At 36.1% G+C, this 144,179-nt stretch overlaps 1 protein-coding gene across 2 annotated transcripts; it reads right to left on the reverse strand.

Moving 5' to 3' along the window:
- Positions 1 to 20,053: 20,053 nt before the first annotated feature.
- Positions 20,054 to 120,445, reverse strand: GABRG2 (gamma-aminobutyric acid type A receptor subunit gamma2). Of its 2 annotated transcripts, NM_001433549.1 has the most exons (10): positions 119,675 to 119,781; positions 90,663 to 90,814; positions 89,073 to 89,140; positions 86,559 to 86,779; positions 82,347 to 82,429; positions 79,553 to 79,690; positions 31,840 to 31,992; positions 26,091 to 26,296; positions 23,901 to 23,924; positions 22,216 to 22,491 (listed from the first exon to the last, which is right to left on the reverse strand). In NM_001433549.1, the coding sequence occupies exons 1-10, from the start codon at positions 119,779 to 119,781 to the stop codon at positions 22,216 to 22,218; spliced, it is 1,428 nt and encodes a 475-aa protein (NP_001420478.1). The 2 variants fall into 2 exon arrangements, with proteins under 2 accessions (XP_070088731.1, NP_001420478.1); XM_070232630.1 differs by lacking the exon at positions 23,901 to 23,924 and having other exon boundaries at positions 20,054 to 22,491; positions 119,675 to 120,445.
- Positions 120,446 to 144,179: the final 23,734 nt, after the last annotated feature.

Genomic DNA, 144,179 nt, shown 5'->3' on the forward strand with positions numbered 1-144,179 from the left:
TCTGAATGGGACTAAGACCTCTGCTTAAAGCCACGTCACATGATGGGTTATTTTTCCTGCCTGCTTGGGACCTGTGTGGAAAATGTGTGAGTCCCTCAGTGATCTTACACATGCTGATTTTTTCCCTCTGAGACTCAGTTTCCCTATTTACAAAACAGGTATTGTAGCTACCAACTGTTGGGCAGTTTTTATCAAAAGAGAAATCCATTACGTTGAAGGAAGGAAACCTGCTAGCTTTATAAGTAGTCATAGAACAATAAATTGGTAAACTCAGGAAAGCTTAGGTGGAGAAACAACTAAGATAGGAGAAGGCCTGCGTTATTCAAGTCCTTATAACCACAAGAATGAAGTAAATGAGCTCGCAAACAAGCCTGGTTCTTTCAAATGTCTGACCTCTATAGGTATCAAATCAAAACGGGTGGCTCCCATAGCACCTGCCCCTGTAAATTATTCATTCTCACAGATTTTAGTCTCCTGTTTTATGCCTCTTGAATTTCCTATCAGTTTCTAAAATTACCTTACTTATTTATATTTTATTGTATGTTTTTCACCATCCCATCACACCTGCTCAAATCTATTAATGAAAGATTAAAGTCCAAAGATCTTCCGGCCTCATGGCCCTTCCTCATCTAACCAATGGCTCCTCCCCTTGGGGCTCACTCCCTGCAGCCACACTGCTCCTGAAGGAGCCTCGGGCAGGATCTGTGCTCTTTACATTCCCTATACTTAAAATGCTCTTCCCAAGGAGATATATACATATATATATATATATATATATATCACTCCCACTCATTTCAGATTTCTGCTCAAATGTCTCCTCATCAAACAGGACATTCTGACCAAATCAGTTCAAAAATATCTGCCTTACCTTTCAGTACAATTCTCCAACATTAATACAATCAATGCATTAGCATGTATTCTATTAACCTATGGGAGAAGAACTCATTTTTTTTGTTTTATTTTTACTTCATAATATCCAATTAATACAGCTATCACCATGAGTATGATTACGGAAACTGATATATACACATCTCATTATAAAAACGGTTCCTGTTTTTCTGATGATAAATGTAAATCATGCTTTTTGTAGAATATTTAAACCATACATGCAGGTAGAAAGACGAAAGTGAGCATTCCCCTTCTAACTATTCTTTCTCCCTCCCACCCGCCCATCTACCCTCCCTCTTTCTCTCTTCCTCTCTCCCACCTGCTCATCCTCCATTTCTTCCATATCCCCCAAACATGACATGCTGTGCTGAGATCACTATTCTCAACAATTTAGTGTAACCTTTCCATATTTTTTAAATATATATTTATTATATAAGGTATCTGTATATGAATGCATATATGTATGCCTTTTTTATATATGGAATATAAGAGCAAAATGCAACTTGGTAATGATATACATATATAATTTTATAACATATTTTTTTACTTAGCAATATATTATGGATATTTTATATCAAAGAGCTGAGACCCACATCATTACTTAACTGCTGCATAGTAGCACATTCCATGGATATACCATGCTTATAACAATCAGTTTCTTTTTTTTAAAATTTTATTTTATTTATTTCAAGTTTATATGAACAAAACTTCAGCAATGCATATTTTATATATATATTTTACAAATCCTTATAAACTTGTATGGATATTATATTAAGCTGCAGTAGACCAATAAATAAATGGATCAGCATAGAGATTTCTGGAAAGAAAGATAGATAAATGTATTATATGACAGAAGTAGCATACACTTTAATGCAGTAAATAATTGATTAGTGAATAATTTTTGTTGGATTAAATAGTTAAGAATATGAAATAAATGAAATTGGATACCACTTTAAATCATATAAAAATAAATTCCAATTGGAATAATTGCCTTAATGTAAAAACAAAACTACAAAACTATTACAATAAAATATACAAGTATATTTTTTAACCACTGTTTGGGCAAGACTTTCTGAAGGAAAAGTACATAAACTTCATTACAGTGAATTCAAAACTTCCGTATGACTCAGAAATCATAAAGTTTAAAAAACAGCAAGTAGACTGAGAGCTCTTTAAAGATCTACACATCTACAGCAAAGGTTAAATATGCAAACCACAAAATAAACACCTACATATTAATAAGACCAAGAAAAAAAGGAAGGGAAAAAGAAGAAGAAAGCAGACATAGGAAGAAAAGTGTACAGAGGATATGAATAGTCAATTCACAAAAGAAATTTGAATGATCATAAACATAAGAAAAGATTTTGAACCTCATGAATATAAAGGAAAATGCAATTTAAAACAAAGCAGGACAATTTCACACCCAACAGATTAGAAAAAGTATTAAAAGTCTTAAAGTAATACGTATCAGCAGGAGTATGAAAAACATTATTCTCTCATTTTCTTTTTGATGGGAGTCTAAATTGATGCAGCTACTTTGGAAAGAAATGTCAGTAGATAGGAAAACTAAGAATAGAATGAAGGCGACTACCCAGCATTTCTTCCAAACTGTATACACTGCAGGTTCTCCTCTGATTTGTTTGAATTGAAAAAAAATGCGCATAAGTTCAGATGATCTACAGAATGCCTGAAATTTATCCTTTAATATTCTAGGGTGTCCATTGTCTTCTGCACCAATGACCTCTCGTGTATAATTTCTTTCTTGCAACCTAACAAAACCGTGTAATAAATATCCAGTGACTAGCATAGTCTTTATGGGAGACTGAGAACAATTTAGACCTCTAAAAGCTAATTATTGAGCAAGGAATGGAACTTTCTCTGTTATAATTTTTCCCTTGGTGGAATTCTAGCTAAGAGGCAGATGACTGACTGCTATAGACTGATGTTTGTGTCCCCCCAGAATTCATATGTTGAAACCTAATCGCCAATGTTATGGTGTTTGAAAGTGAGACATTTGGGAGGTAACTAGGTCATGAGGATAGAGCCCTCATGAATGGGATTAATGCCTTTATAAAGGGGCTCCCAAAGAGCTCCCTTGCCCCTTCTACCATGTGAAGAGAAAGTGAAAAGATGACCATCTATGAGTCGGGAAGCAGGCTCTCACCAGACACCAAATCTGCTGGCACCTTGACCTTGCAGTTTCCAGCCTCCAGCACTGTGAAAAATAAATTTCTCCGTTTATAAGCCATCCAGTAACATGATGATTTTGTTAGAGCAGACCAAATAGACTGAGACACTGACAGCAATATTAACAGTCTGGATATTGATTTGGGTTAGTAAATTTGTGGATTGAAAGCTCTCTAAAATGTTAATTAAAAAATAAAATCACATTCCAGGTAATAAGTTTATTTATATATAGATAGATAGATCTACAGTGATAGATATCTATCTTTCTCTATATATGTATGCATGTGTACGTATATATACATATATAAACATATACATATATGTATATATATATATTTCTTGCAAAAATAGACATGTGCATGAAATTACTTATTAAGCTAACCAGGATGACACGTGAAAGGCATGTGCAACGTCAAGCAAATGCAATATCAACCCCCCATCTCCAATCCCCTTTTCCTTTCTTAGAGCATATAATGCCAGTCTCTCAAGTCACTTTATCATGGACATGAATCTTTATCCAACAACATTTCAAGGAATCTTTTTTGTGTATGTGAGGAAGATTGGCCCTGAGCTAACAGCTGTTGCCTTCCTCCCTTTGCTTGAGGAAGATTGTGACTGAGCTAACATCTGTGCCAGTCTTCTTCTACTTTATGTGGGATGCCTCCACAGCGTGACTTGACAAGTGGTGCTAGGTCTGTGCCCAGGATGCGAACCTGAGAACCCCGGACAACCGAAGTGGAGCACATGAACTTAAATGCTACATCACCAGGTCGGCCCCTCAAGGAACCATTTCTAACTTGCTGGAATTGGTACATGAGGTGTGTAGTGGATTGAATGGACCCCCATTCAATGAACTCCCAATATAAGTCTCTGTTCTGGGGACTGTGAACATGATCAGTGTTGGAAAAATGGTCTTTGCAGATGTAAATAAGGGATCTTGAAATGAGATTACTTTGAGTTATCCAGGAGGGACCAAAATCTGATGTGAAGTGTCCTTGTAAGAGACACCTAGAGGAGAGACATGCGGGAGAAGAAAAAGCCATGGGAAGACAGAAGCAGAGATTAGAGTTAAGCAGCCACAAAATCAAGGAATCCCTGGAGCCACCAGAAGCTGTAAGAGCCAAGGAAGAAGGAAGGATTCTACCCTAGAAACTTCGGAGGCAGCATGAACTTGCTGACTCCTTGATTTTGGACTTCTGGCCTCCTGAACTGTGAGACAATTTCTGTTCTTTTAAGCCATCAAATTTGTGGTAATTTGTTATGGTAGCCCTAGGAGACACTAATACCAGGTGGAAACAGTTTAATTTCCTAGGGCTAGGATCTCCCAGGGGCTTAGGTTAAGGGACTAGACAGGAAGTCTGTCCTTTAGATGCTGGTTAACCTTGCTTTATTCCCTAGTAACCAATCCCATGTAACTCCAGTCAACTAGCCGTGACAAATTTGACTAAAATGCAAGCTGTCATTTGCAGCCAGAGAAGATTCTAGAAATTCTGTAAAAATCAAAGAGGTATTTTGGCAAGACATTTGATAGTTGAGTTTTAGACCATAATTTAACAATGATTAACTTGTAAATTTTGTCATTACTTAAATCTGTGGGTCTCTAGTTCTTCACGTATAAAATATAAAGGTCATATAAGGGAGAACAAATTATAGCAGAAATTAAGGGAATTAGAAATGTTATGTAGAAAAATCACTTTGTTTCTCTGGTTCTGTTTATTGTTCTGTACCAACAAATTTGCTTCATGAGGTCAGAATTATCCTTAATTCTGAAAAACCATTCTAAAGAAAACCAATCTTTAAAAGCAATTGTTCCTTGCTAAACTATTTAAAAACAAAATAAAATAAAGAAATTTATTTGAGAAGAATGACTTTCAGTTATGTCACTATTTACCTCTAATCATTGGTGACATTTATAGATCTTCCTATTGCTCCCCAGCATTTACGGGAGAATTAAGCATCTGACTTGTGCCTTGCTCCTCACTCTAAGTCCTAAAAAATTCTTGGTTTCTTTGACATTTATATGGATCACTCATCTAGCAACACAGCCTGAGTCCTTTGAACATATCAATTCTAATGGCCTTTGACCTTCAGCCAATGCCAATAACCTGGACCTTGCTGTTATCTGGATCTACTTCCTCTGGTCTTCCAAATTTATCATTTCATTTCTTTCTTAATGTATTCTTTAATGCCAACTAGGTCACTGCTTCCCAAAGGCTTCTTCGTGAATTGGATCTACTTCCATTTCATAAAAATTACTTGGGCGATTGTTAAAAGTACAATCTTAGGTGCAATATTCAGAGATTATGATTTTTTTTTTCCTTTTTCTCCCCAAAGCCCCCTGGTACCTAGTTGTATATTCTTCATCGTGGGTCCTTCTAGTTGTGGCATGTGGGACGCTGCCTCTGCGCGGTTTGATAAGCAGTGCCATGTTCGCGCCCAGGATTCGAACCAAAGAAACACTGGGCTGCCTGCAGTGGAGTGCGCGAACTTAACCACTCGGCCACGGTGCCAGCCCCCGGAGATTATGATTTTATAGATTTGGATTGGCGCCTGAAAATCTGTATAATTTAGATTTATTCTATGACTTTTCACTGTACCCTCTCCATCAGTATTTAGTACCTTCGCTCTCCTTCATAGACTTTATGATCCGTCAGTTATATATTATAGTCTTCTTTCTCTTTTTTTGAGGACGATTAGCCCTGAGCTAACATCTGCTGCCAATCCTCTTCTTTTTGCTGAGGAAGACTGGCCCTGAGCTCACATCCATGCCCATCTTCCTCTACTTTACATGTGGGACGCCTGCCACAGCATGGCTTGCCAAGGGCTCTCATGTCTGCAGCCGGGATCCGAACCGGTGAACCTTGGGCTGCTGAAGCAGAATGTGCGAACTTAACTGCTGAGCCACTGGGCAGGCCCCCTATATTATAGTCTTCTTGACAAACCACCTTCATATCTCATCACATCTGCACCAATGTTTTTCCTCCTTCTTTAGTCGTCATATTAAATAGATGTTTTTCCTTCACCTATGCGCAGGATCCCACTGCATTCAGTCTCCTTAAGAGTTTAGATCATTAGAGAGGCAACTTATTTTCTTTATCTTCAACCTTTTCTTCTCTGTGACTCTCTCCCAACAGGATTTAAGCCTGCAAAATTCTTTCCCATCTTTAAAAGATAAAAATTTTTCTTCACCTCTTTTAGACCCCCGGGAACTTTATTCTTATCTCCCTCCTATCCTTCACAAGCCAGTGACTTAAAGGAGCTGTCTACGAATAGCTCTCTCCATTTTTTCACCTTCTATTTGTGCTTCAGACAACTACAGTCTGACTTCTGCCACCTCCACTCTGCTGAAATTGTTGTAGATAAAACCACCAGTGACTTCTTTGCTACTAAATTCAATGGAAACTTCTCAATCCTGGTTTTAGTTAACCTTTGCGCAGAATTTGATCTGTTCATTAATCTCTTCTTGCGTAGCACTCTATTTTAAAGGAGAAGGGGATGCTGTGACTCCACACCTTTCTTGCTATGTCCTTCTGAGCCTGCATTCTGGAATTTCCTTTTGTTTTCTTCAAAGTTACATCCTCTTTTTTTCTTTTTTTCAGTCTAAACACTTTCCCTAAGTAATCCTATCCATTCCCTGATTTTCATGTACCGGTTTATATTCTAGTAATTTAGACTATGTTTTCAGTCTATGCCTCTCTCTTTGGCCCCAATCTAAGTATCCAAACATCTACTGTACATCACAACCTGGATAGTAACACTACTATTAAATGTAAGGATCATGATAAGTCTGAAAGAACTGTGGACAAAGCTTTCTGCTAAAACCATTTCACGGATTTTCTCAACCTTATAAAGTACATTCAAATATTGTTCTCTTTTCAAGACAAGTAAACTGAGCCTTAGAGATAGTTAATAAACTACTCAACACATACAGCTGGAATCCAGATGTGTTTGATTTCTAATCCCATGCTGCTAACCACTTTTCATACCGCTTCTAATGATAGATATGCAAGGGCTTCTCCACAAAAACAGATCCAACAGATCCTAAACTGAAATCTCCCATTTGATTTACCATCACAATAATTTTCCAATTCTTTGTTAGCAAGAAACTAGACTTTTTGCCTTGTAGACCATATCTAATAAGTCACAAATTTTGTAGCTTCTACTTCCCTGATGTCTTAAAAATACAGCACTTCCTACCTATCCCCACTGTTCAAAGCACCTTAGCCCTCCCCTAAATCAGTGCAGCAGTGTCCCACTGATGTTCCTGCTTCGGGTCATGGCCCCTCCGATCCATTTTTCACAACGCCTTCTGAGTGATTTTCTGAAGTCACATCTGATCATGTCACTTCCTTGCTTACTTAAAGCCTGTCAATGACATTTCATTGCCCTCAGGATAAAGTCGAAACTTCTTACCAGGGCATGCACGGTCATTCGTGACCTAGCATCTCCTTAAATCTATGGCTTCTTCTGTCCATACTACTCACTTCATTCTAAGCTCCAACCATGGAACACTATTTGTAGATCCCAGAAGAGGCTGTACTTTATTTCAGTCCTAAGAGTTCAAAAAGATTTTTTTCTCCTGCAGAAAAGCTGTATTTTTTCCCCCTTTCAGTGGGTTAATTGCACCTCATCCCTCACACTTCAGCTCTGATGAAGCTTCCTCTTCTAAGCCTTCTCTCTCCCACCACGGTCCCCTTATGTTCTCCCAGAGCACATAGTCACGTCCTGTTCATGGAATCATCACACTGCAACATCATTACCCATTTTCTTGCCTGACTCTGTCACTACACTCTATATTCCTTCAAACGTAGGCATCATGACTTTATTTTAGTTCACTTTTCCCCAGAAGCAGAACCTGAGGAAAGGAATCAAGCACAAATAGTTTTGGAGGTGATCTCAGGAAACACTGGAGGCAGAGTAAAGAAGTGAGACAGGGAAGGGAAGATAGCCAACGAAAAGCTCAGGCTCATTATCACTCTGGGTTAGTGGAGCTTCATACGCTGAGGCCCTCCGGGAGCCAGGGTAAAATCTGTGCCTCATAGTTATCCTACCCTAGGAGAGAGTCAACATATTCACACACTATCCTGGTTGCACTGAAATTTACAGGTTTAGTACTTGGAAACCCCTAAGTTCCAGACAAACCAGAGAAGTTAATCACCCTATCACCAGCTCCCACCCCTTACTGGTTGCAGGCCGCTAAGGGGAGGGCAGGTGACTGAAAGACAGGGTATTAATTTCCTGACGCTTTTAGCCTGCTGTGTAGGCAGAAAAATGAACTGCAATGACGTGAAGGTACCCAGGCAAAAAAATTTAGGAGCTGACAGTTGAAGGTTGGGCAAGTGTACACTGGATATGGGTAGTGGGTAGGAGTCTTCACAGCATTTGCTACAGGTTTGTTTACCGTTCTAGCCTTAATGCCTCACACGGTCTGATACATGGTAGGTACTCAAAAATACTTATTAAATAAGTGAATTTTTTTTTTAAAAAAGAAGGAAGCAAATTTCTGTGACTTGTTTATTGTTCTCTCCTGAGCATGAAGCATACTTGCTAGCATTTAGTAAATGCTTGATAAATATTTTGAAAGAATGAATAATTGAATAAAGTTCTCACTGAATGAAGTAAATGATCTTTAAGGTCCTTGTAAACTGTAAGATTCTATATTATCAAAAAAAATCAATATGCATCTTCCACAGTGTCCTCTTCAAACATGTCACTTTATTATCTCTGTGTGGGCACCATGGAGAGCAAAGCACACTGTTTAATCATCCTTCACCCATCCACATTAGGGAAGAGGAATGTAGCAACGTTCTTTGATCAGCGTCGCAGCAGAATGGCTGTGACTAATTGAAGGAGGGCTACCATGACCAAGTTTGGGGGCCCTGTCACTTCAGAAACGTTTAAAACCACACTGTGGGATGGTGGAACACAGATTGACTGTTGCCACCTGTGTGCCACTAATGACGCAAACGTAAAGAGAACTCCAGTCTCCAGAGCTATTATTCTGGTGCTTTCCATGAGCATCTTCTGTATTTTTTTAAAAAAAGGAACTGAAAGTAGAGGTGTGGGTGTGGGAGGGGCTGAGTCTTCAAATAGCTTCCTGAAATACCATCTGAACAGGAAGGGCCTGGAGGAAGGACAAAGGGAATGTATTGAAACGACACAGGAGGTGAACACATTCTACTTCTGGTTTTTAGAATATTTGACATTAATTTCTTTCTTTTTTTTTGCTTTGAGAATCATGTATGTACCACTGTGGTCTGCTTTGCCAGTAGTGATTTTTTTAGGTAGAATTCTTGTCCTCAAAGAAGGCTCTTTTCTATAGTGACAATATATGATGTATTTTAAAAATCTAGACTTTTATCACAGCATTTTCTAATTTAATACCTTTGTGATTATAAGATAATTTGTGTGCACAACCAAAAAGTTTAGAAAACTCAGAGGGGGATTTGTTTTAAAAAAGCACTAATAATGTCCAATGCTCCAAATAGCGTATGTATTATTAGCATTTTCCCTTGCATCTGTCTATCCATCTACCTACCTATTATCTTTTATCATCTAATATTTGTTCTCTATCTATCCATCTATTTACGTATCTATCTAATCTATCTACCAAATTTGGAAGTTATCTTTATGATTTTCTGACTTAAAATCTGTTAGGTAGCAAACAAAATTTACTTTGGAGAGCCCAGGGTTAAGATCCTGGAGAAGTTAGGTCATGATTGCTTTGAACATGGGTGGCTTTTGTAGCTTTTTCTCAGATGGGTGGCAAAAGACTTGGTTCTCATTGGAAAGCTTTCTTTGGGAGCTCAGCTTCAAAGCAGTTGAGATGTAGGCGCAGCTAGAGGGCGATGTGACTGGTCCGAGGAGACAGGCCTGCAGGTACTGAAACTGTGACTAGAGAAAACAGCAGTTTCAGGTCACGTGTCACAAAGGCAATCAATTTTTACATGCCTGATTCTCATTTGGCAAATGTATATAGCACACATCAGGATAAACTGCATTTAGGATTTCTTTATTTGGTGAGGGTTCGCGATCCTTTCAAAGAAATGAAGACTCCTGTATGAGTATGGATATACATATAGGTATAGTTTCCACAACATTTGGATTATTCCATTCATATATCTTGCAGAATATTTTCCAACTGCTAAAATAATATTTTAATTTATTCTACTTGCAATTGCATAGTTAAAATTTGTGACCAACTTAAGAAATGCATTTTATAAAGTGAACTAGTATAAAGCTAGATAAGCATAGCAGTGGGTCTGCTGATACTCCAGAAACTATATCCATTCTCTTCAATCTCTTTCAAAGGTACTATCAGTACTTGGGATGTTTATGTGAAATTGCAAACATCGCTTATGCAATATAAGACATAAAAGATAAAACTGGAGTTAATGTGGTCCATGACCCCCATGAGAAAATTCAGGGCCTGCTATTTTTTTTCCCCTGAGGTCACAGTGCTGGTTAGTTGCAAAAACACAGTTAGACTAAAACTGGTTTGATTTGTGACACCTTTTTCACAGCCAAAAGGGATTATTTTATTTTTATGGTAGATTAATAGTGTTTGTGGATAGATATAAATGAATATAGAAAATGTGCATTTGTAAATATATTACTTTAAGTATTTTTGAAGCTTTTATTGAAATAAATATATATCCTGAAAGGCATATTGATCAAACAATTTTCACAAAATGACCTATCCATGTGCCCAGAATCCAGATCAAGAAACAGCATTGTCAGGGCTGGCCCTGTGGCCAAGTGGTTAAGTTCGCGCGCTCCGCCGCAGGCGGCCCAGTGTTTCGTTGGTTCGAGTCCTGGAGCGGACATGGCACTGCTTACCAAACCACGCTGAGGCAGCGTCCCACATGCCACAACTAGAAGGACCCACAACGAAGAATATACAACCATGTGCCAGGGGGCTTTGGGGAGAAAAAGGAAAAAAAAAAATCTTTAAAAAAAAAAAAAGGAAAGAAACAGTATTGTCAGTGTCCCAGGAGCCCCTCTTGGACTCAGGAATCCTTTCCTTTCCACTCCCCCCACCCCAAACACACAATAATTCTTTTTTACTTCTGCACCTAAATTAATTTTGATTCTTTTTGAATTTTTTACAAATGGAATCTTACAGATTCTCTTTTGAGTTGGCATTTTGCTCTATATTATAGATGTGGTTTACCCGTAGTTTATCTGATTACTGTAGATTCTATAGTGTAGACTATGCGACCATGAGAATAAACCACAGCTTTTTTATCCCTTCTGCACTTGATAGACATCTGAGCAGTTTCAAGATATGAGCTATTAAATCTATTTTAACGCTATTAAAAAATAGTGCCCTGATGCACATTCTGGTAATCATTTTTGTTCTGGTGGACATGTTTATGCTCCTAGGAGGGGAATGGCTGGGTTACTGGGGATGTATAGTTTGTCTTTAGTAGGTTCATCCAAAAGTTCTCCTAACTATTGTTCAATTTACACGTTCGCAAGCCAAGTGTGAGCACTTGTGTTGCTCCCTACTGGTCAACACTTGAAATTTTCTGTCTTTTTTTTAAAACCCGGTTTTAGCAGTTCTACAGTGATACAGCAGTGTAGTTTTAATTTGTACTCCCTTGATGACTATATAAACTATTTGGGTGTCCTCATTTGTGAAGAGCTTGTTCACTTTTTGCCCATCTTTCTATTGAATTGTCTTTTATTGATATATAGGAGTTCTTTATAAAATTTGCATGAATCCTTTATCATATGTATTGCAAATAACTTACAGCTTCTCTGTAAGTTACATTCTTAAATGTGTCTTTTGAGGAAAAGAAATTCTTAATCTCAATATAATCACATTCACATTACGGTTAGCAATTTTTGTATCATGACTAAGACATATTTTCTTCCTTCAAGGACCTCTGAAGTTTTTTATGAATTATGCAACATCATAGCTCAACAAGAGAAAATTTGTTAGGGGAAAATAGAATGATTTGGGAATGTGGAAAAGTTCTAAAATATCTGTCCATGAAGCAAAATTTGTAAGAAAAATGTGTATCAAAACATACAGACACATCTTTCTCAGTATGTAACTTTTTGTCATTATCATTGTCACTAAAGCAGACAATAAATTATTGAGTGTCAATTATGAGCAGTGTGCTGCGATTCAACTTCATGTCGTAAACAGCAGAACATTTTGGAAAACTGTGAAGAGTATTTTCTATTAAATAGACAAATAGAAATATAAGTACTTTAAATTACTACAAGTGGTAACATGAAGGCTCATGTGAATTTTAATTTAAAAAAAAACAAATCACAATATGATAGAATTATTACATTTAGTATTCTAATTAGATTACTCCTAACAATAACAGACTGATAGTCAGGAAAGTGTAAATATCTGCATTGTTCTCCCACTGTGTTATTTATTCTCTCTCTCTTCCTAACTTGCTATTGGTCTTGCTCTTACTGTCACTCCTGGAAAGGCATAAAGATAACCTATTTCTTATATTTTATGTAAAGTGTATGAAATAACCAAAATAAGCCTTTGAAGGGTATAGAAGTCACACCGAATAACCAGGAAATAATCATCTCTTTATTTTCCTACCTCTGCTTAGGTATGAGAACATTATGCGTGAAAAACAGGAGGCACACAAACTTGGTTTGATGAGGACTTTAAGAAGTAAATTGAGAAGGTTATAAATAATAGCTAACCGATCAGAAAGGAAAGTGTTTCTAGTCTTCCTCCCTGTTGGACAGATTCTGCCAGTCAGACTCTAATTTAAGGAAATGTTTTTCTCATTTCCCCCCAAAACTAATTGAGCCTGTTGGTCTGTCATTGATGGATAACTAGTGAATAATAAGCCTCATTATGTTTTCTGAAATTTCATTGTTTTTGTTAGTCAATATTGGCTTTGATGTTGGTTTTACATTAACATCTGAAGATTATTTTTGATTTTGTTCATTAAGCTGGTTTACTCCTCTGAAGGAGGGTTTATGGGAGGGCTGCCTTGGAAGATTGTGATGAATATATATATATATATTCAATATAAAGATTCAGAGGTGAAAACCATAGTCCCCACTTTTAAGGAGCGTATAGCTTTACAAGAAAGGCCACATGCTGTGTGATTTTGCAAATTTGGGGAAGTGTAAGGATTTTGTGATCAGATCTTCACTTCTGACTTAATACTGCTCACCACCTCACTACCACTAGTATTTCAAATTTAGTAATTTCTTTTTTTGCTGTTACGTTGTGTGTGGTGCATGTGCATTAGTTTGTAATGTAAAATGATGGTTCAAAGCCCCAGCTTTCATCGTAGCAGCAGGAACTTTTTACGTTAATAATTGTTACAATTCTCCTGTGCCAAACTGGAGAGGTCAACAATTTTTGGAATAAAACACCTTTTGGAGCACCTCAAGATTCTCTATTGCTTAGTCCCTAACTAAAAATCACAGTGCCTGACAATCAAGGTATTCAAAAGAAATTCACGTTGGCTGTGTAACTTATATGTATGCCAGAAAAGATGTTTTTGAAAGAAAAACTGATTTGAAACTCTGTTAGATACTGACAAAGATTGTCTCCTGGACTAAGCTGTGGTCAGACTCTTCTGAGTCCTTTGCTTAACTAGGCCCAAGCTTTGAACTTCTGTCCTCATCTTTGCATTGCCCAGTTTTAGCAAGAGACCTGTTGAGTCAGTCTAGCAAAAATCTCCCTAGCCTTGATGTTTTCTCTTAGTAACTTTCTATCTGCCATCCCCTACCAGGCTCCTTGACTATAATTCCCACTTGTACTTGTATTTATAGTTGAACTCCATCTCTCTCCCCTACTGCAAAGCCCCCATTGCAGTAGGCCCTCTTAAATAAAGTCTGTCTTAATGTCTTTCACAAGTACATGAATAATTATATTCTAGTGGGTTTGTTTTAATATAAAAAATGTATTATCCTATGGAAACCCAATAATCTACCACTTTCTAAGTCTCTGTTCTATTTGTACGATATAAATATATTAAAATTAATGAAAGAATATCAGCTTAAGGAAACCTCCCCATATGTATAGAATTGGGGGGCCGGTAATGGATTTGATGATCAGATCTTTACTTATTCATTAATAATTCTCACCACTCACTGAATTTCAAATTTAATACGTTTTTGGGATTATATTGTAAACTCTGTAAGGACAAGTCCTATGCCAATAGTTTTTACCATGATATCTCCAAAACATAGGGCAATGTTTGGCATATGGTAGGTACTCAACATACTCATTAAATTGAATCACATCTTCATTACCTTACAAAGGCATCAAGTTTTTTCAGAAAAACGATAAAGAAAATGAAAGAATGAAAAGGAAAAGATAGAGTCAGTAGAGGCTTAGAAGAGGAAAGAAACTAAGTTTAATTACCAAGTAGGATTGTGCTATTCTTCTACTCAACAGGGTTCAAATCTGGTCCTAATGAGGGCTTAGTTCCTCCTGTAACTTTCAAGGGGCTAGGGGTGCTGTTCAATGAAGAAGTCGTAGTCTTGTACCCTGTCGGACACTGGATTCAGAGTGTCTGCTGTGCTGCTCTGTTCTCCTAATGGTCCAGCTGTAGTCACTTTAGGTTAAGTTGTGCCAATTAAGTATTAATAGTCCCTATAGTCATTTTGTTTACAGAAATAGGACTCTGGCTTTGCTATTTTTAGCCTTGAACTCAGTATAGAATTGTACTCTTGGGCTTCCACTGACTCAGAAGTTCTCTCTCTTTTTAAACTGAGCAATAACAGATAAGAAATACTGGCTCAGAAAGCCCACCCTTTGTTAGACAGCTCCAGGCTGCCTTGGCCTGCAAATCACTGATGGACTTGGCATCCTTGTTGTGGGGCTCACCCAAGGGCTGTGGCTAATAACCCACATAAACCCAGAAAGCAGTTTTCTGAAGACATTTGCTTGACCGTTATAAAGCCAACTGAAAAATTGTTTGTGTTGAGCAGAATACATGGTATAAAATATATGGGCCTCTAGTATTCCAGTGTGATTCCTTTTAAAGACTTACTTTTACTCATGGAATAAGAATCAATTGAAAAGGTCTAAATTTCACCTTTATCATCAGAAAGTTATAATGACTAGGGTGCAAATAAAGAGGCTCTGTAATGTACTACATGAGCTAATTTTTGGAGATATTTGCTGGATAATTTCCATCTGTTCTTAAGACCCATTCTCCATCCTTCCTCACCATGCAGTATGCCCCATGAGGCTGACCTCTCTGGTCCACACTATCTGGGTTTCCTTGCCTTCTAGTTTCCATTTGGTTTGACCAATGGGAAGCTTTAGGTAGGAGAAAGAGACTTCTAGGTACTTATTCTCACCCTCCCTCCTTGCCTGGCCCCTCTTTGGCAGTGATTATATCATCCATCTAAAGCCACAGCCCTTGTTGGGTGGCTTCTGTTGTACACCATTTTCTAGGTTCCATTACTGCTCTTTCCTCTTGTACTTTCAGTGTGGTGGGCAGAACAATGGCACCCCGAAGATGTTCATGTTCTAATGCCTGGAACCTGTGAATATGATGTTTTACTCAGTAAAGGGGACTCTGCAGATGTGATTAAGTTAAGGATCTGGAGTTGAGTAGATTGTCCTGGATTGTGTGGGTGGGCCCAGTGTAATCACAAGTCCTTATAAGTCGGAAGCAGGAGGTCAGAGCTGGAGTTGGAGGTATGGTATAGGAAACAGAGGTTGGACTGATGTGATTCCTGGCTTTGAAGATAGAAGAAAGTCACTAGACAAGAATGTAAGAAGCTTCTAGAATCTGGAAAAAGCAAAGAACAAATTCTCCTTTAGATCCTCCAGAAGGAATACAGTCCAGAGGACACCTTTATTTTAGCCGGTGAGACTTCCAACTTTCAGATATGATAATGAATTGATGCGGAGTCACTAAGTTTGTGGTAATTTGATACAGTGGCAATGGAAACTAATTCAGATAATAGCTTCCCACTGTTGTTAGATCCATGGTTCTACACCATCCTTTTGTTGGTGGACCTTAACCTTGCCCACATCTTTGTAAATATCCTCTTCATTAATTTTTCTTCATTTACTCCTTTGAGCGTACCCTCTGATTTCTGCCAGGACTCTGGTAAGGCTTATACCTCTTATTCAGCAAAGCCACTTTTAGAGATTTATTCTATGGAAATAGCTGGAGATACATATAACCCTTGAGATATATACGGATATTCACTGTAGCCTTATTTATAACAACAAAAATTTTTAAAAGCGCAAATTTTCAAAATAGGGACCAACTAAATAAATTATGGTATAGCTGTGTGATATAATAATAAAATGCCATGAAATGTTTGTTACATATGTACATAGGCATACCTTAATTGTGTGAAAAAAAGCAGGCTATAAAGCAGATCTATATGTACACCTATATCTATAGCTATACTTATATCTATCTATCACCTATCGTCTGCTTAAATATTTAGAGAAATATAAATGAGAAAAAGATAAAAGATGCTTTTAATGGTTAACTCTTACTAAAGGATGAAGGATAATATTTTTTCTTTGTGCATTTTCATACTTTTCAAATTTTCTACAAGGTTTTCATTAGTAGATAGAAAGGTTTAAAGCAGTCCTCCTCACATACGGTGGAATACTTTGTATTACAGTGAAAACTTTTCCTGGTTTCCTCCACACTTAGAATAATAATTTCTTCTACCTACAGCTACTTTGTGCAGCTCCATTATAATTGAATTCTTATCTGACTCCTCTATCATATTATGGGCATTTTGAAGCAGAGAATGTCCTAAAATTTATTTCTTCCTGCCCTCACAGTGCCCTAAGTGAGGCTCACAATATGTGTTTACTGAAAGTCTTATATTGAATTGAACTTATAGATGCTTAACCAAAACTTATTTTATGAGGAACTTATTTCTAGACCCATAAAAAAGCACAAGTAATAGAAAAAATTATGAAGAAAATTTATATAGCAGGGAGACAGAAGATAAACAACCTGATTAAAGATGCAAATGGATAGTGAATTATTTATATCATATTCTTGTCACAGAATTGTTCATTTAAAATTTGTTGACTAAGAGGATTGGATGAATGTAAGTACTTAGCTGAGGTAAACATTAGGAATGGGCTAATCAAAAATCATACCAAGTACTGGAAGAGATAAAAGAAAATAGCCTCTTGTACTTGAGTCAAACTGGGAAGGGTTCATGGACCAGGTAGAATCTTCAGTTCGGGACTGTTACAGTGCACTGGCTGAGAAAGGCGTTCTAGGCCTATGACAGTATTTCAGAGAAGACTCACGGAGGAAAGAGGACAAATGAGGCAAGACAGCTGCATGGCGATATGACAGAGTTTAGGAGAGTCTGAATGTTAGACGGGAAACAATAACATGAGACCATAATAAACAGCAGAGGAGTGATAGAATCAAGATACCTCAGAAGCAGAGGGGGCCAAATCCCCTCATTTACATAGGAGAGACTGAATCTCCCAAGATAGGAACAGTTAGGAAAATCCCAAGATGTGACTTTAAGTCTTATCCCTGGTTCAGTGACATTTTTTTCTTTTTTTATGGGACGAGTCCTCAAAAATGAGTCCTCATGTTCCTTTCATTAAGGATTTTGTAAACTTAGCTACAAAATAATTTATTGGCTTAGTTATATTGCAAAAAAAATGCAACTACACATTTATTGATAATGTTATTTATGTTTATTTAGCAACACAGTTAGGTATTTCTATATTTTTAAGGGAAATCATCTTTTTTACCTTTTAAAAGATACCTACCTTTGTATCTTCATATGTGTCACATATAGTGATTTAAACGATACACTGTCTCACTTAGAAATAGTTACTTACAAATACTTAGCTCTGGAATTTTCGTTCTGTACATGCATTTCCAAAGTGTGGCAAAATGTCAGTAAAGATGTATATTGTACTGCATTCCCACAAAGTGGAAAAATGTAGTAATTAACTTCAAAAATGATAATCGTTATTCTTAAACAAGGTAGACTATGAGCCTTGTGCCCTTTCTTTTCTGACATTTCACATCGGTGCTGAGGAAAATTAATAACATCCAAACACTCCTTGGTATTAACTCAGTTATTCCTTACAATAAAACTATGAGTTATGAACCATTGTTATCCCCATTTTTTAGATGAGGAAACTGAGACAGAGAAAAGTTGGATAATAAGTCTTGACGGGGCCAGGATTTGAACCTAGGTAATCTGGAGCAAGAGTCTCTGCTTTCCCACTTTGTTTTACAAACAATAATAGGGAAAAACTTTTCTTTATTATCCCAAATATAGCAAAAGAATGTTACGGCTGTATTTTGTAATTGGTTTATAATTTCTAACTTAAGAATGAGTAATAATAGAACACTGCCACCAATTTCCCGATGTAGTAGAAAGACCGAGCTTGTAGAGACTAGCTATAGGAAACACTTTGGTTGTCTACTGTCCCAAGCCCTGAGGGACAAACTCCAGGTCTGGAATTTTTCAGATGATTAGAGATCCCTTCTTTCAAATAGAATTCTGAAGGCAGTGGGCAATTGAATGTTGATCGATCATTATATTAAATAGAGAATAAAAGAAATGCAAAATCCTTCAACTTATCTCTGTTGCTAGATATTCTAAAATTTCTGTCTCATTGCAATTAAAATATTCAAAGTGAGGTTAAAGTCAAAGAAAGAACGCATCCTCAAGTTTGACTAACTTTAAAGCATTGACAGAAAGATAAAGTGTTCCAGAATTTCGCTTCCAAATCCTGAAACACTACGAGGCCCCACAGAAAGAGCCATCCCTGGGGCTCTCCCAGGTTTCCCATTAACTGGCTATGTGACCTTTGGAAATTCAACAAGGACTGAAAAATGTAGCAGAGTTATTGGTCTAGGTCATTCTCCCTTTCTCCTACCCATTTGACAAAAATCCATAGTGACAAAGCATAGAGATAGCAATTTTTGACATAATCCCCAAAGACTGCATCATTTGGTTAATTTAATTTGACCTTCATCACAGAGAAAAATTGTTGCTAGTAGTCAGAATAATATTGAGACTTAAAATAAGGGATTAAGGTCGTAGAATAAATATGCACTCAGCTAAAGATAAGGGCATTGACTTAGACAGAAGACAAGACCTAAGTGAAAACTATTTTTTAACATGTCTGGAAGGTGAAAGATAGATGTTTAAATCGGATGTAAGAAGCCACGAAGGGCCAAGAGAATGACAGGCAGAAGAAGATTAGGATGACTGTGAAGGATTACGCTGCATTATTCTTTTGAGAATTTCAAAAGGTTTCAAGAAAATATCACACTGTCTCTGGAGCATGGCTCCCTATGTTTTTAAGTTTTGGGGGTACAGAGAAGGGTTCTTTGCCTTAGAAATAACTAAGCTAATGTGTGAAATTTTTTCAACAATGAACTCAGATTTTCAACTTTTGATTTACAAAAGGTTTGCAAAGCAAATACTCTTCAAAAATAAAATTTCATGATATAGAGTCACATTAGAGCGTATGTGACTACTGCTGGATCTTTTAAGGAAAACTGATGGATGGAGGTGGGAGAAGCACGGCAGCAGAGCTTGGAAGGCACTGGAAGGGAGGGAGGGACCTCTTGACCATTAATTGAGTGTCACTACATAGGGTGGCATTATTATACCTAGTTTATAGTGGATAAAATAGAGCCTTATAAAGGATGAATTGACAATTGTCAAACAACTGGCAAATGGTAGAGTGGGATCCCTATTACGACTGACAGCTGTGTCCATATTCTTAAGCACACCACAAGTTTTGAGGTCCAGAAGGCTTGAACTTCACTTACTTCCTGACATTTCTGCCTTCTGTCTCCACTCCACATCCCAAATGCATCTCTTAGTTCTTTTGAAGCGAGTAGCACCACCATGCAAAACATGATCACGCTCTTTACAAATAAAACTCACATAAAGGGAAGGCAGTGTTGAGGAATGAGACAGGAAAGAGAGGGTCATGATATTAAGACAAACAAGTCCAACCAGACCACTGACACGACACCATGGATTAGAATGCAGCATTTTTATTGTAAAAGTCCACATATTAGGCAATTCCCTTTGTGAAAAGGTTTTCAGATACATAGACAGGGAGCAGCTGATAGTTAAGAATCAGATTATATGTAGTATATATTCATATTGCCAATACTATGCACACATTGGAAAGCTAGCTTTTTTTAGTGTCCCTGTCATGGAATACATTGCAAGTTGACAATAAGAACATGTTTCTCACTGTTGAAAATTTGCCAACAACTCTCCCAAAGAGTTAACATTTAATGTTAACAATTCAAAACAAGAAAATAAATAATTCTATTTACATGTGTTTGAAGTTATATACTAGAGCACTGATGTATTAAAGGTTTGTAAAATTGGCAGCTAAATGTGTTTCAAGATTCATCCAGATGAGTTGATGATGACTTTACATGGTTTAACGAAGCTGCTCTCCTTTTCTACCCTTGTTAGATTATCTATAAAATTTTATTAGCTATGATTGAATTCTGACTTAGAGTAATGATTATCACAAGAAGAACTGACAAAGGGTACTATTTTAGAAAAATAAGGATTCGGGATAAGTACATGTAAATGGAGCTCAATTCACCTCGTTTGAAGTCTGAGACAACCACTTCCATGTGATTACAGTATAGTTGAATGAGGCCACAATCCTAGGCTCAAACTGAATGTAAGTCATTCATTTGTTCTTTCATTTTTTAAAATTTAATCATCAGTACATTTTTTTCCCCATAGGGCATAGAATACTACATTCTGAATGCTATTCAGGTATGAATCCGGCTTATGCCTGTCATATGTCCTCAAGAGGAATTGTGGATGAGTCAAGGCTGACTCATCCTGAAACCTGGAAAAATAATACACAAACTCTAATTATGCCCTAGGAGACTCAGTTTTGTACACAAATATAGGACATAATTGTTGTTTTAAAAAGAGTGTGGACATTGGCTATAATAAATTTTTGATAATGAATACAAATAGCCAATATTCTTTGGATCCTTCTGTTTATTTCTACAAGATCAAATATCATTTGACAATGCCTACGTGAAAAGATCAATCACTGGTTCCAGGCCAGCACGGAGAGATTCACCAGAAGCATATGAAGCCAATTCACTTCACACTATATTTTGAGCACCATGTGCCAGTCACTATGCAAGGTGCTGAGGACCCAAAGAGGAAATGACAAGGATTCTGCCCACAAGGCACTCACAATCACTAGAAGCAGATTTTGAGATGGAGAATAAGTTCTGCTATGACCTATCATCCTAAAAGGAAGAAAAAATAGCGACAAGCAAGTATGATTACTTTATACTCTATGAAACTGGGCATCTTTAGAGGTGGCAAATGTTGATTATCTAGTCTATGTTTTACTTAAAGTGTTTTAATATGCCATACAAGGAAAATAATAAGCTTTTTGAATCTTCATGCATGAAGGAGAAGGTAGTGAAATTTTGTCCCTCCAATTCCAAACCCAAACCCTTATAATGACATTCATGATTCTTTTACAGCCCAAAGACACAGAATAAAAGACAATACTTTATGATGTTAACTTCAATCCATTTATTTTGGCTCTAAGGAGATGCATGCATTAAACTTGAAGCATTCTACGTTACTGAAATATTTACATCATTGTACATGTGATATAGAGGAAATTTTCTTCCTATCTTGTGATAGAGGCGTAATAGATTTCTAGTCTAGGCTCTTATATTTGAAGTGAGTTGTGATTTTTCTCAAATGAGGGACACATTCTATTGGGATGAAATATACCACAACTTGACCCCAGGTGAACATAGGGTACAGTTTTGGACCTTTTGCATCTAATTGCATTTTGAATTGAGTAAGCACACCACCACTGTAAATAGCCATGACTTTCACTATTTCAATTGCTGCAGCTGGAAAATATCTTGTTTAGTTTCAATGTTCTTGCTCTAATTCACTTTGCCTTGCAGGTTTGAAACACAGCAAACATTATAATTCAAATTACACTTATCAAAGGAGAGTTGGGCGCAAACAATATGACAATAATACAATTTACCAGGTTAGAACATAGAAACAAATTCAGATCATTATAAACACACAGGAGATTTTTTAAGTGGACTTAGAAAGAACATCTTCTCTCCATGAGGTTTAGTGAATAAGACCCATATCAATAAAAGCCATATCTTTTCACAGATAAAGGTAGGAGACCCAATAAACCAGATTGAACAAGCAGAAGGCAGTGGGGAAGAAGATCCGCGCATAGGAGTCCATTTTGGCAATACGAATATGTATCCTCCCGTGTCTCCAAGCTCCCGTTCGGCAATCTTCAAAACAGCAGAAAAAACTGGCACAGTCCTTGCCGTCGAGACATTCATATCCATATTCTTCATCTCTCTCTTGAAGGTGTGTGGCATTGTTCATTTGAATGGTTGCTGATCTTGGTCGGATATCAATGGTAGGGGCCTGAGACAAGGGTAGGGAAGGAGACGGATCAGAGTTAACATTCCTGATAAATCTTAGACTATTTCTCCACAATGCCACCAATGTGAATGATGGATCTGAAAATGAGTACTCAGGAAATTGCTATGACATTGTGATCTACAATGGTAAAATTGAACTCAGAAGGAGAGCACATTTGCAGATTTCAAATTTTGAGCTTAAGCAGTGCAGCTGAAAATAATACCATCAAGCTAAGAGCTATAGCAAGAAGATTGAACACCAAAAGAACTCAAAGTTTAAAGATATAAATCAAACAACTACATGGAATCTTATTGTAGTAAATATTAGATGTGAGATTGGTTACATGAAGGCATTTAATGGTGTGGCATGTGAGTAGAACAGAGAAATAAAAATGCATCAATTTTGAAATCAAAATTTTGTGTCATGCTTACCTATAGTCAAATAGTAACCTCCATTACACTGAGAAAATGTACTAAAAGCTTTCAATAGAAAATGTTAAAATATGTATAAATATAGACATTTCCTGAGTTTATACGACAATGGTATGGCTTATGTTTTAAAGGAATATAGTCCTTTGTCTAACATTCACCATCTAAAAGCTTCAGAATGTTAGCAGTGTTTACCTACATGTGAGTGAAAATTCAGAAAAAAAATGTTACTACCTGTCAAACTCTTTTTAGCATTTTGGAAGAAACCAGTACCAATTAACTGAATGCTAATCTAATCTTTACTACTAGACCAATTATCAAATTGTTATAAAACTCAATGACGTTTAATATTAATTTGGAGAAGCTAGTTTTAGGGTAACGTAAACACCAATCCTATGTCTCTGAATCAGCTATTAGAATTCAACTGCGAATAGAAATCTCCTTGTAATATTGCATGATGGAGCCAAAAGGCCCCTGGATCCCCTGGGAAGAAGGGATGGGTATTTTAACTTAAAACATTTCAAAGAGAATATTATTTTTATAGAACTGACAGGTAGAGTTCAGACCAGTGGAGATTATTAAATTTATTTATCAAAAAACAATACTATTTTGAATTAGGATTTACAAAATTAAATTTAAGGGAATATAGGGTATATATAGTATATGGTAGGTGCACCCAGTGAAAATGGGTCACATTTCCTTCTGAGAAGAGAGGGTAAGCTTTGGCTTTGATGTTTAAAGAGGCCCTCTTTACTAATGACATCTCATAGAGTTTATAGCTTCATGTAAGGTCAAAACCTCTGTGAATTAGTGTAGGGTTGCTGAATCAACTCTGGAAATCTATAGAACTTTCTCCATCTTAACTGTTTTTTCTCTAGTAGAATGCTTAAATGTTTACTCATAAAAAAATAAAACACCATGTAAGCGTTAATAGTTAAATTTAGCAGTTGCATGCAGTGAATTTCCATTCCAAAAACATTATACCTTGAAGGAAAACATCCGAAGAAGCTTTGGGTTTGTAGACAGAAAAGAGAATCGCATTTTTTTAATTAAAAGAGGGAGAAAAAGAAAAGAAAAAAGAGACAAAATAAGATAAATTAAAAATACATTTTGAAAACATAGTAAGTGAAATGAACTGAAATTATAAACACAGAAGGACAGTTCTGAGCTTGGAATAAAGTACATGGCCTAAAGTTGGACAATGGAATTTGGTGATTGCTAGTGAAATCTTCAGTAAATTAATCCACAATTGTCTAACTGCAAAAGCCAGTGTTGTTCACTGGTAAGGAAACTTTTACTGCCCAGGTTCCCTGTGTAGAAATACTGTGATTTTATTTTCTAATTATCATCAAATAGGCCTTAATAGATGAATCTTGACACCATGAACCAAAAGGCATATTAAATAGGAAAATGAAATTTCAGCTTCTCATTCGGAGCTTGGGCTCTTGCTAGTTCTGGTAAATCATCTAATTGGCTTAAAAGGGGGAAATGCATGAAATTCTCAGGTAATTTCATTTTGTCACTTTGTTTAATCCCCTTTTTCCTCTGCCTTCTTTTCTTCTTCTGTAATGTTCATGACCCTGGATTAAAGAATCCAAGTGTTTCCATTTCTGCAACAGAATCCACTCTGCAATGATGATCCACTCAGCTGTTAGAGAGAGCCAACAGGCTTTTTCCAAAGGATACTTCAGGCTTGTGTGAAAGCCATTCCTCACATCCTTGTGACAGCTGGCAGGTAATAATGCTGAGTGTCAATAGAACCATCTTTTTGGGGGGGGGGGGAATGGAATGGAAAGTAAAGGAGGGGGGAAAAACAAAACACAATACAACAGGGAAAAGAAAATAAGGATAGAGAAAATGCAAAAGCAGAAACAGGCAAACAGACAGGGAAGGACGGGACTGCATAAAGCGTAGTGAGTATTTGGGAAATTAAAGATAAGCATTTCTTTTTTATTAACCATCAAGAATAACCCTGCTTCTTTCTTTACCTGTTACAAATTCTTACGTTCAAATAAACATATGCCATTTGTAGAATTTCACTGGGCTTTCTGGAGATGCAACAGGGTACAACCTAGACTCAGCTAAAGTCCCTCATTATAATTCAGTCCCCAAAGGCCTTAGGTCAGATTGCTATGCACTATTATAGCCCTCATGAGCCTTAGAGCAGAAGACCAGGAAAGGCTATAAATTCAGGAGTGTAGGGTGAATTCCTTTGCCCCTGTTTTGAAAAGTAATGGACCTTAACTGTCATGGTGTGTCTTATGAGCCAGACACTGTGTTTAGGTGGGTAAATGGGTATCTACGTGCTCTCTTCAACATCCGTGATAAAAGACAATTGCTTTAGGCATTTGTAGTTGTGCCTCATTATCTCCACTTAAAATTTGGTGGCAAAGTGAAGTCATCCTTTCTGTTTCCAAACCGCCAAAATCAACCCAGGTTGGTAACAATAAAAATCATCAACATTAACCATCATCATCAACTATTAATGGTAAGGACTTTTATTGTTTAAGGTACCATGAAATACTTTTTACTTCCATTACCACATTTATTTCTCACAGCAGCCCCATAAGATATGTATTTTTTGTAATATATTCTCATTCTATATATGAAAAAATGAAGACACAGGGAGGCTAAGTGACTTGCTCAAACAATAGATGAGCCATTTCTTTTAAAAACAAAAAGAGACACTTAGTTTAAAACCAATAGAAGTCCTCTGGGGGCAACACACAAAAACACACACACACATTAAATTATTTGCAAAAGTTGGTCCTTGAAACTTCAAGAATCTTGTGGCTTCCTAATAGAAAGCCTTGGATGAAAATTTTAATTTAAAATATCAATAATTTAAAAAACTATAGCAAAGTGGCAGAAAGATGAAAATCAGTGAGACCTGGAATAATAGCAACTAGAAAAATGCATGCATTTCTCAGAAATGATTATATTCCCCATGAAATGAAGAGAGTAAGAGTGTTCCTTAGAATCAGGTCTCTCTCGAGTAACTAATGATCATAATGAATCCCTATGGCCCAGCCAAACAAACACATTGATTTTTCAACTTGGAGCCCAAAGTGTTGAGGCTTAACCTGGAGATAGTCTAAGCAAGACCAAACCAAAACAAACCGGTGGTCTTTCTGCATAAAAATTTCAGTGGTCCCAATAGGAAATGATACATACAGGGTTTTTCTTCTTTTTGTCTTTGTCCTTGCTTGGTTTCCGGTTGCTGACAAAATAATGCAGAGTGCCATACTCCACCAAAGCAGAGAAGACAAAGATGAAGCAGACAGATACAAAAAGATCCATTGCTGTGACATAGGAGACCTTGGGGAGGGACTTCCGGGCAATAGTGCTGAGGGTAGTCATTGTCAGGACAGTGGTGATACCTGAAGAGAAGCACAATAAAAATTTTGTGACCACGTCAGCAAGCTGGGTAAGTGAGTCACTACTGAGACTAAACTTGTTTTGTGACTTCTGATAAGCAACCTCAGCAATGGGAAAGGGAGTTTAATTGGAATTCATTCACTCCGTACACAAATATTTATTGCCTGCCTATGATCTATCAGCTACTGTGACAAGCACTGCGTATATGTTGAGAAATAAAATAGACATGGTCTCTGCCCTTATGTACCCCACAATTTAGTGAGAGAGAACATTATGAATCAAGTAAATAAAGAAAAGTATAACTACAAATTATGGTCTGTGCCATGGAGAAGAGCAGGGATGATGAGAACCTAGTTAGATGGATGTTGAGGGAAGGCTTTTTTGAGGAGGTGAGGTTTAAGGTAAGCTTAAAAAAATTAGAAGAAATCAACTTTTTAACTATTCGCAGAGTAAATAAATTAAGGGCAGATGCTGAGGAAGGAAAACCTTCTTTTTTAAATTTTTAGTATACCTGGCATCTGGGGAGGGGCAGGGGTATCAAGGTGATGCTGAGGAAATAGATAGAAGTTCTATCATGCAGTGCAGGCAAAAAGTTTGCATTTTATTCAAAGCGCAAAGAGAAGTCATTTAAAGGTGTTAAATAGAGGAGGTGAGCTGTGTGTGAGTGACATGTTCTGATTGATGCATTCTTTAAAGACTATTATAGGATGAAAATAAGTATTTCAGAAGTAACATCATAACTAATATTTACTGAAAACGTCGTTGTGCAAGGTACTGTGATAAAGATTTTATGGATGGTCTCTCTTTGAATCTTTATGGCAGATATTTTTATTTTGATTTTATAGTTGAGGAAAATGAGGCTAAAAGACCAGCTCCATATTGAACAGTTAGTAAAGTATCAGGAGGATTTGAACATAGGAATTAAATGTCTGATTTCAAAACCCTTCTTTGTCTCATTGTACAACAGGGCCCACCAAACTAGCCTTCCCAATGGTTGTTTAATGACAGGGAACAAAGTTAAGAGAACCTATATGCATCTACCAGAGAAGGATCAGGGACCTTCCTTCTGTAAAAGCTGTGTTATTTATAACAAAGGCAACACGTACTCAGTATTTGAATAGGTTCTAGCTCCAGCAGTAGGAAGTGAAGTCAACGTAACAGTCTAGGTCTCAGTTTCCCATCTGTTGGACTAACTCTTTGAAGCCCCACTCATTTCTTACCATTCTGATTCTAAATTCAACATTTCCTATCATGACTGGATGCATCTTTCTGTACTCCAAAAGCAGGAGTCCTGAGCCTTTACCATCTCCAGCTTTGTGACTTACATTTGTGATGAGGAAGAGGGAAAAGGGGAAATTTCCATCATCTAAGACTGTGCAATTCTACTACTGCTGACCAAGAGATTTCCAGGAGACAGTCAACTGTCAAGATCAGTGGTGGTTGAAATAACTTCGCAGAAAAGAGTAAGTTTTAATAGAAGAGAGGGATGATAAAGGGAACTGTAGTTACAAACTACAGCTATCGCACCTTTCCAACACTATTGTTACTGATTACAGAATTATCCATCTCCCTTTCTAGTCGATAATCTCTGTAACAACAGACAAGACATCCATCTTGATGTCCATAGTAACCTCTCAGTCGAGTGTAGTGCTGGGACTCAATAATTATCTGCTGAATGAGTAAATGAAACAATCAAGGGATAGTGAATATATGAAAGGTCAAAGAGACTCAACCCACATTTGAAAGTAGGAATCCATATTGATGACTTGTGGGAGAGAGTTTTAATTTCACATAACAGTCGCTAACTTTTAGAGATCTCTTCCTTTAGCCATGGACTGGGTCAAGCACTTTATATATTATCTCACAAAATCCTCACAATGAGATAAGCACTGTTATTCTTTTTTTTTTGCAGGTGAAAAAAAATAATGAAGCACAGAAAGAATAAGAAATTTATCCAAGCTAGTAAGTGATAGAGATGAAATACAAGCCTAGGAAGTCTGACTTCAAATGCTTTACCGTGAACCACATTGTTCTATTTCCTCTCTGTGAAGAGGTACATAATATGTGGCATGAAACACCAGACACTTGGGAGCTACAGTAGATTCCTAATTCAGGATATGATGTGGGTCTGTGGGTCTTCCATGTTGTCGTGACAGAAACTTAGGAATGCTTAAGTATCTCGTCTAGAGACTGGGGATGGTGTGGGGAGGACCTCATAGGGTTCTTCTCAAGATTAAATTAAATAATGTTCACAAAGTGCCAATTCCTAGTAAAGTGTCGATAAATGTAAGATTTCCCAGTCAGGGAACCACATGAGCCATCTGTCGGTTGTCATACGGTGGTAGCTGCATATTGCTGTGCTGCTAAAAGCCATGCTATCAGTATTTCAAACACCAGCAGGGTCACCCATGGTAGACAGATTTCAGCAGAGCTTTCATACTAGGAAGAACCTGGCCACCCACTTCTGAAAAGAATTGGCCATGAATACCCTATGAACAGCAGCGGAGCGTTGTCTGGTACAGCGCAGAAAGGTGAGAGGATGGTATAGAAAGACCAGGCAGGGTCTGCTCTGCTCTACACAGGGTTGCTGGGAGTCAGAATTGTCTTGACAGCATAAACTAAAAATTTACAAAGTTCTGCCTGGAGCTACAGGGAGGAATACAATGATGAGTGGACAAGTGGGAGTTTTAACTGATTCTCCAACCAACAAGATGGCTTGATGTGGTTTTTAAGTCCAGTCTTGCTAAGCAAAGAAATTAGACTTCTCTTACCTGCAGTAGATGCAAAACATCCATAGCCTTTACCAATTCCTCCAGTCTTGGCATGAAGCAAGCTCTGCAGGCATGCTACCTCACCTCAGATTGGGTCAGAGTACTAATTGAGTACTTGGGTCAGAAGTACTAATCGGTAATTTCATTGTTTCATCCATTGTCATTACACTATGATTAAACCTCACCAGCTACCACCTCTGTACCAAACTATATTCAAGTGTTATAAGCTCCAGGATGAGGATTCCCCCAGGCTCTAGTGGTCTGAGCTCAGAAAGCAGCCAGAGTCTGCCAGCCATGTGAGTCTACTTATCTCATTCATAAAACAACTTGGTTCTAACTGTTCTGTGGCAATAAGCCTGAAATCTACAAGTGGTTAAGGTCACCTGGCTTAACTCTTGGTTGTAAATATTGGAAAAGGTAACTGGACCCAGTGAAATCTAGGTCAGTGTTCTAAAATGTGATTGCACATTAGGATCACAGGGGAAATTTCTTTTCTGTCTCCTAACCCCCAGGCCATGCTGGCAACAAATTAAATAAGCGTTTCTTGGGGGCGGACTAAGGCAGTTGTACGTTACAAAGCCCCCTAGTGATTTAAATGTGCTGTATAATTTAAGAAATACTGATCTAGAGAAGTGAGACACCAAAGTTAAAATAGAGAAACTTGCTCAACCCAGCTGCCCACCTTTCGCCACAACTGGCCTTCGACAAGGCCTCACACCCAAAGCAAACCTGGGTCTCATTAGCTAAGGTGCAGATCCACCACCTACTGGTTGTGTGACCTTGTGTAAGTCATTTAACCTTGCAGCACCTCTTTTTCCTTAGCTCTGAAAAATGTGGTTATTTTTATTATTATTACAGCAATGTCTACATGCAGTTGTGAAGAGCAGAAAAGACATGGGAACCAAATAGAACATGTCTGACTTGTAGTCAATGATCATATAGGAACACTAAGCTACTATTTGCTCAGGGGCCTCTCCCTCATTCCTCATTCCTCAGCTCACTCACCTTGATCCCTCCCACCATGGTCTTTTGCCAGTGAGCATTCATTTAATGAATAATTGAAGTGAGCTACCCGTGTGGCCATAACAGAGATTTTAAACAGTAGGAGTCTGAACTTCTAGAGAAGAGATTGATTTGAAATCTTTTCTTTAAAATATTTTTGGGATGAGTAGATTGGAATGCATCAGTGCATTTGTTCCATCCATTCACAAGTGCATACATTACTTGAATAATCATTGAGGTACCAGCTATATGCCAGGACTATACCGGGAGTGAAAAAGACATTTACATTCTGATATGAGAGACAGACATAACATGTAATGCAACACATTCACTCAGAGTGACAAGTAATAGGCTCAACATATTTTGGGTTTGATTCAGCATGTAGCCTTAGACAAGATATTATAATTGTTGAATAGGACTTATAAAGTACCACATATAACAGAAAAAATCAAAATAACTATTTCGAAACAGATGGGAGACTAAATTAGGTTTGGAATAGGACAAATATGCAAATGATGTCTTTTTTTCCCCAGTAATCGCTTCTGCCCTTTAATAAGCTGGTACAGATCATTTTGTCAGAAAATGACTACGGCTGCTCACATTTCTGAGGCCTCATTATGTTTTGTGCACTTTGCATGGAATACCTTATTTAACCTAATAAAACCCCACAAGTTAGGTACAGGAAATGATAAATATTTTACATGTGAGGAAATTGTGATCTATAGAGATTAAAGGGCATTTCCAAGACCATATTATACATATGGGTCGAAATCCAGATTTGTTAGATTTCAAAATCCAAGCTCTTTATTATTGCATGATCCTGCCTCTCTAGCTGAAGAGTGAGCAAGGGATGTGGTTCTAGTTTTCACATGGCTGATGAAACAGGATTGTGGTTTTATAAGTCATCTTTCAGTAGCTCTATTCTTACTTAGCTAAGTCTTTAAGGAATTTTATGTCAGTATGAAAATTTTGTTCATGGGTCTAGACTCCAAAGATCTTATGAGTTTGTGGTTTTGTTATAATCTCTATGAGCCTTCTTCCTCATGTGAGGAAAAAACATGTGAAAATCCAAGACAAACATCACCACACGCAATAGATGGAGCAAATGGCAAATAATCTTAAAAGTGGAGGGGAGGGGTTCCCAAAATTTCACATGTAATTGTGTTTTCCCAAAAATAATCCTTTCAATGGCTCTTTTATAAAGAGCCAATTACTATGTATGTGTGTCTTCAAATATCATCATGATAATTATGCACATTAGAATTAATCAACAGCCAATGGTATGTTGGTAAATGTGTGACAATTGACTCTAGAAGAAGAAGCTCCTCATCTTTAGTGTGTGTCTATTTCCATGTTGTTAATACTCTCCCTTTGGCTGATTTCAAGCTACAAATGTGATATCACTGAACACATCGCTGGAAAAGGGCAATCAGCTCTCACGAACTGGTGTGAGCAGCTCCAGCATATAGCTGCCCAGAGACCAAGACCAAAAACTCTGTTGAAATTACAAATTTGCTTATATCCTGGTTAACTGAAATTTATCAGGAAAAGTTACTGAAGAAAACCTATTGAGGTAATTAAGGAAAACAGAATTAGGAAGCTTTAAACATTGTCTTTCTTTTTTATATGCTAGTTTTCTCTAAAATGAAACAAATGGCATTTCTATGTAATTGCTGACTAAATTCAGTGCAAATCAATTTAGAAAAGGGAGCAAAGATCACTGATATTGGGTACTTATCTTGGGATCTACAACACCAAGAAATGAGTCTCACCTAAAGAAGTCCTGGCTGGAACAGCATCCTTATTGATCCAGAAAGACACCCAGGAGAGGACGACGATGAGTGTGCAGGGGATGTAGGTCTGGATGGTGAAGTAGCCCATTCTTCTGCTCAGGTCAAAGTAGACAGTCATGACCACGTAATCTCCTGCCATAGAACAAAGATAGCGCCACACAGCGCCTTAGCAAAAACGGTAAGGCATTTGCACACAAACGTATATTCAACTCTCATGTTCACACGTTTAAATTGAGAGCTCTGTACAAGGGATATGTTGAAAACTATCTTCTACCCACCTGAGTTAGAAACCAAAATAAAAAGGCAAAATCCAAACTAAACGGAATTCTGATCCTTTTAGAAGCAATGTGACTACTAGATAGAAGGAAACATTTGTGAGCATATTGATCAGATTTTCTTATCTTGGGTTATTTTTGATGGTTCCTTCTCTGCCTACTTAACACACCATATAAATTTCTCTTGTTTGGTGGGAAGGGAGAGGAATAGTGTTTCTACACTGTGCCTCTGTTGCCTGCAATGAATCCTAAGGTTTGTAGCAATTTCCTCTTGTTTTCAGGACCTTTCTTCATACAAACTAGAGAGGAATATCCTGGTGTTGACACTAATAAATGACTATTTTACTCAGTTTATAACAAAAATCCTGTGCTGAGATATTTTTCTCATGTTTTCATTGAATCATATGGTTTTCCTTCATAGCAGTTACTTCAATTAGTAATTTCTTATCTGCATGGGTCCACAAACTGTGTCTATTCTAAGCCATCATTGCACTACAGTACTTAGCATCCTACTTGATTCCAAATAGGCATTCATTAACATTTGTTCAATAAATGATCAAATGAATGAAAACATTTATAAATTTAAACATAAAGAAAAAAACGAAAAATCAAGAAGCTGGGGCCAGCCTGGTCGCACAGTGGGTGAGTGCGCACCTTCTGCTTTGGCAGCTCAGGGTTTGCCGATTTGGATCCCGGGTGCGGACATGGCACCGCTTGGCAAGCTATGCTGTGGCAGGCATCCCACATATAAAGTAGAGGAAGTTGGGCACGGATGTTAGCTCAGAGCCAGTCTTCATCAGCAAAAAGAGGAGGATTGGATGCAGATGTTAGCTCAGGGCTAATCTTCCTCCAAAAAAAAACCCAAGAAGCTGTATTCTGGAATATTTGGTTAAAAAAGGGAGCTTGTGGGGCCGATCCCATGGCCTAGTGGTTAAGTTCAGGACACTTTACTTCAGTGGCCTCGGTTCAGTTCCTGGATGTGGAACTATGCCACTCGTCCACCGCTATGCTGTGGCAGCAACTCATATACAAAATAGAGGAAGACTGGCCCAGATGCTACCCCAGGGTGAATCTTTCTCAGCAACAAACAGACAAACAAAAAAGGAGTTTGTGTGAATAATCCAGAGAGTAGAGTAATAAAAGAATCAAAGAATAACCACATAGCTATACATGAGAACAATTTAATGTGACACAATGTGAAGTCTCCGATTTTTTACAATCATGATGCATGCTTTGCTTTTAAAATTTCGTGTCCTTCATTTTGTATAATTCCAAGTAAAATTTTAGAGAATTTTAATTTTTGATTTTAGAAAAGATACCTTGGAGACATATCCTAGTTACTATATTTTTATGTTTTCTGTATGTTCTTAGAGAACATCTGTTTCAAAGACTTTATCTGCTCTTGCAATGAGAGGTGAACACATGAGACCACTTTCCAAATGTTGCTTCTTCTTTCTTTACTAAATTATAATTCATCCTAAAATGCATGGAGAATGAAATCTGAATCATGAGTTTTAGTTTAATAATTTGGTTTTGTGCCTGCGTTTCTCTACTTACTTGGCTGATTTAGATCTGATTTGAAAATAAGGTACTTTAGAAGCCTCGTGCAGAGAAAGTTGACTTATTAGGGTGGGTTATTCCTATTCAGTCCAGTTCTTCCTTCCCACTCTGAAGCTTTAACTCCGCACCCTCCCAAGCTACTGGGACACAAAACCCTTCGTGGGCTCCTGTTTGAGGAAATAAAAACTCTCCCCTAACCCTGCAGTGTTTCCTCACTGGGGTTAAGACTACCTGCCAATACTGTCCTTTGGTGGATTGATGTACTGTTTCTTGTCTGAGTCAGGTCTGGTTAAGGCAGTGATAGTGACGCAGACACTAACTGGGAAATAAGCTTCCACTGGAACATCAGTTCCCTCTCGGAGATCAACACATAGCAAATTATTTAGCAATTATCCCTCAAAACTTGAAGCTATGAATTTCTTATTGATGATAACTAGATTTTGATTTGTTCCCTGGGATTATGATTCTTCTGTGTTGATTTATCTGGACTTAAGCTATTTAAAGCCAAAGCATTTTCTAAATTAGTTTGGTCTCTGCTTTTGTTCTAATTTAGAATATAATACATACAGGCAATGAATGAGAAGTAAAGACATTTAATTTGAGATGATCCCTATTAATGTCTATCTTTTTTTTTTTTTTCCTGTTTCCTTGATTTGAATACCAGAGGCAAATGCAAGCTAGGAGAAACAGAGAGGTTTTCCTCTAAAATAATATTCAGGGACACTTTTTCCTCCCTATTTTCCAAGTCCTTGAGAGTTTTCTGCATATTTTAAACACATGTTTAAGTGAAACTTTACAAATTATAATATTTTAAATAAATCTAGACAATTTTAGTAACTTCTTTTTACTCCTTATCATGTAAGTGAATTAGAATCTATACTTCGGCATTAACGATCTGACTCTTTTAAAGGTGAACTTTAATTTTGCCTGAGGTTAAGAAGATAATTATCTCAATTCAATTCTCCACTTCCCTTTAGGTCAGAATCTAAACTTCCACAGCCGATTTATCTATCAATTTGTATTTTAAGGTAATAGCTTCTGAGCATCTTTCATCTTTGCCAGCAAATTCAAAGCTTTTCTACCGGTAGATTACTGATTCAAACTTGGGAACAGGCCATTTAATAGCAAAGCAGCTTCACAGTGACAGTCTGATGCTTGTCTTATCTCTAAGGCCACATCGCTTTTTGTATTTTTAAAAACTCTTGGGCTGAGGAGCCTATAGATTCAAATCCCCTTAAAGGGCCGCATCAGTGAATCCCAGGCCCAAAGGTTTAAATGCCAACCAAGGCAAAGGGGGTTATTTCAGCCACTTCAGATTTATTCTGTCTACTGACTTTTTCCTAACATGATATTTAAAGTCATAGCATTTTATAAATTAGTTTGGTCCCTGCTTTTGTCCTAATTTAGAATGCAATAGACACAAGCTATGACAGAGGAGACATATAATTTGAATAACCCCTGTTAATGTCCATTCTTTATTTTTTGTAATCTTATGTCTAGTTTTAGGAAAAGAACATCAACATTAAAGAACAGTGAATTCCAACTATTATTTTTTAGCTGTGTTGTTAACCATATGAAAGCTTTAAAATTCAACATTTATTAGGGCATTTAGACTCTTATTTCATGCATGAAATTCTCTCCTCTTAAAAACTTAATGATTCCATGGTAGAGAATTGTTTCTCTCTGTTGAACACCTGAAATGATAAAAATAATTATGTTCTAGTTACCAGTAATGAGGCCCTACTATGTGCCAGCACTGAATGGTTTGTATATATTATCTCTAAACATCCTAAACACTTTGCTGGGATGGTGAAAATACTAAGACTTCACTTTGTTCCTCTCTCATGATTCTTACTCCGTCCACTTCAATCTAGTTGAATAGAGTATATATTATTCTACTAGGTTAACTTTGAAGGCTTGGTTAGTATTATACTTTTCTTTACATTCCTTTCTCTAATCTCTTCTTTATTTGTCAACAATTTGTTTTTGGTGGGGGGTGGGGGTGAGGAAGATTTGCCCTGAGCTAACATCCATTGCCAGTCTTCCTCTTTTTTAGCCAGGGGAAGATTAGTCCTGAGCTAACATCTGCCAATCTTCCTCTATTTTGTATGTGGGCCACTGCTACAGAATGACCGATGAATAGTGTAGGTCTGTGCCTGGGATCCAAACCTGCAAACCCAGGCTGCTGAAGCAGAGTGCACTGAACTTAACCACGAGGCCATGGGGCCAGCCCCAACAAATATTTTTAATCATTGCTATGCATAGAACACTATATTAGGAAATGTGGAGACTATGACCTATGGAATCTCAAAGTGATTGTAAATTAAATGGGTTAAATGGGAGCAAGATTATTTTCTCTCTGACTACAACTCAGGCAGACAGAGAGAAATAATGAGACAATGTATTAAATCCACATTTATCACCCCTCATTAAACCCTTGAATCTCGGGCATAATTCCATGAGGTTGACTTTGACTATCAGCAGGCAGGAGTTGATTGGCTGCATTTTCTTCTGGGGAAATTATTTTCTAAAATTAGATCTGTACCTCACCTAACACACAAAAATAAATTTAAGATGGACTGAAGATCCAAGCTTAAGCATGACTATAAGTACTCAAGGAAAAAACATAGGAGAATATCTTTATAATCTTACTATGGAAAAGTCTTTGTCAGCATCACATAAAACATAAAAGGCACAAAGGAAAAAAAAATCACATTTACCATGTAAAACTTAGAACTTTCCTATTATAAAGAATGCTTTACATAATTTTAAAAGGCAAAAATACCACACTTGAATAAAATATTTCCAAAAAAATAAAAAATCAAAGGCTAGTATCACTGATGCATAAAGAATTCCCATTGATCATTGGGAAAAGAAATCCAAATTTTTAGCTGGGTTAACCAAAATGAATGAACAATTCATGCATACTAAATATACGAAAAGATTCTCAACTTCAGTAGCAATCGGTAAAATGCACAGTAAAGTAATAGTATTTCACTTTTAACCTCTCTGCTTGGGGAAAAAAATAAACTGGTAATTTCCAGTACTGACAAGGTGTGGACAAAGAGCAGAGCTGCACACTCTGGGCGGGGGTATACACTGATGTAAACTTTGGGGAAGGCATTCGGGAAGTATGTAAAAAAAGGTATTTCATTCTTAGAGATCTCGAATAAACACTTCAGAAAAAAGTGGTTTTAAATATTGCCTTTCAGTTGGCACCAAGCTTTTGCCATGTGCTTAAAAGGATGAGTAGAATACTCAGTCCTTGGGCAGAATCCCAGTGCCTGAGCTTAAGAAGTCTAGAGCATTGTGGGGGAGAAAAGATTTTCAAATGTAATCAGCTGCTAACTTCCATGTATGGCACCCCCAAATGCTTCTGCATCCATCGCCTGCACACTATTCCCCGTGGTGTCTCAGGCAGGCTCTCATGAACTATTCTGGAATTATGTTCAACATTCTTCTGGCAACTAGGTCCTTTGAGGTCAAGAGAGGGAAAACCATATAGTGTGATCCGTGCCATCCAGGAATCCTCAGGCGAAGAAAGACATGAATGTGGCATCACGCCATGGCACAAGGGATCCAATAAAACATATCTGTGAGAATTTATCTTACACGTCTGATTACATGAAGTTTCTGGCAAGCACATTTCTGAAAGTTCTGATTAAATAATGCCACTCTTCACAAACTTTAAAGAGATCCATGCTCCTCTGCAAAGAAGGCCCAAACTCCTTAGCCTGGCATGAAAGGCTGTCTATAATCTGAATTTAACCTAGATCTTTCTCTCTCATATTCACTTCATGTTCTCTAAGCCCTAGACAAAGTAAATTAAATATTTTCATTTCATGCTTCTATGATTTTTCTCTTTATTCTTCCTGGCATCCTATGTCTCCGGGATTCCTAACTCCTCTCCCACTCCTTTTCCTCATTCCAACCTTCCACTCCTCCCTCCCCTGCACACACACTCCATACTGTGACTAGGCCTGTGCTAAGATAGTAGCCATCTTAAGTAAAGTTGAAAATTAAGTAAAACTTAAAAATTCATTTCCTCAGTTGCTTAAGCCGCCTTCAAGCGCTCAATAGTTAGATGTGGTTAGTGACCACTCTGTTGTGATAAGTACCAATTATGGAAAAGTTGCTTCCTCATAGAGAGCTCAGTTGGACAGTGCTGATCTAAACTAATCTTTCTAGAATGCATTTCTGCTCATGCCATTCTCTTCAAGTTTCTCAGTATAAAATCCTTACTACTTACCCCATGATTCTAGTCTATTTTGCCCTGATCCACACTGAATCATCCCAGCCACATCTCACACCATTTATAATCTCCCTCTTTAATGCCCACCCAATCCGATTTGCTTTCTGCTTTCCCAAGGGGTTCTGCTCATTCTTTTGTCCTCATTTGCCAAATGTTGCCTCCAACTTCTGGAATACTCTGCTCCTCTGATCATGTCACACACATATACACACCTCCAAACTCTTCTGTAATTGCCCATTTTTGTCAGGAGACATTAAAATTCTTTAACTTTTCCTGTAAGACTTTGTATGACCTTTTCCCTGACTATGTCTCCAGTCTCATCTTAAATAGTATTTTTTCATGCTCCAATTGGGGTTCTTGCAGTTTCTTCAATGCCCCCTGCTACCTACCTCCTGCCTTAGGATCTTTTCACATGTTAATTCCCTTGGCTCAAACTTTAGTATCCCCATCTTTACTTAATTAACTCTATTCTTTCTTCAGATGTCAATTAATTTATCCCATCATTAGAGAAGCCCTTATTAGATCAAATGTCCTCAGTGAGGTCTCATAGCATCATATGTCTACCATAGAGCTGATCATAATTATAGTGCATGACTGGCGTGAATGTTAGATTACACTCTAGATTATAATTAGTCCATGAACTCAATAAAGGAAGTGGCTGTACCTATTTTGTTCAATATTTTATTCTCAGCACCTGGTACAGTGCCTGGTTTAAAGAAAGAGTTCAGCAATCATTTGTTAAATGAATAAATGCTCTAGTTCAGCAGACCATGAAGAAAATCCTGGGTGAACTATACACCAAAAGCATTTAAGACCAAGGCAGAGATCAACATGGACTTTTAAAATATTAAACTTTTACTTTAGAAATTGTTGCCTCTGGAAATATTTTTACTGGATCCCTTGCTGAATGTAATCCCCTGAGATGCAGATATAAGGTCACAGTGAGCTGTTAGCAATCTTAACAGCTTGCCAAGAATTAAAAAGGCAAGGGAAATCAGCCACATCAGAGTGGCCACATTATGCTTATTAAAAAATCGATTGGTGATTTGCGCTTCTCAGCCAGATCCAATTAGTGAAGGAAGAGAACAAAGGGGCTTCGCTGCAGAAGCAGAACCATCGTAGTCTTCCACATGAAGTCTAATAGGTGTGTTTTCATTTCAAAATGTCACCATTTTTATCTCATCTGTTGTTTAAGTTCACATGTTGAGGAAAAAGAACAAAATAACAGTTGGGGAAAAAACAATGAAAAAGGAAAAGTGTAATTTGTAATTTTTTTCCAAGATAAATTTGTCTTTTAAAGACTCCCTCTGACTTCTCTGAGGAAAGGCAGCACAAAATTGTGTTTAGAACAGGAGCTGCTCCAACTTAGCTTCCCTTGAAGCAGAGCTGGCATCCAGAATTCTCGCAAGAGTGACTTGGGGGTTAGCTGTCAGAAAAGAGGAGCGAAGGAAGCAGAAAAAGGCAGCGGAAAAAAGCATGGATTTGCTTCAACCTAAGGAAAAGAGCTTCCGGGAGGTTCTGGAACAAACTGTACCACATAGTTAGTCCCACCTTGAGGCAAGAGCAGCAGCAATTTGCATTCTGTAGGCTGAAGTGGGGTGATGTTCATCTCCTAGTGGAAATGGCTCTATTTTGGCCAAAGGCAATTCCAGAGAAGGGGACTGTTAGCACCCAACCCTTGCAGCACCTGAAGGATGAGTGCATCAGCTCAGAGAAGGTGATGGAAGAAGGGGACATTAATAATGTCCACTGCAAGGACTGTGGTGTCAGACTGGCTGGGTTCAAAAATCCTAGTGCTCTCACAAACAGGTTGTGTGATTTGGGGCAAGTTCCTCAACTCTCTCAGTCTCAACTTCCTTACTAGAACACCTAATAGTGTTATTGTGAACATTTGTATGGAATACCAGCTGGTCTGACTCAACCACCAAACTAGAGCATTCCTCTCAGAGAATAGCTTTGGACAGAAGGAAGCTCAATATTCACAAAACCTCCAGAGATTAGTGGTTTTCTCTAGACAGGGAATCTAGGTATTTGCTCCTATCTCAGTTCTCTGTACTGTTTTACTGGAAAATCCTCTTCATTAGTGTAACAGTGTCTCTTCCTCACCCTCTGAAAGAGCTATGACAGATTCTTAGCTCCATGTGGCCTTTCGTAATGCAATTCATTATTTTGAGCCCATCATCAAATTCCAACAATACAGCAAGTAAATTCACCTTGGGATTTGCATAAATAAAACAACTGGCTTGGAAATCTAAAGTTGAAGACACAAATGAATGCATTTGCCACTTTGATCCATCCAAAGGGAATGCAATTTCCCAGCATAATTAAATGTAACTCCTACCAACATCTGACTAGATGCTAAAATGTGTTTTACATAAGTGCAGAGTAGTTTGTGGTAGCAGAAAATACACAGGATCCAGTCCCAGGATTCAAGTTCTACTGATGACATTAAAAAGGTGCAGAGACATGGGTAAGTTTTTAAATTCTCCCAGTAAAACAGGGATAATCATACCTGTTGCTAAGGCTGTGCCGTACGTGCTAATGGTAACAAAGTGTTTTGTAATCTTTCAGATACAATCGATGGAGGAGGTGGTACTTGCAACTTCCTAAAGATAGTTGTTTTACAAAATAGCTTCTCTGACATTGGTAAGTAAGCTTCCTGTTGAGTGATATTGTTTTTAGCCTTTGTTAAAAGACTGCCTGCAACCTTCAGGAATAAGAGTAAAGCAGCCAGTTTTCTTTTTCTTTATATGAACAGCAATGTATCCACGAAAACCATTAATACCATCATTTTAATATAGTTCACAAATTTGTGTCACAAAAATTAAATATCCTCTTCTGTTCAACTTGGACTCTGAAGTACAGACTGCTTACATATCACATGGCTTATTAAGTCAAAGGTGACACAATAGTCTTTTATGTGTGGTTACTTCTTGCATAGCACGTTATTGTGACACCACTAGGTCTCCTAATCTATCCCTTTGAGAAGTCTCATGTGGGAGAAATTTAAAAACATAACTTCATATTTCATTCTTAGCTCTCATGGCTGTAAGTCACTGACTGGAAATATTTTCGACAGGTGAGAAGAAACCACTAAGGAACGCATACCATAGTGTAGTTATATCTGTTTCTGTCAACTTTGATAAGAAAATTTGACTGGCTTAGTAGAGATGTCAGTGGAAATCTGAGAAATCCTAAGAAAAAGAGCAGTCTTTTACCTCCAGTCAACCATAGATAAGTACTAGCTAAGGAAGGACTTTATGCTCCTTGGAATTAGAGATTATAATTAATTTGTCAATCCCAGGGCCACAGAGAAGGGGTCGGTATGTTATATTTTGCCATGCTGATATAGAAAGGACAAGATTCCACTTCACAGAGGAATTGAGTAGAAATCCTATTTGTCACCTGTGAAGGAGCAAGATTTCCCCACAGGAAAGTCCTGGTCCACAGGTCTGTCTCTGGAAAACGGAGTCTTCAACCATGAGCAGCCACTCGTTCCATCTACTATGAAGCCATCAGCCTGTTCTCCTGAAAAGTTGTTTGGCATTCACAAATTTGTAAAAACAGGAGTGTATCCATTGCACTGAGTTCTTGTCCCAAGATGGCTAAGAACTAATTGTTGATATTAATAAGTGATTTTAACTTGCCACTCTGGGCCTCAGTTTCTTTTCTTGTGAAACAGAGATGATAACATCCACCACAGAAACCTTATAGGATTATTGCAATGCTCAATTCTTGTTATAATTTCCATCATTTTTCAGTCCCTCTTATACGACAAAGACTCTACTAGGCACTCTAAATGCCATTCAAAACTATGCTTTACTATTATTAGACATATTTCACTGATTAGTATACAAAGGTTCCGGAATTTGTGGTAATTTCTTTACAGCCACCGATATTGGAGTAGGCATCTAACCAAGGTTTGACTCTAAAGCCAAAGCTCTCACATTAATTTCCATTAATTCTAGTAATCTAACAGGTACAAAAAGCTTAGAAACGCAGTAGTTTAGAACCATTAGGGGGCATTTGAATCGTGAAATATGGGTTCAAATTATAATTAGAAGGATGCTGCCTTGTTCTCTCCAAAATAAGCATTTTTTAATTCTTTTTAAGTATTCTTCATAAATTTAATTTCTACAAATAATTTTTATCCTTTAACATTATAATTTTTGTTCTTTTTCTCAGCTTGTATTTTATTTCATCCATTGTTTAATATTTCTTCCAAATTTTGAAAGCCAGCAGAAATCAAAATATTAAAAAAGAAGGAAAAAGAAGAAAGAAGAGGAGATAAGAGAGGAAAATAAAAGATGGGAGATAAAAGAAGGAAAAAGAAAGAAGAAGAAGAAATTAGTTGGGGGGGACACTTAAAGTAAGGTGTCTAAAAATGTGTTTCATTGAGTGTTGATTCGATAATATACTAAAAATAATGGCTTCTTTGGGAGCATTTGATTTTGCTTCATAGCACGCTCCTCCACTCGAGGTTTGCAACGCACGTTACCACAGATGCAGCTCTGCGCTATGGAAGATGTCTACTTTAACCTGAAATTCTCCAAAGGTGCATGATTGTAGAACCTGTTTTTTAGAGAATTCTTGCTAGAGTCTATAGTATAAACATTCAGCAGGACTTGCTGTGGGACATACGCCTCTATGAGGCAGCGTTGCTCCATCTTCCCTCATTGTTTTCCTGATCTGTTAAATAGCATTTTCTATCATTTTAGAAGGACTGAAAAGAAAAAATTCCACTCTGACCTCTTCCCGCTGTATTCATTTTGTATTATCTGATTGGTGAAATTGGGACACTTGACCACATAGGTGTTTTCTTACTGGATGGAGATAATGATTTCTTACATATCTGTTATCCATTTGGTAAGCTCCCCTGAGTCAAGGCATGGGCTAATTTTTAGGGGTTAATCTAGTGCTTTCTCTCACATAGTGCCTACTTTAGGTATCCAGTAGGTGCCAGGCAGCTATTCTAAGCAAGTATGATGATCTTGCACAGCCACCTCTCCTTTGAGTTGGTTAATACCAAAGATTAGACTTGGATGAGAAATAGTGAGAATCCCCAATGTGACTACAAGCTTATCCTCAAACCAATGCCACCAGCAATAAAGATGGTAGGTATCTGAACCCTATCTGTTGAATTTGAGAATGTATCTCACAAATGGTTCCAAAATCAGGAGGCAAAGGAAGAAATGTCATTAATGATTATAACTCGAAACCTAGAAATATCTCCTAGAGAAATAAGCATGTTAGTAGGAACACTTTATTTTCTTCTTGTTTTCACTCTTTCAATGGGCCTGGCATAACATTGCATTTGAAGCCAGACCTGATTAATCTAATCCAGGCACTGACATTTTCTTAAAGAAAAGACCCCGCAGAGGTTGAGAAACCTAATGTTATCAGAATACCAAGCTTTCTACAATGGCTTTGAAAGCAGCTGGGAAAAGAACGTTCAAATTCAGGCAACTGCAGGCAGTGGTTGCAAAAGGTCAAATCACAAAATGTTCCCCAAGATGTCAGATCACTCCTGGGGATACTCTGCAAAATTAGAGGCTTCGAAACTTGACCTCACTTGCTCTTTGCTCTATGCCAAAGCCTTCGATTTTAAAGTTCTTTTCCCCCCCTGCTGGAATTCTCTTACTCAGAAAGCTTTGCATTTTATGATATTCAAGGTAACTTTTGAGACATTTGTCAAAAATCATTACTAATATAAAAAAAAACTCCATAAATTATATCATACTACATAGAGTTAGTTCTAAAAAAAGGTCAGTTTCTCTGAATAAGGAACTTTTATCTTTTGGTGGGAAAAGCACGGGACTCAAAGTCAGCAGATCTGGGTTCTAACTCCTGCCTAGCTAAGATCTTGTGTGATCTTGGGTAAACCCCTTCTCCTTTCTGGTTCTCTTTTTGTCTTCTTTATAAGGCATAACTAATTGAATTAGATAATAAATCTGTGGAAACCTTATGACAAATGTTAACTATGATTTTAATATTTAAAAATTACTGGTAGTAATGTGATTTAAATATGCATATTTGAAGTATATGCCCAGATTTAACCAATGGGAGTTCCAAAATTTATAAAAAATAAAGGAATGAAACATTGAACAAAAAATAAAAAGTAGCTATTTCTTAGTTTGATATTCATTCGCTGTATAACCTTCAGTAGTTTATTTAACCACTCTGGTCTTGGTTTTCCCACATGGAAAAACAGGGATATAGTCATCTTACATCATAGAGTTGTGAGGAGGATTAAGTAGAATGATTCCTGTAGAGTATTTACAATAGGGATTGAGACATAGCAAGTGCTTGATAAGTGTTCTTGAATACTATTACCATTATTTTTTTCCTTTTCCTAATGTTTTCCCATAGCTCAGAATGTCTTATGACCTTGAAAATCTAGTTATATATCAGAGAAGTTCATCTTACAATAAATATCTTCTTTTTTTTCCACCTATCAGGAAATCAAAAGCTGAGTCCCATTCCTTCCTCCTTTGGTTCTAAACCTAAAGATTCTATAGCTGTATACCTGACAGGACCCTTCTTTTGCACTGTAATGCCCACTTTGGGTCAAAGACACAAGAGCAGAACAGTCTATCGTCTTCCTTCCCCGACAAGGCTCCGTTACAGACATACAGCATGAGCAGGCCACAGTGCAGCCGCGATAAGAAACCTCTCAACTGGAGGGCAGCACGCCTTGTACTCTAAGTGTGATCCTCTGCAGACTCAAGAGTCCCCTCAGGGCTGGTGAGATGACAGCTGGCCCTCCTCTACTCCACGGTAGGCACAATCACCTCCTTCTGTTCACCAAAAAGCCCTTGTTGTGACTTGATTGTGTAACAAAGGAAAAAATATGAAGACTTGGGAAAAGCATGCAACCACATCCATTTTCGGATTGTATTTTGATTCAGATCTCAAGAATGTCTTGGTTTTCAATTTATATGTTAAAGAATGAATTCTAGCATCAATCTGTTTGCCATGTGGAGTGTTCTGTCTGTTTCATTTTATAAAGGACAGTCTAGATCGGGGTGTTGATGCCCAGCATTCTTTGTCCACAGAGAAGATGAGAATTGTGTTTTCGAGCAAAATGGGCTTCTGGGAGCAACTGCTCTGCGAGAAGGATCACGTGAGCCAAGGTATGTAAGTATCTGCCTCATATCTGGCTTCTGCTACTGCAGGATTGACATCGGAGATGATCAGAGACCCTCCAAATCCTTTTTTTTGAGTTGGCACTTGCTTTATTTTCACAGATGGTATTCCGTGTCTAATCAGCATCAAGAACAATGGTGTAATGATCTGCTCACCAAAACCCAAGCTATCTCTGGCTTCATTACACAGGGAGTTTTCAGTGCTTTCATTGCTGAATTAGAATTTGGATTTGATCCTACAGTGTCAGAGCTGAAGGGAAATTTAGAGATCAGGCCAGTTTCTTCATTTTACAGGCAAGAAAGAGGAGCTCTGAGGAGCATAGAAGCTTGCCAAAGGTCACTGCTCACCCCATAGAACATGCACCAGGAGCTAGCTCTCTCAATTTACCTGAGGGTTTTTTTATTTTCACTAATACTGTCATTTAAATAACCAATCTATGGATTGTAATTCAACTATGGTTTTCTGTATTAAGGATTTAATTAGATTTTCTCTCTCTACTCTTCTGCTTGAGTTCCTGCATACATTTCAGAGTTAACCAATCCTTGCTGTGGAAGAACTGATTTTATGATTTGCAAAGAATGAGAAGGAGAACAAATCTTTAATTTTAGAGAGTTATGTTGTTTGCCAAGCGTTGTTGTTCTTCTAACATTGAGGCAACAACTTCTTGAGCAGCTGATCAGGGGAGATTTCTCAAGGAGGATTTCATGTTGGCGTTAATGGAATTGTAGCCTAATTGGAATGTGGTGTTAAAATCATGTGGAAATTGAGAGCTGGCCTGGTGGCATAGTGGCTAAGTTCATGCACTCCGCTTCGGCGGCCAAGGTACATGAGTTCAGATCCTGGGTGCAGACCTACATACAGCTCATCAAGCCATGCTGTGGCATCATCACACATACAAAATCGGGGAAGATTGTCACACATGTTGGCTCAGAGACAATCTTCCTCAAGCAAAAAGAGGAAAATTGGCAATAGATATTAGCTTAGGGCCCATCTTCCTCAGAAAATAAAATAGTAATTTGGCGGACAATCTGTAACCTACCCCAACATCAAATTCACCACACTTATGTGTAGCTCATCTTTTGTAGAGAAGCAAAGAAAATTCTAGCGACATAAACATTTCCCTCAAACCCTCATCACTCTTCTATATAGTTTGGCCATTGCTCTTATGAAGAAAAGACACTGATAAATAAAGATTAGAATATAAATAGACTCTCTTTGTTCCTAGTTCTAAAATAATTCCTTTAAGCCACTATCACTTTAAAACAAATAAAAGATATATTAATAGGAAAAGAGAAAGTCTATATCTTAGACTATTTAGAGCTAGAAGGAATCTCAAAGATCACCTAATCCAACTGTAACTGAAACTCAGAGAATTAAAATTATATCCCCATGGCCACACAATTAGTTAACATCAGATCTAAAATATAAAATTCCAGTAGCCTGGTTCTTACTTTGAAATTTTCTCATAGGGACTTGCCATTAAAAGCATTGCACCTTCTTCCTAGAGAACCGGAAGCAATCAGCGTCCTCTGTCGTAGGTTACCATGTGTGATGTGGCAGAAGAGGAAGGGTAGAAGAAAGAGAGAAGCTTGGAATTTGGGAAAATTGATTACCTTCTGAGAGCTGAACTTGGGGCAACAGCATTTTGCAAGTGCTGATGTTTACTTCCTACGTGTCATGAGAAGGGAAGCCGGGGCAGATTCTAGCATCGTTCCTTGAAGAGCTCTGGCATGTGGTTATGTAAAACAAAACCAAACAGGGAAGGGATGCCAACGAACAGTCTCACCACACTTAGTCAACTGTCCTCCAGGGAGAGACTGACTGTGTCTCTCTGCCTCCAGGAGTAAAAGAATGCCACTTGCTGAATGTAGGTTGAATGACCTAGATGAAAATCTGAGCTGAAATCGATATGCCTCGTCACTGTATTTCAGCCAGGGAAGAGAACTTGGGAGACCTAAGCAGAAGAGAGACTTGGTTTGGCATGTAGCCACATTTTCTAATCCCCAGAAAAGGAAGAGCATTTAGAAAATCTGACCAGCAGTTACTAGAAAACAGGATTTCCCCCTTTTCTGCTTAATTCTAAGGACCTAAGCAAAAGCATGGTTAAGTCTGAATTTATATCTTATGTTTTCCATTTCTCTGGTCTTTTCATCTTGATCCTATGTGATCAAAGATCTCCTTTCCACCCCATGGCTAACTTCACACAGGGCCTCGGCCTGACCTGCTTACCCTGAGCTACACTCTGTGCCCTAATCATATTTATGGAATGAAAACAATGTAGGCTGTGAAATCAAATCTGTATTTGCACCCTGACTCTAGTTCTTAGTGGGTGTATAACTTTAGGCAAATTACTTAACTCCTCGGAAACTTTTTCTTCATATCCACACTCAACTGTCTCCTATATCACATCCCCTCCCTTCTAGTTAATCTGGTACAAAGAAGACATGATAGACTAGGTGTCTAATGATTTCCTTTCCTAGCAGCATTGCATTTTATAGGGGATTCCTACAGACACAATGCTTTTACTCAGTGGACAAGAGTTTTAATACTGAGATTTCTGGTATTATGCATATATGGGTCTAGAATCATATTCAGAGCTGCTAAAACTACACAATGAGAAGACTGACTGCTTTATCCACCACTAAGGCTAAACCTCAATGTTGCTCATGTCTGGAAATGTGAGCTTCCAGTGATGGTTGAGTTACATGATAAATAAGGAAATTCACAATCCTATAATCTTACAAAACTCAGCTTTAGTCATAAACCCTAAAGCAGATAAGGCAGGTGAGTAGATAGAGCCTAATTATCCTCATACAAACTTAGAATAATCTTAACTTTTCTTTCCAAGCATAGTTTTAATTTTGTAGGAAAATCAATTTACCCGAGTATCTAAAGTACCGGCAATGGTGAAGAGATGATTTTTGTGCCCAAAGAAATGACATTCATTTTCAAAACACATAGATTTCTCAGTGTGTGGAGATTTGATAACTTTGCTAAAACCAATGCTTAACATGAATCAAGGACCTTCAGGCAGTCCTGGTTTCATAATTTCCATTACTTGTGTGTCTGTACCTAAGATTATTTTCTCTCTTGTCATTCCTTAAGAGTGTCACTATTGAATTCTAATGATGGCAGGTTTGTAGAGGTAATGATGTCTGAGAAATAGCTTTGGAATTGTGCATTTTAAAAAGTTAAGGAAGATTAATTACTACTGTGAATTAAATAGATTTATAGCAACCAATGTTTATCGATCACCTACTATAAGCCACTCCCAGTGGTAGGAACTGAAAATAGAAGAATAACAAGAAAGTTGCAGCTCACAAAGTGCCATTTGTGTACAATGAGAGACTTCAGATAAACAGGAAATTCATTACACTGTTATAAGGGCCATGAGAGAAGAGAATAAAGGGAGGGGGGGCAAACATTCTCAGAAGTTGCTTCATCTCAGCTGAGTAATGAGGAAAAAATAGGGGTTGCCAAGTGAAGAATGCAGGAAGAACACTCTATGCAGAGAAAACAGCAAGTGTAAATTCCCTGAGGCATGTGAGAGCCTGATATATTTGCGAAACTACAAACAGTTCTTGTGGCCATAATGTAGAGTTGTAGGACTGAATGAGGGAGAAGGTAGGGAAGAAAAGCTTGGGGAAGCAGATGTTGAGGTTCATGGATGTCATGCAAAGGAATCTGGAATTTGTCCTGAGCACAATGTGAAGCATTCCCTGGGCCTCCTATTACCATTATCAGAGACGAATAGGAAAACCTCATGCTGAGATAACAACTGCCTTCCTCTAAAGTTTCAAGTCTATTTAAAAGTGTCAGATGGAGTCTCACACTCGGTATAATCCCATCCACCCATAACAGAGGTCAAGAGTGAATCTACACATTAGTCTAAGACAATGGCTTTCCTAGGCCTTTCCAATCACTGGGGATCAACTGGCGTGGGGGACTGGATCACACCCCGGGAAAAACATCTGCTTCCCCAGAAAGCCTTTCTTCCTCTGTAGGGGTGAAGATGGAGCCACAGATACCTCATCTCCAGCCATACCCTCATCAGCCACACCAACATGAGCTGCCTTGAATCTACCGTCTCTAATCTTAATGTGCCCAGATCCTTTCCCCCTGATTGCTTGAAGATTTTAACTTCTGGCTCACTATCACAATCTCTGACACCCCTCATACAGATTCTCTGAGTTTCAAAGATCACTGTATGATCTTTACAAGACTGTCCTGTAAGTTCTTTGAATTCCTCTAGTTTGATGATGCAGTGATGTTGACCTCAACACTATTTCACTTGCATGACATACCCAACATTTTTTTAAAATTAATAACTGCCACTTTCCTATTATCTCCATTTTATGACTCTACGTGACCAAACATCTCTTGTTGCTAGTTAACTCGCTCTGGTACTCTGGTCTCCAAAATCTTCTGACCTAACAGGGATCTTCAATCCATTGTTTCTATAACCTTTTTACTCTCCCTTACTCCCTCATTGACTTCTCCTTACTCTGTGTAAATTTGCTGGTTGATTATTACAACCACTCTTTCGCACTCTCTCGACTCTATTGCCATTCATCATGTTCATCTGACAAAATCACGACTTTGGTTAAACCCAAATAACCTTGTGCTTGATGCCTACTCCCAGCCAAACTGACCTTCTTGCTGTTTCTTAGACAGTCCAGGCATCCTCTTGTCTTAGTACCTTTGCTGTAATTAACAAGAAGTGTCCAGAAATCTGGAAATCATAACTCCAAAAAAGTGTACAAGACCCCAACAGACCTTATATATCAGGCCTTAAAGTATAGCTGCTGCCTGCATTTGCACTGAGGTCTCTTCAGTGCCCATGTCACCCACAATCTTGGTGGGAAATGGCTTAGTCTCTGGAATCTAGATACCCATTGATTATCTTATGCCTTCATAACAAAATTTAAAATGATTTGTAAAAATAGACACTAATGGCAGAAAAGATACATAAGGAGACAGCAAGATAACATTGAATATCCAGAAGATTAAAAAGGACTCCAGCATCAAATATAGTTGGCACAAAGATTCAGCTGAAAGAAAATAAGTATAAATTCTAGGAATTAAGAGAGAGGGGAAAAAAACTCACAGGCAATAGATTCCTCTAGTTGTTTCGCTATAAGAAAATGAAACATTTTCTTCTTCTTGAGAGTGAGATCCCTAAAGAGCACACCTGTTCTACTTTGCTGTTCCAGGCATGGGTAATCCTAGTTTTTCTAGATGAGTGATTCTATTTCTGTGGTTTAATATTATAAATCTCACTCTCTCACAGGTGTATTGTGAGATTTTTTCAATATCAGCTTTTCCAGTAACGAAAAGGATGCTTTGGTCACTTTCTACGCACTCATTTGTTTCATTTTCCAATTGTTTTTAAAGACAAGAGACAAAAATATGGTGTTACTAATTGGTCTCCTTAAACACTCAACATTCAGTCACTTGAATAAGCTTGATTCTTCCTACATCTGAACCCTTATTTGTGCTATTATCATTGCCTAAATGCCTCCCCTCTCTTTTAGAAGCACGCTATCTTCCAGGGAGCCTTCTCTGGTTTATCAGGCCTCTCTATGCTGTCCTGGGCATTGCTTCAACTCCAATTAGTCCTAAGCCTGACTTTCTGCTTACTGCTATGTTTTGCTCGTGTGCACACAAAAGATTCACTTTTCTCCCAGATTTTATGATGACCATAGTTAGAAGATATTGCTCATACAGTGGGAATTATTTTAAATGTTTCACACACAAATAAAAGAATTAACACGATGATTATGAGTGCATTGTTAGGAGCCAGGCCTCCTTTCAAGTACTGATGTTGCCACATACTAAGTGACCCCAGGCAAGTTTCTTAACCTCTCTAAGTCTCAGTTTCTCATCTTTAGAATAATAATTCAATTCCTAATAATTATTGTAATGATCAAATGAGTAATTTATAAAACACTTAGCTCAATTCCTAAAGCATAGAAAATACCCAAAGAATGATAGCTACTATTCATTTTTATAAAACTGCACTTGTATATACATAAACACAGAAACATTCATGCATATATTTGTTCCTTTTCATTTGTTATATAACTCTCAGGACAGATTGAGTTAAACTGGATTTTTTGTATTTGTGTTGAAAATGCATAATTTTTTTTTTGTTGGTTAATGCCCATCAAATTCCATAGGAAAATCTGGTTAAATGTAGACAAGTATTCTATGAAAATCCCACAATCATACAAAATAATTGAAGAATGGGTAAAGGAAAGTTTCATCAACACATAGAAAATCTCCAAAGAGCTCAGCAAAGATGACTATATCCCATCCTTTAATAATTCCAAAGAAATATGCCCTTGACTTTCAATACGTGTTTAAAGCAAGAAGTAGCAGAATTTAGAAAGAAAGCAATATCAGAATGATGATTTTCAGACTTTGTATCTATGCTCTATCATTTCTCAAAGACGATTGCTAAGTCTGTGTAGAATATCCAAACATTTAACTAGGCATCTTTGAACTAAAAAGACTAAGCACTGTGTTTTCACTATATAGTGATTATCATGTTCAATATGCTCGAAAGTGTTTTAATATTGCTACTTTCTTGATTGTGCCAGAATCTCCTTGCCTGACAGGTAGTTCAAGATACTAATGATTTTAAAATATGTATTGATTTTAGAGATATTAAAATGTAAAATATGCACTTTAAATCATTGAAATAAAATAACTTTTTCAGAAATATTTATTGAGAATGTATGTCAGATGCCATGCCAGGGCATAAAACGGAGACTGAGACAAACAGTTTTCCTGCCTTAATAAATGTCAAGGAAAATTATACGGGAAATTTATGAAACATAAAGTTAGGGCTTAAAGGAGTCAGAGCTTTAGGACAAATTTTTATTCAAAGCTAATTTTGAGTTAACTGCAATTGAAGAAAAAATCAACAATAAAAGATGTTAATAATGGTAAGAGTAAGAAAAAATAACCTTACAGACTTCCACTTCAAGTTATAAAGGAGAAACTTATATCACACCAAACCTCCTGATGAGATAAAACTATAAAAGCTGGATAAAAAATTTTAAAAAAGAAAAGCAAATTGTTTGAAGACATTAGGAAACAAATGAGGCTTCAGGACCTCTTTCTAAATGCCAGAGAGAAGAAAATTACCATCACCTTGACGCATTTGTTGATTCAGCAGTTTCGTGGTGAAATAGCAAAAAATGGAGTTCCAGGACAGACCAGGAAGAGGTCATCTGGAAAACGGCCTATGCTTTCATGTGAGTTTCTAATTATCGTTTCTAGCCTATAGAAATAGAAATGATTTTTCTATTGATATTTGATTTAGTGACCTTGTTAAATTTTTACTCCAGTGGAGAATCCTTCAATATTTGACCACTATGTGCAATGTTGGCTGTAGGTTTTTATTTAGACACTCTTTATCATGTTAAGGAAATTCCTTTCTATTCCTAGTTTACTAAAGTTTTTATCATTAGTGGGAAGTAAAGTTTCCAAATGAATTTTCTGCATCCACAAAGATGATTGTAGGCTTTTCCCTCTTTATTCTATGATTGTGATGAATTTGACATATAATGATTGACTGTATTATGTTAAGGCAGCCCTGCATCCCAGGAGTTAAATTCCACTTGGTTGTGAATTAATATTCTTAATATCCTTTATAACACTGGAGTAGATTTATTAACACCTTGATTACAATGTCACCCCCAAGTTCATGAGCAAGACTGGCTTGCATTTTCTTTTTATCTTTTCCTTTTTCTTGTTCTTCCATTCTGTATGCTCTTGTTTTTGTTCTTCTTGTCCTTCATCCTCTCCTCCTCCTCCTCGTCCCTCTCCCCCATTCTCTTTCTTCTCTTTGTCATATTACTTCTTTACCTATTATGATGTCTAATGAAAAATATGCAGGACCTGTACACATATGCGCGCATATGCACACAAAGACACAGACAAACTGGAAACTGTGATTAAGAAAAAATTGAAGAAGATCTAAACAAAGGAAGGTATATACCTTGTTCATGGCAGGCTCAACATTTTAAAGATGTCAGTTGTCCATAAATTGATTTATGGTTCAGTCTAGTGTCGATTATAATTTCAGGTATTTTTTAAATTTAAAAGATTATTTTGAAGTTTATATAAAAATATGAAGGACTAATAATAACCAAGAGAAAGAATAAAGCTGAGAAATTATATGATTAGATATCAAGATATTTATAAACTAGAGTAATTCAAACAACGTGACACTGGCATAAAGTCAGATAGATTTAATCTTAGAAACATATATCTGGTCTCTCAATTTATTGCAAAGTTACCTCTGAAAGGCATTGTGGAAAGCATAGTCTTTTCAAAAAGTACTAATAGATCAATTGAATATTCATTTGGTAAAATTTGTTTCTTGATCACTGCATTATACCTTACACAAAAGCAATTCCAGATGGACCATGGATGTGAATATCAAAGGCCTAAAAATAAAGCCTCTAGAATACAACATAGGAAAAATTTTCCACGACATTAGGGTAGGCAGAGATTTCTTAAAGGAGACATGAAAAGTACTAATGATAAAATAAAGGACTGTATTGCTTTAAAGTTAAAAACTTCTCTTCATTACAGGGTGTCGCTAAGAAATCAATTAGTAAGTCAGAAAATGGGAGAACATATACCTGTGTATCTATAAAAAGACTTGTATCCAGGAGATATAAAGAATTTCTACAAGCCAATAAGAAAAACAAAGGTGAAAAAGATGCACAAAGTCTTCAGCAGGCGCTTCACAAGGAGGAAGAAGGAACTCACCAATAAGGACGTGAAAAATTGCTCAATTTTAGTAGTCATCAGGGAAAGGGAAATTAAACCTACGGTGAGATACCACCATCCGTCCATCAGAAAGGCTAAAAATTAAAAAATAAAATTTAAAAGGACACTGGAAATCCCAAGTGTTGACTAGGATGTAAAGTATCTGAAACTCGTAGTGAGAGTGTAAATTGATAGAATCACTTTGCGAAAGCAGAGGTATCTACAAAAGCTGAATATCTACATACTTTATGATCCAGAAATTTCACTCATGGATCTATATCCATGAAAAATGCATAAATGCACCAAAAGACGTGCATGAATGTTTACAGCAATTTTATTTATAGTAGTCAAAGACTAAAACAACCAAAACGTTCATCATGCACAGAATAAGTAAGTGTGGTGTGTTCATGAAATTATGTATGATATATCAATGAAAAGAAATGAACTATTGCTACTCACAACAACATGGATGAATGACCGTTTCTAAGATATCAGATTGAAAAGGATACATTCTGTATAATCCCATTCTTGTAAATTTCAAAAAAACTGATAAAACTTAGCTAAGAAAATAAACACGAAATAGTGAAGAAGATAGTGGTAGGTGGGTATTCACTAAGAAGGGAGGGTTCATGTTGTTAGTAATCTTCTGGGTAGGAGCATCATGGGTGTGTGTGCTCTGTAAAAAGTTCATTGAGGTGAAAACATATTGTTTTGACACTCTATATATGTTATTATTCAATAAAAATGTTAATTAAAAATGCAAAATATTGCTGCAGCTGGAAAAGCCTTATTAAGGAATTTTAGTCTGTAGATGGCATCCAGAAATATCTATTTAATTGTTATTTGGCTTCTCGGCTTTCTGTTCCAAGAGGTGATAAAATGGCATGTCATTAACTGAAGTCATTTCCATTTCGTGGAATTTCATCGACTCCACAATAAGTTGTCAGTATTTTTTCTCAGTTTCATTGGTGGTGCCTCTAATGCCACTAACGGAAATGAGGCTTTAAGTATATGATCACAAATTGTGGATGGAGAAGCAAAGAATAAACTCATAAAATACTTTAAAATTCTCTACATTCATGGTAAAAGTTTCATCATGTGGTATGACCCCTATCGTGAATAGAACACTGGATATAACAATATTCAAGACAAGTTGTTTTTAATCCTACTCTGCTGCTGTTTGGCCCAGTGTATTGGAAGTGCTGCCTCTCTTCATTTAAGCCTCAACTTTCCCATCTCTGTGGAATAGATTGGGCTTCAAGTCTAAGAAGACCAAATGAACAACTTTTGGAATTTGAATCTGGAATTTTTTAAAGGATTCCTGTTTTATATACTTCTTAGCTTTTAGTCATCTATATTTTGCCCTTCAGGTTGTTGATCCCAAGAGAGTTTATAAATAGCCAGTTGGACAAGCAGTTCTGTACCCTTGGCCCACAGTCATCCCCATTTTACCGTTTATGTTGTCACTGACACCTACAGAGGTTATTCACAAATAGTTCAACAAACAGTTTCATTTTCTTGGGGCAGGTACCTTTCACTTGAGCTGTGTATGAGGATGCTCACAAGTGCATCTTGATTTCCTATCTGCAGATATTTTCCTAAGAAAATAATCCAATTCTAGAATGGGCTGAAGATAGTCATCTGTTAAATAAAATACAAAATGCCCAGCACTATATTTTCCTGTCTATATTATTTATTTAATCCAAATAAACTATGAGCTGTATATTATTTTCTCCACTTTATTGATGAAAAAAATGTCTGTTTAAAATAGATAACATGAATGACTCACAAACTGGTCATTTGTGGGTTTGGCATTTAAACCTCAATTTTCCCAACTACTGAACCATGTTTTTCCTATGTTTGCTCAAGAACCAGAGCCAGTCGGAAGTTAATAACTCTAAGGTAACAAATAAATGTGTGCGTAGATGCCTCACTTTGAAACGTGTGAAGATTTGCAGGACTAATTGACCACAGAGACCCTTACTTCAGCGTACACTCCTAATAACTTTGGTCAGATGTAGTAAGAAAGAAACCACAGTTTGTTACGTTCCTGCCATTTCTAAAAAGAGAACAAAAGTTCCCTTAGTATTGGTCTTGCTCTTGCTTTCTCTGGATTAATTTTCTAAAGAAGGTTAAGGCACTCTCCTTTTCCAGGAGCTGTTCCAAGACCTCTACTTAGAAAGCCCAAGTGGCAGGGGCTGGCCCAGTGGTGCAGCGGTTAAGTTTGCATGTTCTGCTTCTCTGCGGCCCAGGGTTTGCCGGTTTGGATCCTGGGTGTGGACACACCACCGCTTGGCAAGCCATGCTGTGGCAGCCATCCCGCATATAAAGTAGACAAAGATGGACACAGATGTTAGCTCAAGGCCAGTCTTCCTCAGCAAAAAGAGGAGGAGTGGCAGTAGTTGGCTCAAGGCTAATCTTCCTAAAAAAAAAATTAAAAAAGAAAGCCCAAGTGGCAACTGTCGGCAATAAAGAAGATACAGCTAAGTGTACCAGGGAATTGAGAAGAATATCAAATACAATAGAAGGGACTTCAAATGATACCCCTGGAAGAGAAATACAGAATACATTATACAGTGTAATATGGGAGGAAGTTTGCTGGGGTGAGAATGAATCACTTATGCAAGAGGAAATAAGAAGGCCAGCTTATCCTTAGCATCTGAGGCAGCACTTCTCAAACTGTATTATGCCTAAGAGTCACCTTGGATCCTGTTTACAATGCTGATTCTAGGGCCACACCTCTGGAGACTCTAATTCCACAAGTATGGGCTGGGGTCTCGAAATCTACATTTCAAGTCAGTATCAGGAGTGATGCTGGAGTACTTGTAATGAGAAGCAACGCTCTAAAAAAATCAAACAGGTAAAGGACCAATTAACAAAGGTTTGGAATGAAGCAACAGCTGAGTGATTCCAATCCTACCTCTTTTTAGATCCCTTTCATTGCTGCAAAGGGGAAAAGAACCAGTTGTCTCTATGAGTCGTTTTAATGACTGACGTGAGTAGATAACACAATCATTTGGATCAATTGCAGAGGTTTAATTAAAAACAAAATCCGTTATCCCACACCTCTTGGAGATAGACTTGTTTTTGAAGCCATTTTTTTAAAGTTTTTACTATAGTAACACTATGCATATGACACAGGTTATGGAACAATTCAGAAGAGTGTGGGACAATAGCCGTAATCAAACACTTTAACATTTCTGCAGGAAAATGTGTGAATATTCATGCTAAATGGGATAAAGTCTATAGCGAGCTCTGTCTTTTTAGGTCAGTTCTTTCTGCCAAATGAGACGCGATCAAGTCATATTATTATGACAGTGAAATAAAAACTTTAATTTTCAAATTAATACTGCAACTCCAGATTGAATACTGTGGATAAGACACTATGGACTTCTAAGAGCTATAGTTTATTGAATACTTAATATTTGCCTGGCATTGTACTCAGTGTTTTACATAGAAATTTTAGTTGTTTTTTTTCACAACATCCCTATGAAAAATGTCTTACTGCTCTCATTTTGAAGGTGAGGAAACTGAGGCCCAGAGGATTAAAGTGATTTGCTCCAAGACAGGCTAGTAAGTGGTAGAGCCAGGATAAGAACATGGCTGAGGTAACTCTAAAAATACTCTTTATGCCAGTATTACCTTGCTCAGAAATCCTCTCTTTTCCTAACTAAATTAAGAAAGAAAAATATGCTTCACTGGTAATATAAATACAGCTTTAAAATCTCTTTTCATTAATTCCTAAAATGTTTTACTAAGTGGCTGGTCTAAGTTTGTATGGTTCTCTGTGCAGTTCACAAATATTCCCATTCTCCTTTCTGGACCATGGCAGAAAACGGCTCATTCACCCCCTTTGAAGTTAGGCATGGCCTTGTGATTGCTACTGAAGCATATCCTGATTGAGATAGCACTGATAATCTGCTGTTACCCAGCTTTATTGCTTTGCATTTGCATTATTGGCTTCAGTTTCCATTCCTAATCCATAAACTGACCACAGGAAATATTAATTAATAATGTTGTGCAATAATTTTGCTATCGACAATACCACTGTTTCCCACCTTCGGCCAGTTCCATCAACATATCGTTAAAGGAACAATGACAATAAAGGAATAATAACAAGAAAATATATTCTGCTCAAGGTCTGATACCAAAGATGGCTCTAAACTTCTAAACTTAATATTTAATGAGAAGTGGTAAATTAGGTGCTAACATATTTTAAGCTGATTTTTCTTATTTATTTATTACTGAGATTTCATTCTAATATTCTCTATATTTAAGAAAATAGCACCATGGTCATGGATGGTTACTGGTCAGTTACTCCATATCTCCTCCTTCCCTTCTTCTTTGACCAAAGTATCCTAATTTCCCCTTGAGCATGTACTCTTGTCCTTTCTTAGATATTGAATTTGGGTGTTACCCATCCCACTCCAGATCCTAGGGTGGGGATTAATGTGAGGATCCCATCTCCATGGCTGGAGCAATTGGTTCAGGGATGTGAACCTGACCAAATTTAAAGCCAGTAGAAGAGTAATACCAGGAACTCCCTCTCTTTGATAGTGTAGTGAGAAGATATGAGGTCTGGTCTCACTGCAGCCATTTTACTACTACAAGTAAGAAGTTGCATCTAGATAGTGGCATTGTGTAGAGTCCGAGGGTGAAGCTAGCACCATAGATAGAAGATGGAATACAGAGAGAGAAGCCAGATCTTTGGTAAACATATTTTGAGCTACTGAATCTGATACTTTTGACTTAAATAATCCTGTCTGACACATATTTTGATTCTAAAAGTAAATTTTACTTAGACTACATTGAGACAAAGCAAACATAAATATCTTTAAATAACTTGGAAAATGTGGACCATTCTTCCTTGAGTAGGAATCAGTGACCAACTAGGCTTTAGACATTCCCCAAGTATGCACTGAGCTTCCACCATATATCCACTTAAAATTGTGCCACATAGGGGTCATTTAATACATCTGTGTTTTCAGGGAATTTACAATCCATTTGGAGAGGCAAGAAACATATGCGCAACTATTAAAGAAACAGAGTGCTTAGCTTCATGGTGGTTAACAGTAAGTACAATAAAAATGTTGCAGATCACAACGTATGCAGCAATAGTCAGCGAAAATGTCACGCACACAGTGTCACTAGATCTTGGGTTTGAAGGTTGTATGTCATTTGGCCATACAGAAAGAGGCTGAGTATTTCAAGGACAGGGCGTAGAATTGTAGTGAGATGTTAGTGGAGAAACTGACATTACCCCATCATTCACTCTGTCAGCTGTGAGGCAAGGCTATTTCACAGTGTATCCCTTTGCATCTCATGATAATCCTGTAATGCAGATGATATTAACTCCATTTTGTAGAAGAGTTGCCCCATTAGTTTAGTTTTGGTTTAGTTTGATTTGGTCCTTACAGAAACAAACCAAATTGCAGCAGAGGCCCAACTCTTCTGGTTGTTAGGATATGGGATCTATGAATTGCAGTTGAATATTCAACTTCCTTCTTAATTTCACCCAGTGCAACTTTCTTTTAACTCTGAATAATTCAAAATTACTTAAAAGTACATAAGTACATATTTACCAGATTTTAAAATAAGCATATGTCTCAGTGTGTGTGTGTGTGTGTGTGTACCTTATAAAATTAGCAGAATATTTCAAGCTCTAGACTAGTGGAATAAGGAAAGATATATATATTAAATTCATCTCATTCAATTCCACAGATCCTATTATGTTCTTTTTATAATTTAAAATTAAGAGCTTTTTTAAACCTGACTTTTGCCTTCAGTAAAACTAAGACATTGCAAAGTCAGTGAGAGCATTAATTCATCCACGCATGCACACATCACTTCTATATGACCCTTTGATTCTTAGCTCTTCCACATTTTACAAACAGAAATTCAAACGCCAAACAAAGATCTTTCAGCAAGACAGGAATTAATTTTCCTGATGTAATACTCACAGTCTCTGTTGAAGGCCAACAACTGTGAGTACAAGGCCAGAATTTTTAATCATTTTGTGATATATGCCTACAAATCTTAAATTACATTAAGTCAAAATCCTTTGCTCACAACAGGACACGTTGATGTTTTTCTGCTCTGTCCATGTCTCTACCATACTTAATTTCTCCCTGTTCTCAAGATTCTGTTCATATGCTTTTATCTCTGTGATTCTTTCTTCTCACTGTCTTCCTTCAATTCTACAACAGACATTTATGGAGCATCTACTATGTGCCAGGTCCCATGCTAGCTCCTAAGGACATAAAAATAAAGTTGGACTTTATCTGTATTTAGTCTTATAAAGGAGAAGCCCTCTCATCAAACACAATGAATTCGTGGTAGGTCAGCTAATTAGAAGTGATCTTTTATCAGATATTAATAAATATGATTTATACAGTGTTTCAAAAAAAAAAACTACGCTCTTTTTCTTTGAACAAGAGTTTGCAATTGGTTATCAAAGTGTCACCTTTCATACATAAATCACATCTAATTTCATCCACTTCAAAAATATCAAGAGTAAAATCTCTTTCAATATTTATTATTTTTATGATCATTCACAATTAGCCCACACCTAAATATATGACTTCATGTAATATTTAATATATCATTAAAACAGTAGTTCAACATACATAAACAGATTTTGGCAGAAACACAACTGACTCCGGATAAATATTAAATTCAGCAGAATTTTATGGGCACATAATAGAGTAACCCATGAGCCTCAAGTGTTCGAATGGTCATGGAGATCAGTCAGTATTTTCAACAGAGGGAATAGAAAGGGTAGCTGTGTAGAGTGTAGACTAGTTTGAAATGAATTAAATAAGGAGAGTAAAAAGTACTTCTACAGTTTTATAATTATTTGAATAAATAAATAAAATAACTAGGCTTTAAGCTTCTTGAAAGTGAGATCCATGCCTCTTATACCTTTGAATCTAAAATCCCTTGGAACAGTGTTTTATTTATCATATGTGCTCAGGAAATACTAATAATGAACAAAGTAACTAACTGAAGGATATCTTTGTCAATAAGAATAACGTTGGATTTTGCTTCCATATTTTAATGAGAATTCTTAATCTAAACTGGAGAATTTCCTTGTTGTATAATGCTGTACAAATGATCCTATAGAGTTATATAATGCTTAGTAACTACAAAGTCATTTTCCTATCTCGATCTCATTTAATTATTATAAAGACCCTATTTGGTTGACTAAATTGAATGGTTCAATCCCTATTTATAGGAATAGAAAGTGTGGCTCAGATAGGCTAGAAATTTGCCCAAGTCCATGCAGCTTCCAGAGATGGCGCCAGAGGTCAAGTTATCTGGCTCCTCATCCAGAATTCTCCCAAGACCACGTCTTAGGCTAGAAAGATGCATTATTCTAGTAAAAGCAACAGTGCTGGAGTGCTGACTGCAACTTCCTAATATCTCCATTGTACAGAGAATTCTAGTAGTTATAATTTCATATTTAGACACGAAATTGCAATGCTAGAGTGATGGATCTCAAAGAGAGCTCAATACTCCCCTGACTATGATCTGCTATATTCTCCCAGGCCACAGAAAGGATGCCTGAGGGACTGACGGTGGACTGAAAAGTTGGATACAGCATCAAATGACTGTCATATCTAGGGCTACAGATAGATCAGATTGTCTGGATGCAAAGTTCATGCCTGATATTTCCATGGGCCAAAAATTGAATGTAAAAGACAGGAGGAGGCAAACAGAAACCACACAGCATCTCATTCAGCATTAAGTTGGAATAGCTATGGAAACACCACGTTGGCTGAGGTTTTAGCAAAGGCTCCCCAGGCAGACTCCAGTTCTCAGTGTGCTGCGGTGGCAGTTGGTCTCTGCAGACAACTCTCTCCCACCAGTCTCTGTCTGGGAGGCACTAGGCATCAGAGGCACGTGGGCGAGAATCCAGACTGCCACAAAGAGGGGTGGGTGGAGGTAGGCAACTCACTAAAATAAGCCCCTGGAGCAGTCACAATTAAGAACTACAATAGCTCTTAAACAGGATAATGACTGTGCTGATACTTTCAAATTATATTCCAAACATATACTAACGTATTTAAAAAATTTGAGATATTTTTAGGATAGTGGTTTCTTCGTTCAGAAAAAAAAACTACAGATGACATGCTGTTGAAGCATGTATGCATTAATGTGCTCCAGTGTAGTAAAAAGTCTGGAGTTTTGTGTGAGAGGCTTCATCATCCTTGTCATATGGAGATTCATGAAAAAATGATTTAAAATTCAGTTGATCCAGCTCATTGTCATTCCTTTGGACGGAGGCTGCTCAAGTGCAGAGACCATGTCTAATATATCATCTTGAACCCTATTAGTAGGAGGAACATAAGCGGCCCTGAATAAATAACCAATGAACTGAACTTAGCGGACCCCAGAGAGGGGCTAACCAGAGCTTTCAGCCACTTTTGGTAGAGTTCAGCAGCGCTGCACAGATGTATACAGGCAGGCTTTGCAGTCTGAACCGAGTCTGAATCCTTGCTTTTCCACTCATTAGCTATGTGCCCCTAGGCAAGTTATTTATCCTTCCTGAGCCTCAATTTTTTTTTTATTTGTAAATGGCTGTATTAATACCCACTGCTAAATTGGTACTAGGAATCAATTATTTCAATAGCAAAAAAGTCTTTTTTAGACTTTTTAAACTTTTCCCAAAAAATGAGATACATTTTCTTTAAAGCAATGAAAATCCTGAGCCAGTTAAAAGGAACCAGTGAAGAAATCATCTTTCTATTCAAGATTTTTTGAATGGCTTTATCCATTAATAATTCATGAATCCCTAATCTATGTGTTTCTGACTATTCCTAGAGTTGATGAAATTCAACAGTAAATAAGCCTCTAAGAAATAAGGAAGCTGATACATTTAGGTGCCTGTCAGATGACCTTTAAAATTTTCCTTTTCATCACTTAACACATGGTGAGGAAACATGATTGAGAAACTAAAGCAGCGCTGATGACCCTGCCTTTAGCAAAATCGAGTAGCTTTTTATCAAGTGCCTCCCAGGCATGCTGGTCTAAATTTACGGTAGTTTCTAAAGTAAACTTTAACTGTAGAACTATTTTTCCCCTCCTCTTCATCCCTATCCTTCTGTATACCCTCTCACCAAAGGCATCCTCATAAGGAATCCTACAGAGCAGCATGTTTAAGAACCTGGGATTTGTGGCCTGTTCAAACTGATTTCAAATTCCCTATTTCTCTTACTGGCTGTGAGGGGTTGGACTAGTTACATAATTTCCCTGAGATACAGTTTTTTAATCTCTGAAAGGATGGCAGTAACCATATCTACTCTGAGGTATTTATGGGGATTAAAAGAGATACTTTACATAAATTGCCATGGCAGTTTGTTGTACATAGCATATTTTCAATAACTAAATCATGTTATTAATTATTACAACATTTAGTAACTCTGAAGTCTTGAAATAAACAGCAATTTTCCAGAGAAAAATGTTCAAGCAAGCTATCAGTTTTCAAGGAGAAATAAGCCTTCATTTCTCTCAGTCCCAGAGGGAACAGAGACCAGCACCACTTCCAAGTTCCCTAATTTTCCTTGCACCCCCACTCAGAGGCAAGGGGCTGCACTGAGTGTTTTGACTGGAAGTGATACCCGGCCCTGATAGCAGTTCCCTACATTAAATCCAGCATATATGGAATTAAAATCAAAAGCACCCATCCCCTTTCCCTGCTTCTCTAGTCACATTCACTGAAAAAATATCATTTTAATGTTTAATTTATTCATTGAATAAATATCGTTTTAGTCATTTAATCTTGTACCCCTAAACTTCACAAGACCAATAGAAGTTACAAACTGTCAAAGCCACAGGTGGCCTTGCGCTTTGTTCACCATGAAGTTTTGGGTAGTTACAGGTCCTTTGAAGTTTATTAGAGGGAAACTGATGTCGAGAGGATATCAGGAAGCTGAAGCTCCTCAGACCCCAACTCCTTGGCTTCCTGGCACCAGAATCTATCATCCGCCACGGAGGCAGACAATCAAGGATAGCCACCTGTGGATGCCCTTATCTTGCCATCCCCTTCTCTGCAAGCAGCCTCACAAGGCCTCACACAGGCTAGTGGGAAAGCGTCAACCAGTAAGGCCACATGTTCCACCTCCCCTGCCTAAAATCTCAAATAAAAGCCCCTACCTTTTTTCCTTTGAAGAGTGGATCTGAGTTCTAGCTCCTATCTCCTCCTCTGGCTGCCTTTCGATAAACTCTTTCCTTGCCACAAGCCTGGCATTCCAATTTTTCTTATGGTCTGTCTCCCCTGTGTGGCAGGTAAAAGAACCTGTGTTTGTGGATGGTAACAGGAGGATAATTCTCTTAAAATCTATTTCTAATTTCCCACATGAATTCTAATTTCAAAATGTTTTCCATCCTGCATCTTCATCTAAAAGTTTAATTTTCAATTCCCAGGAAAGTTAAAGGACTGCTCAGCTCTCTCAGTCCCCCTGGGACTTCCAAAACATCAAATGCTACAGGTCTCTTATTACTTTAGATGAAAATGTATTAATTCTAGAGGCCATCTAAACTCCATCTTCTTCTGGCTTCCTCTGAGGATAGCTCCCTTCATCCTTTCATTTCCACATTTACCTTTAATCTTTTAATAGCACTTTTTCCCCCACCATAGCAAAAAAATATAGTAAGTCAGAATTTTGCCTTTTGTGCTGCTTTAATAATACCCTTGATTGTTATCAGCTTGTCATCCTTCTTAAGTCCTGATGACAAAATCTGATCACGGGAACCCAGGAGTGAGAAGCAGGAACTTGAGTCACACTCCCAGACTTGTTCCTCCTGTATCTGGGATAAATGATTTTTTTCGTGTCTCATTGTTACTGGCATAGTCACATACCATATATATATAATGTGTATGTGTATATGTATGCATATTACTGTGTAGTAGCTCCTTGATGTATAGAATATATATTCTATATATTCTACATATATATACTCTCTCTCTATATAATATAGTGTCTTAATTCCAAGGCATGACTTTAGAACTTCAGATCTCCAGGGGGCCTTACAAATAATTACAAAGCAATGGCGATGACACTTTGAATGTGTGCTGCACTCCCAACATGTAATAAAGCATTTTCACCTCCATTTTCTCACTTGGCTCTCTCTGAGAAAGGAAGCCTGCTAATGCCGTGCACATCTTACCGAAGAGAAGCAGAAGCACAAAGGGATAAAAAGATTTGGTCAAGGTAGCACAGCAAGTTAGAGGCGGGTCTGGGAGTGGAACCTGGGTTTTAATACTCTTGCTCTAGTTTTCTTTCACCACTCCTTGATATTCCAACTAATAATTTGTATTTAGAAATATTATCAAAAATCCTAAGCTTATTCTTCAGAAATCATTGAATGCCAACATCTTCCAGCAAATGTAGAAGTAGAAATAGGTTATCTTGTTAACTCAGTCATTCTTCCCCTCCTGATTTTTATTTTTCTTCATTCTATTTTACCTCAATATCTGATGCAAGAGAGACAACCTGCCAAAGGAAACTTTTGAGTTATAGAACTTAGAGAGGCTTGAGAGAGGTCTGCTGGAATGAGATCTGGAAAGCAATTATTAGATGCTTCATGTCCTGTGAAACTAGCTGGGAGACCTTAGGCAAGCCATTTTACTTCTCTGGACTTGATTTTTTACTCTAGAAAATAAGGGCACTTGACTAGGTAAGTCTAAGCTCTCTTTGACTTGCATTTTTTTTGGTCTTTATTATGTAAATATGGCATAGAGTATTGTCAGTCATGTGGAATGGAAAACAATGAATTCCCTTGATGCATCTAGCAATTGTCCGTGTGTGTGTGCGCGTGTTAGACACTCCAAGCTAGTCATGATCAATCAACAAGTCAATTTAATATCCCTTTCCCAAGTCCTCAAGCACTTTTATTCCAAAACCACCTCATGGGACAGCTATTCAAAGAGCACTCCCACTCATGCCTCTGCCCTTTATGAACACATTTCAGCTTTCTTCCCCTTCTTTAGTCTAAAGGGAAGCTTACAAAGCAAGCGGGAGTGGATCACTGCATCAGTCACTACCTTCTACAAACTTTCAATAAATTATAAATTGCCTGTCTTTTCTCAGGGTCTTTAAATATGCCTGGAATTTTAACACAGAAACATTTTTTTTTTTTTTTTAATTTCAAGAGTTAGAGAAAGGAGTGAGAAAGAGGAGAAAACACAATTATATGGTGATCATATTGTCGCCTATTTCCGAAGTCACTGGTAATTTCCTAGGCATTCTCAGATGCTTACTTCAGGTAAGTCTCATAGCAACTCGTAGGAGAATTATAATTCTTCCATTTTACAAATGAGCAAAGTAAGATCCAAGAGGTTTAATGACTTGCCCAGATGTCTACACCCATTACTAAGGTCAGCTAGGACTGAAGGCAGATCTTCTAACCCCTAGCCAAGTATTCTTTCCTTTCAAGTTTTACTAAAAGTGATGTTTTACTAATATAGTACCCATGTAATCTTATCCAGAGTTCTTTGAATCATAGTTAGTAATAGAAAGCATTGTAACTAGCCTTGTTCAAGACGCTCTTGTTACTTCCTCATTCTTATCTTTGTAAAAAGAAAACTAGATGTATCAGATTAGAGTCAGTTATCAGCACTCTGAATATTACCATCAACTTGAAAAACAAAGCATATTAGGTTGTTATGATATGCAAGTGGCATAAGGCACCTTATGTGTCACACATACACACACCCCTGTTTGTGTGAATAGCCTTCTTTCTTAATAAAAAAGAAATCACTAGTTCCCACAAATGAAACCCAATAAGAATGGTATGACCCTCTCAGAGCACAGGTTCAAATCCCGGCTCTGCCACTTACCAGCTACATGATCATGGAAATAAAAAAGAAGATCCATCTTCTAAAGTTGTTGCAGGTTTACATAATTTTGGTAAAGTGCTTAGCACAGTGCCTGGCATATGGGAAATGCCCAATAAAAGCTGGCTTTAACATCCACATCATCATTATCATCATAATCATATCATTATCAACACTACTCATCTGTGTATGGATTAATAGTGGCAGATTTTTAGGATCAAAATATCTCTTACTACTGGTTTACTCAGTGTCAGCCAACGAACTAGATATTCCTTTTTTATAGTTAGTTAGTCTGAGGTAGTAGCCAGAGAACAGTGGCTTGGGGACACAGATGCTTCTTGATTAATTCCAGTGTTACTAATAACTCACCAAGTGAAAATGTTTTAAATTACTGATAGCACTATAGTTCATGTACTTCATCCATGCAACAGGAGAACAGAAGTAATTTGAAGAATACTTCACAGAGGAAAGGATTAAAATTACAGCTCACTGCTAAGATTAAACACAAGAAAACATTTATGTTGTACTTAAAACTGCTATATTTGATCAAGTCTTTTCTTCTGCAGGACTATTAGAGAAATTAAGGATTTTTTTCCATGCAAAAAGTAACAGCAGTCAAGACAGCCTGACCTTTTCATTATTTTCTGGCAATTCTTTATTAAATCATGTACAATTACTTCCTCCTACTGACATGAGGATGATTCTGGTTTATTGTTTCTTAGAAGTTACCACTGTCTAATATCTGCAAAACTGAATTTAGTGCAGGACCAATATTTGTGGACTAGTTTTTTGTAGTAATTAATAAAGCTGTCCCAGTACTACAGAAGGGAAATCTTGCCCATGTTTATAAAATGTGACAATTCCCATCATTTTCATCATCATATAATCATTTTCAGGTTAATCTTGTGTCTTTTCACCTGCTCCTTCTGAAGCCAGTTTTACGTAAATAGGAAAGCATGGCTAGAGGTCACTGACAAAGTGAAGCAGTCTTGACCCAAAACAGTCTCTTTTCAAGAGGATAATTCTCAGAGTGAGAGATATTTTCATGCCTGGGCCTTATTTTCTTTGAGGGTAAGTCATTCCTCTTTCTTGATGGGGGTACCTTATCTTGACATGTAATGTTGAGCTATACTTATTTACATGGCCAGGTAAGCAGGCTAGATATAATAAAGGATTATACTAATGGTAAATTTTGGGTATGATTTTGTAGTTCAAAATATTTGCTACCACTTTCTACCAAGTCCATCCCAACAGAACCTACCCTCGTGGCTCTTTGTTTCAGAGAATTATGGAACCCACCCCATGGATATCCGGCTTGCTTGTGTGACTTTCTTTGACAACTAGAATGTGAGCCAAATGACTTGCACCTATCAAGGCAGAAACTTATCATTTTCCCCTTGAGCCATGAGAATCGTGTGCCACAGAATGAAAAAGCACAGTGGGTAGGAGCAATACATGCAATAAAATTTTTTTTGGTTTTAAATCACTGAGATTTGAGGGCTATTCTGCCTCAGTCTAATTCCGCCATATTTGTACACAACCAGCTTTAGATAGACAGATTAGATAGATATATGGAGAGATGCCATAATAATGAAAAGAAAACAAATTACACGCTAGATAAAGAAATATGGCCAAGGGCAAGTCTTTCTTTTCTTTTCCTCTTTTTTTTGTGAGGACGATTCACCCTGAGCTAACATCCCCTGCCAATTCTTCTCTTCTTTTTTTTTTTGCTTGAGGAAGATTAGCCCTGAGCTAACATCAGTGCCAATTTTCCCTACTTTTTACATGGGGTGCCTCCACAGCATGGCTGATGAGTGGTGTAGGTCCATACCCTGCATCCAAACCCAGGAACCATGGGCCAGTGAAGCAGAGTGCTCGGTTAACCACTCAGCCATGGGGCCAGCCCCAGGGCAAGTCTTTCTGAAAACAGGAATTCAGAAATAGCCCTAGTGTTTGAGTCATCACTGGTTTGGGAATTCAGCCTGCCAGGCAGGAAACAGGGGTGTCTGTTTAGTAACTTAGTCTATGATCTTGGACAAGGTCTTTACCCTGTCTAGATACTTCTCTACAAGATTGGTTATACATGATAATCTCACCTGGAACATGAGCATCTCATTATAAAATTACTGTGAAAAGTAAATGAGATGGTATATATATATATATATATATATATATATATATATATATATATATACAAAGGACTTACAAATACTAGCACATCATATTCTTACTATTATTACAGAGGTGGTAGTATCAGTTTAATTTCAATGGGCTGCCAGTTCACAGCAGTGTATACGTCAGCCACATTTATATAATTAAGCTATTAAAAATAAAAGAATACATTAAGGTCATACTATGCACTCTTGATTGCAAATGTTCTTCTGTTTGAGAACACCAAGTGTCTGTTCTTTCTCCTCTCTGAAAGCCACGTCACAGCCATTGTCCTATCTTTGCCCTCTCCCAATTTCTCATTCACAGTAAATTCAATTACATCCACCCTCGCTCCTCACACCCACAGTGGGCCTATTTTTCCCATGCCAAATTCATTTTATCAGACCCTAACTAACTTACCTACCATCTCCATGGCAACACCCTAGGCCTCTTGCCCCCACAGTTGCCACATGACAGATAAAATAGATCTGTTAATTTGTGAGTTTTACAGAATAAGAAAACATGAGGAAATTTCTGTTAGGAATTCATGGGAACATAGAAGACCTAAATACCCACCAGACATTTGCTTTATGACAAAGCTGCTAAATATCAGGAAATAACAGCGCAGCATTTTAGGAGTGAAAAGGATCTTCAAAGTCAATCTAGTCTGATTTTTTACTTTAGGATGAAGAAATTGAGGGCCAAAAGAATGCTCAAAGTCATTCATTTATGTGGTAACACGATCGCAAATGTAACTCTTAAGAAGGAATCGTAGTTTTTTGCTCTATAGCCATCTGTCTTATTTCATCAAGGAAAATGAAGAACAGGGTTTTATTACAGAACAATAACCGTATAAATCTTCAGAAAAGTACAATATCAAAAAGTGTTAATTGACTACGCAGGACTGCTGATCAGCAATGTGCAGGAAAATTGCAACACAGCTTTTAGCTGCTTAGATGTGAGCTGAAAAAGAGAAAAACACAGAAAAGACGAGATGTGCAGATGTACACAGAACTTCACGACTTCCGGGTTATTTAAAATCCATCTTCCATGAAAGTGGATTGTAGAGATAAACTGAACAAACTTAAAATCAATATGCATTGCATATGTTGGATATATATAATAAATAAATCCAATTGTAGAACATAAAAAGCAAGTGAGACCTAGATTGGCCAGGTCCTGGCACTTCTCTGCAACTCACTATCTATTTTTAGGCAAATCTGGGTTAAGTAATAGTTTCACATTCATTTCTTAGAGTGCTGTTTTGTGGTAGAAATTCTCTTTGCCTATTAAAAGTAGAAGAACCTTCTTCATTTCCACAGACACATACGTGCTGCCATTTGAGGATTGATTATCTTTCATTTTCCTTGATTCTCGATAGAGATATAGATTTACATAGTTTTCCAAAATAAAGAAACAGTAATTCAAGTAGAAAGACATATAGCCTTGAAAATACAACCAAGAATGGTAGAGACTTTGGTAAACAGGAGACTGTGTGCCTCATCTATCCCGATAGGTGATAGTTCTGCTCATTCAAATGCGAATGAGGATCCAGATGTTTAAGGTGTAAAGATATTTAAGATTTTTCTATGAAACTTCTCAATTTTTCGATGTTGACTAAAATAAATAAAATTGAACACTATCTATGTCTAATGATCCATGCTCCAGGCTGAAGTTTGACAACTGGCTACCGATTTTCAACCACTGACTTTACATCTTTGGAGTAATTTTCCCATAAGAAAAATTGCAGTTGGCTTAATCTTCAAGATTTAGCCTTAAAATTTTATTTTTCCGTCTAATTTCACTCTTAGTCATTGAGACTGATAACAAGAAACCACCCACTAAGGAAATGTAATCATTAAGGTTTCAATTGGTGTGTCCGCAATTGCATTATCTCTTTAACAAGGAGCTATTACACAGATCATAAATTACACATTGTCTTTTTATGTTACATAACTCTTCACCACTTAACACGAACAATAGATGTAATGATAAAATCAGGGTATGAGGTGCTATAAGTCACATGAGGGTAGGCAGATTAGAAATCACGTTTGGAAACTATCCCAGTAAACCCAGTTATCTAAATTGAAGCTTTCATCTTTAAATCTTATCAAGAATGTCACTTATTTATTATACTTCAGTATTCATAAATAAAGATATCATCTTATACAGCTGATAGAGAAGCACTTACAGGCAAAATAATTCAGTTTGTTGTGGGGATGGGAGAAGAATTATAATTTTAAGAAAATGCTATTTAATATTTCTTCTGCCATTATTCTGAGAGATGATGTATAACAAGGACTAGTTAATTTTGGGGTGGAGAAATTGGAAGACAAATGTGAAAAATTAGACATTTATGATGTAGCCTATATATCAAATGTGAAGCATCGTCAATTTCCTGAACTGCAGAGATACTCATATATAAAAGTAAACAAAAAAATGATATACCAAGTCCTGTTTAACGTGTTTGTCAATTCCCTTTTCCCAGGGCGTTTCTGATCTATTTCTGCCCTTCTGGAATGAACTAATAGAATTGGCTGTTCTTGATTTTCTAGATGAGATAGATTATAGGAGTGGCAAGTGAGAATGGTAGACAAATTCTGGTCAGCCCCAGTTTATATGCCCAGCAAATTCTCCTCTGGGCTATTATGCATTGCAATGTGCTGTGACCTTCATAATAACCTCCTTTTGAAGAAAGGGAAGTTAATTTTTTTAAAAAAACACATTATTTTCCTCATTGCTATTTGCCACCTTTTACAGTCTCTGACATGCTTAAATTTGCGTATCTGCAATGGTGAATAGCATTATTTTCTGAAAATGTAAAAATAAGGAGAAGGGATTATTCAATTGCATCAAATAGAGTGAAAGGAACCTTCAATAAGTTTGTGTGTAGAGCATGATGCCTACAGACTCAGTCTCCCCCATTTCACCAATACTTTTATATTTTCAAAAAGCATTTAATGCTTTCCATTTGTTTGGGGCAGCAACTGGACAGGAGGATTCTCTTAGTTACATCAGTCACACTGATGAACACGTCTTTTAAATGTAGCAAAATAGGATTTTTCAATTGAATTAGGAAACAGCAAAAACTTCGATAAAAATTAGTGTTGTCTTGACCTGGTTGGTTTGGACAGACTGTCAAAATAAGATATTAATCCTTGAAATTACTATAAATGGTAGTCATGAAACCCTTTATTATGTTTTCTTTCTAATGAAATTTTTCTGCGAGAACCAAATTTATGCAAATACACTGGATCCAACAGTTTCTTAATTAAGGTCAGATTTGGATGGTGACCCACAGGTCTGCTCAGTAAGTGAACAATAATATCTCATAAGCAGTAAATATGTTTTTGAACCAATGAAAGGATATTGTTGGGAAAATATTTCTAACTTGCTATTATTGCTATATGTAAATGTAATTGCTATTACTACAGGTTAACATTTTTTTGATGCATGTATATAGTTATCATATTAAGTGTTATTATTTCCCTGCATTGTCTCTGTAAAATTAGCCGTATCAAGCTTAGGAATAGCTTTTTCTTTTATTTAATTCATCTCTTGTCCTAACATGTTTATGAGAGGCAATGGGGTAAAAATTCAGGATCTGGATAAATTACTACTTCATTGCATATCTTCGAACAAATTCCTTAGCCCTTGTAAACTTAAGTTGCTTCATCTGTCAAATGGAAAAATAGAATCTTTCTCAGAGACTTGGGAGAAATAAAATGATGTCATGCACGTTGCACAGACACTAGAAACTCATACAACCCTTTGTCCCTTCCTAGCACATAACTGAACTACAATTCCCAGCCCAATTTTACCTCCATGGGAACACGCAATCAGTTCTTGCCTATGGGATGTAAGCAGAAATGAAATGTGTCACCCAGAAACCAAACAAATTTCTTTAGACTTCATATGACTTCTCTACGCAACTTTTCTCCACTTTTCAAGCCCTATCTCCCCACTAGGTAATGTCACAGCAGCCTTGAAATTTAAAATTCCAATGTGGGATTTTTAAATGTAATAGATGAATATTCCAGTATTGCAACTGAAAGAAAATAACAAATACAATTTTCAGTTAACATCATATATTTATATATGTCTATATAAAAAAGGCAATTACTAAGAACAAAGTAGCTAAGTAGATGAAGTGGGAGAGTTATTTCCCCAAATTAAAAATTTAAAGAACTTAAATTTGAAAAGTTTAAAAAGTTTAAAAGTCTTTGCATTTGACTTGCTTTGAAAACTTGATGAAGGAAAGCATTCTAGGAAAATGTTAATTTCTAAAGAAAGTCTCTCCTACATTAGGACATTTTAGTGTGACCTTGGTTACATTGGAGGTTATCGATAGGTATAAGGACAAGAACTTTTAAAGAAGTATCTAGTCAAATGCATTCTTCTTTTTGTGTGTGCGTGTAAGGAAGATTGGCCCTGAGCTAACATCTGTGCCAAACTTCGTCTGTTTTATGTAGGATGCTGCCATAGCATGGTTTGATGAGTCATGCTGGGTCCACACCCAGGATCTGAACCTGCAAACCCCAGGCCACTGAAGCAGTGTGTGAACTTAACCACTATGCCACTGAGCTGGCTCCAAATGTATTCATTTTTTAAATGAGGAACTTTTATCCCAGAGAAGCCAAGCAACTTCTCCATGGCTGTTCCTGGCCCAGCTTTCTTTACATAATTCATACATTTTTCCTCTCCTGAAACCAAAGTTAATTTTTCTAAGTTGAACCTTAAAATTAAAATAAAAATCTATTACTGTGCAGTCTTCCACTGATTTATTTTAAGATATTACATTTCTTCAAGTAGTTTGAAAAGTTTCTATTGACTAAAATGGACTCACAACTTACTGTCCCTCAAAAGTAATAAGAGACTATAGGACAGATGCCGCAATTGCTTATTTTTCTCTTATCATTTAGGTGTTTAAACTTTTTTGTTTGTTTCAACCTCTTTAGTGAAAAAATTGCCAATAAGTTGTATCTTCTTTCATTTTCTTTTTCCTTCCCCCCAAAATAGTTCACTTCAATGATGAGCAAAGTTTTATATCTGTCTCCCTGGTTTGCCAAAGATATTTAATGAAAACATAACCTGGAAGTTGTGAGCTATTATTTTTCTGCTTGGAGAATTATTACATATACACTGATATAATGGACTTGAGCTTGGCATTAAGTAAGGAAGACAGGGCACAAAGACCTGAAGTAGGTACAACATATGTTGAAAACCTCAGGGAAGATAAAGCATATGGTGGGAGAATGGTGGGCAAGGTTTGAAGACAGAGGGTGGATTATACACATTTTAGAAATCAAGCAATGAACGTGGACTTCATCCATGGAGCTGTTGTTTCTAAAATTGTAGTCCACATGCCACTGTTGAAAAGTAAAATGAATTTAGTGGTACATAGACTTTTTATTTTAATATTTATATATTTCTTGTAATCAAAATCAGGAAAACACAACTAGCACATGGAATCTCAGCCAAAAAGTTGAGTTAAAGACAAAAAGAAAATACATAATAGTTAATGTACATGAGTTTGCAAAAAAATTATGAAGATATTTCACGAAACACTGATGTTTGCATCTCTAAAGACAATATGGAAGCTTACATGGTTTTCTAATATAGGAAGAATGTGATATATTCTTTTAGATCCAGAATGATGACATTTGGATCCCAAAAATGTAGGTTCCCATAAGAAACTCATTGGTCCACTTTTCTAACCCACATTTCAGGATGAGACCATGAAGGAAGGAAATTCTGCTTAATACTAAAAATCATGTAGATAATGGCAACATGACCAGAAAGAACGAAGTCTCTGACTTCAAACAATGAGTAATGGAAAAATATATAATAGAATTCTTCATTGCTTATTAAATTGTGAGAAAATTTATAGTTTTATCAATATAATTGTCACAAGCAATCAGTCTTACAATTACCTACTAATCAAAAAACCTAAGCAAGCCACCATGCTAAAAGCATCATGGATACAAAGATGATTAAAAGAAGGCTTCTCTTGTAAAGTTTGTGATTTATTAGAGTGAGGGGGTAGAAAAGGGGGGATAAAACAAGTGGCCAAGCCACGCAAGGAAGAAGTTACGTTTTCATAAGGTGAGTGAAAATGCTCTGAGGGGAATTAATGGAATAATGATGATGATAATAATAATAATAAATAATAATAATAATAATGCTTTCAACTTACTAAGTATTTTCTATGTGCTAGGCAAGGTTTTAAGCATTTTTAATGGAGTATGTCACTTAATCCTCAGAGCAACCCTGCAGCATTGATGATATTGAGCTTAGATACATTCAATAATTTATATAAGCCAGTATTCAAACTTGAGCTGCCTGACTCCAAGAGTGCGCATTCTTAAAAATTGCCCCACGTTGTTTTGGAGGTGAGATCAGTAAAGACCTCATTGAGAAGGTGGTGTTTATTTAAGCCTTAAAGTCATACAGAAGGTAAGGATGAGTTAAGAAGCTATTCAAAAGAGAAAGGAGACTGAGAGTCAATGTGTGTATAGGATTTCCTAGTTATATTCAGAAAAACACTAACAGCTTAGTTCTGTCGCAAGCTGGGAAAATATGGAAAACAAAGCTGGAAAGTTCCTGAGATGAGGTGCTTACATATTAGGAGCAACAGCTTGTGCTTAATTGAACTTACTGAATTTCTGAGACAGGATGAAAGTTGCACTTCAAGAAGATTCATTGGGCCATAGTGGGAATAAAACACTGTAGTGATTAAGAGCATAACTCCGTGAGCAAACCACTTGAATTTATATCCCCGTAACTGATCCCTGCATGTGGATGACCTCCTGGAAGTCTCCGTTTTCTCGTCTACAGTGATACCCTCAGTGTAGATGATAGTAAATATGGCTATGATTATGAGAATTAAAGTAGGACATTTATATAAAATGCTTTCTATGCTGCATATAGTTAGTGCTCAGTGAGTGCCAGCTTTTATGATTAATGTGTAAGGGATAGATTGAAGAAGAGAGAGACTGACAGCAGGGACATAACTTAATAGGCCACCAACACAGTCCAGATGAGAACAGATAGAATCGTGAACTAGGACAGTGGCAATGGCAACTGAAAAGAGGACAGTTACACAAGATATTTCAGAGGCATAAGTGCCTTCGTGATTCATTAGATGTGGGAGGCAGAGACATGACTCCGAGTGTTCACGCCTGGCTCGCTGGGACAATGATGGTGCTATTACCAGATTTAGAGCAAACAGGAAGAGATGCTAGTTTGGAGGAGAAATCATGGATCCAGAATCTGTTTTGATGTATTGACTGTGAATTAAAGATATTTTTCAAGTCTTCTCAATCTACCCCAGAGACAATATTTTTCTGAAGTGTGATGCAAAAACTGGTGATAAAGGAGTTGATTCAGGTGGTGGACGCAAATATTATCAAATAGCGTTGAATTTCATTGTGAGAAAATTCTTTCCTGTGAAATACTCCTTCTGTTCTGTTTACATCGAGGAAATGTTTTACTTTGGAGCTATTTGCAATTTCCCATTTCTCTAATATCTCTGCTTCTTTCTCTCTATGCTCAGTCTGGGGAGTACAAATACACGCACTTAAAATTTAAGGAACATTTGTTTTTCACTATATTTTTATATCAACTACTGTTTATGTCAAATCTTCTCGTTTTTCAATTATGGTGCTAATGTGAACTTTCCTTTAAAAAATAATTTTGCTGGGGGGCTGGCCCCGTGGCTGAGTGGTTAAGTTCGCGTGCTCCGCTGCAGGCGGCCCAGTGTTTCGTTGGTTCGAATCCTGGCGCAGACATGGCACTGCTCATCAAACCACGCTGAGGCAGCATCCCACATGCCACAACTAGAAGGACCCACAACGAAGAATATATAACTATGTACCGGGGGGGCTTTGGGACGAAAAAGGAAAAAAATAAAATCTTTTAAAAAATAATAATTTTGCTAAAAACAATGAATCAATTTAAAGAAAAAATATTAGGGAAGCAGCAGTACAGTCACCACTTGGCTATGACAAAGCCATGCAAGGCGGGCTTGAATGAATGAAGGTTAAAAATCCATGCAGTCATCTAGGTCAAATTTTAGGCAATATTCTCTCCCAGTTTTGACAGAGGCTTCTCAAAAGGAGGTATATTTACTATAAGTCTAGGAGAAAAACGCATTTTAATGGTTAAGATTCAAAAAGGCTATAAATTTAATCTTTGATAACTTTCCAAGAAAGTTGTTAATATAACTTCCTGATAGATATTAACTAGTTACAGAGCTATGCTTTGAAGATAAGAATGGCCTCAGAAATCAAGCAAAAGATAAGCAGAAACCTCCAATCATTACCAAATCAACTCTCACTCTTGTGAGTGAGGCTGCCTCAGGCTGCCTCTCAGCATTAGGGTAAAGACTGAGTTCAGCCCTTCCTCTTCACAGAGGCAATTAAAATGGTACTGCACACAAAATACAAACCAGTGAGAGTACGGAGTGGACAATGAGAGCAATGTGGAGGCTCACTGCCATGTTAGAAAACACAAAGGAGTTGACGCGACCAGTTAAATGATGCTATTCAATATCAAAGCTAATATCTTATCAATGCAGCTTTACTGTGATTTCCTGAGGAAGATTAATATTAATGGTCTGGTGACACTTTGGTAATTTTTCTTGCCATGCTTTAAGTAAGTAGATCTTTGCATTTCTTCTGGAAGTATGTCTTAATAGGCAGTAAATGCTCTAGATTCTTCTCAGTATGGGACATTAGGGAGACAATGGTCGTAGGCCCTGTGATATATAGCCAACCCCTCTCTCACCACCCTTGGGTTTTCATGCCACCCTGGTCTCAAATAACCAAACAAGATCTGCTAGTCATGAGTTTGTGACTTCTGTTTTAGGGTGCTAGAATGATTATAGAAATATGAATATATTATAGAACTTAATGCCCAATTTCTCATTTGGGAAGCATGCAAAATTGGAGATTATTTTTACACTTGTTCTTCCTTTCACAGATGGAAGATTTCAGTTCTGAGGTAATCCTGAAAGACTATTCTAGTTCTTGATGGTCAGGATTTTTAGTGAAAAAAGGAACAGAAGGCAACTGTTCAAAAATATACTCGGGCATTTTTTTGACCTTCTTACAGATTCTTTTTGCAAAAATAAGATACTTTAGGAGAAGTCCACAAATGCTGAAAACAATATGAGGGCCAGATAGCTCTTTGATTTAGAGGATGGTGTTTATGAAGGTAGGATCTTAAATTTCCATCCTTGTGTACATCCTTAATTTGCTTCTCTCTGTATAGCAGACCGAGGCCTTATTCCAGATTAGTCAACACAAAAATATGCCTTATGAATTCCAGGAAAAAAAATGAGGTATGTGTGAGTCAGTCAACAGAAAGCAGCTCGACTCATGGTAATAGATCTCAAAAGACATGCCTTAATATATGATAAGCTCAGAACACAATGTTGATACTGCTTGAAATTGAAACATTTAAATTCACATAATTTTAGGGGCCGGCCTGGTGGTGCAGTGGTTAAGTTCGCACGTTCCGTTTCTTGGCGGCCTGGGGTTTGCCGGTTCGGATCCCGGGTGTGGGCATGGCACTGCTTGGCACACCATGCTGTGGTAGGCATCCCACATTTAAAGTAGAGGAAGATGGGCATGGATGTTAGCTCAGGGCCAGACTTCTTCAGCAAAAAGAGGAGGACTGGCAGTAGTTAGCTCAGGGCTAATCTTCCTCAAAAACAAAACAAAACAACAACAGCAAAAACTTCACATAATTTTAGAGTAGCTGGAGTATTCTGTCTGGAGTATATAGTTAGCATTGCAGAGGGTTCGTACTGGCCACCCAGGAGACACATTGGATCTGGAAATGTGTTTAACTTGGCCCACCTGAATTTTTAAATCAATTAAATTAATTCCGTTAAAAATCATGAGATTCGATATAAAAATATAGATTTATAGTTTCTCTTGAAAAACCTGAAGTCTTGACCACATTAGGCCTTATATCTAATATTAGTAAGAACTACTATTTGTTGAGTGCTCACTAAGTGCCAGGTATCAGTCTGTGCATTTTTTTCATACACACAGTATGTCTGGGGTGCAAATTTTTTTATCCACATTAGCTATCTGGGGGAGCTAATTCCCTGAGAAATTCAGTAATTCATTTGATGTTCATAGCCTGTAACTGATAGAGTTGAGATTTGAGCCCAGGCCTATCTAATACCAAAGTCCAGTCTTTTTCCACTGATGGAACCAGTTCAAAATATTAAATTATTGAATGGAGAATTAGTCCATAACCACTAAGGTCACTTTTCTGCATTTGTAGAAAGTTTATTCTCCCTCCATGATTACTTTAAATGCTGCTATTTCAATCTACTATGAAACATATTTCCTAAAAGAAACAATACATCTAGACAATAAATATTTTCATCTTATTTTTAATAATTGCTACTCACTTTGCTTAAAAAAATTAAGCAAATAATTTACTAATCCACTTTTAATCCAATTTACTTCAAAGTGATAAAATTCATTTATATTTTTCTATTATGCTAGAATATTAATTATAATTTTCTCTAGAAGTATATTAAAACACTTGATTTAATTTTTTGAATATCATTTGTAGACAGATATTGGAAAGCTTTCTGAATCACATATACCAGCATTTTAACTCTGGAAGTGTCCCTCAAAATTCTTTACAGGTGCATCTTACCAGAAGTTGTCTTCACTACTTCAGTGGTATTTCTCAAGCCGACAAAGGAGAATTGATAAAGCCTCCAAGATCTTGTGTCACCCACTTCAACAGAACTACGCTTCCATTGGTAGACAATTTCTTCACGTGGATAGCCATCTGCCATGAGGTGGGAAAGCATATGTTTAAAATTATTATAAATGAACATATATAGCAACCACTTTCTATGAAGAAGACACTGAGGTAGGTACTGAGAGGGATAAGAGTTATGAGTTAGATGCGGATCCTGGTCTAAAGAGCATCACAGTAGGGGAAATAAATACAATGATATCATATCCTAATGGGAAGTTAAATTAAAAATCATGAAGTCAAAATTATCCTTGAAAATCACTTAGATTGCATAGAAGGTATACTATACAGGGTTTCATATATACTATATGCATATTTTATATTATCTGGAGTAAGATATAAAAAAATGTATTTAATAAATAGTATTTAATAAATAGTACATATTTAATTTAATTTAATAAATAAATTTAATAAATAGTACATATGCAAGGTATCATTTCATGGTGAAGGGGAGTCAACAGGGCAAGATTTTGAGAGACATACACAAGCAGAAAATAATGAGAGAACAGACTCGAATCTTCTCCAGGGCATGCACTTTGAGTAGAAAACGATTGGGAAAAATAACTGCAACTCTTTACGTTATTCTCTCTCTCTCAATGTGTCAGGACTTCATTTTAATATACACAGAAGTCTACAATTAAAATCAGGAAGTAGAAAAAGCCAAGGGGAAAATATGAATGAGCGCTATTTAGATTCTGAAGGGATCAATCGTGTTCAGCCAAGAGAATAAAAAAGCCTTCATGAAAGAGGTATTACACTGATAACATAGCGGTTACAGTAGCATTTCCTAGCCGTGATACCCGGGACAAGTTTATTAATTTTTTTCTAAATTATTTGTTTCCTAATGAAGATGATGATAGGTCTTTTTTCGTGGAATTGATGGTCAATGTATATTTGTGGAACGGATAAACATTATTATTAAGTAAGCGGTAGAATAAACTCTTTCAAGTAAAATAACTGAATAGATAGATAGATAAACAGATTTTTTAAAACTAGAAATCATTTCAACTGTTTGTCTACTAATAATGCTTTGTAAAGATAAGTCTTCATTATGGAGGCTGATTGACTATTTGGAATAAAATTCCTTGTTTTCTCCTTTCCTTTCCTTTAGGTTCTACTCTTTGTTATGTGTTTATTCATTAAGAAGAAAGAGAAAAGAAAAAGGATCCCCAGGTTGCTATGGAGCAGGGCTGGGGGTGTTGGATATGGTGAAAACTGAGGTAAAGAATGATGATATTGGGGATCTTTCTGTGAAGAATGTGTTGGTGACTAAATTTTTTTGATAGCAATAAGTAGTATTAAGTTGTGTTTGGTTTCAGCATACTGTTGTCAATCAGTGACCTGATAGCACAGAAATCCCCAGTTGTTGAATTTTAGCTGACTCAGGAGAGTAGTCCCAGTTGGAAAATTAAAAGAAAAGAAATCTAATCTCCTAAAGCTTGGTGAAGCTTTCACTTAAAAACATTCCATTGTTGGATGAAGTAAAACATATGAAATAAGATTGATAGTGGGAATTTTTCTCGATATCTATGATACACAGTAATATTTTTCCTCTGGTTCCCTCTGGAATTAATTAGTGATAAACAGATGACTGCTTCTCTCATAATTGATTTTTTTTTAAAAGTATGGTTACTATGATTTAGTTGGCTCTTAGGAGTCTCCCTCACTCCCTGGCTGAGAAATTATCTTTATAAAAATATAAATTTAAATTTCATAATCAGTTTTTCATCTTGCCTAACATACACAATTGACAGATCAAAAATAAGGAGGAGGTGAGCAACTTAACACCGATGCTAAAAACATAGTGAGGCAAACATTTGGGGGAAACTGAAGCTTGTTTTGTTTCAGGCAGGAAACATCTGTGAAGGTTATTAAAGCTTAATCTGTGTTAGAATAATCATAGATCTTTCTATAGTCTATTATCTGATGACAGTAACAATAATAAAAATAATAGATCTTTTTATTCAATCTTATTGTGTGTTACATAACATACCAAGCATTTTACATATATCAACAAGACAATATTGTGGTCCGGCAGGTCTGTAATCTCTATTGGGCACCTGGGAATGTGGACACACTGAAAGATTTAGTAATTTCCTCAAGTTATAGTGATGGAGCTGGGATTTGAACTGAACCCAAATGACACTCAAAATCGGTCTTTTACTCACTGGTGGATAACTAGTTCTTGATGTTACTAAACTCCAGGAGGAGGAGGTAATCTTCTATCTTTAACAGGTATACCAAGATCGGAAACAACGCTGTTGGATCTCTGTGTGTCCTGACATGTCAAGGGAGAAAATAAGCAGCAAATATACTGCTATTCTCTTCCTCTAGGCCCACAGAGGGAGAGGGAGGTATAATCCACCATTGCCCCTTTCCCTTGAGTCCAGGCCTGGCATCATAATCCTTCTCAATGAAGGGCTCCAGGCAACCACTGCCAATTTATTAAAAGTTTACACCCCAATGAAATCTATTTGTAATTCCTGATAAAATAGATCCATTTTTGCAAGAATCACTCTTAATAAGGACAAGCTGGTGTAATGTCGAAAGAAACTCAAACTTTTCAAAGTCAACAACATTGCGTAATGCAATTTTGTATTCTCTATGAGTGTCCCAATTAATTGACAAGGCAATCAGAAAGATGTTGGTGAGACGGGATACAAAATATAGAATGAGTATTACTTACAACTGGAGAACTCCAAGGGGCAGGAGTGTTCATCCATTGGAAAGTTGTGCAATTGTAATTGGCATTCAGCATCAATTGTCAACCTGTATAGAAAGATACGAAACATAAATAGAAAGATTTTAGACATGGTTTTAAAAATATATATTAGCAAAAGTTCTAATGACCATTTCCTTTTGTTCCTTGAGAGTATACCACACATTCTTATTGGTAACATAAATTAATCCTCACTGAAGAAATCCACCAAGTCCAGGAGAAAATTATTTAAGACTTAATGTAGCCCACTCATTTTCACAGACCAAACAATAGTATCTCATTGACCTCAACTCCATTTATTCAAAATTTATGATCACGTGATTTTGTTTTTTGGGTAAATTAATTTTACAGGAGATTGCTCAGTGAATATATTTAACTTACTTAACAGAACAACCTGTTTTAAGAACTGAAGCTCATTTATTGTTTTCATGTAAATGAATGCTGATAATTCTCAGAATTTATCTGCTAATTAAAGCAGAACCCTCTGTTTGCAAGCATTTGTTAGCTGTTAGCTTTAAATTACTATTTGAGTTTAAAAATACCTATGTTTCACAACAAAGTATTTTGCATTCTTATGATGGAACTCTATGAAGCCATTAAATAGGATGTTATGAAGCAGAAGAATATCGAAAGGCAAGCCAGAAGTGTTAAATACATATACACAGACATATTAGCAAAATGTTTGCCAATGAGTCTCAATTAGTTTGCCTCTGGGGTGCTTATTAAACATACAGATTTTCTGGGTCTCAATATGGGCTAGGATTCTAGGAGGGAGAAAATTTAAGTGAATCTCAGATGTGTTGGCCACCTTGGAAAATGTATAAATATATTCTACAATTGTAACGGTGGTGGGTTGATGATTTTTAAAATCTCATATTTGTTAGCTATATTTCTTAAAATGTACAGATATCAGTCTTGAAGTAATAAAAGTGTTATTTTATGAGCATTTATTTATTTTCAAAGATTTTGCAGTTTAGCATAATTTTTAATTGGGGGAAATTTATTACTCTATGGCATAATAGAGCAATTACTGATCTTAAAACCTAACTAATAATCATTGAGCCCTTAGTTGTCTGTGAGGCACTGGGCAAAGTAAGTGTCCTCTTATTTAGTAAGTGTTTTTATGGCTTTACAGTACTGGAAGCTGTCCAAAGTCACAAAGCTAGTGGCACAGTTGAGATTTGAACCCAAGGTTATCTTTCTCCAAAGCTGGAGATTTTAATCATTGCTACTCAATAATTATATGCCCTTTCAAGGAAAAGATGAGTTTTATTCACAAGTGAATTATAATTAAATTTGACATTTTATTACTATAATTTCTCCAAATTAAACTGGAATTTATGAAATTGAAAACACAATAGGTTGCAGATATAAAAATAGATACATACATATATATCTATGCACACACACACCCCTTCCTAACTCATTAAAGATAAGCAATAAGAATAAAATCATCTCTCTATATAGATTAGTAACTCATTCAAACTTTGATTGAATCTCATGAGTGACGTTTTTGAGGTGGGTCCATAATTGAATATTGTAGTGATTCTGCAAATTAATAGAAGTTAAAAAAGGACTATCATGTTATGAGAGTAATAAAGAGACTTGAGATGGTGTGACCAACTTAATATTTCAAAAGCTAGACTGAGCTCTGATTTATTAGACAAATTTTGATTTCCACTAGATTCTAATTTCAGTCATTACCTTATCTCTATCTTAATGAAATCCATGATGAATACAAAATATATGCAATGAATTTCTTTTGTAATTGTGGTCATTTTTCCTAGTAACTGACGAAACTTTGATAAAGGTTTTCAAGCCATTTTAAAGTGCTATACTTTGTATGTTGATTGTCATATAAGGCATAAAGTATATGCTGCAAGGGCATTTAACATGAATCATTCTTGAGCTGGAAGTTCCAGGATACCAAGATCTAGAAGAATCATATTATTCATATTTTTACTTAGAGTATACACAGATAATTTTAATATCTGCTGGGCTTACTATATATCAGTGTATACATTAAGCACCTTACATATCACACCATTTAGTCCTTATAACAACTTTGTAAGATAAGAATCATTATCTCTATTTTATAGAAATTAAATGAAAGGTTAGAGTTTGCTCAGTTGTAGTACTACAAGAGTTTTGGGCAAGAGGTGAGTCATAGGAGTGGTGATGCCTTCTTTCCCAATAATATCCATCAATTCTCCCCCAATTCTTCCTCCTCTCCTTAAATGCCATCCTCAGCTGAAGACAAAAATAGGTGTTGGGGATGGGGAAAGTCAGACTTCAAAGGGAAGGAAGGCAATTCACAGGTAGGTGAAAAGGAGCAAACATTTTGAACACAAACGTTTGGTCACACAGAAATAGGAGAACACAGAGAGGAGGCCCAACAAACACACTTTTTCTAGGTTCCTTTCTGTCTACACCTGGTTCATGTCATGCTAAGGTGATAACTCACTTTCTGAGACAGATGTTTTTATTTGAATCCTTTTAAGCAGTCAAAAGGGAGGTAACAAGAAAAACTTTCTGAGTCTTGTTTCTCAAAAATAATCAGCTTAAAATAAGCCTCATGTTAAAGGAATACATTTTGGGGTGGCAAATTTTATTCCCTTGAGTACAGTCTATAATGTTTGCACAATGACAAAATCACCCAACAATGCTTTTCTCAGAACCTGTCTCCATTGTTAAGTGAGATATGACTGTAAAAACATCAAAATTACTAAATAAATAAAGCTTTGAGATACACCTTCTAGCACAAAGACCCCTGCTACGAGATAGCTGTCCCAAAGTCTTGTATATGGAAATTCTGGAGAGTTGCCTTATTTCGTACAGATAAGAAGATATAGAGCTAAGAACCAACGTCAGATTTGTCTGATTCTTAACTCTATGTACTTATTTATTATGTCGTTTAATAATATACTCTCATCAATAAGAAACTTCAACATAAAAATATTGTGAATGCATGTAAGTATGAAGTACTAAGATAATGACATAAAATAATTTAAGTAGAAAACCTCCCAAATGTTTCTTAATATTTAAGTTCAGAAAATAAAAGATATCGTAGGGGAGGAAGACATTTCCTCTACCCTCTCTGGGTTCTTCTGGCCAGAGAACGAATTAAACTCACATGAGACAGAATAGCAGGAGAAAACTAAACAAAGCTTTATAGCATATATACATGGGAGAGGCTCAGGCAAGCTGAGCAACTCGCCAAAATGGCTGAAGCCCCCACCTTAAATATCATCTTCAGCTAACGACAAAGGAGGATGTTGGGAGTGGGGGGAGTCAGTTACAGGAGGTTATCAGACAAGCACAATAAACAAATGCAGATTTAAGTCCTTGCCTTTGGCATTGATTAACCGTTTCTAGAGATAAGGGCATCCCCCTTCTTCCTGGTACAGAGAGGGAGACAACTTTACAGATGGAGATTTCCCTTACAAATGTAAATGTCTCTTAACAAAAGGGTAAGTAAATTCTACTTTTCAGTTGCTTTCCTGTCTGCAGTGTATTAAAAGCAACCAGCCCCAAATAATCCTCATGCCAAAGAGACATATCTTGGGGTGGCCAATTCCAGGCCCCCACAATACCCTCTTCACATTTTCCCAAAAGATGTTTATTCCAAAAATAGCCAATAAACTAAGTCAAATACCAATGTAGTGGGAAGCGGGTGCTGGGAGATGGAATTCATTCCTGGTATTTGCCATTGTGCAGCTAAAAGTGAAACATGTAGGGGAGACTTCAACATCAAAACTTTTTCTTTAGCAATGGTTTCCTTGGAAATGGAGACATTTCCAGGCATAAGAACTGGTGGCCCCAAGGATGACTGACTGTGTTTTAGTTCCCATATTTTAAAGTAGCAGTACACGCATATAAAAGCCAAGATTGGAGCAAAGAGTAGGAGATCTTACAAAGGTAAAGAAAGTTTCATGTCCCTGTGAGAAAATACAGTTTTCACATGAGTCGTCGAAAATAAATTCTGCCTATGGCTAGTCCTTTGAAAACCTCATTGATAACAGCAGGAAAAACTAATTTTGTGTGTTACATACTATCTTGATCAAACATGTCAACCCTGATGTAGGCTTGAAATTTCATTCATTCTTTTTGTTTTAAGAGAGTGTGGCTGATCTTTGTTTTATTCCCAGCAATTACTCCTTTCCTTTTTCAAAAGAATACCTTAAAGTGTAGAGCACTCGACCGTCATTCCAAATTCTCAGCATCCTATTGGGGGTGGTTATCCAGTGTGCATCAGCCTTTTTGGAGTTTCTGAAGAAAGTGTCTGGAATCCAGATCTTCCCCACCATATTGCTATTCAATCGGAGGACTTTAATGGTGCTGTTAAATTTCAGACGTCTGTCATACCATGTTTGGGCAAAAAATATATCAATTGTATATTCCTGTTTTAAAGAAAAAGATGAAATACAGCATTTTTTAACACAGTAGGATTGTACTGTAGAGCATTTGTTCTTTATACTTTCTTATCATTTTTGTTCTCATTGTTAATTTGAAGCAAGCTACTTTGGCTTTGACTAGTCCAAAAGAAAGCAAAAGCTTTTCTAAGGAGACTCATCCATCTTTTGTAGACAAGTTGATATTTTTATGAAAAAACAGATCTGTCTAAATGAATTCCAGCAAAAGATCATAGCCCTGATATAATCGTTTGCATTTGGTATTTATAGAACAGTTTCTCATGGTATTTTGGGCCAGCTATGCTTTGTTGTGGGTGCTGACTTGTGTATTTTAGGATGTTTAGTAGCATTCTTAGCCTCCACCCACTAGATGCCATTACCACTAACACCCACCCTCATCCTGACCCCAAATTATGACATCTAAAAGTATCTCCAGGCATTGCCAAATGTCTCTTGAGGACAACAATCACTCAGGTTCAGAACCACTGCTATAGAGTGAAAGAAAGTCCATAATACTCAAAACAGTCTTAGACTGGAGCTCTGGAGGCTTAGTTCCCTAATAATAAATAGGGATCCTAAAGAACCTATCTTGTTAGTTAGTGTGAGGATAAAAAAGGAAAAAGGAGAATACATATAAAGCGCTTTGCACTGTGTCTGGCAGACAGCAAACATTCAATGTAAGGTAACTTTTAAAAAATTTTTTACTATTACGCTTCTTGTTCTTTTCTCTAAATAAGAGGAATCCTTACTACTGTACTAATCTCTATCACAAAGCATATTCACAAAGATCTATGATGGCAAATGACTCTGTAATGATTACCCTCAAGTATAATCACTAAAGTGGCAAGTGATTGACTTTAATCAAAGAGAAGTAAGTGTGATGTGAATTCAGACCATTAGGCCTGGAGTCAGAACACCTGAGTTCTAATTTGACTATCATATTTAGTTATTATTTAGCATTATTTTATAATGAATTTAATCATGTCTATAAATGAGAAAATTAGAGGAAAAAAACAGCAGTTTTAGAATATGAGAGTTGAAGGATGGGAGTCATCTATTATTTCTAGTCCAATCCCCTCAACCTACATCATTTTATGATGAAGAAAACGAAAAAACAGGGAGACTATTTATTTGCCTAAGAACACACAGTCTGTCAGGATCAGATCAGAATCCTCTTCCTTTCCCTTGTTGGCGTTGTTCTGTGTTATCTCCTTGTACCTCTGGCTGCCACCTCTCATTCTAATTGACTGCATTTCCACTGGGGTAAGCCAGGCCCCTTTGTTTACTATTTAGTTCCATATTTGTCGTCTACAAGTAATGAGAAGGGAACCTGTTCTCTGAAATTCTGTGTCTACTAATTAGTGATGTGTCAGTAGATAGGGTAATTAAATAATTTCTGATCTACATTTTGGCCAAAAAAAAAAAAAGAAAACCTACAAAAATAAAAGCTTTAATAGTCTTTAAACCAGTGTTTCATAAACTGTAATCCTGGCACAGTAGTTCTGGGGACTAGTATTCCTGAAATTAAAAGTTCTAAGTTTAAATAAACTATATATGTAGTTTCTTCTTCTTAGATATTTACATTATAATGCTAAATATTCTGAGCATTTTAGTTGTAAAGAAGAAACAGTTGGTATTTGTTTAAAAGTTAAGTAAACTGACTTGCCTGGAGTAGGCAGGTGGTGGTATACTTTTTTATCACCTCAATTGAGAGTAATTAAAGTTTCTCATCTCTCTCTCTCTCTGACTCAACAGAGTGTCCTTATTGTTAGCATGGTAAACTATTTTAAACTTATAGTCTCACTAATGGTATGTTATGTTATGTTACAGTATGTTCTACTCTACTCTATTATAGACTTGAATCTAGTTTCTTGTTTCAGATTTGGAGAGAAAGTGTTATACAAGAACTAAGTGACCATTATTTACATCTACCGCACAATCTCCTCTGAGAAACAATTCTGATTTGAAGCAAACTATACCTTCTTCATACCATCAATATTCTAAAAAGTAGTGGAACACTATATTTTATTTCATAGTAAGCAATGATTATTGAATTATAAGAATGTAGCATTTTTACACAAATTAATTTTATACAAATTAACTTTACACAAATTAATTCTCATAACAAATCATAAAAAGTAATATTAGAACAGAGAAAAAAAGGATCTGAAAGATTATCTCTTCCTTCCAATTTTTTTTGTTGGCACATTCCTTGCTATTTCCCTGATACCACATTCCCTCTCTAATGTGTCAATAAATACACAAACTATTAGAAACTTACCATATTGATAGCGTTCACTGGACCAATGCTATTCACATACATGTCTGTGTGAATTAATGTTGGTTTCACTGTAAAGAGAACCATAGAGATATGTGCAAATGGAGAAGAACAATATTTTAACATTTTGGTCTTTGTTATTCCAGAAATAGACTTATTTTGCTACATGAGGAGTGATTTATTCCAATTAATTTGGTGCCAGTGACTAATTCACTACATTTAAATAGCTATTTGTTTTCAAAGAAATATGTCCTTTCGGGGGAGGTAAATGCAATAACTAAGCATAGTAGAGTTTTGAAATTGACTATCCTTTAAGACTACATAAAAATGAACAAATAAGAAAACAGTGCTCAGATTTTCTTCATCCTTCTCTCAGACATCCTGAATTTTACCATTTTTCCTTCAAGCTCTGGAATCTATTTGGGCATTGTAACCTGATTTGACCCATATAGAAAAAATAACTACTTAGTGACCTAGAAAAAATATGCATTAGAATCATGAAGTAGACATAAAGAGCAACAAGTATTATGAATTGATTTTGAAATATTGCACCCTGTTGATCCCTTTTATGACCACTTTATCCTCATAAACCTCTAGCCAACACAAAATCTATCTTCCTCAATGACTTAATGAATTCTGTGACTCATCAAATAATATGAGAAGACCATATGGAAACCCAACGCACACCTATTTGTCAAAGAGGACTGATGTTAAAAATCATGTAGTATTACATCCATGATGAAATGCATGTGCTCCATTTTCATTTAAAATTTAATGAACAAGGATTCATAATATCATTCTGGGCTTCAACTCAACAGTACATTTGTTTCATCTTTATTCACTTTCCTTGAAAGTGCCATGCCGTAATTCTCTGTGGTAGATTGAACTCATCACTAGTCCCTGCATCTACACCCTTGCCTTTACCTCATTAAGACTACTTCTCTGTCTCTGAACTTAAGGCTTGGCCATCTGACTTGCTTTCACTGATAATATAGGGACAAAATTGAGTGTGCCAGTTCTAATCCCAAGCATTAAGCCTCTTCAGCTTCTACTTTCTCTCTTGCTCTTTGTCGTTGTCGTGAGATACTCCTAGCTAGTCCGCTGATCCCAGGAGTAGAATGAGAGTACGGCTTTTCTAAATGAGCAGCCCCAATCTGGTTTAGCTTAGATTAGACTGTCCCCAGCAAAATGCTAAATAAATGCTCATTATCATATGCCACTGAGATATTGCAGTTATTTGTTACACAGTAACAGGTAACCAATATATCATTTCTTTAGCATTACTTACTTGTTTGTTTTTGATGTTACTTCATAAAGAAGTTGTCACTTTTCTTTGTTTGGGGGATCTAGGAAAATTTGAATTTCCAGCTCTCAAGCCTTACTTGGAAATCATCTTTCTTCATCATGAGCTTATCAATGCCCCTCCCACTCCCAGGCCTGAATGTTATTTATACTCTCTTTATCTATTTTTACAACACATAATGGAAGTATTATTTAAATCTTTCTGGTTATTGAAATATACTGATGTTTTCATCTAATGTGGTAGGTATGTTTGTTTCTATCTACATCAAACCACAGAAGACTTTAACATACCTCCTATATCAGGCCGAAGTTTATTGTCATATCCTTCCAGAAGGTTGTTTAAGATGACAGTGACATCACCCTCAGGAACTTTTGGAGTCAAGACCCACGTTTTGTTAGAAGCATAATCTTCATAGTCATCATCAGATTTTTGGCTCGTGAGGCTACAGAAACAAAAATATTGGTCAAGATACACATAGACGGCATCCAAGTTGACTTTTACTCACAGAGCACTGGTGGAACAGGTGAAATGAAACAAGATGACGGGAATGGGTTACAATGGAGTACAGTGAAAATTCTCACCTGAGGGTTAGTCTAGCTAACTACATTGCACAGATGTAGATGAAAATTTATTAGAGTGTACTTTCCAGTTTTCCAGAATACTCTGTCTTCTCATCTATAAGTACACCACGTTTTACCTGCTATTTTTGCCTTTCCATAGTAGATGTTCTTCCTGTCCACCTGCCCAACCTCATGAAGGAGGTATAAAAAAAATTATTTTTGTGAAAGCAATGCTTAAATGATCATAATGTAGTCTAAGAATGCAGGCATAATGTCTACTTCTTCCTCCTTTGAGAAGTTAACTTGCTCCAACCTATTAATGAAAGTAAGAGACTGATAATTAGATTCACTCCCACAACCCGCCAGACAAGCCTCTCCCCCCTCAATTGAACTGCTAAGGAGAGCTCAGTCTGGCTGCCTCTTCTTCCCCCAGGGTGTGTGTGTGTGTATTTTTTCCCCCTCACTTGCACTGAAAGCAAGGGCGGTTCATTTATCTTTGATTGTTAAGAACCTGTTACTATGAAGAAAAATGGACTTATAGACTTTAAACCACTCTTTGTTACAACAAAATTTCTTAAGCTGGAAACTAACTCTACTGGTTAGTGTACTGCCGTCGTAGAAGTGAAATTACCTGATTTGAATAGTCAAAAAGCACATCACATATCATGTGATTCAGTTTTCTAAGCTCAAACCTGTCAGAAAACCCCCACAATCAGGCTGGAGGCTAAGGCTGACTTTGGAAGGATATTGGAATTCCTATAGGTTGACTCTCCCCCACTCCAGGTTCCAGCCTCTTCTGACCCCCCCCCCCACACAAGATGATTATATTTTCCACATCTAGGGGCAATGCAAAACCTTGCAAAAGCTGCCATTTTCATTTTTATCAACATTCAGTGACTACTGGTTACTTCTGTGGTTTATGGTGAAATTAAAAAATATAAAATTTCCCATCCATCCCCATCCTCACCTTCAATTTGTTTTCCAAAATATATGGTATAGAATGGATTTTGTCAGAAATCAAATCACTGCCACATTACCCTGAATAAATATATATGTATATATAATAACCTATATTTATCATCTTTCTTCAAGCATACTCATTCACCAAGATATACATATATGAAATATATGTATACGTGTATATGTGAGTATGTATAGATAAATAGGTAGATAGACAGATAAATGATTAAATATGGTAGAAGAAAGCTGATTACATGATGAATCTGGTTTGAGAATGAGGATGGGCAACTTAGTAAGTGGAGTAATCTCCTCTTTTTCATTCCTTTAAAGCTTTATGAACAGGAAACATTATAAAAATTGAGCCACACATCTGCATAAAACCGGGCACAGCCAATCTTACATCTTGCACATCAGTTAGCACAGAAACTTTAAACAAAATTTGAATTTCATAGAGCATCCATAGACAGTAGGATGGGCTGGACAAAGCTTCAATCAGCTCTCAGAGAAAAAGGCCTCAGAGCAGGCAGAGACCAATTCTCTGCTAAGAAAATCTCTCTTGGGCCTCAATTTGTCATTTCTCTAGAGCGCTGCTGAACTCTGCCTAATCGGGTTCTAATCCTGTGACCCAAATCTTGCTAATTTAAGAAGAAAAAAAAAACACTCCCTGACAAAGAAATTTCCAAATCTCTCCAATAACTGATTGAGAAAAAAATGTGATTGGCCCTTTGGATGTCATTGTAATGAAATTTTACTCCATTTAATTTGTTAATTCAAAAACGCCTTTTCAAAAAATTCTCCCCCTCTTCCCCTCCTGCCCTCCATGTGTGTCTCTCTCTTAGACAAATGCTCCCTATTAAAGTTTCTTCAAGCAAAGGGGATACATATTAAATCATTTGGCTTGCTTGTTTCTAACCCCTCCTCATACAACAAAGAAATGACCCAAGCATCATGATGCTACATTACTGTTAGTACTGTTATCTGGCAGACAAGGAGGGAAAATACACTAGTGAAAAGATAAGGGATACTTGCTTAAAAGGAATACTATTTTCCAGAATTGCACCAATAATTCTCTTAGAGTTATCATCTATTGGATGCCAAAACAATAATCAAATAGATCATGTCACATGAAAGTGTCAGTGACAGATTCTGCCATACTTCTGATGCCAACTTGGCCATAGAGAGATCAGAGTAGAAAAATTAAAAGCATGCACTTGGGAGTTAGAAAGAACCAGATCTGCTTTCTTGATCCATGCCTTGCCTCTGTCACTTACTATTTTATGACCTTGGACAAGTTATTTAACCTGGCTAAACGTCACAATGTTCTCATCTTTAAAGTAGAGTTAATGCTAGTATTCATGTCATATTTTTGTGCAAGGTTAAGATAATACTTAGCACAGTGCCTGACACATAGCCCCCAAAACAGGTCCATTATAACTATTGCCATAAAGCGACCGCTGATAGATTTATAACAACGGCTCCAACCACGTAACTAAAATCTGAATCCACAGATGTTTCTTCCAGGCTTTTATCTATTATGGGCTGAGAAGAACTAAAAACAGATGTTTTCCAGGAAGGAAAATAATGACCCCCTACATTATAAATAAATGAAGTTTTTATTCTTTAGAGTTTCCCAGCTGTGGCCTAAATTAATAGTATTCCTTCTAATGCATAATCTGGGATTGTTTCCAGATTTGTCTTAAAAAAATAAAAAAGAACCTCTCTCATTCAGTGTTGGCTGCTTCTTTCTCTAGGATTCTTTGGAGTCAAGACCTCCTTGTTTATAGGTGGCTCTCTTGGGATACTGAAGTCTGATAAGGCGTTCTGTGGAACTGTGAACTCCCTGAGAATGCCTGGGCAGAAACAGGTTGACAATGACTCAAGAAAACTAGCTTAACAGTTGAGTGGGCTGAGAGTAGACATGAAGTTGGACTTCTAGCTAAAGGCACCTATCTGAACACAACAGACTTTGGAAGCAATTACCACTTCTTGCGCCCTTTAGGTTAAAAAATAATGTTATAAAGGGAAAAACTGAAATTGAAATTACCCTTAAATGAATTTACCATAATGAAAAACATTTTTTGTAGTCTGAGTGATAATTTCTGAAAGACACTGCCAGAAATGGTTGTAAAGTTTTCATTTTTGAAGGTTTCAAAAAATTGTTAGAAAGTCGTCTGACTGAGAGAGCTGGACCAGCAGCATGAGCATCGCCTGGGAAATTGCCAAAAATGCAAAGCCCTGGGCCCCACCTGGATCCTGAATCAGAGTCTTTATTTTAACAAGATCTTCAAGTGATTCATGCACATATTAAATTTTAAGGATCTCAGAAGCCAGCGGTGCTTACTCTTGGGGTGGGTGGGCGGTATGTGTGTTGAGTGGACTCTTTAAAAAACACAGATTCCCAGTTTCCTACTTCATATCTTCTGACTTTGAATCTCCAGGTTGTAAATTAGATTATTAATTTTTATTTTCACCTTTACAGTTTTACACATGGTTTGAATTTATGCAGGATTACAAACTTGTAATGAGTTCATGTTATAATCAGAAAGAAATATGAGTTTTACTTAGGAAAAAAGTGGCTTTTAAAAACAAAACAAACACTAGATAGGCATTGTTCAATGAAAGGTTGCTCTCAATTATGTAGAAGATCCTAAATATTTGAATTTGCGTACATATTCTAGATATTTCTCATTGTGAAGATTAATCATGCAGTTCAAAGAATTTTAAATTTTAATTCAGGTATCTCAGATTTCCACAGATTCAATAAAGCTCTGAGTTTTGTGGGGGGAAAAAGTCGAGTCATTGTGTTCTCCTAGGGCAACATAACAGCAAGCATTTTGATGACATATAAAAACATTTCTTTTCGTTCAAGTATCTTCAAATACCTTGGTATTTGCCATCATAAAGAAAGAATATATATTTTTCTTTCTCTGACACAGATAGGCAAGCAGTTAAATAAAAAAAATTATTTATATACTTGAAATATTTTTAAATTATTAGTACTTCATTCCTTCGTACCATTAGTTTCACTAATATTTTGTCGGTACAAGTTTTCGTTTACTTTTATTTTATAGGTACAATGAGTCAAATACAGAGTAATTTATGTGTCAAAATACATCTCCCAAGACATATATATCATCAAAATGAGACCTTTGGAGTCTTTCTATTAAAACTTCCTGTGCATTTGATTTTCTGCTCTATTAATATTATCTGTCTCATGAATCTGCACTGTTTACATAACATAAATCTCTATTCCTTCCTTTTACTGCACTCACAGGGATCCCCTGGTACCCCAAATTCTCATCAGGCTACAGAGTCTAGTGGGAATATCACACTCTAGAAGCATCAATAGCAGAAGAATGTGTTGTTCCTTATATCACCATGTTATCCGAGACTGTTGAGTTCCAGGAACCTGGCCAAATTCCAGTACCTTTTATAGCGTCCTTTCTGCCTACAGTCTTTTCTTCTGTCCACCTCCAAACCCAGTATTTGACATAGCTTATTCCTTCTTACCTTTCAATTTTCAACACAAACAGCACGTTCTCGCAGAGGCCATCCCTGACTGTTTTATCTACCTTTGTCACCCACTCCACCCTTTATGTCTTATAACCAGTCCCTTGCTTGTTTGAGAGCTTTTGTCACAATGCATATTTATTGATTTTCTCATTGTCTCTTTCCATTACTAGACTGTAAATCCATGAGTGCATGGTTAGTTTAAGACTTGTGGAAAGAATCAATACTTTTGTTAACTAGTTTTCCTAAGATAAATAATAATACCAAGAGTAGCTACTGTTAAATATTCACTATGTGCTGGGAATAACTTTAAAGACTTCACATACGTTCTCCCACTTAATCCTTAAAACAGTGATATTCCTATAATTATTCCCATTTTACAGATTAAGAAAAACAATGACATTTACCAATAGTCATTTCAGTTTACCAAAACCAAATGTTTAACCATTATGTTGCAAGGCTTTGAAAAAGGAATTGGGGCCAAAGAATCTGCTACTGTACATTCCTCCAAAAATAAGATCATCCAAAATAAATGGTTGCTCAAGCTCATTTTCCCTTAGGAAAATAAATTAGTTTATGCCCGAGCTCAATAAAAGTATGGCACCTTCAGCACGAAGTTAATAACATTCAAATTTCATAAACTTGCCATTGCAAATACCAGTGATTTGATCTCACCACCCTGAGGAGTGAAAGCAGAGCTTGCAATTTAACTTAATGGAGATGATAAGCTGCTTCACTTAAACTCTTTTTTGGCTTGGAAAGCAACGCACATTGCAGGAACAAAGCATACGTATAAGCTAATTCATTTCAAAGGATGTCCTCCAGCCACTGCAAAAGCAGGAAGAGAGGACTCCACTTTGTACTGTCCAGGAGGACTAGGAGCCCTTGAGGGACACTGTGATGGTGTTCAGTGAGCAGGAGCACTGGCGCACCAGTTGCTCTCTCATATAGGGCCTTCAGTGGCCTGTGGAATTCTATACCTCCCGGTAAGGACATGTAAGAGAACTGGCAGAATCTGTTGGGAAAGTTGCTCAACGCACAGGTCTGTACACATGAATGTATAGATGCAAAGAGGGTAGAGTTAAGGTAGGGAAGTAAATCCCTAAGTGTCAGTACTAACAGTGAATTGTCCTACTTATAATGACTTCCTTGGCTCATACCTAGTTCAATTTTTCGATATTAGGCTAACAGCTGTCAGTAAGTGTAGTTATTTTACTGAGTCAATTATCAGATGTATATATCTCAATGTTTAAAATGCAAACTGTTTATTTTATTAGCAATCACCAATGAGCTCTATCGAATAAATGGCTGTGGGATTTCATTAGCTAAGATGAATTTTATTGCAGGTATCAGAACATTCAGACTAAATTGGGAGGCACTGGCATATATAATTTTAAAGCCTGATGTAGGATGAGCTTCCTGGTGCTTTGAATCAACTTCTCAACTCTGTATTAAAAAACTTAGTTTCTTACTATCTCTCCCTCTACTCCCATGAAGTCAGCTTCAACCGATAGATGGCTCGACTATATGGTCACAATATTGGGATATTTAGGAAGACAAGGAAGGAAAATGTGGAGAAGGCAATCACTACAGTCACTGGGGCAGAAGATGCAAACAGGGAAAAACTATCAATGTCAGGGCATGTACTAGGAATATCACTGACGTCCATCTTCTCTGGGTTAGTACTCTAACTGTTGTGTTGTTTTTGTTGTGTGTTTGTTTTAACCTTTCTTAAATAAAAGTGGGAGAATATGGAGCAGCTATGACTCATACACTGTGGGCAAGTACGCATTTTGGCATTATCTCCTAATGATGATCACCCGGGTATCCTATAGCCCAGAAAGTCTGTCCTTAGATTTATTCTAAAAGAAACATATGCACATGTCTACTCAAAGACACGTACAAGAACATTCACAGTTGCATTACTGGTAATAGAAATGAATAGAACCCAAACCAACAGTAGAATGGATAAATAAAATATGGTATATTCACATACTGAAATATTATACAATAATCTAAATTAGTGAGCTAATGCTACATACAGCAAAATGAATTTGAAAAACAAAAATTTGAGCAAAAGATGCTATACGTACACCCATATACGGTATGTTTATGTTTATATAAAATTTAATAGGCAAAATTCAACTATAGAGCTCAAAGTTAGAACAATGGTTACTTTGGGGAAAGAAAAAGGGGATAGAAATCGCAAGAGATATGAGGACATTTTCTGGGATGTTGGCAATATTTAATTCCGTACGTGGTTGGTGGTTACATCGATTTTGGGCTGATTCATTGAGCCTTATTTGTGTCTTATGCAATTTTTATACATTTTACTTCACAACAGCAACAAAAAAATTGAAAAATTAAATTTAGGTATAAGAGTTAAAAGCAGAACATTAGGTCCCTGAGGGCAAGAAACGTTTCTCTCTTCCAAAGTGTCGTTTTCTAAAACTTTGCAAGTGCCTGACAACTGACAGACACCCAATGAATACTTGTCAAAATATTTAATGAATCCATGAGAATATGGGTTATTTTTAAAGGTTCAATGTTTGTGAAAATTAACTTGGTAAAATTCATTCTCTTCACAGATGTGTGTATGTAACAGTTGCAGTTAATATTAAAATGAGCTGCCTAAATAACATGCCACCGCATGATTGCCGTCACTCTCGTCTTTAAATGCTATTGACTCCTTGCATGTGAAAACTCAAGTAACAGACACTGAAAATATTTTTTTTTAGGTTGAAAATGAAATGAGGCCAAGGTTAACCCAAGAAAACAATTTCAAAGTCATCTCAATTGTCTATGGCTGTCGGATAGAATAGAAATAAAAGTGTTGATGCTAAATTGTAGTAAGAAAGAAATGTCAGTGAATACAGGAATTCTTAAGTTGTAAATAATAATTATAAGGAGTACTAAACTGGCACTTTCCTAATTTATCCCTTTATTTATAAAGCACTTTTATGTGATTTTTTGACAAATTGATATAAATAGTATTCTCAATTTCCTGTGTGTGTACACTTTGCTACAGAATAGAAGCTATGGCTTCAAACCCTGAATGGTGTTGGGGAAACTGAAGCAGCTGATCTTGCACACTATACATTAATGTGGAATATTTAAAAAGCAGTAACCTGTAAGTATGCTGGGCTCATGCAGCAAATTGTTTTCTACGAGGTGGCTGAACTTGGACACTCTACTTGTATTGCCATTGGACTGTGACAACAAGGTGACAAATTAGGCCAATACAACTTTTGGGGCTGCTCTCCCTCACTCCAGAAACACACACAGAGTTTGTATTTCTTGTTATGTTCTGACTATGGAAATTCAAGAACAATTTTAACTACAGAAGGCATGCAAACCATAAAGCTAATTTCAAAGAAGGATTTAATTATTTACTGTCAAGAAATATTCCAAAAAGGAAATACTTCATATTTCTTCATTTATCTGATGACTGTAGTTCACTAAGACTGCGCAATGTCCAGCATATACTGAATGTTCACTACAGGATACAGACCAGTCATTCTCACCTAGCTGCAGGTTAAAATTCCCTAGAGGGCTTTAAAAGAAAAATACCAGGGTTGAAGGCCTACCTCTTAGCATATTGATTTAATTGGCCCAGGATGGGACCAAAACTCTGGTATTCAGCTAATTCTAAGGTGCAACCAGAACTAAGAGCTCCTGCAAGAGAGCATGACAGAGCCACTTGGACTTTCTTTTCTTAGAGCAAATGTCACTTTGTTAACTGCTCTCAAACAAATCGAATATCTCTTACTAGTGTTTCAAAGTATACTGGAAATTCAAAATAACATCATCTGCAATATTTATGTCCTGTTAAGATCACCCCATATCAGTGTTTCCCAAAGCTAGGACACCTGCCCCTGGTATGTAGCATAGCATTAAAAGACACAGACAAAATTTTCTGTTTTTAATTTTCTTTCAGCACATCTAATTATAGTAAGGACAAAGTCTCAGTTAATTTGTAATTTGTCTTTAATCATGTTTTCCAATTTGCTAATCTACTTTCTAAGGAGAGCAACATCCAGCTTAGCACTTCTGGTAGACGATAACCTGTAATTAATGTGCAATAACATTTTTGTGGTTTCATTGTATTTATTTTGCAGTCGTTTTCTGTTATGAAAAGTGAAACTGATTTTCCAGGTTTTATTGCCTTTTTTAAGTTTATTAAATAAAATAATTATATTAAAAAGAACTGCTTCTATGAAAAACATTAAGTAAATAAATGACCAGGTGTCACTTAGATGTGGCAAAAACCTTGAAGGTGGCCAATTTGGGAAACAATGCCTTACAGATTTAGATTTCTTGATCCTTCAGTTAATTAGCACATATTTGAGACTTTGGTGCAAGGCACAGTTGCAGACAGAAAGAAGTACAATGCTGATATCAAAACACCTCTCATCTATTTTAGGAGACAAATAAATACCTGAACAGCTAGAAAAAGGCAACACTTAACAATGCAAGGCAATAATAAAAACATTGCCACATAGCAGAACATGACTAATCTCTGTCTGCCAGCACCTCCAACTTGATGTCAAGGTTATTTCTATCAATCTGCCTCCGCATTCACTTCCACATCTCAATTTCTGTGGTAAGAAGAATATATTTCTCTAGAACATAAAACACTTTGACGAACTGGTACAACTTATGGTCCCTCTTCTAACAAAATAGGTCATACATATAAACATGCAAAATTGTTTACATGCTTGTAAGGAGGCCACACAGGATAAGAAGGTAGGAGATAGGAGAGGAGAAACTCTGTGTACTTTCTCATGGTCCATGAACCAAAGGTTAAACTGTCCCAGATTTAGAGCAGTTTAAAGGTCACTGAGAGCCAGTGTATGAAAATGAAGGCTGATTCTATTGCTGCAATAGCTACACGTATTCAGATGTATATTCAAATATGTTCAAAATGTATTGAAAATTCATATTCCTGTAGTCTGTTCTGTTCTGTGATAGCAGGAAATGAAATATTCCAATTTTGTTTTAATATTCAGACATTTGGAAACATGGAGCTAATTTGTCCAGGTGGCTGATCGAATTTTCACTTTCATGAGGAGCTTTATCAACATGTATACATACATCTGAGTGACCGCAATTCTGGGAAATTTTTTTCACTTCTTTTTTTTCTTTTCTAAAATTGTACTATTGTCTTTAAGTTCAAGTCATACAAATTCCAAATCTGTCCCCTGTGGTCGTGGCCACTTCTAGAAGACTACTCTTAAGTTTTCATTATTTGTTCTTCCTGGATAAAACAAATTCTCAAAATCAAGGTTTTGTTGATCACTTTAAAAAGTGATTCAAGTCTTATCTTTCAGTTTTGTTGCTAGCATTTTTCTTCCTCTTCATTCCCCCCACCCCCATTATATGAGTAGTCCGTTTTCCTCTCTATATAATGTAAATTTACATAACTAGGAATTATGAATATTCCAGGTCACAGAAATTGTATGTTCATTCACAAGCACCTCCCATGAGCTAAACACTATTTTCAGTACTTTTTTGCCTAGGAAAATATAATAGATATTAACAAAAATACTTCTATACTGAGAATAAGCACACATAAGTGCTCTATCCATGTATTTTAGGAAGTCTAAAATTATTTTTGTTCTTAGAATTCCAAAACAATGTAGAAATCAAAAAGTCCCAATGGAACTTGAAATCATCCTAACTTCATCCCAAGTTTAAGCATGTTTTAAATCAGTATGCCGGTCTCATAGGCAAATTAAAAGTGTAAATAATAGAAAAAGGTCAGTTTGTATCATTTATATATTTACAAATTTAGATCTCTTATCATGCAATAGAGTTAAAAGTTTTAAATGATAATGAGTTCATATTATGAAGTGTGTGTCTTAAAGGAATAATAAGGTCACTACTGTCTTTTCTTGGTAGTATATTATTGCCTTTTTCAAGAAACTGCAAACCCAATGTAAATTGCAAAAAGAGGCTCTCATGGAATCAACGCTTCTCCCAGCATCTTCCCTATCAATACTTTTTCTAGTCTTTCCAGTATCCTCGGGTCCATAATCAACAGTGATATCAAAGAAGATCACCTTGCTAACTACCATTTCAATGGAACTACCACTGAGAAGGTCCTGATTATTTCAATCAAGAATGCACTCTCAAGTCAAAATAAAAGAAACCTCCATTTTGTCTGGAAAATTTAATGTAATCATTTTTATGTAAGCATCCCAGAAAAAAATTTATCTAGATAATTTCTTTTAAAAGCTATTATTCCAGAACAAAAATTTTCAATTCTCTTGTGCAAATAGAAGATTGCTGAGTAATATGTTAGGTGTATGTTGAATCTTACACAAAATTGCCAAATTGTTTCCCATTTTTCTTCCTGTTAGCAATGTATGAAAGACCCGGTTGCTTCACATCCATACCAGCGCTTGGTCTTGCCGGCATTGTTTTTATTTTGTTCATTCTGATAGCTGTGTGGTGGTATCATAGTGTGGTTTTAATTTGCATTTATCTAATGACTAATAATATTGAACCTCTTTTCAGTGCTTATTTGACATCTCAGTTACTTAGATGAACCTCAAAGGCACTATGCTGAGTGAACGATATGATTCTACTTATACTACATTCTTGAAAAGAAAAAACTACAGTGATGAATAACAGACCAGGTGTTGCCAGGAGTTAAGGGTGGGGGGAGGGTGTGACTAGAATGAAGTAACAAGAGGGAGCATTTTGGGGCAGATAGAACTAACTATTGTGTATCCTGATTTAGGACACTGAATGACAAGAATTTACACGTGTGTTAAAATTCATACAACTACACACCAATAAAGGTCAGTTTTGCTCTATGTTAACCAAAAAATAAAACAAAGCTATTATGCTGTAAACTGATCACTGAATTTTTCAAAATATTCTCTGACGTTATTTTTGTGAAATTTCTTGATATTAGAGTATGAGGTAATTGAGTCTAAAATTTTAAAATTCTTCTGGGAAGAAAGAAAATATTATGAATGAAATGGTACTGTGGTTTCTTTTTAATTTGGTACGTAGATTGTTGTATCTCTTTCAGGCTTTTGGATGTTATGTTCACAGATTAAGTTCAACAACATATTTTATGGATAGGAAATAAGTATACTTTTGTTAATGCTCTATGACAATCTCTTAAAATTTCAAAATCAGCCATCCAAATGCTCCTGAATCACATTGATAAATTTGGAATTAAGAGACTGCCTTTATTTCTTAGATGCAAAGAATTTCTCTTTATAAAAATATGTCTGTTGGAACACACGAGCTAAATATAGTACAATAATTGCATAACAATGCCATAAAATAATCACTATGCTTCAAATAATTGACGTAATAGCAGAATCAATAACTAAGTCTTGATCCTGCTAAGATTTCATAGCAAGATGTAGAGCAACATTATATATAACTCTAAAGAAGCTAAACGTCAACAATTTAGTTGATTGCCAAGCAATTGATAATTAGTAGGTAGATTGCAACCCTTATCATTCCCCACATCACAGAAGCATGTTTCTTCCTTAAGAATAAAACTGATGGTACTATTTTACGAAGCATTTCCCCTGATCCAAAACCTTTACCTGGAATACAATTCGAATTCTTCACTTTATGGCTGCAAGACCATGCAATAGGAAGCAGCTTTCTGCCTCCCAAATCCCGTATCCTGGCTTTTTCACCCTTGTTCACTGTCCTCCAGCCATCTGGGTGTTTTTTTAGTTCCTAAATCACACCAAGTTCTTACTCTGTTCAGGGTCCTTGCATCTGCTGTTACCTGTGATGGGGAAGGTCTTCTTGTCAATCTTTTTTCATAGTAGAATTTTTTTTGATGCTCTTGGAATCTCAACTTCTTGTCCATTACTCAGAATGGCTTTTCCTGACCATTTTATCTAAAGTAAATTTTTTCTTTTCTCCAGCACATACATTTTTTAGTTATTTCTTCAAGAGGTATCACAATTAGAAGTTTGTTTATTTGTTTACTGTCTACCTGTCCCTAGACTGCAAGGTCCAAGACAATTGAGAAGATGTTTGTTTTTCTCATTGTTTTATCTCCAACTGCTAGCACAGTGCCAAACAAGGATTAGAAAAGCAATAAATATTTATTTATGGTAGGAAGGCAGGGGGCAAGAAGGGAGATATTTGTCTACTTTGTCTTTATTTTCATTACATAGTTACCATGGCAATTTAGATTTCAACAAGAGTCAAATGATACCCCCTGTTAGCCTGTTTCAAGGTGAATATGGACAGAATCATGTGGCTCTGTAGGTTTAAAAAATGGTTGAGTGTTAAGTGTGTATCTGGTTAAACAATTTCCTTAAATCAGAGGCAATAAGTGGAAAACAACACAATATACAGATAGAACATTGTAAGTAAATTTGTAAAAGTAAGGTTACAATACATAATACATAATTATATTATATATAATATAGTTTTATGTTTTTAAAAGTATGTCTTCATTCTGGCATATAAGTTCCACAAGAGCAGGCACTGGTCCATGTTCGATGTTCCATGCTGCATCTTCAGCATCTGGCATAGTGCCGGGAACATAGTGCGTAGGAATCAAATACAATGTGATTTACAAAATAAATAACAATTAAGGGCACTATTCAGATCACCTAAATCAGAGAGTGTAATCCCCATCTCTTATCTCGTGCTATACGTACATCTGAGTTTTTCTGACATATTTCATTGATACTTAAACATCTGCTTGGGAGATGACTTTGAGTCTGAAGTCAAGGAGAATAAAATTGAATGAGGAAATCTCGCCTTCCCCATGAGATTCCCTACAGAGTTTACTTTGATGTTCATTCTTCAGAGAAATTGCGCTGCAAATGTGAATGGTAGCAGATCTACCAAAAGCAGCTCACGGGCTGTGGAAACTCTGTTAATAGCCTGTTGACCACAAGGCTACCTGCAAAATCATAGTCAACTGTGATGGGTATGTCAGGAGTATCTGAGTGCCAACAGTTGTTTTTATGACACTGAGTTGATTTTATTTGCTATTTATTTTATTATATAAAAGATTTTGGGTAACATAACATGGTGTGACTGGAATTATTTTTTAAAATCTAGGCACAGTAACTTTTACTATTGAATGTTTTATCACACTTTCAAAAATAGTACTTAGCTTAATTAAACATCATTCACTACGACCTCTCCTTTTTAACCATAAAATAGAAAAAATTTCTAATAAAATATCCCTCAAATCCTAAAATATCTCTCTGATGAAAATTCTATACTAAAGACTAAAAGTTTCAAAAGAAAATGAAGACGGGTGAGAAGTTCTGAAAGTAGTCCATGCAAAGGAGATAGGAAGATGAAACTAGTATTTGAAGGAATCTAATGAAATATAGTTGAATTGTGTCTGTTGAGGGGGCGGGAGCTGACACTGGAGAGGTCATCAGGGATCAGATCTGGAAGGACCATATTGAGTGATCATATGCCTAGTTTGCCTGGGAAAGTTCCAGTTGGCACCTGTGGTCCTGACATAATTATTAATAATTATACCCTCTTTCACAATAAAAATTTCTCCCTTTTGTACTACAAGTATATGGTTAAATTACCTACAACTCTAGTTATGACAATTGGATCTTGTCTTATGAGATAAGGGGAGTTATTGTGAAACTTTAATGCGACAATAGAATGTAACCATATTTGTGTTTTAAGAAGTCATTCTGAAGTGAAACTGTCTTTATTTGCAGAAGACAATATTGTATATAAAAATCATAAGGAATCTACAAAAACTGTTAGAATTAATAATTGCTAGAGCTAATATCACAGAATATAAAATTAATATACAAAATAAATTTCTTTTCTATATTATAGTAATTAACATTTGGGAAATAAATTTTAAAATATACAACTTAGAATAAAAGACAAAATACTTAAGAATAAAATTAAGGAAAATATGCAAGATGTCTACACTGAAATATACAGTAAGTTAGAAGAATTAAAGGAAACCTAAACAAATGGAGAGATTAACCTTGTTTATGGATTGCAAGACTCAAAATTGTGAAAATGTCAATGCTTTATAAGTTGATCTGTATATTCAACACCATTTCAATAAAGACACAGCAGGACATTTTTGTTTTGTTTCACTTTGTTTTTGTATAAACTGGCAAATTTTCTAAAGTATATAAGGATAGGAAAGATTTAAAATAGACAAATCAGTCTTGCAAAGGAACGCATATGAATGTGTTTCATATTCATTATCTTGTTTCAAGATTTACTATAAAGCTACAGTGATCAGTAACATCGTACTGACATTAAGAATACACAAATAGGGGCCGGCCACATGGCCGAGCGCTTAAGTTCTCGAGCTCTGCTTTGGCAGTCCAGGGTTTTGCCGGTTCGGATCCTGGGCTTGGACATGGCACTGCTCGTCAGACCACGTTGAGGCAGCGTCCCACATGCCACAACTAGAAGGACCCACAACTAAAAATACACAACTACGTGCTGGGGGAATTTTGGGAGAAAAAAGCAGAAAAAAAAAAAGATTGGCAACAGTTGTTAGCTCAGGTGCCAATTTAAAAAAAAAAAAAAAACGAATAGACTAATAGACTGGAATACAGATTTAAGATTTCAGAAACAGACGTAAACATGCATGTTAATAACATTTTGACAAAGTTACCAAGGAGAGTCAATGGGGAAATATTTTCAAAAAGTGGGGTTAAATTATTGGATAAATGTATGACAGAAATTAATCTCAATCTCTAACATGTATTAAACAAATACAGTGATAATTTGAGATGACTCATGAGATAAATAAAAAAGTTACAATTATGAAGTCTCTAGGAAAAAATGTGAAAATGTCTTTGCAAACTTGAAGAAGGCAAAAATTTCTTAGGACAGAAAAACACTAATTATAATAGAAAAAAATGACAAATTATACTTTCTAATTAAACATTATGCTCATCTAAGTAAATAAATAACCCAAAGACCAGAAAAAATATTTTCCCTACATGTATTTGACAAAGGATCTTTATCTAAAATTAATAAAGTACTCCCACAAGTCAACAATAAAATAAAATAAAACAAAACAAAGCAAAAAACCTGAATAGATAAAACTTTCCTCCCATTATAATGGCTAAAATCCAAAAGACTCTAGTTATCAGCCTCCGACTATCCCTAGTGATCCATATCTTCCGATATTCACACATTCACAGATTTTCCTAGACCGTTCTCACAAAAATTAACTCAAAAGAGATCAAAGACTTGAAGGTAAGATTTGAAACCATGAAATTCCTAGAAGAAAATATAGGCAGTACACTCTTTGACATCAATCTTAAAAGGATCTTTTCAAATATCATGTCTACTTGGGCAAAGAAAAAATAAACAAATGGGACTTGATCAGACTAAGGAGCTTCTGCAAGGCAAAGGAAACCAGGAACAAAACGAAAAGACAACCCACCAACAGGGAGAAAATAATTGCAAATCATATATTTGATAAGGGGTAATCTCCAAAATATATAAAGACTCATACAACTCAACAACAAAAAAACAACTCAGTCAAAAAATGGGCGGAGGATATGCACAGACATTTTTCCAAAGAAGATACAGATGGCCAACAGGCACAAGAAAAGATGTTCAACATTGCTAATCATCAGCGAAATGTAAATCAAAACTACATTGAGATATCACATTGCACCTGTTAGAATGGGTATAAATTGCCAAGATGAAAAATAACAAATGTTGGAGAGGGTGTGGAGAAAATGGAACCCTCATACATGGCTGGTGGGAATGCAAACTGCTGCAGCCACTATGGAAAAGAGTATGGAGATTTCCAAAAAAGTTAAAAGTAGAAATACAATACCACCCAGCTATTCCACTACTGGGTATTTATCACAGAACTTAAAATCAACAATTCAAAGAAAGTTATACACCCCTATCTTCATGGCAGCATTATTCACAATAGCCAAGACATGGAAGCAACCTGAGTACCCATCGAGTGATGAATGGATAAAGAAGATGTGGTGTATCTATATAATGGAATGGTACTCGGCCATAAAAAAAGACAAAATAGTCCCATTTGCAACAACATGGACGGAACTTGAGGGTATTATGTTAAGTGAAATAAGCCAGACAGAGAAAGACAAACACCATACGATTTTACTCATATATGGAAGATAAACAAATACATGGACAAATGGAACAGATTAGTGATTACCAGAGAGGAGCAGGGTTGGGAGGTAGGCATAAGGAGTAAAGGGGCACATATATATGGTGAGTGACAAATAATAATATACAACTGAAATTTCACAAAGTTATAAACCACTATGACCTCAATAAAATAATAATAATAGTAAAGAATAGCAACATACATGAGTTTGTTCTGAATAATTTTCCTCAGAAACTCAAAGACAATGGTTTCACACTATCTCTGGGAAAAAACCCTTCCTTGCTATAGTGAGGGAAGCTGTCTTCAGGAAGAAGTCCCATGTGTCAGCATATATTTTCTTGTTATATTGGGAACTAATCCACATGTATTAGAAATACTATCAAGTTTACAATAATGATCTAAAATGAATAAACCATATAAGCATTCGAGAAACTTAGGGACCTCTATCCAATTTTCTCATCTTATACAAGTTAAGACAGGCAATTGGAGAATTAGGAAATTTTTATTGAGAAACCCCTCTCTTGTGCTTTCCCCAAACGTAGAGTTTAACAAGGGTGGGGAGGCTACTTATACTTTTAGGAATATCCCCAGGAAATAAATAATGACCCTGTAGTAGTAATAAAAACAGCAACAATAATATATAAAGGATGCTTACCATGTGCCAAGTTCTTAATATGTATTATAATTACTACTCCAAAAAAAGCTTATGGAGAATAATTGTCTTCCTTTTTTTATATGAAGAGGCTGAGGCTGAATGAAGTTAAGTAGGTTTACTGAGGGCCATTGAGTAGCAAATGGCAGGGGTAGGAATTTGAATCCTGGTTAAGTGTGGCACCATAGCTTATGCTCTTAAGGACCACACTACACTGTAGAACCCATTTGCTTTTTTGTTCTTGTCAGCAGTTATATATGTTGGATTTAGAATGAGATACTGTAGAAAAGATGAAAAGCTTCTTCTTTCTTTTTTTCAAAGAAGATAAATTTCAGGAAAAAGGAGAAGAAATTTTTATTATTTAATTAAACATAATTATTGAATATCTATTTGGGGTAAGGCACCTCTCTAAAAGCCTGGGGTGTATCAGTGGATGAAATAGCATTTCTCTCTAATCAATCTTGCCTTCTAGCTGAGAGAGATAGGAAATAAAAAGTAAAAGTAATAAACCAGTAAGCAATCTAATAAAAAATTGTCTACTTCCTTACTGAAGGCTGAGAGTACTAAGGTAAGATAAAACATAGAAGAGGATAAGTGGGATGGTGAGTACAGGATTTAGGGGTATTTGCACCGATCAGTGAATGATCAGTATAGGCCTCATTGAGAAGGTGAGATCTGAGCAAGACTTGAAGAAGGTGAACTAACCAGTGGATGTCTGAGAGAAATGCATTGCATAGGGAAGAGAATATTAAATGTACTTTCTTTGTTGTTATCATGACTGATGTCTGGGAACTGAGAAAAACATTTGAGAAGTGTTACACTCTCATTTAATACAAGTGTGGTAGACTGCCAAGAAGAGTCAGAACTTGCTAGAAAAGGCCAAAAACCAGCCTTGAGTTCCTTTTTCTTCACCCACCTTATAGCCTTATACTAGAAGTTCAGGGATTCAGTGAGAGAGGAGTTCTTGTGGAAGAGGGTTATCCGCCTAAGAATAGAAAGAGCTGTGCTGTATCATCTCCCTTCCTCCCACAGTGGTACTGGCTCCACCTGTACCTCAAGGCAATTGAAAATGAAAGCCAAGAAATCCACTCAAAGATGTCTAAGTCTAGGAGGACTAACAGAGGTAATTCGTCTCTCTATCCCAAACAGGAAATTTGCATATCCGCTTCTTAGTGTTCTCTGAACGCAGGGTGGATAGAGAATTCTTAGGGAAATTTGACCTGCATTCTTTAGAATCTGAGCAGTTCTAATGACTACCATAGCCTGATTCTTTCCTGAAAAATTCTAAAGGTAACAGGGTGGTTTGAACAACCCCAACAGTGAATCTGAGTGAGAAAGAACTTCAGTTTCAGAATCTGACAGGCAATTTTGCTGTTTTGTTATTTATTTATTCATTCATTCATTCCTCATGAGCTAAATGGATGCCAGGCAAATAGTCATATTGGAATCATTTTAAAAAGACTGTCTATTTGGCAAGACAATGCTAGCAGAGAGTCAGGGTGAACGTGTCCTGGAAGTGGAGTTGAGAGAGTATCATACAACGTCAGCCATCATACAGCATAACCCACATCAGGGAATGTGGTGCAATGCTGGAGGTTCCCAGAAGAAGAAAGGAGGAAGAGGATTACCTCCATAGAACTCACCCAATTCCCCCATGAAAGAATGACTCAGCATCATGCATCTGTCACCCAGACAGTTCAAATTAAGATCTTTCTGCTCCTTTATCTGTCCTCCCTCTCTCCACCACAATCTTGAAAAAGCCAAAAGCAGCATAATAAGAGGAGAGAAGGAGCCTAACAAAAAAGTGAAGAAATAGTGTCAGGCTGAAGAAATCTTAGGGCAGGCCTGATCAGAGAACAGAAAAAAATTCCAACTGAATGACAGATTGAAGGATCAATTTCAATGAGAATTTAATACCTGAAAATGAAATTATTGTAAACTCTAAGAGGAATGGAAAAGTTATGGAATTTACCTTAGATACTACCCAGATGTGGAGAAGAGAGATTCAACAGATGAGGTTTGAAGAGAAACAATTTCTAGATGATACTTATCTAAGTCCAGCATGTTCAATAAATCAGTTATTGTGAAATTCAGGCAGATTTTAAGTATCATCTCATAATACAAAGTGTAAAATTAAATATCTTAATAATAATATCTAAACATGGCTGTATTTCTATCATTCATTTTCCACATTTTTAGGAGTGGACATCACATATTCCAATATACCAATATCAATCAAACGTCTTATAGATATAACAAAAAATGTTAGTTATAGGCTTAAGGGACTTCCCTAAGATAACTTAGTTTATAAAACTTATGTGGGTGTAGAATAAACTAAAAATAACTAAATATTTATAATTTCCAATAACTTGATCAATGAAGTATGATTTTATAAAGATTGTGAAGTTATTATTTAAATAATTTAAGTAATCATTTAAGTAATTTGTTGTGGAATTGAATGAAGAATAATCAAGTCCAAATATATCCATTTTTAAAAATCCAAGAGGTGTTTTTTGAAAATTATTAAAAACTAATTTTTAAATAATGTAAACTTCTATCAACAAAGGAAAGTTAAAAGGAGATAATTTGTTAAATGATCATTTTTACCTGAAATCATCAAGATGCTGTTGTTATTGTCCAAAAATTATCACTTCAAATTTTCCCTATGAAGAAATACCAGAGAAAACTACTTTCCTTTCAAGAAATGGAAAATATCTGAATGCTGCCTCAAATTTACAATGCCTTATTTCTTCTTTCATTTTGGAATAATTTAAGAAGAATATGTACTCACTCAATCTCTCATCTATTGGGGAAATTATTCTTTTATGAGATAAAAAAGACATTATCCAAAAGTGGCAGATTTGTGTGTAGATGCCTGAGTATAGGGCAACTTGCTTTTAGAAAGACGATTATTTGAAAAGAACTAAATGCTTGCTTATTCTAATAGAATAAGATGAAGGGGGATACTGGAAGAAAATAGGTAAAATAGGTTTTAAGAAACAACTGATAATTTATTAACATGTAATTACTAGCATCTATTCTTTTACCAAAAGATTATAATGTATCAATATCGAAAAATCACTGAGGCACTAAAATCTCCTGTACATATTTCTATAGGCCATTCGCAGTGCATTTTGCACTTAATTCCAAAAAAGCTCCAAAATAATCACAGTATCTCTTGATCCTATTGTATCCAAGTTTTCATGCTTAATATTTCTGAAATTAATTGAAGCTCACAACTGTTATGATTTTATGACCATTTAAGATGGTCATGTTTCTTTTTTCCCTATTTGACTGTATTTGCCTATTCATGTTGGATTGACAAAGACTCAGAGAAGAAGTATCAGTTGCAAGTGATGGTAGGAAAATAGATCCATTTTCAAGCATATAACTTGAAGACTTACAGGATAGGAAGTGGGTTGAGCAAAAACCCATCAACTGGCCATTGATTAGTGAATTTAGTCTATGTTAAAATAAGATCATGTATGACCGTATAGCTAATTATCCTTAATATGGTCCTCTATTACATAAATAATATTTTAAAAATACTAAAGAAAAATCATTTTCAAAACATTTTTTAAAAATTTACACCACTTTTCTCCTTCAAAAAAGTATTATTCATTTTCTCAATTGGAGGGTGAAAACCTCTCCAACTGAGACCAACAAATCCAGCAAGGACCGTAGTGACCAAGAAAAGAATGTTGGAATATCGAAACCAATCAATTAGATAATTGTAGATCAGTTTCAGCTGGCTGGTGGGATCTGTTTCTCTGTCCCGTTCTTTCACCATGCTAGGATGCTGTTATAGTCTCTCACAGCACCATGTGACTTTCTTATGTCGCATTTACCTGAGTTAAAATTTAATAATTGCCTGTACACCTCTTTGACCATTGCCTCCCACCCAGTGAGAATTCACACTCCATCATGGCAGATATTGTGGCTTCTGTTGCCCCGTAATAATACATCTGGTTCCTACCACAGATCTGGCTGAAATACTGTTCGTTTTTGTATCCAGAGTTGTTTCCCTCAATTATGTATTTCAAAAGTGTTTTCAAAAGCAACTTATAAAAAGGTACTAATAACCTACAAAAAAGAACGTGAATAAGTCAGTCATTTATTTCTTTGAGATTATATTGGAAGTTATATTCAGATTGTTTGGGCCATTTTATTTAAATATGTCCAGATAAATTACAGAACTCAGCATACATTTGTCTCACTACATATACTTTGGTTCTACAACTAAACAAGTTCATGGCAGGGTTTCAATTATTACAAAGGACCTTTGCTTAAAGAGCCTTCCTTGTTCTCCCCACTATTATGTTATTTGGTATTCACATGGTTTTCTTTATGAATGGGTGGAGAGTGTAATATCAGTGCTACTTATTTAGCATCTACATGGCACTTTATCTATAGAGTTATACAATGATTTTTATAATGATATAGAATTAGTACCGTATTTTGCACACACATATCATAATACTATAGGGCTTAATGTGATTTAGAGTTAAATTTTCTTTTTACTCTAAGCCACTAATGTGTAACTTAAAAGAAGTTTTTTATTTCCTTTTAAAGATTATTTATTCTCTAGGATATGGAAGAAATGAATAGCAAATAACCCTCCAGGAAAGCAAACTGAAGAGGCCTTTTACATCTCAAAACAATCCAAGGATTTCTCTATTTTTAAAAAGAAAAAGGTGACTATACTTGTGTAATGTGGTAGATTGCGCTAGAAATGTGACTAGGGCAGTCAATCCTGCTGGACAGCTAATATTCAAGGAGCCTTGAGTAAGTCCCTTAACCTCTCCATATCTCATTTTTTACAGCCATCAGAAGGATAAAATATTATCTTCCTCATCTAGCTCATAAGGCTATAGAGAGAATAAGAATGTGCATGCAAACATTCTCAGAAAAATTAAAGCCCCGATTTCTAGAAATTATAAGTTCCTCTTCCTCTAGAAATTAAAACTCGATATTAAGTTATCACATGCCCAAGTTAACCAAGCAGTTTCTTGTATGATCGAGATAATTAAAAATGTCAACGTTAGATGTCTATGTATTGAGGATAAAGATATCCAGATATTGAAGTAGTAATATTATTTCTACTTTGATATTAAGTATAGTTGCCTGAATTTTATCTCTCACTTTTCTAAGGATTTTTGTGGGAAAACTGCAGGGTGATGTTGAGCAAGATATTCTGTAAACTTGCTCAATGGAAGGCAGGATCTCTGAAAATGAGATGACACGCAGTAGTTAAATTGCTGGGTAACGACTGAATTGTAGATTAAACTCTGCTCTATTTTTGCAGACATAACCATTAAGAAAATATATTTTCTAAACATAATTTTGGTTGAGGGTCTAAATAATGTTATTTAACATGTTCTTAAACTCATAAAACAACTGAATAGCAGATTATTTCTGAGCATTTTTATTTAGAGCTTTCAATCGAGATAAGATAAATTTAATAATGGTGTGATTGATGGCAACTGAGCATCTCAAACCGTGCTGCTATACAGAATGAATATTTTAATTTCTTCAGAGGGCAGATTGGATGCAAGGTGTCTGTTCTAGATTCCATTATCTGAAGATAGACTCAAATAATTATAAAAATTCGAGCTAATAAATATCTTATAGATAATCAAGACTAGTTAGTACACTTATAATATAAGAAAGCACATTGATGGGATGAAACTGGTCCAAAACTTCAGAAGATAATTAGTGATAGATATAAAATATAACCAGTTATCTTTATGATGTGTACATATACATATTTTTAAATATTTTTTGAGAGAAAACTCCAAATTTATTTACACAAAAAGGGCATCTTTAGAAAAAGACATACTGAGATAAGAGTGGCTATGGCCCAGAAGAAAAGGCAGGGAAGAAACAGGCTTTCTGAGGCCCTACGTGGGGAGAAGGGCTCTGGGACAAAGTGATAAGCACTGGGTAAATGCTGAATGGTGGGGGCCACAGAAAGGAGAAAGCTCCCGTTGGAGCAACACTGTTGGCAGGTCACGGGTAGGACTCACAGTGACCTCGCTGATAACTCTGTCAGGGATCCCAGTTAGTTAGTGCTGCTGAGTGGAGTGAGAGATGCACCATGGTTCCTGGAGGGCACCACCAAGGGACATAGGACAGGAAGCCCAGGATGGGGAGTATATGTATACATATACACACATTTATTTTATATATATATATATATATGTTTATTCATTGTTATACATCTACCTCTATCTCTAGCCACATACATAATTATCATTATTTTATATTACTTCTAATTATCTGCTTTTTTAAGCCAGTCATTTAATCTCTCTATAATCTTGATTTCTAAGTCTGTCAAACTTGATTGACAATAACTACTTCACAGATTTTAGTAAAATTGTGTGCATACAATATATATTAATTATATATTAACTAATTAAAATTTATTTTATATAGTTAAGATATAACCTTTATTAATTGAAATATATATTATTTATTAATATTTATACATAAAAATTTGGTTCCACGTTTATATGCACATGACACAATTAGATGTAAAAATCTGAAATTGATACTAGGTTGTGACTATTTGGTTTCTGACTTTGAAGATGTCGTATAGATCTCTTATAACCCAGTGATAGAGAGATGAATTATTCTCTCCACATCTACCTGAATAGGGTATCACATCTGGAATGTCCATCCCACTGGAAATTCTGAATCTTTAAGTATTTAAATTGTGCTGACACCCATGGTCGTCAAATAATTTCTGAACTGTGCTAATTATAACTTTTAACCAATCTTCTGTGATCAGTGACTTTAGCAGAAGTACTTTGGAGAACTATGTAGGGGAGGAAAAGGTAGTTTTCCTTTACCTTTCTAGGTTCTTGGCTGAGACACCCTATAATAAAAAAATTAAGAGAAAAACAAACAGAAGTTTAATAACATGTATTCCTCCTGTACACACAGGAGAGACCCAGGAAAACTGAGTAACTCCCTGAAATGGCCCAACCCACCACCCTAAAGGCCATCACTAGCTAAAGACAAAATAAGATGTGGAGGTGGGGGGACTCAGTTATGGGAGATTATCAGGCAAAGAACCGTAAACAAGGGTAAAGTTGCTCTGCAGATTTAAGTCTCTGCTGCCTCCATTGATAAATTTCTAGAGATTTAGTCATCCTTCTCTTCCTGGTACTGAGAGGAAGACACCCTTACAAATGGAGATTTCCATTATAAATGTAAATGCCTCTTACAAAAGGGTATCTTCTATATTTACTTTTCAGAGTTTTTCCTGTGTCTGCTGTCTTAAAAATAATCAGCCTAAAATAATCCTTATGGCAAAGAGGCATATTTTGGCATGTCAAATTTTGCTCCCCTTCAATCACAAGTATGTGTCATTCCAATAAAGCCTACTCGTACTTAAACTGTGGAAAGTCTCTCTTGGAGTTGCTAGGAAATTGTGACAGTGAGAAATAGCCCTAGCCCTAGTAACATAATATTTACAACAAAGATAAAGTCTCTAAAGTCGGTCGTAACTTTCAATTTGAACAGAAATCCTTGACATGAAACAAATTTTAAAATGTGTATAAGAGAGACTTCTATCATTAAATACTTTGCAATTCAGTTGTTTTGAGATGATTCACTCTTCTAAACTGAATGCAAGATATCAGAGAGACATTTATGTAACTAATTATTTAAATTAAAAGCCAATTTTTCAATTCCTGCCTACAATCCAGATGTTTTGTTTAGAAGGTGGTGGGCAGCTGAATTCTGAAAAATACTGGGTGATAAGTATTTCTTTTCTCTTTTTTAAGGTAGATGTTTATCTCAGGGTAGACTGTTTGAAATGTTAATGTCTACAACTAAGCCATAAAATATGCTGAGAAAATGATTTTTTCTAAGTAACACCAGGTGGAAAAGATAGGACGTAACAAGCTTGTCTATAGAGATTAATTCTGTAAATAAAGAGAGTTATAGTGAAGAATTACAATACTCCCTCTACATGCATGGTCATAGCCTGTTAAAGTTAAAAACTATGAAAAAATTAGTTATGGGATGCAAAATTTTAGGAGCTCATAGGAAAAGTCACCTGAAGCATTTCTATTCCGGCACTAGCCAGGAACAGAAAATATTTACAAATCTTTAATTCAATTTTCTTTTAAAAAATTCAGTAGTGGCACTTCAAAGTAAGAGTTACATTAATTATTGAAAATTCAATCAAATTCATCCCTGTTCAACTTATCCTTGAAAGATAATTCTTTGCCACTCTAAGTATATTATAAAGTCTACTTTTATTCTAATAGAAATAAAAACATCCTTAACTCTAGCTCTTGTTCCTATTTACTATAAATAATTTTCTATTGTATCCCAATTTCTTTCTTCTGCTTAGGGTATTTCTACTCTAAGATGGAATGTAGTTACATCAAAAGAGTTTATAAGATAGTGAAATTTGTTTTAAAACCTACATATATGAATAGTTGTACATGGAGTGTATATAGTCTGTCCATACAGTTTGTGAGTACAGTTACATACACATTCATGTACGTATGCAAGTTTTATGTTTTCAATCAATGTTTTCTCATAATGAAGTGAGTTTATTAAAATTCTGTATAGTTATTTCTTATCCTTTATGGTTTGTATAATACACTCAGTGATTTACATTCAAATAGAAAATGCTGTATATAAAATTGGCTCATTGTGCTCAGTTGAAGTGGTAATAATCAAAGCACTTGTAAACATTATATATGGTGATGAATAAACTTTTGGAAATCAGTAAAGCATATGCCACTTTTCTTCAATGTGCGATCTAGGGTACTTGTTGAAAGTGAGTATTCCACCTCAGACATAACGATTCAGAATCTTTCAGTGTATGCTTCAGGAATCTCCATTTTAGCAAGTTCTCCAGGTCATTCTTACGACATCTTAGATCATTTTTAGTTTCAGAAATTAACTATTTCACATAAGAAGAAATATTAGCTATTAACATCCTCACCCCAATGCTTTAAATTCCTCCTGGTTTTACTTTTGTGTAGACACAATCTAATGAATTTAATCAATTTAATGAGGGGGAAAACTTACTCTTTGGAGTTATGCAAATCAAAAAGTCAATTAATTATTATCTTTAAAATTTCCCTTCAACTTTCTAGTTGGTACTACTGTCACTGTTTACCCAAAAAGCCTCCTTCAAATTGGTTCCTAGTACTCCATATTTTTTCAGTACTCATTGTCCTTCTTTAGGATCAGCTTCAGAGATCAGAGCTTCTGTTTCCATCCAGCGCTATTCAGCCATCCAAATGGCTTTTTTATGGGGTTGCAGCAAAGTGAAACTCTGATCACATTCTCTGCACCATATTGCACTGACTCCATTCTCAGTCATTATTGAGAAAATGTAAAAATCCTCCTATTGAAGAGTTTACATGGCACATAATTCCCATCATTTAGAGCTATTTAAACAGCTCATCTAGGCTACTATGCTAAGAATTGAAAATTAAAATATATCACTAAGTTTTACTTTTTATAATATTGGGAAAGAAACAGTGGAGCTATTGCAACAAGAAGACATCTTAAATATGAAAATATTATGAATAAAATTACACATGTTTTGGTTAAAATAAGACCACTGGAGACAAAATACATAAGATTATCCTCATCTATTTAGTTATAAAGTTATTTACTAACATGGATGTGAGTAGGAAGGAATGATGTATTTCCCTATGACTTGTCTTGATTTTAATCCACAGGTTTCATAAATGGTAGAAACATGAGAATATTTTCTATCCAAAAAGTAACTATCAACTCTCTAATTTCGAAAACAAATTAAGAGATGCACAGAACATTTAATAGAAAAATACGCGTGCAAATTTTGAATAGAAAAAATTGTTTTTCCAGGATTCCACTAAAATATATGGGCACATAAACCATTTCCAGTGAAAGGCCCTCCCTTCTTCTGAGAAAGCTACTTAATCTTATACTCTTAATGAAAATACACTTTATTTTTATAGTAAAGGAGAATGGTATGAAAAGTGCTGTGAGAGTTACGCAGGCCCTCTCTCTGCTTAGAAACCCCAAAGAGAGGCTTCACTCCTTGTTTTGCCTGGGTCTCTTCAGTATCAGAAATCTACATTCCTCATTACCTACCCTAGAGAATGAAGGACCCAAAAAGTTAACTAGAAATTTTCAATAAAATAAATAATAGTTTAACCACCATCCCTTTTAGCTCCCTGTGTTACACCTGCTACTTAAAAGAGTGGTGTCAACTCCCATGAAAACCTTAGGGAAATGGCTTGATTTATTTTGTAGCTAGTTTTTCTTTTCCTTTTTTTTGGGGGGGGGCAGATTTGAAGTAATTCTTATGGAGTTTTATTTCAAAATGACAGCATAGAAGAGTGTAAGTAATGTAAATAGAGGACCTCTAACCTGCCTTTGGTCCTGGCTGGAGATCCTGAAAGGATGAGTGTGTGGGGGTGTTATTTAGGTGGGTTGTTAAATGGTGAACAATACGTGAAAGGATATTCCCCTGACACTTTTGGTGCAAGAAAGTTCAAGAAAATTTAGGTGCAAAGCACTTCAGAGCACATACCTGCTCAGGGTTTTGGGGAAACCATCGCCCCCCCTTTCCCATATTTTCTATTCAGTGCAGCAAGGTGGTAAGACATTAATCCATAATTTCAAAATTTGGGCATCACATTCACCTGGTTCAGCATATCTATCAACACTGCAGGAAGGCCAACTCTTTTCCAGACATACATTCCTCCATGCATTCATCAACTACATTCTCCACCCCTGCCCAGTAGTCCCCCTCCCATCTCAAGAAGGGAATAAAGATAATCAGAGCAGGGTCCCCAGACATCATTAGTGCCCCCTTGGCTCTGTCGACCTTCTGTCTGCACTATATGGATGTCCTGTGTAGATTTAGAGATGTCCTGTGAGGTCAGACAAGCCTCTTTCCCTTTGGCCCTAGTCAGGACTGCTGTCCCTGGTGCTGAAGCATGTTTTCCCATCAGAGAGGCTGCTGCCAGGTCAATGGGGCTGGATAGAAAACCTGGGTGACTGATCGTAAGAATGCCCAGGTGCAGGAGCAAGCAGTACTTTGGTGTACAGGAACAGAATCCCTCCTCCCACACACATATCTCCTGGGTGTGCGCCAGGACCCCATCTGCAGTTTTCTCCTCCAGACCCCCACCCCAAACGCCTCCAATACGGCCTTAAATGCCGGCATGTATCAACACAGCCCACCTCGACAACAGATTGCAGTAACATCAAAATGCTATCCCAAAACGCAAAGTCTTTATGACGTTAGCTTTTCCACTCTAAAACAAAACAAATAAATAAATTCCAATAAATTAATAAATAAACGAAAGTGACCTTCGTCATTCCTCCCTCCCTTTCCCGCCGCCTGTATTCACATTCCCCTAAATTCTAAAGCCCCAAATCCTAGAAGAGTGCTCTAAATCCGGGTGGTCTCCGTAGTTCCACATCCCCACCCCTTCCCCCACCTCTCCGGAACAAAACGACACCGAAAACAGCCCATCTTACCCCGGGTAGAGCGACAGCAGGAGCAGAATCCACACCGTCATTTTCTGTGAAAATACAGGAGTCGAGTAGACTGAGCTTCCTGTGCTCCATATATTTGTCGAACTCATCGCTTTTTTTTTTTTCTTCCTCTGCCTCTTGCCTCTTGGTTGCAGAAGCCCTCCCCTTTGTATTATTATTATGCTTATGATCTGATGGTGGCTCCCCCCACCTGCCTCTAGTAGGGCTTGTCACTGGGGAGCTGTATTGCTACCAGCTTCAGGAATTAATATTCAGGGAACAGAAATAAGATCAGCACAAACGCTTGCAGATACCATCAAAGCGTCAGTTCAGGGAGCAGCTTCCAAGTCTGGGAGAATAATATAATTGAGGCAGGGGGAGGGTACAGGGAGAGACGCATACCGAGACAAATAAGGGAGAGAGAAACGCGCGCACACATACTCATTTCCCTCACACTCACACATACTCCCCCAGGTCCATCGACTTAGGTTTGTTTGCTTGCTTTGTTTTGATTCTTTCTTTAGAGGGGGCCGGGCTGTGTGTGTGTACGCGCGTGTGTGTGTGCGTGTGTGTATTTAAAAGAAATAGAAAAATCACTAGAATTTCTGCGTGATCAGCTATCACGCAGATTAACTATGAGGTCAAAGTGGAAGTGATGCACGCTGCTGCAGCACGAATTAACACATGCGTGGTGTCTTTCCAGCGCTTTTTAACCCTTCACGGCACACACAGCATGCAAGGACTGACTTTCGTGGGGACAAGAGATGCTTTAGCAATCCCATAAACTATGTCACCAGCGACAGAAGTGTATCTCCTCAGTTCTGCCAAGAATCCTTATTTAAAATCATGCAGTCTTGGAAATCATTATTACAATGTGGGGGAGGGGAGCAGAGAGTGGGGGAGGAGAGACTGTTTCTCTGTAAGCCATCCTATAGGAAAACAGATTTGGTGGATTTTCAATTTGAATGAAGGGAGACATACTGAAAGAATTAAAAGAAATTAAGAAATTCTGTGCTCCCCAGGATTCACTACTCCTTTTTCTGTTCTCCATCCCCAGCGAAAATGTAGACACAAACTACTTGAAAGTTGAAGAATGTAAATGTATGGCAATAGCTGCCTGAGTAAAGAGTGTAGACCACAAAATAGGAGGCTGCTTTTTAAAGGAAGGTTGGACAAAGGGGGAGGGTTAAGAGGATATTTAACAATATAAAGGGATTTTTGTCTGCTGTGTGGGATTGACTTTTTTTTTGTTCTGCCTCGTGATAATCTTGAAAATTTCTGGGGTGGATGAGTAGTGTTAGTATGCTTCCCTCTTGCCTAGAATGTTACCATGGATACTGATACTTGGGAGATATCCCTCTTTGCCAACCTAGTTCATCTGCCACAGAGGAAACCCCATTCACTCATCACGGAGAATAATGTGGAGGAGGGTTTCAAGGTTTCTGTAGAGTAAGGGCCACAGCAAAGATGTTCGTATAGAGGTACAGATGAAGACAACCAATCAGACACCTTCCTGGAACTTAGCAGGGAGTCATTGCAAAACCAGTGCCTTTTCTACAAGAAAAAAGTCTTCTAGGTAGGGAACTTGAGTAAGGAGTCCAGGAGGCATAGAAATATAACATGAGATGAGTAGGTCCATACCATCTCCAACCCTAAAATATACCCAAGAGAAACAGCGAGAAGACAGAGGCTGAGGAGACACATTCTGATGATGAAGCAAAAAAGGCCTGACAGACACACCTGCAAATGTGCATGCTCTTAGAACTCTGCTTCAGGCAGTTATTTCATGGCATTTGAACAAAATCCAATTAAAACAACAACATTCACGTGTAGCAGTCAAATGACTTCATTCCATTGTGATTAAACTAGTGGCAGAACAAATGTAAATCCCTCTCTTTGTAATTCTCTTGTTCCTTGCTGCACTGTGAGGCACTTGGCCCCTCCTTATATTTACAGTTTTTCACAAAAAGAGCCTAGGTTTTTAATAGCTGTATATTCATTTTTAGTGAAGATATTCTATCATATTTTTGTAGGCAGAGGCTTACATCTCAGGTGCCTACTAAAACTAAGCAAGTGAGACAAGTGGAAGAAAAGGCCTGGCTGTGAATCTGTAAAGTGGTAAAAACCATGCACACTGGAGTGACCACAGCCCATCTGAATGGACTTCCCACTGCTCTGTTCCAGTCAGAGTTGCCAGAAGAAACGGAAATAAAATTATGAGAAATGTCCTAGTTTTAAAACACAAAGGATGTCAAACCAAACAGATATGCAGGCCATTAGGTTGCAAATATTGGTTCATACCTTGTAAAAAAGTGATGCGACAAGTCCGTCTTTTACCATATGGAACAGTCCCAATTTTCCAATGTGAGTTTCTTCCCTTGAGTTTAGTGACAAGCATATTGAAGCTGTGAGAAAGAATGCTATCACATTCACAGAGTAGTAATTTATACACTGATTCCTTATCAGTATCCTAATGATCCCTATAAGTTATCACCTATTTCAATAACAGAATACCTCTCAGCATATTAAGAGAATGCACAGAGGAACTTTTACTATTTATAGTATCTGGGTACAATTTTAACTGTGCTATTCTTGGATAGTAGGTTTCAGTTTTCCTCTGTAGATCTTTCCTATCTAGTGGTTGCTCTCTGAAATTAAATTATTTTAATATATTTTCTAAGATTTTGCAACACCTACTGTATTCACTGGTATTTGTAAGAGATCTCATCTAGTAATTTTTTTTAGTAATCATCTTTTATATTCATTCTTGCCCATTTTTAAGAAGATGCATTTATAATAAATATTTAAATAACCATGATTTGATAAATATGATGCTTATATTTTCATTGTAAATAGTATATGTATATATATGCATATATCTATGCTAAAATTTAAAATTATTAAAAAGTAGAAAGAAGAAAAACTACCATCTTCATCCTCTCATTCAAACAGGCCACTGTCAACATATTGGAGAATTGTTTTGCAGGTTAATTTTCTCTGAATAAAATTTTATTTTTACTTTTAATTTGACATTCTATTATTATCATTATAATGCTATGCCCAGAAATGAATTATGAGGTCAGAAGTTGGACCAGTTTGGTTGTTGACACCAAATATCTTAATTTCTGAGGAATTAAAATATATTACTTAGGTTCTGGTTCTGGTAATGATGAAGTAGGTTAACCATCCTGCAGGTAACAATTATAACTGGAGGGCAAAATTTTAAATAAACAGCTATGTAAAGTACTGGAAAATTCCTGAAAGCAGACAGAAAGTGGTGAAGATTTGACCATAGAAAGAGGAAGTTGAAGGGGATGAGATCTAAGATTACATAACTTTTCCCCTGAGTACACTTAAAGGATTGCTGACTTTTTCCTGTTTGCCTGGAACTCCCCTGGTTTTAGCATGGAAAAATCCCACATCCCAGGAAAACCCTCCATCCCAGAGGTGCAGGATGGTTAGAATCAGGAGAAGATAGCAACCTTATTGTTTTGAGGTTTAAGAGGAGAGTGTGGGGCTGCCAAACTGGCTTATATTGAGGGGGAAATCATAGAAATAAAATAACAACAGAGAAGTAAGACTCCAAATCTGTATGCAAACTTCCCTTAGGTGTTTGCTTTTGGGTGAAAAAGATACCAAGAAGCCTGGAAGAAAAGCACAACTGAAAGGCTGGAAAGGTTGAACAAATATTGCAGCTATCACTCACTGCAGGGAGTTCGGATTTTGAATGCCACCAAGTTAGAGGGTCGTGATAAATACTTCAGACCTTCCTTTAAGACTCCAGCAGGATCACAAGCCTTCTCTGTTCTAGGACTAAGGATTTGCTCTAAGTCTGAGGACAAAGCTGAAACAAAGCCAAAAGTAGTACAAAACTAATTCTGCTCAAGATCAATGTGATTTGTCAATAATTTAACTCCTATTAGAACAAAAATCAACATTCTTCAAGGAGTATTAAAAATCAGGATGTCAATAATATACAAATTATCTGATATGTGGTAAAAAAAAAAGTAAGGCATTCAAAATACAAGATACTACGACACATATTTAAAAAATAGTGATCAATATAAACCAACCAAACCTGAGATGCAATTAGTAAATAATGACATTCAATTGACAATTTTAAATAGTTTGAGACATAAAGGAAAACATGGTCATGATGATTTTACGGTCAATGAGTGTACAGTGGGACTCTCAGCAGAGAAATGGAAACTATTTTAAAAACAGCAAAATAGAAAATTCTAGAACTAAAATTTATAATGTTTGAGGGGCTGGCCCCATGGCCAAGTGGTTAAGTTTGCGTGCTCTGCTGCAGGCGGCCCAGTGTTTCATTGGTTCCAATCCTGGGCGTGGACATGGCACCGCTCGTCAAACCATGCTGAGGCGGCGTCCCACGTACCACAGCTAGAAGGACCCACAACGAAGAATATACAACTATGTACTGGGGGGCTTTGGGGAGAAAAAGGAAAAAAGTAAAAAAATCTTTAAAAAAAAAATTTATAATGTTTGAAAGGAAAAATACATGCATGAGTTTTAATAGCAGATTGGCAATTGCAGAAGAGCAGTAGAAGAAATGATCAGTAAACTTGAAGATAGACCAACAAAAGCAATCCAATGTAATAATCACAGAGAAAAATATTGAAAAAAATTAAAAGAGCTACTGGAAACTGTGAAACAATATCAATCCTCCTGATAAATAGTGCAAAAGGATAAGAAAGAAAGAATAAAGCAGAAACATTTAAGGTAATAATGGCCAAAAAAAATTCCCAAAATTGGTGAAAAATATGACATATAAGTCTAAGAAACTCAGTGGATCCCAAGCAGGGTAAACACAAGGAAAACTACATCTGGGAACTTCGTAGTCACATGTCTAAAAGCTAATGATTAAATGAAAATTTCAAAAGTATCCACAGAAAAATAGAACATTACAATGGCTAGAGGCTAATACCACAATGATGATTGACTGATCCAAAGAACTGAGGTCAGGTAGCTGTGGATGACATCTTTAAAGTGCTGAAAGAAAATGTATACATAGAATTCCACATCCATTTTCAAATAAATGAAGGCTGAGAAAATTTGTCACCAGCAGAGCAGAGAGAAAAATAATGCTAAAGTCAAGTCTTCAGGCTGAGGGAAAGTGATACCAGATAAACCCAGATCTATGATGAGTGAAGAGGCCTGAAAATGATTAATATGTGAGAAAAAATATATGTATTTTACCTTGATTGCTTTAAAAGGCACCTGGCTTCATAATGCAAATATTCCACAATATACTTTGGAGTTTATATCACGTATAAAATATATGCCAACAAAGCAAAATGTATCCCAGAGTTGGGGTTAAATAAAATTATACTGTTGCAAGTTTCTTGTCTATTTCGTAAACTGATATAATAGCAACTGTAAATAGACTTTGATAAGTTAAAGATGAATATGGCAATCCTCGAAGCACCACTAAAAATAATATAAAAATATATCACTAAAATTCATTAGAGAAATTAAAATCAACTACCAAAAAATATTTCATAAACGCAAAAGAAGGCAGAACAGAGGGGAAAATAATGGGGCAAATAGAACACAAAGAGCAAAATGGTGGCTGAAATGCAAGGAGCGAATGTGTTTGAGAATACAAGGAGTATTATGAGACATAAAGTGGTATTTCTTATAATAACAAAAGGATCGATCCACCCAGAAGACATGAAAGTCGTAAAGTTTTATGTACCTCATAATAAAGCTTCAAAATAAATGAAACAAAAACTGAAACAACAGGAGAAATAAATAAATCCCACAATCATAGTTGGAGGTATTAAAAGTCCTCTGATTTAACGTTTATAGAACACTCTACCCAATAATTGCAGAGTAAACCGCAAAATGTACATACCTTTTAATTATTCATAAAATAAGCCTCAATACATTTCAAAGTTTTTGAAAACTTACAGTGTTGTTCTCTTACCACAATAGAATTCAATGAGAAATCAGTAATATAAAATAAGTAGAAAAATTTCAAAGATTTTGAAAATTAAACAGCATACTTCTAAATAATATATGGATCAAAGAAGAAATCATATTTGTTTCAAAACAAATGAAAGTGAAAATACAACATATCAAAATTTGTTTCGTGGAACTAAAGCGGGACTTCAAGGAAATTTTACAACCGTAAATACATAGAAAAGAAGAAAGACTAAAATCAGTGATCTAAGCTTCTGACTTGAGAGACTGGAAAAAAGAATCAGTTGGAGAGTCCTACATATATACATTCATCTGACTTTCAGTAAAGGTGAGGCATTTCAAAGTGGGAAAGATTAATATTTTAAATCAATGATGTTGGAACAAAGAGGTAAATTATTTTGAAAAGTAACCTTTGCCTCTTATTTTATCACACAAGCAAATGCTAAAATTATGAATTTTTAGAAGGGAATAGAATATCTTCAAGACTTTGGGGTAGGCAAAAATTTCCTAGAGAAAACATGAAAAGTATTAAGCATAAAATGTGACATTGATAAATTAGACTTGATAAAAATCAAAAATAAAGACTCTACTTAAAAAATGATAAAGGCAAGTCACGTACAGGGAGAAAATATCTACAATGGAATTATCTAACAAAGAACTTGTATCGAACTCACATGAAGAAATCTTGTATCTCAATAACGAAAATGCAAACAACCCAATAAAAATGGTCAAAATATTTGAACAGACACAATGAAAAAAGTTATATGTGTATCTAATAAGTACATGAAAAGGTTTTTATCAGCAGCATTCACTAAGGAAATGAGAATTAAAGCCACAGTGATATCTGTTCATATTAACAAATCTGACAATACCAAATTTTTTGAGGGTATAGAGCAATCAAAACTCATACTACTTTCTGGTGAGAATGCAAAATGGTACAATAATTTGCGAAAGATTTTGGCAGCTTTTTACAATGTTAACATTCACTTACCATATGACCAAGTGATTCTACTTTAAGATATTTATTACAGAAAAGTAAAAATATGTGTTCCCCAAAAACCCTATACAAGAATAATGTAGAAGATCTATTCGAATTTGAAATAATCCAAATATCCTCAATGGAATGGATAGTCAGATCCCATGGTATATTTATAAAATGGGAAAATACATTATTTAGCAATAATCTTACGAGCAATTTATTCATATAAATATGTATAAGTGCATACATACACAGATATGAATATATAAATGCATACGTATACATACAAACATGCAAGAACATGGTTAAATCTCAAAAATATTATGTTAAGTAAAAGAAGCCAGGCAAAAAAAGTACATATTGTATGATTCCATTTATATCATCTTTAAGGGCAGCAAAAGAAGTCCATGTGATTAAAATCAGAACAGAGATTGCCTTTAATGGGTGCTGATTGACTGGTTGAGGCACAAGAGAAATTGCTGGGATGAAGGAAACATTCTATTTTTTGATTAAGGAGGTTATTACATAGGCTTATCTACTGATAAAATGCATCAAATTGTACACTTAAGATCTGAGCATTTCACTGTATGTTAATTTCACCTTAATTTAAAAATCGTATTGATAAAATAAGTATTATCCTTATCAATAAGCATAATTTATGCCAAGCACACTGCTGTGTGGAAAGCTTTATTTTATCCTCATAAAAAAACTACAAGATGAGTACTATTATCATCAAAGTTTTCCATATGGGAAGATTAAGATTTTAGGGAAGCTAAACTACGTGCCCAAGATAACCTGTATAGTTCATTACATAGTCCTTGGCCGAGCACATTTAAACCCAGGCAATCAGATTTAAGAAATTGAACTCTTAAGCACGATTGTACACAGTTGCTGAATAACATGATGGTGATAAAAGATAACATAGTTATTAATTTACTTCTCTAATCATCAGCTGTAATAAAACTTTGGCGGTAACATGATGTAATACAAAGAACATACAGTCCGGAGTAAGAAGTCTCGGTTTTGTCTTTGACTCTGTGACTGGGGAAATTATTTCATTTCTCTGAGTCTTATCGTCTCATGAATAAATTGATGGATTATACAGGTGATATTCATGGATCTTTCTAGTTCTAGTTTTCAGTGACCTATAACTCGAATGTCATTTCCTTGAAGTGAGGTAGAAGGACATATCTATAGTTCCTCCAAATAAGGTAGCTCCTTTAATCACAGCATGACATCAATGGGGTCAATGTCCATATTACTGCACTAAAGTAAACTGAAAACAAAGTTTGACTTAGTTATGTCAATCTTAGTCTTCTTATATCTCATGCAAAAGTCAAAGTACCTCATTGCTCAGGTATTAGATGAGTCAGATTCGAAGGTAGAGTCTATTTTCCCATGCTTGAATTTGGGCTGGTCTTAAGATTTGTTTTGTCTAATAGAATGTACAGTTGTGTAAGTTCTGAAGTCTGGGCCTCAAGTGGCATCTCCCCTTCTATCTGCATCCTCTTGTAATGCTCCTGCAATCATGTAAGAGCATCAGTACACCATGACAACAGAGCATGTACTTGCTTTATCCAATGCGCTTTCCCCAGCACCTAGAAGAGGGCCTGGCACATAACACATGCTCGTCGAATATTTTTTGAAAACTGAAAGTTGAATCATATGAAATATGCTCCAGAAATGTTGTGTCAGTTTACATTTGAAATAACAATGTATGAATACCAACTTGGTCATTCTTTTAAAATCTCAGTATCATTTTTTTTTGATGTCAAGACTATGGTCTGAAAATCGCAGGCGTTCTCGACATTTACTCAGTATGGCACATGATGTAAGAACTTGATCAACGCTGTGAATTATCTTGTAATGATTCTCAGATATTCTAGGAAATTGGGGCTTAGAGTAGACTCTTCTGAGGCTAATGTCTCTCATTGCTAACGATATGCCTCCCAGGGACATTCTTTTAGACTTTGGAATCACAGGAGTGTCATTTAGTGTGACACAGCGAATGGGACTGGTGGGACAGACAGGGCCAGAACTGCAGTGTGAATTTCTCCCCTACTGGTTTCAGAATTTCTTCAAGTGCCCCATAAAAGAGGATTTTTAACTACAGGGGAAATAAAGGATAAATGAAAATAACGGCAAATGACTATAATGCTAATTTATGGCATTCTCGATTTATATTTAAATTAATTTCCCTTTTTTTTGGTTCAGTTGAAAGGTGAATCAGGTCTTAAACGATTGATTTCCTTTAAAAAAATTAATTGTGGTAAAAAGCACAAATATAAATAAAATCAGTATTGCAACCATCACAATTTATTTGCCACAGTTTGCATCAGGAGAAAACCGATGAGAAGACTTAGAAAATACAACATGAATCTACTAGACTGTAGGGAGACTTTCAGTTTAAAAGCATCAGGCTATTTTACTGAGGAAGCTAATTTCAGCATCTCAAATTAATACTTGAAAGAAAACATGGCTTCTTTAAACTTACAGAAAGTATGTAAAAATTTCTATTGCCTTTGTCAAAAAGTGAGAGGTTTCTGCAAGAAAAATTAATCCACCATTTAAGTCTTACCAGAAATTTTACTACATGCCTGGGTCACAATTGATAAAGATTTTTTACATCTGTCTCATCTGCATATGGGCTATTAATAATACTGAGTTCATAGAGCTGTGTGGATTATATGAATTAACACAAGTCAACAATTTATACAATTCCTGGCCTATATTAAACGTTCAATGCATATTATCTATTATTATTATGTATTTTTCTATTACTTAACCACATTCATCAAAGTTTATTAGTACCTAGAAGTTACCAGGCCTCAGTCTAGGCATCATTTAAACAAAGTTGCATTTAAACACATTTCTTGCCCTGCTCAAGACCAGAGTTTAGTGACAATTTTCTACCATTCTCACTCTCACTACAACATAAAGTAAGACTCTTTCCAACACTCTTCTATGTTTCATAAACAAATTTCTAACTGCCTAGTAGATCCCTTCACTTAGGAGTCTTCCAGAACAACAAACCCAAAATATCTAAGTCATAGGCTCTTATAACATCTGTCTCACAAACACTCGTTTCAAGTCTCTCTGTGGACTAGTTCTTTCTGCCACATGAAACCCCAGGCATATCTCACAGCTTTTCCTGGTGCTGTCAGCTAAATAAATGAACAGATATTTAACAGGTATTAACATGTGCAATTGAACTTAACATAAAGTCTAAACACTTTCCGATTTAAAACATTCCGATTAAAACATTTACTTCAAAATAAGAAAACTGAAAAGAGAACAGGAAGACTACTTGACATTTCTGGGTTTTTTCTGCTATAACTTGCCTCACTCTGTCTCTAACACAGAAACACCTGCACACACCCACACACACAAACATGTCTAGACCAAGGGTGGGGAGAGAAAAGATATCATTTGACTGGTATATTATAATCTGGTGTCCAGGCCTTGGATACACAAATACTGTTTCTCTCTTATGAGGCACTTTGGAGAGTTTCTAAGGGATACCGACTAAAGGCCACCAACGGAAGTTTTCTGGTGCAGACAATGCATCTGAGAGGTGGTGATGATCTCCCTCAATTTCTGCATCTCTAGGTGGATCTCAGGCTCTTTGTAGTGATCAGAAGTGCTTCATGTGGAATCTTCCAAGATGGCCCCCAGTCAACCCTCTTTCCTGAGAGCTACATCTGACTCATGCAAAACACAATTTTGTTGCCAACCTCTGAAAGTGCAGAATGTTTCCAATGCACCGAGTATCTTCTTCTGTTACCAGAGAGCTCTAGTCATAGCCTCTCTTGCCTTTAGACCGTTACAGTTCTGAGTCATGTGCAGATCCCTATGTCCTCCAGATTCTCCAAGAACACATGTTATTCTCTTTGAGTGGTTCTCTTAAACTCCAAACCTGTGGCTTAAAATGAGGGGAAGAATTCACAATAGCTAAAAAGTGGAAGCAATCCCAGTGTGCACCAACAGATAAATGAATAAGAAAAATGTGATAGATACTTATTACAGAATATCAGTTAGCCTTAAAAAGAAAGGAAATTCTAACATATGAAACAACATGGATGAAACTTGAGGACATTATGCTAAGTGAAATATGCCCGTCACAAAAAGACAAATACTGCATGATTCTTCTTACATGAGGTCCCCAGAGCAGTCAAATTCACAGAGACAGAATTGCCAAGGCAGGGCTGAGGGAGGAATGGGGAATATTGTTTAATGGGCAATGAGTTTTAGTTTTACAAGATGAAATGAGTTCTGGAGATGGATGGTGGTGATGGTTACACAACGTTACAACAATAATTAACTCCTCAGTTCATGTTAGTAAAGTAGTTACTTACTTCACTTATTTATGAAATGTATTCCTGTTTGCTTGTATCCTATTCTTAATAGAAAATCTTTTGAACCTAATACTCCCGAAAACTAGACAAACCAGTATGTTTTCAAGTCGGTTTATCAATTCATTCACTCATTTAACAAATACTGTTAATTGTTGGCTAAGGTGGCAGACACTGTGCCAGGTGATGGGGTTTTAGAGGTGAGTAATCCATGATTTTTGTCCTCCAGCCCCACACAGATTCATGAGGAAAGCAACCTGGTTTCCACTTTCTGGGTACTGTATGTACATTTTGGAAAAAGTTTTAAGACGGTGAAATACTTTTTGGCATTCTAAGAGACTACACATGACCGGTTATGCGGATTTGATATTGAATAGACTATCAACTAAAACTTCTTGAAATTACTGTACTTTGTTGATGTTATTTTTGAGAAATTAGATAGCTTAATATTTTTGTTACTTTCTCCACATTTCCACTAATCAATATCAAATTAATTACTCAATGAAAAAGTTATTGAATATAATGTCAGACTTGAAATCGACTTTAGAAAATATCTGACCAAAACTTCTCTTTGTACAAAGGAAGAGAAATTAGGCCCAGAGAGGTTTAATGACTGATCCAAAGTCACCCACCTGATTAAAAGAGAGCCAGGATGGGAAATACAGATTTCCTACCTTCCAGACCTCATCTTCCCACCCACTCCATGAAAACAACTTCAGTTCATAGTTTAAGACAGAGGTGAAGATTTTGGCCAAGAAGTATTTGTGTTTCAGTTCTTCTTATTGAATACTCTGCAATATATGAGACTGTTTCCTATTTATCTAATCCGGCCTTCAAAGGATGACTTACTTTATGTTGAGACCTGACACTTAACTCTTCAATATTGCAGTACTCCAGTTATCATTTATGATACTGGGGATGCAGAAGAAAAGAGTGCTTATTATTGCAAGGCATGATGGTGGGGGGGGCGGTATTCAATTAGGTGGTTTTGATTAGCTAAGAGTTTAGTTTAATGATAGAACTTGCTGTGAACCATTGAGTTGGTGATGTCCTCAACCTCCTACTCTTCCTTTCAGATAATCTTCTTTTATTTCTTTCTTGGATTCTTGATTCTACCCAGGTAATTACCCAACTGACAAACAACTATTTTATTCTAGTCACTTTCCTAAAAGTACTTTGTATAGCTTAAGTCTACAGAAATTTAAGCAGTGATTATAAGTTTTATTTCTACTTGAGAAAAATTTGTTCATTTCAACTAAGCTAGCATAAAGATTTTAGTATGAGCAAAGAAAAACGAAAAACAGAATGTTCTTTTCTAACATAAAAATCCATGCTTTCAAAGATTTTTCATTTTCCTTTAGACCATATTAACCTTGTCATCTCCAGCTGCCTGGGGAAAGACCTATGAAGTCATTTATCATTTTATCTCAGACTTTGGCTTTCAGTCTTTAAACGAATGAAAAATTCCTAGAAAATTCGAACTCTAATGTGATATGTAGTTACTTAATTGGAACTTTTTTTTCTTTTAGCCTACTTGACTAATGAATACATAATTAAATTCAAGGCCACATTTGATTTACTTTATGAATAATTCTTGAGTAAAATATCATGCTTCTTGAGTTGCTTAGGAAGCTAGAGATTAATTTGCGTTGAGGCACAGGTTAAGTAATAGGGAATTAAAAATATCACAGTACACATTTGATGAAAGAGATAAGATAATAAAAATGGGAAAATATATATGTTTCCTTAAGACTATTTTAAAGTATTTAGTGACAGGGAACATGTTGGTAATATTTTGCTAAATACGCAAGCAGTATTAACAAGGTATGCATTATATGATTTTAATGAAGTTATGGGTTATTGATAGATGAGACAGAGAGATGGATGGTGGACAGATACTTATAAGGAATATATTGCAGCTGTCAGAATTAGACTGATTGGATATTGGCTGAAAATTTACTAGTTTGATGTTAATTATATTTTAATGCCTATTATTTAACCTCTCTGAGCCTTGGTTTTCCCATGTGTAAAATGTAGGTAATACTTGTAACTAGTTCATAGGTCATTATGAGTAAAATAAGATAATCCCAGTCAAGTACTTAACATAGTGCCAGGCACATAACCAGCAATATCTTAGCAGTAAGTATTCACTATTATATTACTATTACAATATATTTATATAAAACATATTTGTTACTTAGATAGTTTTACATTAGACGTTTGAGTCTCACTGTAAACATATAACATTTAATTTTTTTAATTTGATTATTATTTCAACAAGCATTTATAACCTACGGTGTGTAGGTTCATGAAAGAGATATGGACATATGCATATGCCATGATGCTATGGAGTTACGGAGAATGGTAATCACGATGGGTGAAAAGTACAGATAAGAGAGCGAGTACAAACTCAAGAGCCAGAGAGTGAAAGCTCAAAGAAGAGAGAGTAGAGACCAGCTGATTTTCCCCATGATTATTAAACATCTACCCAAGAGGAAGCAGAAGGTGAAGTAAGTGAATCCTTTATTGCCTTATTTGTCTTCATTTTCGAACTGCCACTCACAGTGTGAGCATTCTACCAGGTCTAATGTCACTTTATTGTTTAATAAAATAAATTTCATGGGCAATTTTGGTATTTTCAAGGTTTTTAAAATTATTCCCATGTTTTGCCTTACATGCAAAATTGAGAACTTATTATCCCTATAATTAAGGAAAAAGAATTATAAACCATATAGTGTTGTTCTTAAATAGAACTATACATGATTATTTGTTGAATGGGTCCTAGTGACAAATAATCCAATCCAACTTCTTCATTTTACTAAGAAATGACTTGAAATCTGGAAATTTGCTAAGTGACTGCCAAACATCACATAATAAAAGGGCGATAGAAGCAGGCAACAGCCTTCCAATCTTTCTGGGTTTCTCTCCATTCTAAAATTCACGTTTCTGAGAGGGACAATAATTGGACCTGTATGTGTAAGATATACGCCCTTGTTAAATCAACTATGGCCAGAGGACAGGGTCATAAAGTAGAGAAATAGTCACTGGCATGGACCCTTAGGATATTGGCTGCCTCAGAGAAGGAATTAGTGAATATTCTGTGCCAAGCACTAGGTTAGCTGGTTCATGTGTATTATCTCATTTAATCTGCAGAACCCCTCCTTGATATGGAGTAGTGTTATGCCAATTTCACTGAGAAATGGAAAACTGAGATTTAAAGAGTTTAAATTATCTTGCCAAAGTAGCACAACTAATAAGTGGCAGAGTATGGCCTGAAACCTAGATCTTGATGCCAGAGTCTATGTCTCTTAACCACTATTCCATGCTACTAGAAGAAATTCTTTCAGAGCCTCTGCTACCCATGCCAGCTCCCCCTTCTTCCTTTCCTCCTCCACCCTCTAAATTGTGGCTAGAGCTAGATCCTGAAGAAAAACTTGAAGTCAAAACACTCTCTGTATTTTTTAATTTAATTTATGCATATCTTCTATACATTGAGTAAATGGAAGTTGTAAGGTTAAGCAGAATCATCGTGTTTTTTTATCCTAAGTATCCTTTAGTACTCTGTATACTTTGTCAGAAATTCTTTAAATACACCTTAGAAAGATATCTACTTGCAAAAGCTTTCAGTCAAATGTTTCGGTGCTTAATGGACACTACACTGTTTAATAGGGTGCTAAATTCTAAGTCTCTGACCCAGATAACTGAAAGGTTAGTGCACTTATGATCTTTCAAATTTTTAATTCTATTTTCTTTTTGAAAATTGTATATTTCATTACATATTGGCTGTGCCCCTTTCAATGAAAAACGTAAACTCTATTTGTATAACTGCCTCCACGCTTCTTTAGGTCATTTATCTCCACACAAAGAGATTAACAAGTGCCAAAGATTATTGTTGCTTTAAATTCCTAAACAAGAGAAGTAAATAGGAAAAGCTAACTAGAGAGAGAATTTTTGAGGGCCGGAATAAAAGGAGCTGGATTCAGTTCTGATTAGACGTTTACACTAGGAAGGCTTTCCTCGATTGTTTGGACCAACATGCACAAATCTTGTCAAGTCTATCTACTGTTTTTCTTTCCTTTACTTTGTGCAAACAAAAATGAGAAAAATAGGAACAAAAATGTAATAAATAACTATTTTCAGTTTCCTGGAACTCTTGGGAATATCTTGCAGGAAAGTAATGCAAAAAAGTAAAATGTTCTAATTGGCATGTTTGCTTTTAGAGATCTTCTTTCTCTCATTCATTAGATACAAGTATTAGAAATAGAGTGACAAAAGAATTGATCTCAGTCACTATGTGTGAAATGATATCACTCATTGGGAGCAGGTGAAGTTCTGGTGAACTGAATTTCTAGTTGTAGGAGTGGCTGCTATAAAATAATTAAGTATAATTCACTCCTTAGAAAATATTGACTGTGCCAAAATTATTTCTGAAAAATGTAAGTCTTTGTACTTTTTATGATAGTCACTTTTTGCTAATTGTAAAAGGAATCCATGTTTCACGTGGAATATTTGGGAAAAATAAAAATTATAAAAAAGAAAACAAAAATCATTGAAATTCCCCATTTAATGCCAGCTATTTGCTTGGTCATTACATATTCTTTGAAATCCTAATTGTGATGACTACATAATATTTCATCTTTTTTTGTCTTCCAAGTCTTTCTTTTTTTTAACAAGCCCTCTTTTGTTGTGCATCTACATTTTCCCCAAACACCCATGATATATACTGTAAGTATATACACTGTAAGTATAGTCTTGCGTGTAAACCTTTGATTGCCTCTCTACTTAGTTCCCTGGGATCATTTCTTGACAATGAATTATTGAGTCAAAGGACACAAGTATTTTTACAATTCTTGGCTCTTGATCAACATTGCCAAATTGTTGGAATTTGGCAGCAATCACAGAGTAATAGTTCTTTTTTCTAACTTGTTTGACAACTCAGGGCTCAGAGTCTTCATATCCTCTTTCCTCATGAGATACTCCTCTAATTCTCTTTAAGTTAATTAATTCATTTAATATATGCTATTGAAAACCTCTGTGTGCCAAGCAATGTGCTCTAGGTGTCCTGAGGATATGACAGTGAATAAGGCAGGACTGGTCTTTTCCTTCTTTGAGCTTATTTTCTAGTTGATAAGATAGATACTAAACAGAAAAGCATACGCTAATAAATATAAACTAATCACTTGTAATAAGTACCTTAGACAAACTAAATAAGTTGCAATGAGAAGTACTAGCAGCATAGAGGACATATTTATATTGAGATGGGTCTCAAGGAAGGAAAGCCTCATTGAGTCCTGATCAAATCCTGCTTTCTTTTGCCTCATTTATTCTAAGTGCATGCCTAACTGCAACTTTTATCATAATACTTTTATATCAGAAAATATCAAAGTCAATAAATAAATGCATTATGTTTTACTTGAATAGTCACAGGAACATATTTTTATACATATGGCTTCTTAAATAAGACAAAAATCCAGAATCCATAAAGGGGAGTGGGAAATAGAAACTTTCTTCATGACAAAAGTGAACTGTAAATGAAACCAAAATCAAACCACAGACTATGAATTTAAAAAAAAAATTGACTCACAATGTGTTAATAAATTATTCTGCAAAGAGCTCCTATAACTGACAAGAATTTCATCCCAGCAGAATAATGAGAAAAGGATATAACAGAAAGTTAACAGAATAGGAATCAAAAGGCCAATAAATACAGGAAAAATGATTTAACCACACTAGTAGCCATGGAAATTCATATTAAAACAATCATGTGATACCATTATGTCCAGCAGATTGGCGCAACCTCTGCCCTCAAGACCAACAATGTCTGTGGCAGACATTGTTGGTCGCCTAACCACAACCAATTACTTGTTTATTTCTGAAAACAATCAATTTTGTTCAGCTCTCCACCCTTCTTGGCATACCCGTACGCTGCAGAATATGCTGACCCTAACTCCAATTCCAGGTTTGAATCCTGATGAATCAATCTGTTTCCAGTGATTGGTTTAAGCATCAATTTCTGACACAATTCAGGCCAGTGAGATAAGAGGAGAAATCTGCTGATAAATCCTGCAGAAGATTTGCACACTATTTAGAAAGCAGATCAAGACGTCCATTTCTGCCTCTGGATGGTGTCAGGTCTAGAATGAACTGAAGAGCTGCAGGCTCTTGCAATTGCCTTGGAGAGTTATATGAGGACAGGATAGCAGGAGGGGAAAGAAACCTAAAGATTAGCCTTTTCATCCTCTGAACTTAGAGTTATGCAAGATAATAAATTTTATTATTGTTTAAATAAACAAAAATTTACGTGTTCTGTTAGTTGAAGCCCAAAGTAGACTGATAGTATTTCAAACACTGCCAGTAAGAGATGTAAATCATTGCAATATTTTGGGATAATCATCAACAAATAACTGTAAATAAACAAATGTTCACCTCTTTTCGTGTCAGCTAACAACACTAGGAATCTTGTAATCTTACTTATAAAAGCAAAAAACAAAAAGAAAAACTCTAAAAATAAAAGAATTGTCCTTACATAGATACATAACTAAATAAACGTTGCATTATGGCATACCATGGAGATCTTTGGAGTACTATACAACATTTGAAATAAATAAGGTAGATCTATAATATTTAGGTAAGAGAGTCTTAATGTCAATATAATTTTATTTAGTTATTTAGTTATTTATAGTATGATCTTATTTTGCAAAAGAATGTTGTGTTAGAAGAATTTTAAAATGATATTCTTAGGCATAAAGGGAAAATTGTGATGGAATTTCTAACAGGGTTTAATCTGAAAGAAACTTTAGGAATCATCTGCTCCAGTCTTCCGATTATATGAAAGAGGAAGCAGTTCTGAAAGGGGTATATGACTTGCCTCGGATCTCACAGGTATAAAAGAATCCCAGCATTCTGAATTTCACATCCACATATGGATGACTTTGTCCTTGATGGTGAGATAAATGTGAGAGTGATAGCAAACTGGCTTTCCACATAAGGTAGATTACACTAATGTTATTTCAGAGTTCCAGAAAACATTTCTTCTACACTAAATGATGCTTTTAATTTCTTTAGGGACAACATGCCTTAGTGCTTAAGACGTTGGGTGCTGGAATCAGAAACCTTTAAGTTGGAATTTTGGATTTGTCATTTCCAGTGTTTTAATCTTGTTTAGTTTACTTAACCTGTCTGAGATAGGGCTTCCTGTTTTATATGATGGGAGCAATCATTAAGAAACACATAAACATATGAAAATAATGGAATTTACCACCTACAGTTTTGCGGTGCCAAAGTCCACCCAATCTTTTTAAGAGGTACACTTTACAGCCAAAGCTTCACTTCCAGTCCACAGTCTGCAAAGCAGTCTCTCCACAAGATAAGGAATGGAGATGTGTCATTCCCCTATATTTTTCTACACTTTGGCTGATACTTTAAGCTCAACACCTTATTGTCTTGTGTTCATGTGTCTAAACAATCCATGCGGAAGTTCCAAGAGTCATTATCAAATATGCTTGCCAGTTAAAGTTTACACAAGAGCTGACATTACACCAAACTTCATTTTCTGTAGACTTCAGAGCACAAGCTTGTACTGATGCTCAATAAATACAGAGGGGCCAATCTGAGTGATGGTTTTCCATTTCTGCAAGAGTATAAATCTCACCCAATCAATGGACCAGGAATTATGGAATCAGGTATTCCATTATTTGCCTTATTTTGTATATGTTTTTTAATTTGTTTAATTTATCTAGGCTCTGAATGCCATTTTATTTTGGTTTATATACTAGTAACAGTCAGGATTCTACCTTCTTCTATTGTAGACCACGGGACTATAATATCCTTCTTCTCATACCCAGGCATGTGGTATACAAGAAATGAACTCCAGGTGAGTCAGTACATTCTACCACATTTGACCCAAAGATGAATGGCTGATTTAGAAGTTAATCAAGGTGGTAAATGCGGTTAGTATCAAGTATCAAGACTATTCCTGAGATATGACCCTGGTTGTGTTCCCTGTTGCCATATCTCCTTGATGCTACTGGAAGAAAGTTGTGACTAGAAGGAACATCATCACAGTATAGAATCCAACAGTTTTAAATCTGGAATCACTTCTTATTCTTCATTTAATGTAACTCTCTCATTTTATGAATGTCGTGGTATCCCCTGTGACTTTATACACGACATCTAAATTCCCTGTGTCTTGCACACTTCTAATCCATTATACAGAAACACAAGTAACAATTCTATATTGCACAGTTGATAAAGTTGTGGAGGAAATTGGCGTGTGTGAAGTAACTTTGAAAATTCTGAAAACCCGTAAGGCAATAATAACAGCATGATAGGTTATTTTTCTCCCAATTTCACACTTAAATAAAACATAGTTCCACATGGAGTGTTAAATAATTTTTTATTCAATTCCATTCAGAATGTTCACCTGACTTTTCTCACCTCTTGATCTTATTCTGTTATGAGGACTAAGAATCTAAAAACAACCAAGCATGTGAATCACATGATATTTGTAGAAAAACTTGAGTGAGACACATTTCTATATTTAAAGTGAAAATTATTTGGCCTGATTAAAGAGAAGGGGAATCTATCCAAAGACTTCTGTTTTTATTTTTATTTTTTAACTCTGGGGGCCGGATTAATTTTTTAGGGTCTAGATCGGGGGGTAAAAGTAAAATAGGATGAATAGGAAATATTAAAGTAAAAGGGAGTCTTTAACAGCACCTTAAGAGATCAATAGACAAAATGTTTCATATAAGAGATCAATAGACAAAATGTTTATAGACAAAATATTTGTCTACCAATGATAAAATGTATGCTTTTATAAAATATTTTTCTAACATTTTAGAGAGTAAATGTATATTCAAAATTTCACTGCAGTTTGCTTCTCTGCCGATTCTGCCACTCTATAATATATTCTAATATTCTGTTGGTGTATCCTAAATTCTCTAATTACTATACCTTTTTAGGAAAAAATAGGGAATAGAATAGATAACTTTTAGCAGCATTTCTCAAAGTCTATTACGCAAATCACTAATCCCATGAGATGATCCTCCAAAGGAGAAGAAACATCACAATCAAATGAATTTGAGGAAAAATGTGTACGATGTCTCCCACTTAGATGAGAATCAAAATGCAGTTTAGTGTTCTACATCCTTTAAACATTTCTGTAGCAATGAAATCTATTACCTTTATTTGACAATATATTTCCCAAACTTATTTTCCCTTGAAAACATATTTTATAGAACTTGTGTTAGGTAGAATCAACTTTATTGATCTCTTATATGAAACATTTTGTCTATTGATCTCTTAAGGTGCTGTTAAAGACTCCCTTTTACTTTAATATTTCCTATTCATCCTATTTTACCAACTTTATGGTAGTTAAAGCACTAAGCATTGGTTAAACCTCCAGCCTTGACTAGACATGGGATGTTGAAGAAGTAGAGAGGTGGACCTTGGGCATTTGACATGTAATACAGGAAGGAGAAAGCTGTGTGAGTTGACTGTGCTACTTTCTACTTCCCACAACTCTTTTTGGGGGCCCGATTCACTTCCCTTGTGATGGACAATTCACAATGTAATGATAGTGATATATCATCAAACAATCAGGTTCCATTCAATTCATCAAACATATTTCATAGATCCTAAAAATAAAAATGGATGAAAATGTTGACCTGGTCTCAGTGCCTTGCATGTGTGTGGCGTGAGCGCGTGAACAAACACACACACACACACACATGCAGATCTACCCCCAAGAAAATATGGACTTAAACTTGGCTAAGAACCTGGCTTCTGTGAGAGTCAAAATAATAGCAATTCTAGTTCTTATCAGTTTTTTTTAAATAAAGTATATGCCAGAAATAAGATCCAGAGATAGCTAAAGTTTGAGTCCTTACCTCCACCAAAACATGATGACAAATAGGTAATGAGAGTAGCTAATGCCAGGAATCCCAAGTAATACTGTTTGTTTTGTTTTATCTCCTTTTAAATTTTTTGGGGGGTTTGAATTTTTATTTACTCAAAATAAATACCTATTTTAAACACAAATATTATACAATTTCCTATTATTCTTCATTAAATGATTTTTGAGTTAAATATTCAGTAGATACAAAAGAATATTCACAAAATATATGTAAGAGATAAAGAATAAAGTTACAGTGATGCCTGGTGGGCACAACATTCAGTTTAATTAAAAGATTATTATCACTAGCCTAAAGTTCTTTGTGTACCCAATCCTATCTCCTTCTCTACCTTCTCAGAGGAGTCACTATATTGACTTTATTGTTCTTGTGCTTTTTTTAGTTGCATTTGGTTATATCCCTAAAAATTGCCTGCTTATTTGAAATAGATCTTAATAGAATTATACTGTATATTATCCTTCACTTTTCTTTTTACTCAATTTACATCTAGTGATTCATCCATGCTATTTTATGTAGCTATAATATAATTGTTTCCGCTGTTGTTGAATAGTCTATTGAGTTAATATATCACAAATTATTTACCTTTACAAATGTTGGTGGTTATTTGGATTATTCACTGTTTTTCAATTACAAATTATTCTCTATAAATATTCTTAAATATTTCTTCTGGTGCACTTAGACAAGGATTGATAATATGTAGGGCATATACTTAGGAATGAAATTACTGGGCCTCAGAGCATGTACAAATTCAATCTTTTCAGCTATTACTAAATTATTTTTTTATGTCATTATATCAGTCTACTCTCCCACCAGCCATATTCTCCAGTAGTTCAACACTGTCACTGACATTTGATATTATCTACTTATGATCTTTGAAAGAGGTATTAAGATTACCATTTTACAGTCTCTAATCAGTAGATAAGTACATAAACCTTGTAGTTTCTAATCAGTGATTAAGTGCATAATCCTCATCCCCTCATTTAGAAAACATTTACATTCATCAACACACATTCCTCAAGAAATATTCATACATAAATAATTATAAGTGCAAGGGAGCTAACTTCCTATTATATATGTATAACCTTTCTTTGTTAATTTGATTAAAGAATGTGTCATATATAATGATTGAGATGTATTCAATTATCGGTCATTAAAAATGCCCTAAATATCAAAAGACACAAAACAAGAAATGAAAATGCAAAGTTAACCAGTATGTATACTTAATATGAGAAAATCACAATCTATAATTAATATAATCATTAATTATATTATAATATATTATATTATATATAATTATATTATAATTATAAGCAATAGGAAGATCAAAATCTTTCCATTTGCTTTAAAAACTCCCACTTTCAAATATATTTAAAATGATCTTTAAAAAGATGAATATATGCAAAGTTTATTTGTGTGTTTTTAGTCATAGATATATTTTTAAATGAATTAATGATTCAATTATGGCTGATATACATTATAATTAATGTAAGTTAAGAGTACGTCTGCCTTCTGTTCTTCTTTCTTTGATTAAATATATTATGTGATATACTAAATGATAGGCATTATGCTAGGTCCTAATCTAAATAAATGCTTATTTTAAAATATTTTTATTTTCTAGAATTACTTAAGCAATGTTTCAAAATATCTACATATTTGAAAACTATTTTCATAATCTTAGGTATAAATAGGTAGTGGTGGAGGGAAAGAGTCTTATCATATTAGAAAATATGCTGATTCTCAAGTCATAATTTCCTAATATTTTAACCAAAGATTTGTAGGTATTATGTAAGTCATTTCCTTTCTTAGCATCTCTATTTCCCTCCCTTAAAAGAAGAGAGGAATGACTCTCTGAGGCTCATAAAACAGCATGATACAACACAATATTTCCTTGTCGAAGGAGTTAAAGGTCCATCTTGTCATTATAAAACATAAAATCTACATTCATTATGAGTAAATATTAATTTTAAGTGTAAAACTTTCAACCCATATATAGAATTCAGACAAAAGAAAGGTAATGCTTTCTGCCTAATGGTAGTTGGTACAGCTGGAAGACCTCAACTGATGAGAGATGGACAAGTGGGCATTTATACAACCATGCTCATGATCCAATCAAAAGCATTAAAAAAATCACAACTGAGAAGTTACAATGAACAATTATATTTATATATGGTTTTATACTTTATTTCCATAGGATAGATTTCTGTTATTCATGTTTGGGTCAAAGGAGGTTACATGTTAAAGTTTTTAGTTACTTGCCGGTAATTATTCAAAAAACATTACAACGATTTACATGACCACATTACCACTGATAGTGTTTGAGATATAGTGTCAGGATATTTGGAGCTGCAAGTTAATAGAAAGTATCAATTTCAGTTTACTTAAATAATAGTAAAATTCATAATTCCCCATAACTGGAAGTTTCAGAAAAATGTTATTTCCCATAATAATGAAAATATTTAAATAAATACCGTAACATCCCACTATATTTACACGGTTGAGATTCAGAGTGTCTTTACTTCAACATCGTTTGTGAATTTGTGCACTTTTTTCTTCTTTTTCATGCAAGGTAGAGGGATACAAGTTCAGAGATACAGAAGACAATTCTGAGTAAATTGTTCAGTTACATGTACGTCAAGCTATCTGGTTTGCCTATGCCTCATTGGAAATACTCTAGTCTTCACGTATGTGTTGTGGGAGGGGAGAGGTAGGGTATGAGCAGGTAAGTATTCATATAAATGCTGATGAGACCTTGAATTATTCTGGGGATCTCAGGTAATTGAATAAATTAACTGTAGTCACTCGGTAGGCAAATGAAGTCACACTTGAAGATTCTAGGAGAAGAAAGCATCACTATATAACACTGTTATAAGGAGACAGCAAGTGGGAGAAAACAGGAAATATTTATTCTTCAAATAACCATCCCTAACGGACCTGACAAACAGGGTGCTAGAGAAACAGAGGACTGAACATCTGTGGACCAAAAATTCAGGAAGACATAATGATTGTTCAGACAAGATCTAAAGGAGTTAACAAAAAAGGAATTTTGTTTACCAAATCTTGCCTTCAGCAATCATTCATTGTATACGGCACCTGTCATATCTTGTCTCTTTCACAGATTTTGAGCATTGTTTGGAAATATAGTTATTTCAAAACCATGTACACAAACCACAGAGAATTTAGGTTTGGCCATGCTTACACAATAAGGCATAAGCTCCAGTGAAGTAAAATGCTTTGCAATAACTCTCCAATAACACCTTGTCAAAGCTAACACAGAATAATTAAAGGAAGCAAAGAGAGCAGATGGTTCTACTCTCGCCTTT

This window comes from Equus caballus, chromosome 14, assembly GCF_041296265.1.
Source record: "Equus caballus isolate H_3958 breed thoroughbred chromosome 14, TB-T2T, whole genome shotgun sequence".
Lineage (NCBI taxonomy): Eukaryota > Metazoa > Chordata > Mammalia > Perissodactyla > Equidae > Equus > Equus caballus.

Bases quoted from the DNA above. Each gene is read 5' to 3' on its own strand.
- GABRG2 (NM_001433549.1), bottom strand. From the start codon at position 119,781: ATGAGTTCGACAAATATATGGAGCACAGGAAGCTCAGTCTACTCGACT. The intron at 89,141-90,662 runs GTATGTTAAAGT...TTCTCTTTACAG, and splicing joins ACTTCGGCCTGATATAGGAG to TGAAACCAACATTAATTCAC. The intron at 79,691-82,346 runs GTAAGTAATACT...ACCTCATGGCAG, and splicing joins CCCCTTGGAGTTCTCCAGTT to ATGGCTATCCACGTGAAGAA.